Source organism: Podarcis bocagei, assembly GCF_964188305.1.
Source record: "Podarcis bocagei genome assembly, chromosome: Z".
Taxonomy (NCBI): Eukaryota; Metazoa; Chordata; class Lepidosauria; order Squamata; family Lacertidae; genus Podarcis; species Podarcis bocagei.
Window position 1 is genome coordinate 46249279 of NC_138140.1, and position 144179 is coordinate 46393457.

Here is a 144179-nt window from a genome sequence, read left to right on the forward strand (position 1 = left end):
CCTTTTCAGTCTCTGCAGATTTGTTTTGAAACGTGGCGAGAAAATATGCACACAGTATTCCAAATGGTCTCTTTCTCCTCCTGCCTCTTTCATATATGACAAGGAACATCAGGTCTGGAGGGCAAATGCTTTTCCATGTGGCCCTCAGTCCTACCCTGCAGCTACACCCCTGACTGATCCTGCTATGCTTACACACAAAGGCACACACACACACACACACACACACACACACACACACACCACATTTCAGCCAAGATCTCATAAGATGGGTCCCATCTTATAGTAGTGCATACAGTAATGCAAATCACAATAGAAGCAAAACTGCCACAGAACAAAAAAAAGCAGGTAAATGCCACAATTAAAGAGCAGTGGCGATAAAACAGCAGCAAAACAACAATAATAAACAACAGTATTCAACTCAGCACAATATCATTAAAACAAACAGAACAACTGGCACCTGATGAATTAGCAGCAGAAACATTATTCTTATCAGGAGAAAGCATTTTTTCAGAAAAGGGTCTTGATTAACACATGACAAAACTGGGCGGTTTATTTTCAATCCCTTTCCTGACAATCCGTAGTATGGTGGTTGCCTTTTTCTCAGCTGTCGTTCACAAAGTTGATATTTTCAATCAGCTAGCCACCACTGTCCAAAATCCTCTCTTTGACTAATCACCTTCAATATGAACCCCTTATTGGCATACCTAGTTTGGATTTGATTTATTATATTTCTGTGCTGCTTTCCGTTCCAGCGAATCCCAAAACAGTTTACAAGCAATAAGCAGCAACAGCAGCAATAAATGTAATCAAGTATCACAGCTTTAGCATAAAACATCAAAATCACAATACCTGGGCCAGAGCAAACTGGCCCTCCCAAGTCATATAATCCCATTAACAAATAATAAAACAATTAAAAGTAATTATAATCTATAAAAGAATATTAATCTTACTTATGTGCAATACTTATATTTTATGATGAATTGTAATTGATTTTTTCCCAGTGTGTGTGTGTTTTGTAATTGCTACATACACCACTTAGGAACTTTGGTAATTAAGCAGTATAAAATAGCTGAATCAAATAAATTACAACAACTAAAAAGTAGGCTAAACAATGCATGTGAAATTGAAATGTGTTTTACTTTTATTGCTCCAATGTATACCACTTTATATTTATTTACACTTAACATTGCTTGTGATTTTGATGTCTAGCCTGGGGTGGGGGTGGGGGATAGAATTCTGGTCTTAAATTCCTCTGCTTGCCAGTTCAAGATACTTTGTGAGCTTTCACCCTAGAACTCATAAACATCTATTGACTGTTGGAAGATGCAAGGCAGATAAAAGAAAGTCCTTCTTCATGCAGGACATGGTTAAACTATGGCACTTGCTTTCACAGGAGGCAGTGATGGCCACCAACTTAGATGGCTTTAAAAGAGGACTAGACAAATTCATGGGGGGGGGAGCACGGTTTTCAAGGGCTACTCACCATGATAGCTATGCACTGGCTTGGTTCAGCAGGCTCTTTCATTTTACTGAAGCTGCCTGTTGGGTTTCTTGTGGGTCCTGTGAGCAAAAATATTATGAATCAATCCCCTGTATCTTCACTTTGCATATTTTATACAGAGCAGATATGGAGAACCTCTGGCTCAGTGCCTGAATGGAGCCTCCCCCATCCCTCTATCTGGCCCTCAAAACTCTCTGAGGCCACACTCCTTCTCTTCAAGTCGCAACTATGCTTTGATCTTCCTTGAGTATTTTTGCCTGCACCAAATGCATCCCTGTACCTGCCGGTCTACAATCCAAATATAATGCATTCTCAGGAAATTGTTAGGTGAGTATTTCAACTGAGTCCTATGGGGAAAATTCTAATGTGTCCCTGACCACTGAATTTTGACCCCCCCCCCCAAATGATGAAAAGACCTGGTAAGACCCAGGGAAAACATCTGAAACCTTGTGAAAGGCAAACAAGGAAGGAAAAGGGGAGGAGGCCTCTTATTTCTCCCCCCATCCCGTTTTCTGGCAAAATGGCTGCCACGAACCAGCAAAACACAAAACATTAGGCAAATAAGACAATCCCCCAATTTCCCCTCCCCCCCCGACTTCCCTCAACTTCCTCTTTTCCTTTTGACTCTCTTTCTGCCTACCACTGAAATATGGCCCACAGAACCGTATTTATAAGGGAATGGGGTCCTCAGGTTGAAAAAGGTCCCCACCTGTGATCATGCCCATATCATTTTCCTCAGCTCTCAATTTCTTGAGTGCATTGAAAAGGAAGAGGAAGAGAAAAGGGGGGGGGAGGTGCCTTACACACCAACACCCCACTAACCTGCCAACAAAATATATCTATGCACAATTTGGCGGATTTAGTCCACCTTATAGTTCGCAAATTTTATCCACATGCACATTTGATGCTTGCAAATTTCATCCACTTCTGTGAATAAAGTTATAGCTGCTATACATTTCCCACCGCATTGCATTGAATGAGGGGAAATGATATTTGTATTTAACAAATCTGACTAGGTCACAAATGACAAGCTGAATTGGAAAGGCACAAAATGGCTCAAAGCCAGCTTGGGCTGTTTTGCAAACAGATACAAGTTGAAACCTGTAGCCCATATACACATGTATGAGCTGCTGTCTGCATTGCGCAGGAGTGTGACTAGATGACCACCATGGTGCCTTCCAACACTATAATCAATGCCATTTAGAATAATTTACAACTTGCTTCAAATGCTATTTTTGCTAAGAACAAAAATTGTTTCTGGGAACTGGTAATCAACTGTCTTAATGAATATCATTTTCCTGGAAATTCTGAATTTTCATGTAATGGCGCATGGAATAGGGAGAAAAAGAAGATTATCACCCTATCATCATTGTACCATGAAGGTTCTGCAGTAAAACATTCATATATGAAATTGTATTTCAAGCTACTTTTTATAATAGCATGGTTGGGAGGACTTTAGACATTATCTAGCCCACCAACTTCCAAAATGGTATTTGATTCCCACAAGTAGGTTATGAGATGCTTGTGGGTTGATAGCTAGACTGTTAGCAGTGGGCATCGAAGCAAAAACTGACAAGAGAATATCACTCTATCCTTTATTATTTCAGCTCGGTCTACATGTGCAGCAGAACATGATGGTAAAGAGGGGGTAGACTGGACTGTATACAATTGCAGTCTACAGGTGGGATGTTACATTTCTGAACACTTCACTACAGAAAATAAAAACAGCAAAAAACCCCAACACCAAACAGAAACCCACCACCATCAACAAAGACAGTAGAAAGCTGTCTGCTTTAGAATCTTTCCTTTCTGATGAACAACTTAAAAACAACAACAACAACAACAACAACAAGAACAACAACATCACCACCACTTACAGGAAGGAGCTTCTATGAATATTTTTCCAAAATGGCACCCACCACTCACAAGCTAAAGTAATACATAAGAATAGTCCTGCTGCCTCAGACAGAATTGTACTCTGGTTTTGCCACCAATTTTTGGATCCTGCGCATCCCTGAAAGGATCCATAGCTCACTTGGTCTGGAGCTAGGGATGTGCAAATCTGTCAAGTTTGGTTTCTTCCAGTTTCTTATTTTTCCAGTTTTAAATTCCCACATCAATTTGTGATTATTATTTTTTAAGTCTTCATGAAAACCCACTAGCATTATATCACAATTTTCTCCCATTTCTGCAAAACAATTTCCCCTAATATATATTTTGTTTGTTATTTTCAATTATTTATTTATTCCTAATTTATATCCCACCCTTGGGGGCATCTCGTCCAGCCCCCTGCAATGCAGGAATCTCAAGTAGAGCATACATGACAGATGGCCAGCCAATTTCTGCTTTAAAATCTCCTCCTGAGGGAGATCATTCCATTGCCAAACAACTCTTACTGTGAAGTTCTTCCTAATGTTTAGTTGGAATCTCCTTTCTTGTAATTTGAATCTGTAGGTTCTTGTCCTACCCTCTGGAACAGCAGAAATGATGCTTGCTCTATTTTCCATATGATAGCCCTTTAGATTTTTGAAGGTGGCTATCATATCTCCTTTCCGACTCCTCTTTTTCAGACTAAACATACCAAATTCCTTCAACTGTCCCCCATGAGGCTTGGTTTTTCAGACCTTTGATTAGGCAGAGGGGCTTCTGAGTAGTAGCACCCACCCTGCTGAATGCCCTCCCATCAGATGTCAGGAGATTGTTTAACCTTTAGAAGACGTCTGAAGGCAGCCTTATATAGGGAAGCTTTTTAATGTGTAATGCTTTATTAGGTTTTTTATATACTGTATGTTGGAAGCCGCCCAGAGTGGCTAGGGCAACCCAGCCAAATGAGTGGGATACGAATAATAACATCATCATCATCATCATCATTATCATCACCATCATCATCTCGGTTGCCCTCCTCCACACACTTTCCAGCTTGTCAATATCCTTCTAAAATTGTGGTCTCCCAGAACTGAACATAGTACTCTAGGTGTGGACTGACCAAGTAGGAATATGGTGGTACTATTATTTCCCTTGACAGGGTCACTAGACTCCTCTTGATCCTGCCTAAAATAATATTAGCTGGTTTTGCTGCTGCATCACACATTTTTGCTCACTTACCACTTATCTATGCATTTTTTATTTTTTCATTTTACACCGTGGTGGGAGAACTGCATTGCAATATTTGCCCAAGTGTGGAATTTGAAGGGCGGCTGTGGTTTGGTCCTTGTGTTGTGTACGAAGGTGTGAATTAGGTAGGTTTGACTTTAAATGGGAATTGAATCAGATTTCTCCCTCATTCCTAGCTGAAACCTTTGTGTTGCAGCTTCCAAGGGATGTGACCCTTCCCTCACCAGCTGTCCAGATTTCTCTCAGCTAGGTTTTATGTATTTCTTTTCATCTTTATGGGGAAAAGCAGTGGAGTCACTTACTGGAAGCGGGGCTTTCAGTTACGACAATGAACATGTAAATAGAGTACTTATTAATTTTAAGTGGAGAAGACAGCTTTTGTAGTCTCATTCCAAGCGTAAATCAGAGGTTCTGGGTGAGTGTGCAAGGGTTTTTCTTTTTAAAGAACCATTAAAAATGCTTGTGAAGATGGATTATAAAAAAGGAAGATGAATTACTATTCCAAATATCTTCCCACAAGCAAACCTGTAGGTCTAGTGAGGAGTCATTCACACAACCAGCAGGATGCATAAGTACACAAGGAATTTGCATGTGGCGACCTTTAGCTTTTAGCCCATGGTGAATTGGTTGTTTGACCAGGACTTACAAGGTCTAACTATACACTAAATTGTGAAATGCATCACTACAGGGTGCCTGTGTTGGTCCTTGCATGTTTCCATCTTGCTTCATGAGGTTTTCAGCATATAAAAACAATTACAGAAGCCAACTCTGACTCCTGTCAACCCTGGCTAACATAGCCTGCATGGAAAGGAATTATAGTTCATCAACATGTTGGAGAAGGTTGGCTTATAGTCTTTCAAAGGGATCCCCCCTCCTCGAACACTACAGCATGTATGTCCAGCTTTGCCCCTGTTATGTAATGGAACATGAAGGTGGAAAAAAGATGCCTACCTAGATAAGACAGAATAATACCTTTGTCCGGTGCTGTTTTATTGGATTGAAAATTGCACTTCACAGGTAGGGAACAGAGTACAATTTCCAACAAAAGAAAGCCTCACATTATAATGAACATTAATTATTCATGGAACGGCATGGCGCTTCCTGGAGCAAATCTCCAAAATGATATCCCATTTCATGTAACTGAACCATTTCAAACGCCTTCAAAGGCTCCTTTGGAAAGAGCTCATTAACTCCTTATCAGAAGACAAACTGGATTGTACTGCTGCAGCAGCAAATATGAAAGCCCCCAGAGCTCTCTGCAATGAACAAAAAGGAAGAAAGTCCCACTTCTTTTGGATTTATTAAAGCAATTGTGTAGGGCTAAACCATACAGTCCTTAGATCTAAGGGACTCAATGTGGGAAGCTAATATATTTCCATTGCCTTCCCCCCTCCCCTTACTAGGGGATAGCCCCTGTGAACTCACTTTTTCTACTTCACCCCTCCTGTCCCGTCCCCCCACATAAAACCTGTGTCTACCTGTAGTTAGCATGATGGGCTGCAGTTTCTTTTGAAAGTCCCCGTCGCCCCAGTGCAGGCTTCCATTTTTGTAGTAGGTTCCATTTAAGAACCCAAGAAGAGACAGATCACTGGACCAGCCCTATGGCTCATTCAGCCATTACTCTATTCTCACTTCCAAGGGCATTCTGGGAAAACCCCGAAATGGCTACTTCTAGGAGCAGCTGCAGAGTCAATGCTTTTCCTCCACTTTCACCAGCAGGAAGAATTATTGTAAGAATTAAAAAAAAACCAGGGTGGGGTGATGACTCATAGATGATAGTGTGTTCCTTTACAAAATAGTCATTCATTAATGAAACACAGAACAAACCACATATTCATGAAACAATGGGTTCTAGTATGTTCAGTGGGAATTCGTCCCAGGGAAGTATGCACAGGACTGCGGCTTTCATAAGGTTCTATGTAGCAAGCATTAATGTAATTCCGAAATGGGGGGGGGATCATTGCAAACCCCCTCCAACCCCCCACCACAAAACTCTTGGCTGCTCTGTTGCCCCAGTTCTCCTTTAAGATAGGTATGTTTTCTATTAATACCCATCTCTAACATGAATCTCACCAGAACAGACTTTACTGATGTCAGTGTTTGTTAATGCAAATAATAATAATAATGAAAATGAAAATGTTATCAAATGAAAATGCAGCAGCAGAAACCCATTTAGGATTTAATATGGATGTCTGTATCTTTCCGCCTTTTATTTTAAAATAGAACCCGCACACTGAAGGCCAACAAGGAATGTGGGAGAATTAGTCTTGGTTGCCCTAGGTCTCATCTAATCAACCTTGGTTTCAATCTAATGAATCCTATACATTCCTGAGGTGACCTATCTCGAAAGAGGTTACTGTGTGGGTGTATGTAGCTGAAGAAATGATTGGAGACCTAAAACAGATAATAAAACTTGTAGGGTGGGGGAGAGAACTCTCCCATGAACTTATGTCCAATCTTACACTGTTTCCTCATGTCTTAAGCAACTCTGAATCTTCCAGATAGAAATTACTCATCTGAAGTAAAGATTTTGGCACCAATTTACTTTACTTCTTACTGTGTTGCCTTTATTTGCTAAGTTCTTCTCCCAGCTCAATTGGATTTTATCTGCTGGAGCCCTCCCCTCTTTCTATATCATTTAAGAAAAATAGATTGTTGACACTTTCATCCGTTTAAGCTCCTTATCTCAGGGTCTTTGTACAGACTGCACCTTTTTGCCTACGGATTCCATTAAGAGACGCTGTTTCTTTTCACTCTAGTACATGTTGGTGAAAAGGCAGAGGAATGAGTGAATGCTTCATACGCTTTCAGAACAGGAAGTGTCCTAGGATGCAGTTGTAATCTGGCACAAGGGGAGCAGGGAGGCCCTGGGTCCTCTCTCGGCCACTGGGCGAGGTTGGGCAAGTCACGCCCTCTCAGCCTTACCTTCCTCACCCAAATCATGGCTTTTGCCCTTGGATGCTAACCTCAAAATATACAGTGGTGCCCCGCAAGACGAATGCCTCGCAAGACGGAAAACTCGCTAGACGAAAGAGTTTTCTGTTTTGGAGGTGCTTCGCAAAACGAATTTCCTATGGGCTTGCTTCAGAAGACGACAATGTCTTGCGAGTTCCTGCTGGTTTTTTTTCCTCCCCCCCTTTTTCTAAGCTGCTAAGCCGCTTATCAGCTGATCCGATCAGCAGATAAGCCACTAAAAGCCGCTAATCCGCTAATCCGTCAATGGGCTTGCTTCGCAAGACGAAAAAACCGCTAGACGAAGAGAATCACAGAACGGATTCTTTTCGTCTTGTGAGGCACCACTGTAGTAACATTTTGATATGGGTGACATTAAAAAGCACAGAGAGACAAGTTGAACACTTTGTTATAGGAATGTATTATTATTATTATTATTATTATTATTATTATTATTATTATTATTATTATTATTTCTATACTGCCCTTCATCTGAGGATCACAGGGTGGTTTGCAGTATAAAAACACAAAAATCTTACCATAACACAGTTTAAATGGCCATAGATTGTTTAATTAGCCAAAGGCCTGGGTGAAAAGGAATGTTTTTGCCTTGCACCTAAAGATATGTAATGAAGGCTCAAGGCAAAACCTCCCTGGTGAGAGTGTTCCACAAGCAGTGAGCCCAAAGGCCCAAGTGAGCAGCCTGGATGCCACATCAAGGAGAAAAGGGGCTGGGGCTGGGTGCTACATCATTCTGGAAGGAAGAACAGGGCAAAGGGAGAGAGAGTTTTGACAGGTTCTGCAAGATGGAGAAACAGAGGCTTGTCTTGCTCTGTACTGGACCCACAACTATGGCTTGAGGAAGTTAATGGGAAGGCAATATCTGTTGTGTTAATGCTATGAGACCTTCCATCATATGTTCAGGTCATACAGGTAAAGGTAATGGGACCCCTGACCATTAGGTCCAGTCGTGGCTGACTCTGGGGTTGCGTCGCTCATCTCACTTTATTGGCCAAGGGAGCTGGTGTACAGCTTCCGGGTCATGTAGCCAGCATGACTAAGCAGCTTCTGGCAAACCAGAGCAGTGCACGGAAACGCCGTTTACCTTCCCACCGGAGTGGTACCTATTTATCTACTTGCACTGGCATGCTTTCGAACTGATAGGTTGGCAGGAGCAGGGACCGAGCAACGGGAGCTCACCCTTTCACAGGGATTCGAACCGCCAATCTTCTGATTGGCAAGTCCTAGGCTCTGCAGTTTAACCCACAGCGCCACCCACACCCCATTTCAGGTCATATATGTGTGTGTAAATAAAAACATACATTGTAAAGACACCACAGTCTCCATTGACCCTCATACTAAGAAAAACAAACCCTAGGTAAGTAGTACTGTAAGGGAAAGTCAAAAAGAACTTTGAAGAGAGTTCAAAGGGACACAGGAAATGTGGTGTACAGAAGACCCACTCCCGGACACCGCTCTGGAGGGGGTCCCAAGTCCTTCTGATTGAAGCTCGAAGCACAGCCCATGGACGGTGTGAGGCTGGTAGAGGCCCCTGGCATGCCAGGACTGCGTCTTCTCAGAATCGGGTTGCTTGGGAATGCAGCCCAAAGCTGGTGGTAAACTCCATCTAAGGCTAAATATGGGCACAAGACCAATAGTCAATAACCCTGGGTAAGTGCTGGAACCCCCGAAAACTCTCACTGCACAGACATTGGGGTACATGCAAATATACAGAGGCAATTGTGTTGTGCTAAGTTCCTGCAATTAAAAATTGTTGCATGTACCAAATTGTAAGAAAGAGGAGGTGAACAGAAAGAGTCAGATGTCACAAAGACTCCTTGGGAAGCTTGACAGGCAATGGGATTCCCCCCCCCCTTCATCTTTATTTTTCTCCACAATGGCAAGTAATTATCACAAAGGATGCTTAACTTTGGGGAAAGAAAGGAAGAAATGCTTTACAACATGCTGAAACAATTGTGACAGGCTGAGGAGAAAATGAAGACATATGACATATGGGGATATGAAGAATGCAATATGCTTTGATAGACTTCATTGTCTGACAGTTAAATACACCAACTGTTTGACATAAATGGCAAGGCACGTGGAGGTAGCAGAACAAGAAACCTGTCCTGTATTCCATGTGGGATTTCCTTATATAAATTGTACAGAATACTGTTTTTAAAATGTTTTTAGCTATGAGCTAAGGACATCCTTGTAGGGTTGAGAGTTTCAGCAGGGCTCATGCAAAATGTCCCTCTGTGACTAAGGCTACCTTCACACCATACATTTAAAGCACTATCATACTGCTATTAAAAGTCACGGCTTTCCCCAAAGATTTCTGGGAGCTGTAGTTTGTTAAGGGTGTTGAGAGTTCTTAAGAGACCCCTATTACATTCCCAGAGTTGCAATGTGTGGCTTAACAGGCAATCCCTCTTTGCATTGAACTCTGGGAATTGTAGCAGAGGAAGAAGCCATGGTTCAGAGCCTTCCCAGTAAAACCCCTTGGAGTCAGGCTCTCCATTGAGACTCTCTGCAAGTCTCACTGGCCAGTTTTTTCTTGGCTTTAGAGTGATGAGGCAGAGTCATCCAATATCAGTGAGGCCTCTACTTTGTCATAGGCATCTGGTTCAATACTGTGGGGACAAGGATGCTGGACTAAGTAGGATGCTGGACTAGAGTAGATCAACCTTTGGTCTGATCTAGCAGAACTCATTTTATGTTCTGGTGTTTTCTGCCTAGATCAGCTCTGTTCTCCGTGTCTAAGAACAAATGTGAGCAGAAAAGCTGACTGCAGCTTAAGGTCACCCGGACCCAAAAGGACGTGTCACTAGTGCTTTGAATTTTCTTCCTTTTATTACCCAAAGGAAGCATAAACTCTCAAACCAGAAGGCAAATGTTTTGGTTGGGTTCATGGTGCGGTTAGCATACAATTTGACTCATAGAAATGCCCACTTCTCTGTATTATTTGTGGCTTCCCTTGTCTCTCTCACGTACATAGTCTTGGAACAGTGCAAAGCTTTATGTGCATAGGATACATATGAGCTGTAGCAACTGCTTAGAATTTAAATGTTCTTCACAAATCTTTCAAGATCTATAGAAATACATCCTAAAGCGAAAGACTGCTCAGAGACCTTTTGTATCCCACTGTTACGCTGCTCCTTGTGGGATGGGTTAAATGTAAACTATCATTCTTTCCTTCTTAAAGCAGGCAAATGCGTGAGCTCTTTCTTGATTTATTGGACTCTTTTATGAACTCCATTCAATAGTAAGTTTGTTCACATATTACACTGAAGCATGTGCTGAAAAGGTGCTGCCTGGTGTCAACAGGCAAGGACTTCTTCTGAAGACTGATTTTGATGTAATATGGAGCAAGTATTGTGAGCACCGGTAACCTTGCCATTTCTGTACACTGAGGTAGTCATATGAGGAAAATAATTATTCACTCAGGAGGGAGAGAATTTTGTAAAGAATACAAACTTTCAGTTAATTCATGTTTTCCCCTTTTCAAAATCAGGGAAGCACAACACATTATGCACTCTTGATGTGGCTGTATGTTTGTCTGTGTTCCATGTGATTATGTGTGGTGTTTTACCAACGTACTTGACTTCATTCAGATGCCAGTGTAACACTGCACAAAAATAATATTGGTGCAATGCTATGCTCAGTCACAACAGGACCAGCCAAAGTCATTATGCTGCCTCAGGCAAAGGACGGGATATACAGGAGCTGGCTAGACCAGCAGGCAATTCTTTCTTCAATAACTGAGGACATACAGGGCAGGGTGTGGCGCAGACAGGCCTGTCCTCTCTGCTGATGTCTTACTCTACCAAATGTTAAGACTGGCCTTGAATCACACTGAGATGATGATGATGATGCACTGTTTTATCAATATGTGTGCTTCAGTAACTTGTGGGGCAAGGGAGATGGTGGAACTAAAATCTGCATCAAATTCATGTTCAAATTCCATAATTCATTGTGGTAACAAATGAGGCATGCAAGAAATATAACAGTGCAGTGTGCTTCAGGGTTCCAGTCAATCAACTATGCTCCTTTCTAGGATACACCATTCTCTTTCTCCTCTCACCTGATCTTTGGTTCCTCACCATCAGCAAATGGCCTGCTGGTAATCTAGGCCCACTGAGCATGCTCACTCCTCATTAGGCTGTTGCAGGAATTCCATCTTTTCCCTTAGCTTTCTTTGAAATAAAAATATTTTGCCTTTCCGCAAAATATTGTGACTCCCTTGAACCCCATGCCCCTTGTCCTCAGGTCTTATGGATGGCTGTTGCTGTCTAATAATAATAATAATAATAATAATAATAATAATAATAATAATAATAGAATTTATATACCACTCTACACCTGGAGGTCTTGGCAGTTCACAGAATAAAATCGAAATAGAAAACCACAAAATAAAAACAACAACCCAATAACACCCCCAAGCTATCAGGACCAGCCTTCAGCAAATTGTGGTTGCTGTTAGAAGGCTTTCCTAGGAAATTCAAGGGGAGTTGGAATGCCAGGGGGCAGAATAAACTCAGGAGACAACAAAGGAATGGAACTGGGTGGAAATTGCTCTTTCTAAACTGTATGTATTGAAATCTTGGATAATGCTCCAGCAAATATTTCACTGGTAACCTTTACTGCTTTGACAATGCTTGACAATTTATTGCTGAAAGAATAAGGCTTCTACGCAACTGTCAAGCAATTTTTCTACCTGGATTGCACTGCTTAAATATGTATTGTCTTAGGTGCTTTATGCTGACCCAGTCAGGATTTTTCCTGTGCTCAAAAGCTTTGCTGGCTCTTCTGTATGCCTCTCCCCCTCTCCTTGAAACCTGCCTATGGTTGTCTGCAAAGTAGCTTTATTTTACATTTTGTCTTGCAAGTCACTCTGCTCCACATTTGTGTGTGTGTGTGTGTGTGCACAAGCATGAGGAATGACACCTAGAATTCCCAGTGGGCTTCCTTCTTTGCTTCAAGGGAAATTTACTGTGCAAACTTCCATGTATGTGTTTAAGCAGCATTGTGTAAGGTTTGTAAGAGAGGCAGACTTAGGCCATTCACACCATGTGTTTAAAGCACTATGGCACAACTTTAAAGAGTCTCCCAAGAATTCTGGGAGCTGTAGCTTGTGTTGAGTGCTCAGAATTAACAGAAAGCTCCTATTCCCCTCACAGAGTTATAATACCCAGAATGGTTAAACAGGGAACTCCACAAACTGTAGCTCTGTGAGTGGGATAGGGGTCTCCTAACAACTCTGAGCAGCCTTACCAAAGTCTGCTCCCAGAATTCTTGGGGTGGGGGGCATGCCAATTCAAAGTGGTATCACAGTGCTTGGAATGTATGGCATGAATATGGCCAGAGACACAGTCAGACACATATTTAATTGTCCCCAAAGATTTTAGAGCAGGGGTGTGGTGGGGAATGTGGTCCTCCATGTTTCTCTATTTGCCCCTCAGGAATCTCACCAGGCAATACATTCGCCCTAGCCATGCCTCTTCATTCTAGGCCATGACCCTCATCCACCTGACACCATGCTCTTCTTGAGTGTTTCTAGTTGGCTGGAACATGTCCTTGAACTCTTGTTTGGTCGACAGAGAGGGGTGTGGGTGTGTAGAAACTAGACTACTGTACAAAGGTAAAAAAAATTAAAATCATTCGTTGCTCCATACACTTTTGCCTCTGGCATGCTGCCCCTAGAAGGTTGTGAAGAAGGGAACATGACTTAGGTCATGTTCACTGAAAAAACAACAACAGCCTGAAGTCCATTCTCTTCAAAAACAACATTTGTTCAAATTTATTTAAAGTTATTGTTTATTCATGGCATATAGAAATCTCACCCTTTTTTAAAAATAACTCAGGGCTTCCTTCTGTTTATTCCTCACAACAACCCTGTTAGGCAGTTTAAGCTGAAATAATGTGAATCCCATGCTACCAATATGAGGATCTGAACTTAGCCCTTGTGCATCTGCCTTTCCTAAGCTACTATATCAATTAGAAAACCACATATTCACAGCAGGTCCATGTTGCTACAAAAAAGCTGATCCAACATAATTTCTGAGACTTAAAAAAAAAGGAAAAAAAGCTGGCTGGTCAAGATTCTCTCAGCCTCCATACATCCCTTTCTGAAATATTTATTTATTTAGTCGAAAAATATTTATATGCTGCTAGTCATAAAAAAACCCAGACTAGTTTACAACCGTAATGCATAAAACCATACAGCAAAAACCACATAAAGTAGTTCAAGTCAGAAATTGTCTAACTCTTGTGGAAAGATGTATTTTTAATTGCCTGAATAGAAAAGGTTTCAGAAGGCATTTATAAGTTGGCATGGAAGGTGCCTGCTGAATCTCCATTGGCAGAGTATTCCTCAGTACTGGGCCAATGACATTAAAGGCTCAGTCTCTTGTTGTTAAATAAGCCTCACAAACTCAGGGAATATTAAGCAAATGCTTCTGCCAATGATATCAGTGACTGAGCTGGGATATAAGGGTTCAGGTGGTCTTGGAGCTAAGAAATCTGGAGCTATGCAAATTAATACAAGGACCTTGAACATGGCTCAGTGAACAACGAACAGTCAGTCAGGGGCATAGCATGGGAGGGGGATCAGGGAGCCATGGCCTCTGGCACAGGATCTTGGGGTGTGGGAACTAGGCACTTCCCCTGTATGCGCCCAGCACACTCTGCATTCTGCACAAGTGCCCCCTGTCAGCGGTGGAAACTGGGTGAGTGCAGAGGACTTGCTCCATGTGTTCACCCAGCCCCTGCCTGGCACATGAGCACCCTCTGCATTCTGTCCCCACCTTAGCGCTGGGAGGGCATGGAGGGTGCTCGTCAAACTCTGCCCTCTGCCCCCTGCCCCCACCCAGCATGTGAGTGCCAGCCCATTAGTGCCAGGGCTAAGGGAGCATGCAAAGGGAGCCCTCCGTGCTTACCCAGTCCCCGTTGCTGATCAACATTTGAAAATCCCATTGTTCTAGGGAATTTCATTAATGCGAGCAATTTCTGAGCTCTGCGCACAATACCATGCCTAAGATTTAGGATTAGAACTGCCACTGCTAGAAGGAAAGGAGCACCTTTTTCTGCCTCCCCATTTTCAGTCACTCTCTGAAGATTGGAGAAGGGACCCTCTTAACAGTACTGTTGTATTGTTTCATTGTTGTTAGCCGCCCTGAGCCCGGCTTCGGCTGGGGAGGGCGGGATATAAATAAAATTTATTACTAGTATTATTATTATTAAGACTATTAGGGGAGTAGGCAGAGGAAGTAAGGCTTTGTTTTTCCCCAGTCTTCAGATGAGGACTAGACCATGTGAAAAATGAACATAAAATTTCAGCCGAAGTTCATTCATTTTCAGCTTGTATTCTTGTTATAAAAAAGTGCACCCAGGTACTATGTTGGGGCATTCACAACCTAGGTTTAAGGTGCCATTTAGCTCCTAGCTTTCACATCTCAGTTTCTAACACTGCTGCTGATGGACAGTCGCTCACACACCGGGGATGGGAACAGGTGCGGAGGAAACTCTGCCACCATTTGGCAGCGGCAGCAGCCTTCGTCCCTTGACAGTGGGGCGTGTGGCAGTAGCCTCCATCCCCATGGGAGAGGATGCTCATGCTTGTCTGTTATGGGTGCTGGGGTGTGTGTGCTATACCACTGCAGCCAGTGTAGAAGTTTAAACAATGGTGGCACATGTTGTTGGCCAGATGTCCCTGTTGACAGTCTGCCCACTGCATTCTCCACCAAGTGTAGCTTCTGAACAAGACCCTTGGGCAGATCCACACTGAGCACATTGCAGTTATCTAGCCTCAGAGTTGCCAGTGCAAGATTACAATGTTGAGGCCATCCTGATATGATAGCCATGTTCAAATATATAAAAGGATGTCATATAGAGGAGGGAGAAAGGTTGTTTTCTGCTGCTCCAGAGAAGCGGACACGGAGCAATGGATCCAAACTACAAGAAAGAAGATTCCACCTAAACATTAGGAAGAACTTCCTGACAGTAAGAGCTGTTCGACAGTGGAATTTGCTGCCAAGGAGTGTGGTGGAGTCTCCTTCTTTGGAGGTCTTTAAGCAGAGGCTTGACAACCATATGTCAGGAGTGCTCTGATGGTGTTTCCTGCCTGGCAGGGGGTTGGACTCGATGGCCCTTGTGGTCTCTTCCAACTCTTCTATGATTCTATGATTCTGATCAATATGTTAATAATAAAACAAATAATATAAATCCGAGAACATTGTGAATATGTTGTAAATCCTAAAACACTGAAGACTATAATCAGCGTAGTGATATTTATTATAGCTAATGAGACATGTTTTGATCATTTTTCATTAAAGGAAGCAAAAAGGAAACTAAAATAATTATAATAAAGCATCGCACAACCACCCATCCCAGAGTATAATTCCCGCAAAGTCCTGGGCATCAGAATGTGGAAGATTAAAATATGTTTTATTTATTATCTCTCACATTAAAGTAATGTAGGGACCAATTATGTTTTGTAGTACATAGCTGAAACTTAAAAGTATGTGTGTGTGTTGGCTGGTTAGAGCTTTTTGTAAGACTGATGCTAGGGTTAGAGTCTCAGTGATTAAGATTCTGCTTTTGAAAATGTGGAAGGTGCAATTTGTAGATGTAATTTTATTTCCTTGTCATGACAGCAAGGCAGAATGAGTAATACGGTTCTTGCTGGACTTCCCCATGGTGAAGGTGGGCCTCACTGGGTCATGCAGCCTCCTCTCGATGCTCATGATGGTGTGTGTGTGTGTGTCGCTCGTGTGACCTTACACAAACATGACAAGCCCCCCTCCCCAATGTCAAGCAGAACTTGGTGCTTCTGCCTGAGGGTCATCTGGTCTACTCCCACCCATCTTCCCTCCCTCTACCCCTTCTTTTTCTCTCTCCCCCTAATGTCTCAACAAATGAAATGGATTTGTAAAAATGTTACATGGAAAAAATATGAAATAATATGAGAGACATTACACTTACTTCTGTAAAACAAGAAAATCTTTAATAAAAATTTTTAAAAAACAAAAAAAATATAATAAAATGTTCCAAATACCATGTTTAAGTAGCTCTGCATTGTGTAAAACCATGCAGTTTTATATGATTTGGGATTTTTCATACTGAATTCGCAATATGATTTTGTTTTTTTCATATAATATTAACACATCACCATGACAAATTGAATTATTGTTGAATTGGTTAAAGTAATAATGAGTGAGCTCCACTAGACTCAAATCATATTGTTTCTATGGCCTCCCAGCACCACTGGAGGACAATAGGGACTGAAAGAAACTAGGGTCCTTAATCTAAAGAGGTTTCAGTTACTGAAACTGCCACACAGATGGAGCTGCAGCTCTGTTTAAGGACCCAGCCTGAGTTTGCTTGTAATTCAGGTAATGCTTGAGCCTGAGAGTCATACAGACTACATGCTTCATTTTCAGCAGGGATTGGCTGTACAGATGACATCCAGTGCAGTGGCATAGTGTGGGTTGCCAGTGCCAAGAGCTAGGGAAGACAAGTAATGTGGCCCCTAACCGGTGCCTCCATGCAGTGCTGCCGGATGGAGCTTTGGAGCAGCGTTGGGACATGTGTGTACGCATTCTTGGGCTGGTGTGCCGCCACCACCACCACTGCCACAATTCTTGCTGTCGCGCCTGCCTCCCCAGCAAACAGGGGATGCCACATGGCCAAGGAATACAAGGGCTTTCTCAGCTCCTGAAGTGAATCAGGCAGCCAGGATACAGAGCGCCTCTCATCAGAATGGCAGCCACAGAGGTGCACCCATAAATTTCTTTGTGCTCAGGGCAATCGTCCCAGTATGACCCTCCCCCACACCACACCTCTGGTCCAGTGTAAGGTTGGGAAACACTGTTCTGAGAGTGCTCCAATTGGAGAACAGCCTTTACCAAAGGTGTCATGGGCTTTGAAGATGCTTGAACTGAGGACACAAGGGAGAAACGTGCTAAGAAGAAGGCTTGCTTGACAAACCCTCACTATGAACAACTCCTGCCCGTAAACCTATGTCCCCACTGTGGAAGGATGTGTGGATCCAGAATTGGCCTCCACAGTCACTTACCGACTCCCTGTTAAGACCGTGTTCATGGAAGACAATCTTACTCAGCTACGAGTGATCACCAAAGAAGAAGAAGAAAGAAGAGGTGGGTATGACTCAGGGAAAACATCTAATTGGGCAATCTTAATCATGCCCATGGGCCAGAAATTCCCCACTAATGAGAAGGAAGGAAGATAAAAGGTGCCATTATATTTTGCTTGCTTGTTTTCCTATGCTTTACAAGATATCAGATTATAGGAGAACATGCATTTAAGAACCAATGATTGGTAGAAAGAAAGAAAGAAAGAAAGAAAGAAAGAAAGAAAGAAAGAAAGAAAGAAAGAGAAGTCTAGGCTTCTATTCCACCCAGTCACAGCAAAGTCCCACCCTCTCCTCTCTGCTGTACCTTTTGTGTACCAAGAAACCTATCTGGATTGCAGTACAGTGAGATTCTGAGCTGCATTTGTGTGTGACCCCAAACTGGACTTTGCAAGAGCACTCAAACTGCAAGATCAACCAAATTGCAAGATATTAACTTAAGGAATTCCCCACCCTTTTACCCCTCACCCGCCCCACATTGTTTAAAAACATTCTGAACAGCCACAATCTCTTCCAATGAAGATGTAAGTCCAGGTAACAATTTCACACACTACAGCAATTACTCTTTTGTGGCAATCATGTTCAAAAATGCATTTAACAATCCACACACCTTTAAGATTAATGGCAGAGATGTGATACCAGAAAAAAAAATTCTAAAGATTGATGTCAGATTTAAAGGAGAGGTCAGAGAGAGAAGGAAGACCTTTTCTCATTAAATGAGAGTTGAAGGATGAATATCAGGAAATAATGAGGGAAAATAAGCCAGATTTTATGGACAGTGAAAGCTTCGATCTTTTAAAGTTTGATAAATAGGCATAGCAGGGTGGTCTGATCAATGTGGATTAATAATGATGCCTTTAAAAAAAAGAGGACACAGAGTTCCATGCATATTTCCATGACACATAAACATTTATAGAAAAAATGAAGCATGGTATCTTAAATATAAAGTGATGGAAAAATAGTTGTGTTTTTATTATGAGATCACCACAAGGTCCTCATACTGCATTAATAAGAACTTGGTTTGCAGCAAAGAATGTCCCATGTAATGATGCAGCTTATTTTCAAATAAGCTAAACTCAAAGATCAACACAAGTGATTAAACTAATTCACAATGAATGAGGAAGAAATTCAGTTCACATTTAAAGGAAAAGTATTTTTCTGAAACAATATGCAAACCAAAACACAGCTACCCTTCACAATTCACACTTACTGGGGTTAGCATGCAAGCCTAATGGCTGCCTAGTTGTTCAGCTCCAATAACCACAGGAATTCAAAGTCTTCTGTGAATGATCAAAAAGAACAGACCTCGATTAAAAAGAACCCACAGGATTGGAAAGGGGATGCAGAAGAGCACGAGAGCCCTGCAAGCGAAGTTGCAGAAACTTCACTCAGACAACGTAATAGAGCAGCGAACCACTGACACTTCAGACAAGGAAGGCCTGGCCAAAATGGTGTAAGGTGGCTCAAGGGGAAAGGCAGGGCTTGAAAATGACTTACATGTCAGATGACCCAGTGAATATATTTCATAGGTTAGGCATGCTCCTAAAGCAGCCTGGACAGAGGCTCTTCAGCATCTTGAAACTAAAATAGAAACCCCTTCAGCTAAAATGCTGGATGTAACTAAGAAAGCTAATGGATCTGGAGACACAGTCTGAAATGGAGATTCTCAAAATGACAGTGCAGGATCTAGAGCTCATGCTTGAAGATCAAATCAACTGTGAGTGCCTCAAACACTTTGGGTTTGGCGTGCACAGCTGTGTGTGTGTGTGTGTGTGTGTGTGTTCTGTCAGATGCAGGGGGAGAGGAATGCTTTCTTAGTAACATTAATCCCAGAACTCACCTCATTCTGAATATTGAGAGAGTGTTGGACGTGTCTTATAGGGCCAAATAGTGGTATTGTGTATGGGACACAGCACTTTCAAAACACTTAACCCACCACTGTTTAAGAGAATGGCAAAACATGACAGCATTGACAAAATCTGATTTCCTTTTATCCGCTTTGTAAGCAAACATAATATAAACTGTTGCCCTCCAGGGACTCGGACTTCACACTGGAGAGATTTTCTTAAGTCATGACTGGGAATCAGCTTTTCTCCTCTTGGTTGCTTTAATACTGTGTTGTGCTTGTATGTTTATGAACTGCTGTTCCTGCAGTGCCCGTATTATGTTTACTTGTTTTATTAAAAATTAAAAACAATATTTAATAATAATAATAATAATTAACACTTATCTGAATTTTGCAGTGCCATTATCTGGTCAAGCAATGTGTACAAAAATGCATATAAATGCATATTTTAGCTAAACTAACATACAAAGATACATTATTATATTAATGAAAATGGGTTTACCAAAATGTGTGCATTGTGAGAAAATACATGTGTTTTTAAGAATAAATCTACACCAAAATGTTGATGAATTTCTAAAGATTTCTTTTTAAAAGGGTGTAAACTGGTGTGAAAATGTGGAGCACAGAATTTAAGATTGGAGAAATGAGAAAATGAGAGAAATGCAGATTGACAAATTTAGATTGAGGTGGGAGAACCAACTGATTATGCAATCATTTGACAGCAAGTTGTCAAGTGCCATAACACATAACAGAAAATTTAATGTATGTATTCATTAGGTCTCTCAGGATTTATATACAATACCAGAAATTGTGGAGTATAGATTTAGTTAAGCTAATAAAAGCATCATGTAAAAGACAGAGAACTTAACTGTTCCATTCCTAACTGGGGGACCACATGTATGTTTGATGCCTTTATGAGATGTTGGGCTCTGTCAAACATGCATGCCCTCAATAGCTTCAGACCAAATTTGTGAAAAGACTCCACTGGGGGGGGGGGACGACGAGTTGGATCCAGACCTGCAGAACAATGCTAACTATGCCTACACAAAAGAAGTCCTATTGAATGCAATGGAGTGTACTCCTTGGTAAATGGAGTTAGAATTGCAAACTATATTAATCATACTTTAGTCCCATTATTTCAATTAGTCTGAGATTATATGGAAGTTGTACAGTGGTACCTCGGGTTACAAACACTTCGGGTTACAGACTCCGCTAAACCGGAAGTAGTACCTTGGGTTAAGAACTTTACCTCAGGATGAGAACAGAAATCATGTGGCGGCAGCAGGAGGCCCCATTAGCTAAAGTGGTACCTCAGGTTAAGAATGGTTTCAGGTTAAGAACAGACCTCCGGAACGAATTAAGTTCATAACCAGAGGTACCACTATATCTATAATTCAGGTAGGTAGCCATGTTGGTCTGACGCAGTAGAAATATATAAATACTATCCCATGCTTTTTCCTGTAGGACTAATTGCAGTCATTAACAGTCGTCCACAGGTTTACCATGCCCATTGAGTCAATCACCCATCTCCTATTACTCTCCTGAGAAAACCCCCACCCCACCCTCCCACTATATATAAAGGCCTGGTAAATTCTCTTTTAGTGTATCTGAAGAAGTGTGCATGCACACAAAAGCTTATACCCAGAACATACTTAGTTGGTCTCTAAGGTGCTACTGGACAACTTGTATCTATGATGTTTAGCTGATGTTGCAGTAAGCATTCACACATATATTAACCAACCCTGAGTTCCATGGAGTACTGTGTCCAGTTTTGGGCACCACAGATTAAGATGGGTGTGAACAAACTGGGACATTTCTGGAAAGGGTGACAGAAACAGTGAGGGCTCTACAGATCAAGAGTTCTGAAGAGTGAAGGAGTTGTGCATTTTTCACCTGGAGAAGAGATGATTAAGTCATTGTTTAATATTTGAATGTCTGCATTTATGACTGAGCAGATTTGTTTTATGTTGCTCCAGAACATAGGACCTAAAGTAATGGGTTCAAATTACCAGAAAAAAATATTGAAATTAAGAAGTGGTGAGCACTTTGACAGTGGAACAGAATGCCTTGTAAGTTGTACTTTCCTTTATTGGAAGTTTTTAAGCAGACGTCAGATGGCCAGCAATCAGAAATGCCATAGTGGTGGATATCCAACGTTAGCTGGGTTGAAAGGTGGGTTAGATTGCTACTGAAGTAACTTCTACTTCACAGTGCAATCCTATGAGTGTCTACTTAGAAGTCTGCCCTTTTGAGTTCAGTTAGGTTTACTTCTAGGTAAGTGAGTATAGAATTTCAGCTTCCGTCTCATTAAAAAAAGTAGGACTTAGTGAAATAGTTACAACTGGCTTGTAATCTTGACTTCAAAGACACTGGGCTATGATTTAATTAGCTGTCTCTGGTTCAGTGCCTGGAAGTTTACCCATTTCCCCCCATTGCCACTTGTTTACTATTATAAGTAACTTTTATAGAGCAGTGCCTTTCCTACGATCCCCCTAGAGGCAAGGAAGCCCGATTGCCAGCTTCACCAGTTAAATTCATGCCAATAGCCCATTCGTGCATATTTGGGGATGATTATGTGTTTCTTTCAAGTACCTTAAAAAGGTGCTTGTATTGGTGCTGTGGTGACATGCAAGTGTATGTTTTACATTTAAATGAATAACTCATGATGAAACAATTGTATCTGATTAATTTTTCATTAGTTGACAGTTCTAATTAAAAAGAAAATATACATTTTCAGTCCATGCTCAGGAGGCAGCCACTGTTGGAAACAGGGTCTGACCTTTTTGACTACTTAAATATTTATGGCTGTACAGTGAATTTCTGCTTATAAAAGATGGATTTAGTGCATACAAGGACCTGGACATGTCCTCAGGCATGTTGCCTACAAAGGAAATATTTCACTCCCACCCTGCACTTGCCAGTACACTGATAGAAATCATTTTGATAAAGTTAGCTTGTTTCTTTAGTTTGTTTTTCAAAAGTCAGGCCAATCTGAATCATTTTTATCTTCTGTTTTATTCACATACCTCACTCTAGTTAAAATACTCGAAAGGTAACTACTCGGCAGACCCTCAAGTAGGATGAAATCCTACTTGCATCAAAAAGTCCACCACAAGATAAAAAAAACTTCATTGCAAAATGGGGAGTAACCTCTTCTTCTGAGACTTGGGGCTAGAAGATGAAGCGAGAGGAACAAGCATAGCTGCTTCCAAGCAGGTCAAGTTGGGTGAGGCAAAGTCTTGGCAAAATCAAGTGAGGCAAAGTCAAGACAAAGCTTTTTAAGGAGTTCAGGACCATGGACAGATCCCTATAGGCCCTGCTAGCTGAACTGTGAATGATCTCAGCCAAAACCTGGGGCCATCTGAGGCTTTATATATGCTGGCAAGGGCTATACTATTGTTGGCCTCATAGCTGCTAGTTTTGATGACTTAAAGGATCTTTGTCTGATTTTACAGGCACTGGCAGCTGCCAGGAGGAAACTGGTGGAGGTACAGTAGTTCTCCTAGTTGAGCAGACTGCATTTTCTCCTCGTTTATATCTTCTGCAGGGTAGCGCTAAGTTTCAGTGGGCATGACTGACAGTGTTATTTAAATGTTCACCTCAAGCCTACCATCAAAGGATAGTCTTTCGAACTGCTTTTGTGAATTTTTCAAAATGGTTTCATAGCCTCATCATGGATGTGATGAAATTGACTCTGCTAGTCCACAAAGGTTAGATTTTGACAATACCAATATCTTTTAGTCCCGAAGATGCCTCAAAAATTCCTTATTGTTTTATCAGTCACTATATCAGTTCATTCAAAATTGGTTTATTAATCCCTTGCCTAAATGATGGTGGTGGTGATGATGATGATGATAACAACAGCGAGAGCCAGCTTGGTGTAGTGGTTAAGAGCGGTAGTCACGTAATCCGGGAAACCGGGTTCGAGTCTCCGCTCCTCCACATGCAGCTGCTGGGTGACCTTGGGCTAGTCACACTTCTGTGAAGTCTCTCAGCCCCACTCACCTCACAGAGTGTTTGTTGTGGGGGAGGAAGGGAAAGGAGAATGTTAGCCGCTTTGAGACTCCTGAAGGGGAGTGAAAGGCGGGATATCAAATCCAAACTCTTCTTCTTCTTCTTCTTAATATTAAAACAAACAAAATATATAAGTTCTATTTATCCCCATGTAAACACATCGTTGAAAGGTTCACACAGTCACTATCCATGGTTTTTCCAGTATGTGAAAGAGTTGTATGCATGTACCAAAGTGTGTGCAACCATTCAAAGAGGGACCTAGACCAATCAATGCCATCTTCTTGCATAGAGGACCTCTATGTATATACATCAGCACATAAAAAACCCCTTTTCATGCTGGCCAAACATGCATTGGTGAGGAGACATTTTTCCTGCAGGCACCAGTGCACACACACGTTCACGTGGCCTGTGCAGGCCCCTCACACATTTCTACACATGGGAGCAGTTGTGTGCAACATATGAACTCTTATGTCATAGGCCTGAGCCCCAAGTTAAGGACTTTGCAACATTCCTGTCTCTGGGTAAAAATGTGCAAAATTATTTTGAGAAATCCCACACCTCTTACATAGAAACTTCCATGTCTGCCTCAAAGGCTTGCTTTATGTGAGATAGCAGAGAAACTCTAGCATACACCTTTCAAAATGATTTGGCACACTCTTACAAAGCCCTGCATGATTTCAGACAACTCAGGCTAGCTGTCCTTTCCTGGGAATGCACTATTGTTTAATGTACCTTCATTCAGAACAATCCTATTCTATAAATTATGTATAAATGAATGTCTCAACTGGATGGACATAACCTGCTTGAGTTTCATGTCCAGACACCTGCATTTATCCACAGAAGTGTTGGGATATTTGGTGATAAGGGTCTATAAATGATGGTTCCATTGTACAACTTGTCAGTCAGCTGAGTTGTGATTAGCCCATAGAGTTAAGAGTATGTTTTCCTGTCATGTACTAATAAAGTCATTTGTCACTTTTTATTTTGTACCTCAGTAGGCACAAAAGAGCAACTTCCCCCTTCCTGTTTAATTGCACACCTACCGTTATTCCATCTGACAGCCAACCTAAAAGAAGAGCAAGCAAGTTTTGTGGCCAGGTAGGTTTTGCTAATTAGGCCATACTATGGATATTTAAGTATAGGGAATCACAGAAGGGCTAAGTTTAATCCATAGTGGTTCTAGCAGAGCAGACCTTGAAGCACTGAACACTACACAGAGAGGAAGAAAATGTGTTCAGTAGCATCTGGGGACAATTGTTTTATAAAGCTTATTAGTATAAAAAAGCATAAGCTTTGGTAGGAAATGTTCTGCTTCACCAGAAGCTGATTCTTGTAGGAGCCAGTAGCCCATTCCTAAGAGTCCATAGACAAAAGAACATCTTCAGAATTTGGATTTGGTGCCTGTAGGCCTACTGAGGATGAGCCTATGTCCTCCTTAGAGCCACACTAACTTTAAACAGTGTTGGAGGCAAGGATAGTGCACCTTAGGAACTGTGCCTACTCACTGCCACTTGTTGGGGGTGAGTATTGTCAGCAGGCCACCCTCTTTGAGAAGATCATTTGGGGGTGTTGTGAAGGAAAGTGAACTTCCCATGGGTGACTGGTTCCTGGTGGGGTGGGCTTGCTCTTTCTTAGGTGAGTGGGTGGTATGAATTGGTATATATGAGTTAAGTTGGCTTTCAAGTGAGAGGTGGAATGCTGAGGAGCTGCCTTTCCAGTGACAGCATGAATGCTGCTGACAAACAAGTATCTGGTGTAATTAGTGGGTGTTTTGTGTTTTTGTGATTTTTGCTTTGATTAATTTATTGTACTCTTACTGTATATTCTTTTGTATTAATATGCTGTTCACTGCTTTGGGGGCAAAAAGTGGTATGCAAATAAATTATAACATAACATAACAACAGGGAACCTGTTAGTAAACACCCTGTTAGTATAAAAATAGGTGGAAACATACTAGAAAACAAGAACAAATCAAAACAGAGGTCACAGTCTATGACCTGGGCAGAAGCTCCATTGAATAGAATAGAACTTAATTCTGAGTCAACATACCTAAGAGTTACTCTGTGAATCATACTCTGTGAATCAAGAACATACACCACCCAATTCAAAACAGACCAAGCCAAAAATATATGTTCAAATTCCCAGAGAGTGAATCCATAATGCAGTGGAGAAAACAATGTTCCACTTCATCATTTGTTTCCTTCATCTGTCTCCTAATTCTGATTTTTTTGAAAAGAGATTGTTGAATGTTTCTTCTGCCTGCAAACAATCAATTGTAAGCATGTCAGATTTATCAAAAGATACTCAGATCCAAATATTATTACGTCAGAATAGTGAAGATTCTTGTGAACTGATGCAATGGCAGGAGTAGAGAGACATTCAGAAGGACCTACAATTGTTGCAGCTTCATTAACAATCAACTGATAAAACATTTTACCCTAAGTAGACCCATAAGTAGACCCTAAGTAGACTCACTGGAAGGACAGATCGTGAAGCTGAGGCTCCAGTACTTTGGCCACCTCATGAGAAGAGAAGACTCCCTGGAAAAGACCCTGGTGTTGGGAAAGATGGAGGGCACAAGGAGAAGGGGACGACAGAGGATGAGATGGTTGGATGGTGTTCTCGAAGCTACAAACATGAGTCTGATCAAACTGCAGGAGGCAGTGGAGGACAGAAGTGCCTGGCATGCTCTGGTCCATGGGGTCACGAAGAGTCGGACACAACTAAACGACTAAACAACAACAACAAAGACCCATACAACTTCCGGAGGGCCTTCTGCTTTTGAGCTCTGCAGATGCAGCTGTTGCTAGCAATCAGCATAGGATCTTATCTCAAACACCAAAGTCAGCTGACACTTATTTCTCTGACTGCATTCTGAGTTTGAGAATTATGATCACCTTACCGGATTATTGGAAAGATGAATGGAAAATAGTGTACAGTTGGAGTTTGGAATACTTTAAACCTTCCATTATTGGACCTTGATACTATTATGATGATTAATGATAAAAATTAATGAATTTTATTGTTTTGTACAGTGTCATTCACTCTGAACCTTATTGCTTACACTGCCTACAGAGGAGATGGGTGATTGACTCAATGGGTATGGCTGAGGAATTGTTTAAGATTGGGTGGGTGGCTGTCTGTAGGCAATGAAAGGTCTTCCTCCCAGAGCTTGAGAAAGAGAAAGAAAGAAAACTGTCATTGTCTAGGAGAGGTTGTAAATCTCTGATGATGCATTGAACTGTTTTAACTTGGGTGCTGTATGTTATTACTAGTGGTGTTCTGTTATTTTCTCTTTGGGGGCTGTCTTGTAGCAAGATCTCTGGGTATCAGCTTGGCTTTGTTGATCTGTTGTTTAACTTCATCAGGTGGATATTTTAGTTCCAAAAAGGTTTGCTGTAGATCTCTTAGGTGACAATCTCTGTCTGTAGAGTTGGAACAGATGCAGCTGTAATGTAGAGCCTGGCTATATATACAATTGATTGTTTGGTATGTTTGGGATGGTAGCTAAAAGCATGTAGATATGTTTGTCTATAAGTTGGTCTATAAGGTGCTACTGGACAATATTTTATTTTTTTTATACATATTCGATAGTCACCAGCATTCCATGCTTCTTCAGAAAAAACAAACATAAATAAATAAATCAAGGCAATGGCCCATCTAATCCAGTATCCTGCACAGAAGTGGCCAGCCAGATGCCTGTGGAAATCTACAAGTAGAACAGGAGCACAAAAGCACTCTCCAACAACTGGTACTCAGAAGCATCAAAGCCTCCAACCAGACTTGCTGCGTCTTGTGCCTCTCAGGATACTTCATGAGACCATCTCCTTCCCTCCTTCCAGCCTTCCTTCCAACCCCTCCTGAAAATTCACCCTTTCCATGATTTTATTTGTTAAATTTATACATACCAACTTTCATATGTGTATCACAGGGCAGTTTAGAGTAAAGCCTTTTGAATTGCTCACTCACCCCCACAGCCATACTGCAACCTTCCCCGACCAACCTTCAGAGGTTTTGAGTCACAATCCCATCCGTTCCAGCCACCATGGCCTATCATTGGGATTGATGGGAAACCAAATCCAGAAGCATCTGGAGGGCACTGGTGAGCAAAGGCTCCCTACCTGTATTTAATTCTAAATCCACATAGCTGAAATAACTGAATATGTTTACACTGTTCCTTCTTCCTCTGTTGCTTTCCTTTTGATATTTTTAGTCTTGTGGGGGAGTGACCTGTTCTTTCCTCCTCTTCTCTGCCATTCCTTACCAGTGATAATATACAGAAGTGTCTAGGGCATAAGAATGAAGACTCCATCACCACTACCTGCTGCTGACTCCCCACCATGGATGTAAGAATTAGAAAGAGGAGGGGTTTGTAATCATCATTAGCAATCTTATTCTGAACTAAATCAATTCTTTGGACCGATCCAGATGCATTTGTATAAGGACAGGGGGGAAATCTCTGAATTTTAGCTTCAGGTCCCCCCCCTTCTTTCCCATTTGCTGCCCTCTGATGTAAAGCTGCCCTATGCCAAAGGGCAAATTGGTGGGGGACCCTCCCTCACCTGGTTGGTAGTGAGAAAGACAAAGGCCAGAATAGTGAGAAAGAGCTGGCTAGAAGCAGTTAGAAACCTGAGAAAGAGAGACATGCATGATTTCTTTTCAAACCCCAAGGAAGCAAGACCTTCTGGTGTGAACCCCTCCACCGTAGGCTCAGGTTGTATGTATGTGTAAACCTGATATCATAAAGGCATTACAGTCTCTGTTGTCCCTCATTCCAAGGAAACTGAGTAAGCACCTGGAACCCCTGGAATCTCACACCTCCCAGACATTTCTGGAAGAGGAATGAATAGTGTGGTGGGGGCATCACCCCAGATGCTATGAGTAACTGCCACTTCTCAGGATAGAGAGGGAGAGGTGAGGGACGTGGTGCAAATGTGCCATCCTCCTCATTAGATTGGCTCTCCCAGCAAGGTACAAGTGTGTAGACCTCACCACTGCCCCTCCGCTCCCTCTATTCTTCCTGATACATTGCCATGACTAAGGTAAACAGAAATCAGGTGAGCAGTACAACCTTACCAAAATAACTACTGTGGTATCAGCTATGCCAGTGTTTCCCAACCACTGTTCCGCGGCACACTAGTGTGCCGCGAGATGTTGCCTGGTGTGATGGCCTGGGATTCCGATTCGGAGGATGAAACAGAGGAATCCCAGCCTGCACAGGAGTCCCCGCCTCCAGGGCCGGCTGAACTGGGGCAAGGCCTAGAGGCTGAAGAGCCTGCACCTGTGGCAGTGCAGCAGGAGCTGGTCCCAGGTGAAGTCCTCCTGGCCCCAGAGGGGCCTGATGACTCAGTGGCCACAGGTGAGCCTCCTCCAGGGCCCAGTAACCCTTCGGCCTCTCCTGATCTGCAGAGGCTTAGGGCAGAGAGGCGAAGGGAACTAGTTGCCCCCAGGAGGAGTGCTCGCCTTAAGGCCAGAGTAGGCGGGGCTCCTGGGGGTCGGGACCGCCCCTGACCTTAGAAGAGGATAAAAGCCCAGTCATCCCGGCCCCAGGTTGCGGGAGCAACGTCGTTGTTGGCTTCGGACCTTCCTGTGATCCTGATCCCTGCTCGGCCTCCTGTTCCTGACTAACCGGTACTCCTGTTCCCTGCTCGGCTTCCTGTTCCTGACTATCCAGTACTCCTGTTCCCTGCTCGGCCTCCTGTTCCCGACCATCCGGTGTTCCTGTTGCCTGCTAAGCCTCCTGTTCCAGTGTTCCTGTTCCCCGCCCGGCTCTCTGCATCAGACCTCGCTCCTCTTCGTGTGGACTCTGCTACACTCACGGTACCTTACCCCCGGGACCAGCACACCTGGTGTGCCGCGAGATGTTGCCTGGAGGGAGGCGGGTGAGTCGGGCGGCGAGAGGCGGGGCGGCGGCGGCGAGGAGAGGCCGCCCAGCGCGGGGCTCTCGCCATCTGCCTGCCTGGCTGCCTGCGAGCTCGGCGGGCAGCGCCTCCGTCCGCAGCGCCCGCCTCGCGTCTCTCATTCCCTGCCCCTGCCAAAGCTCACCCAGCCAAGCCGCGCTCTCCTTCCTGCCTCACTTTGCTGCCTCCTCCCCCCCCACCCCCAAAGCTTGGAGGTTCCCCGGCAAGGGGGAGGAAAAAAAATTGAAACTTACACTTTCGTGCGTCCCTCCTGGCGTGACGCTGCGCGCTGACGTCACGGGGCTGTAATGGTGGTGTGCATTGAGATTTTTTTCATCAAACAAGTGTGCCTTTGCCCAAAAAAGGTTGGGAAACACTGAGCTATGCAAATGCATTTAATGCACACTTTCCCCTAATATGTGCATTTTTATAGATATGTGTATTTGGTTGGAGTACTGTATAGTCACATTTGCAGAAAGGTGAATTTAGGAGGATAGCTCTGTTTTGGTTAACACAGTGTTTTGGGAAGTGTGAATTAGGCAGGCAGGCTCTCATTTGAATATGAACTGTACCAAATTGCTTCCCCATCCCTAAATTTGTATTCCATGCCCATTTGTTTCTGAGATGTGGTGCGTCATGATCTTATATATAAATTACTATAGCTTGATACTCTTTCTTCTACAGAAGTGTTTGACAAATGTAATTTTCTTCCCTGTTCCATATCTCTGCTATATCTTGTTTCTCCACAAATTCTTTTGCCCGAGCTTTCAGTCTAAGCAACTTGTTTGAATTTATCCCCCCCCCTTGCTCTCTTTCTCTCTCTCTCTGATAAGTGAATTAAAATGACAGTAAGAAAACCAAAAGCTCAAGAGGTGAAAGAAAGAGGCAAATGAAATGGCTTTATTTCCCAGACACCATAAATCAGAGCCTCCCTGCTTATAATGTAGCAAGATGATCAACCGATTCCTTCATGCATCCTGGGCTTATTTGTCTTTTCCAAACCATGGTACTTCACTTCCTCAGAACATACATTGAATAAAATGCAGTGTAAAATTCAGCTAGGTAAGGCTGAGAGTCAGGGACTGGTCCAAGGCCACCCATTGAATGGGATTTTGAACCTTGGTCTCCCAGATCCTAGTCCAACACATAGTGGCCTTTTCACAGAATGACAGCTATCCATCTAACACCTGGTCACGCTGAAGTACATTGATTTCCATGTGTTGGATTGTGGTTACAATTTTTCAGCGCATAAAGACTGGAGCAAGTCTGTTTCCCCTTCAATTCCTTGTTGGAAGGACTGGCCCTACCATTAGATAAAGTGAGACAAATACCTCAGTCAGGAAATTCTGGGATGGTAGTGACAGCACAGTGCTGAAAGACAGAGCTTTATGGAACATGTGACCTGCTCTGGGCCCCCAGAATTTGCCTGCTACATTCAGGTTCAGTGGAGGGTGCTGTCTTATTACCAGTGCTGAAGTAGGATTCAACTGCCAGTGCAAACAGGTTTTGTACAGGGGATCTGTGGTGTGTGTATGAGCATGCAGACACATGTTTGTGCATGTGTGCACACCCTGTCCTGGGCTGGGATTCAATATATAATCAATGTTATATATACATCAGTCCTTGCACAGTCCTCAAGCCCTGCACCTCAGGAAAAGCACGTTGACAGACTCCCCTTAAATCTGGCCAGAGACCCCATTTTCAAGCACAGCACTGCTGAAATTATAATTCAGCAAAACACCACAAATCTAATGATGCTTCTCACATGATTGTATCATAAAATTATGCATAAACTCACATATGTTCCTCAACTTTAAAAGGCTTTAAGAATATGGGCAGGATGGTGATTCATTGCCTCGTATCCTTACACTAGCATCCTCTCCCTGGTTGTAATAAGTGCCCAAGGCCTCAGTTTTTGAGAACAGAACTGCAAGGCTTCACTCTCCCTTACATGTGCAAAATCCACAGAGAAATAATGCCACTCTGATGAGCAACATCATAAACCATAATGACAAAAAAAAAGTACTAGAAAGGACTGTTCAAACAGCCAGTAGCAGATGTTGGAGAAATAAGCCTTATGGATTTATGGTCAGTTAAGTCTGACAGATGGAGATGAGAGATTAATCCTTTTCTTCCCTGGCAGACTCAATCCCTTTTCCCTAGCCCCTCATAATTGCCTTTCATCAATGGTCTTAGCATTTCAACCATTTCATGTGATAGTTCTAAACTTTAGTTAACATTAAACAGCAACATGATTTTGCCTCAGGTAATTAAGAGCAGGTTGATATGCCAACTTGAGCAGGTAATATCTGGGAAAGCTGGTGTCATGTTCTAGTATACAGATTCAGTGTAACTTTTTGCATAGCCTATGGGGAGCTGATGCTTGCTCCAGACCTTGCGAGTGAGTAAGTGCTTTTGTTGTTGTTGTTTAGTCGTGTCCGACTCTTCGTGACCCCATGGACCAGACCACGCCAGGCACTCCTGTCTTCCACTGCCTCCTGCAGTTTGGTCAGACTCATGTTTGTAGCTTCGAGAACACTGTCCAACCATCTCATCCTCTGTCATCCCCTTCTTCTTGTGCCCTCCATCTTTCCCAACATCAGGGTCTTTTCCAGGGAGTTTTCTCTTCTCATGAGGTGGCCAAAGTATTGGAGCCTCAGCTTCACGATCTGTCCTTCCAGTGAGCACTCAGGGCTGATTTCCTTCAGAATGGATAGGTTTGATCTTCTTGCAGTCCATGGGACTCTCAAGAGTCTCCTCCAGCACCATAATTCAAAAGCATCAATTCTTCGGCGATCAGCCTTCTTTATGGTCCAGCTCTCACTTCCATACATCACTACTGGGAAAACCATGGCTTTAACTATATGGACCTTTGTTGGCAAGGTGATGTCTCTGCTTTTTAAGATGCTGTCTAGGTTTGCCATCGCCTTTCTCCCAAGGAGCAAGCGTCTTTTAATTTTGTGACTGCTGTCATCATCTGCAGTGATCATGGAGCCCAAGAAAGTAAAATCTCTCACTGCCTCCATTTCTTCCCCTTCTATTTGCCAGGAGGTGATGGGCCCAGTGGCCATGATCTTCGTTTTTTGATGTTGAGCTTCAGACCATATTTTGCGCTCTCCTCTTTCACCCTCATTAAAAGGTTTTTTAATTCCTCCTCACTTTCTGCCATCAAGGTTGTGTCATCTGCATATCTGAGGTTGTTGATATTTCTTTAGGCAATCTTAAGTAAGTGCTAACAAGGCTTAAATGAGGATGAAGCAACATCCTAACAACTGCAACTATCAGAAGCAAATAATATTGTGAGTCCAAGGCGGATTCTGATTTGTGGTTTTTTACTTGATGCCCATCTCCCCAATAATGTGTGACAAACTTTGGAAATGTGGAAGAGTTTCAAAAGCAGATTGTGATAAAGGAAAGAAATAGTAATCACGGGGGACTTCAACTTCCCCAATATTTGTTGGAACTCAAACTCTGCCAAGTGTAAAGTCTGACAAATTCCTCCAATGCATAGCTGAAACATTGCTATACTTATATAAAATACTTTGTATTTGTAGAGTGCTTTCAAGTGCTTCAGATTTATTTATCATTTATTGGATTTATATGCCATCTTTTTTCCCAAGGCACCCAGTTTTTAAATACATTATATACAGTTTAAAGGGATGGTGTGCTCTCAGGACAAATAAAACTCAGTGGTATGTATGTTCCCTGACTTGGGCTCCCCCACTTCTGCCTTCCCTCAAGGCAGTCCCAAGGAAGGTGGGAGAGGAATTGCCCCAGTACCTCTCAGGCCTGTCATGGTTTATGTTTTTGTCAGATGCTGATGGTACTGTGCACCCTGAACTGGGCTCCTCACTTCTCCTTACCACAGAAACAGGCTATATTATGGGTCAACATGTGGAATGCACCCCAAGATTAGGACTGTGACTATTTTTAGAGATAGGCAATCTGATCTTTGCTATAAAGAACTAATTACTCTTCTTTTAGTAGTGGCATGCCTACTCATGGAATTGGAAATGATTGGAACACCCGTGTATCTCACGTTGGAAACAGAATGTATGCTCTGTTACTATATCAGAAAAATTAATCAAGAGATTGCTTGCATTGAATAATATAAATGATGTTGAAAATATGACATCATTTTATAAAAAAATACTTTACTGATAATCCTAAAGAATGGCAAACTTAACTCAACTGCTTTGTCCTGGAGGGGCAGAGGGGGACAAGAGGGGTTTTGTTTTTGTATCCTCTCTTTTTCTGGATTTATTTATTGGAAATCAATAAAACTATATTTATTTAATAAGAAAGAAAAAAGTTTTTAAAAGCCCGCAAGCCCTGCAGAGGAGCACAACTCTTGCTTTGTAAACTTAAAACTCATCAGTTGATAATGCAACAAAAAAGAGCATTGTAGAGTGAAATTTGCTTACTTAACAATGAGTTGAATCCCTTCATCCTCTCTGACTAATATCTACACCCACCACCTTGATATTTCTTGTCCAGAGGAATTGGTGAGCTGTGTTGTTGCCTTGATCTGCTATATTATGTGATGTGAACCATGCAAGTGAGATCATCCAGGGATGGGTGTCCAGTGAGCATTTCTCTCTTACAAGCTGTTCTCATTTTCAAATGCCAAACGTTCATGAGGCCATACAAACATCATTTGTTAGATATATAGCATTGACTTGAAAGCCCTGGGAGTTGTGAGTAAGGGGTTGTCATTAATCTTCAGACAAATGCTGAAAGAGGCTACTTTGGACACAACTAGATCTTCCCCTAACATACTATGGAGGGACATTGCTGTTTGATATGACAACTATGTAAAAGATTAGATTACGATCTGGGAAACATGGATTCAAGTAGAACTTTTGCCAGGGATTCATTATATAGGTTTTCTTGACACATAGTCTCTCAACCTCAGTTTCCCAAATGCAAACTGAAGTGAATTTGGCATATTAGGTTTGTAAACAATCAGTGGTAGGAGTCTTGTTTTGTGGGGAGCAGTTGCTGTACATTTTTAAATGCTATAATGTCATACATTAAGATCATGCTGAAACAAATTGGGCAAGGTCTTGAAAGCTCTATTTGAAATCACAAACGCTTCCAGTTGCACATTAAGGCTTTCTCTGCTAGTGGGTCCAGTTCAAGCTTTTTGTGTTAATTCACAAACTACAGAACAAATTGCCTTAAGGACTATCTGATTCCTTATGTTTCATCTTAGTCATTGAGATCCTCTGCTGTGGCACTTATTGTGGTTCCTTATGCCCCCGAGGGTTGGTTGATCTTCGTTAGGGAACAAGTGTTTCATGTGGCAGGCTCCACTTTGCGGGAGCACCTTCCCAGGGAGCTTAGGCATAAATCATCCTTGCCTTCTTTTAGACATCTCCTAAAAAACTGCATTTTCCAGGCAGACCTTTGTAATATGATTTTTTTTTTTGACCAGCTAGTATTCATAGATGTTTTAATTGATATTTTTATTGTTTTTGTTGCAATTTAGCATGGTGTATAATGCCTTTCCACATTTTCTTTCACAAAACTGTGGCTTATAAATATTTAAACAAATAAGGGAGCAAGGGGTTGGCCCATAGCTCAGTCATATTTCACATGCTCTGGAGGCAGAAAACTATGGATCCAATCTCTTGCAAGCTCCCTCTGTCTGAGAGTTGCCTTCTGCCAATCAAGACAAGCTCTGGTTGGACAGGTCCAATGATCTGATTCAAGTTAAGTAAATTTTTAAAAATTCTGCTCCAGTGTGGCATTCAAGAACACTTCAGAGAGTCTCCTGTCCTGGAATGCTTTTCCAAGAGATGCAATGAGGGTGTAAGCCTTCCTATACAGCTGTATTGCTCGTTTAATCATATTATTTTTAAAGTCATTGTCAGGGGTTTAGGAGCAGAGGCAAGGGCAAGGGAGGAAACAGAGAGCGAAGGGGAGGAGGCAGAAGAAAAGTTGAGTGATGACGACGACCCGAGATCTCCGAGTCTTTCCAGTGAATCAGAGGATTCACAGAAAGGAGCACCAGTGGCCAGGGCAAGGGGGGAGTTTAGGGGGGCACCCCAGGAAGATAGAGCCAGAGGGGACTCAGAGGAGAGCAGTTGGAAATCGGGACCAGCGTCACTGCTAGGGAGCAGGGAGGAGGAAGGGAGCCAGGGGGCAAGCGCTGGCAGCTCACCACAGGAGGGAGGGCATGAGTCAGGAGTGGCCACACCTCCATCGGGGAGCGAAGAAACGGTTAAGCGGAAAGTGGAAGGTTGGGCGCGCGCGCCAAGTTCAAATGCAGAGGAAGGCGGCGCAGTAAGCAGCCCGGAAAGGGAGCCAGGTCCTAAAGCCCGGCGCAAGGAGGCAGGAGGGTCCGGGTCAGCGTCAGAAGAATCCCGGAAGGAAGAAACCCCGGGGGGCAGAGGGACCCAGAGGAGAACAGTCAGGCGGAAAAGGTGGAGCAGGGCTAGGATATTAAGTTGGTGCACAAGGGGCGGAGAATCAGACGGAGCTTCGCCGATCTAGCTACTAGACGTAGAGTTGCACGCAGCAGCTGGAGAATGGAAACTGTAACTCAATAAAGACTTTTACTTAATGATCGCTGGCTAGCGTGATCCTCTGTGAGCTAGGATCTTCGAGCAGCTCTGACAGTCATGAATGGAAAACTCTGTGGCTCTCCAGAAGTCAATGGACCAACTCCCACCAGTGCCAGTCAATATGGCCAATGATGTGGAGTGAGTTGTAGATGAAGAATACATTCCTCATCTCTGTTTTAACTAATGAGCAGCATAGGATACAGTTTTTGATGGTCAGATCCTCAATCCATCTAGTCAAGTTTTGTCTGCTTCCTCTGTCCAGCAGTTCAGTAAGCAGTAGTGGCTGGTGTCCTTTGGGATGCAGAAAGCAAGGAGGCCAATGGTAGATGGAGTCAAGGACAGACAGACAACTAATTCTAGTTTTGCCCTGCCCTGCTGTGTTATATATGTGCAACACTGAGACTGTTGAGGATGGAGCTGACAGTCAGCATAGCTTCCTGGGCTGGTTAGTAAAACAACAGGTAGTTGGGTGTGAGTTGAGGGCAGACTGAGTTTTGTGGGAAAGTGTCCCATTCTTCCTAATATACCAGCCTCCACTATATAAAAGGAACAGGGAGGAGGAGTTTGGATTTGATATCCCGCTTTATCAGTACCCGAAGGAGTCTCAAAGTGGCTAACATTCTCCTTTCCCTTCCTCCCCCACAACAAACACTCTGTGAGGTGAGTGGGGCTGAGAGACTTCAGAGAAGTGTGACTAGCCCAAGGTCACCCAGCAGCTGCATGTGGAGGAGCGGAGACGTGAACCAGATTATGAGTCTACTGCTCTTAACCACCACACTACACTGGCTCTGACACCACACTGACTGGATTTTGCCAGTCCTGCTGCTTTAGGTTCTCCTAACTGGAAATGCCAGGAATTCAACTCAATGCCCTCTGCATGCAAAACATGTACTCAGTCATTGAGCTATACAGCCCCTTCATTGGTTAGAGCCATTTCTATCTTGCATGGGATATCCACTTTTTGGCAAGCACTTTTACATTAAGGGGTGAACAACAGAGATGGAAAGTCACATTGCCATTCAGAATAACTGAAGCAGTTAAGGAGACAGGGCTTAAGCTCAAGCATGACTCTTTCCCCTGTGCATTCAAGTTTGTTCCTCCATAATTAAGACATGCAAATTGGTTTGCATAAGTTTCAGAAGCGTGTCCCACAACCTGCATCTTTGTTTCCGCACTATTTGTAATGTACTGATGCTACTAATGTGTATGCATTAAACTCAGCTTTGGGCTGGCCACATTCCAAGAGTACATAAGCATAGAGAACAATTAGAGGAAGGGTTCATATGAATAGCATAGGACGTGGCTAACATCTCTATTATAACTTTCTGAGAACTATGTAATTATTTTGTCTCTGTCTTTCAAGTCACCTATGTAAAGGTCGGAAAAATACAGGTGTTCTCTTCTTTAGTAGGCAATGGTTCTTTACTTGACAAAAGAAGGAACTGATTATTCAATTAAGTGTGAGTAAATAAATGCTACAAATTTCCCATGATCCCTCTTCTATCCTCGAAAATATATTCACATGGGGTAAAGCATCAGAATTTTCTAAATTGGGGATTACCAATGTGATGCTATCCAGATTTTGCTTGATTTCAACTCCCATAAGCATGGTCAATGGTTAGGGATACTGGAAGTTGTAGTCCAGTAACATCTGGAGGGCTTTCCCTGCTTTAAATGGTTCTGGAGCATCAGGAGGCTTAGTTTGGTCAGAATCAAGTATATAGTTCCAGAGTTAACACTAAATACATTACTTCTGGTAAATGAGTCACCATGACCGCTAGAGGGTCATGGTGTATCCTGGCCTTTTTAGACTTGTCTACCCATGTACTGGGACGCGGGTGGCGCTGTGGGTTAAACCACAGAGCCTAGGACTTGCCGATCAGAAGGTTGGCGGTTCGAATCCCTGCGACGGGGTGAGCTCCCATTGCTCGGTCCCTGCTCCTGCCAACCTAGCAGTTCGAAAGCACATCAAAGTGCAAGTAGATAAATAGGTACCGCTTCGGCGGGAAGGTAAAACAGCATTTCCGTGCGCTGCTCCGGTTCGCCAGAAACAGCTTTGTCATGCTGGCCACATGGCCCAGAAACTGTACGCCGGCTCCCTTGGCCAATACAGCGAGATGACTGCTGCAACCCCAGAGTCGGCCACGACTGGACCTAATGGTCAGGGGTCCCTTTACCTTTACTTTACCCATGTACTATCTGAAACCAAAGGGGTGCATTGGTTGCCAGATGTGAAATATATTGGCATTATTTTCAGCTCTCCTAACTACTTCCCCCTGCAGGAGATGGACCTCTGTCCATTGTACAGACAGAAGGATTATAACCTCAGCCTCAGCTGTTTGTGGCTTTAGCTTCAACTTAATTATTTCTTTATTAGATTTATATAAACCCTTAGTCCCAAAGGATCAGCAAGCAATACAAATGTTTCAAACAGCCGTAAAACATCCTAAAAACAAATCCAATACAGAGCCAGACTGGGAAAGGTATTAGAAAGACTTATTGGTAGAGAACGTTCTTCAGTAGGTTCCAAACACAACAGCAGCTGCCACAACACTAGAGGACTGATTCCTACACTGTGTGGAATGAAAGGACCTCCTGAAGAGATGCTATCTTCAGAAGCCCATCTCCAGCATCGCATCATGAACAATTGGGCATCTAAGGGATGACACAATCTTTCAAGTGCTTGTTTGGTTGCCTGCAGGCTTGCACAAATTCATGTAGGCCCATCTCCAGCAAGAATTCAGATGGCTATTCCCATATTTTCTTTACCTTTAAACTGCCCTTAAATTTGTTGAAAGACCTTTTATCTGAGTGCTCTGCTACTGTGACATTTAAAAATAACTGTCATTTAAATAAAGTTCTAATGTGTGATCAGTCTTTTCCTAAAGGGGCATTTTATCAAGGTTCACATCAACACAAAATGCAAGGATCTTCTCAACTGAGCACTGCTAAAATATTTAATGTTTTTCAAGAAATGGATTCCCCCCCCCCCCAGGTGAAATTGCTCCTGGAAGTATTTTATACTAAAAATGCCACTTTGGTTGAGTGATAGTAGCCTGGCACTAACATTCTTCATTCTGCACCTCCTGAAAGAAGAAATGGTTTTAAAAGCAGTGTCATATAGAGAATATCACAGTTTTCCATTCATTAAAGAGAGCAGGACACAAGCGGTAGTTCCTAATTTAACTATGGGTGAATATGGCACTAGTTTACCACTGAGGGCATATCTGTGGTGAGAGGTGAGTGGAGGGTGGGAATTAAAGGTGGGCAAACCATTTGGTAGGCTGGATGTCAGGAGCTCTGTTGATGAGACAAATCTGGGGATATGGATGCATGGTAGGTGAAGTGGGATTGTGTCTCCTGGCCCTGGCCCTGACTTGCACATATTCACCTCAAGCTCTAAAATCAGCTCTAGAATTGGAGCACATGTGGCTTTCTATATCTTTGTTGGCATCCGTCTCAAGAGCCAATGGAGGGTGCCTCTAGGGGTGAAGTCAAGCCACTGGAGAATCACTTGTAGAGGGGCTGCAGAGACTTGTAAATCATAACTGCTACCTCTTGCATTGTTTTTCTGTGTTAGCAGCACTGAAGTGACCTCCCAGGGGTGCAAGCCTGGGCAGTATGTATGGAGATCCTGAGCTGCCCAAACAACAAGAGCCCCTCTCGGTCTCACTGATGTTGTCCAAACAAAGACAGAGAAATATGTTTCGTGCCAGCTTGACTGCAAGGATTACCAGAAGGAGGCATACAAAGCCTTTTCTTCTCCCAAAGATATCCCGCAAGGCAGTGGGACCAGAGTCTTCCTTCTCCTAGATGAGCTACCTTCTCAAGTTGATGAGCCCCATTTTCCCCTCTCTATAACACATGCAAAAATCACTTTTTTGAGCATTGGACCCACCACTGGTCTCCTCTACTCAATCTGCCAGAGCCTATTTTCTCGTGGTTTAGCCAGCCAGTCGAAGCAATTCCCAAGGTGTGGCCACTGTCACCGAGTGCAAAGTGGGGACCAAAGGTGGTGCGCACAAGAACTTAAAATCCACAATACAATATTAAAACAACATTAAAACAAAATTACACAATTTCTTTTCCTTTTTTTAATAACAAAATTAAGAGGGATACAAGTATTTGTCAAGCTCAATATTTTAAAATGCTTGGTTGTTGGTTGTTGTTTTTTAAATATACTTTTAACTAGCCCCCAAATGAATACAGTGTTAGTAATGGGTGTGTGTCTTATGAGAGGACATTCAAGATCAGGGCACCACTACAGATAAGGCCCTTCTCTTATGCACTTGTATAGTGAACTTTGTTCTCTTATACAGATGAAACACAGAGAAGGGCCTGTTCTGAAACAACAACAACAACAACAACAACAACAACAACAACAACAACAACAACAACAACAACAACAGAGAATTCCTAGTGCATCAGTTTCACCTTGGAAACAAGGCCAATTCAGATTCCAGAATCTGGGTAGAAGTTTGTATATATCTTTAGTGTGGTTAGATAATTCTACTAGTTCAAGCATTGGCATATGCCATAATTACTTGTCCTCAGAGAGGGAAACCTATCTGGAAGCATACCTCTTGCAGAAATATAGAACAGTAGTAAGCTTATCTGAGAGTGTAAAGGTCAATCTTTTCAGCTATAGGAGTGAAGTTCACTTCCAATTTGGATTCAGCATGAAGTATCTTATAGCTGTCTAAAGTCCAGATAACACTGTTCTAGGGATTTGCCATCGGTCAAAATATGGCAATTGGGACTATTGCTTCACAGGGTCTAGAGTGAAAAGAGGAGATGGTTATTAGTGTACTGTTAAATCTATTCATTATTTCTTTAAGGGTCTGATCTTGCGCTGTCTTCACTGAATGAATTGCAAGAATGTCTGCTGAGTCAAAGAACTCAAACCCATCTGTAGGGTTGGGGTGATTAAAGGGAGGTGGTGCTTTAACTCAAATCCTGCAAACCTTATAATTGAGAAATAATTGGATGGCCATTGTAGCTAAGCATTACATAACAATTTATCACCACATCTACAAAGATTGGAGGTTTAATTACTAGAAGTAATAGATACTTAAACTGATCAATTGCAAATTGGTAATGAAGTTTGTTCTAATGACAATAATGTTGAACTTTTCATTAACGCTGAATTAAATCATCATGTTAGAGTGTTGGAAATTTTAACTCCCAGTATGCTAGCTTGTGCTTCAAAGGTTTTGAAAGAACTCTCAAAAGGGCATGTTGATGGACAGAGTGTCATAGGATGGACTGTGAAGTTAAGAGGTTAAGAAACCTCCACATAAGATAATAGAAAGGATGTGTAAACTCTCTTAGGGTAAATCCATTACTTATAGTTAGTTAAATTTTAATGAGTTTGTGTAATAGTCTACTTTTTAAGTTCTAATGTTTAAGTGCATGAACCCTGAAGTCCAGTGCAGTTCCAGCAGAGGTGCTGTGTGTGTGTGTGTGTACATACACAAGGGAGGGTAGCTCCAGGACTTTTTCAGTACACAATCAGTAATGCAATCTGCTGGAACGCCAGGGTAATTTATGGACTATCTTTGCTCTTGCAAGGAAATAAGGTGATAATGTGGCTTTCAAGTTTTACTGTGGCTTGTGATAAGCATAAGGGAAGTCAGAGAATGAGGACAATAATAAAAGAGACTGGATATAATTTCCATCCCATTTTTGGATGGGATTCTAAATTCAGCAGCTTAAATGGAAATGCCTCTTTGCAAGAGTATTTTTTTTAAAAAAATATATAAATGTTATTATGCTTATATTAGTTAGCACAAAAATATCCATCAAATATTTCATATATATTTTTCTAATTTAAAAGTTTTTCCAGTTTGAACTGCCTTTTGAAATCAACCTCAGTCTGGTCTTTGGGGTGCATAATTTAATGTCATTTCACCCCATGGTCAGGTGCCTAGGACTCAGCATCTCATGTTGTGTGTGTGTGGGGGGGTGGCCTTTTGAAGTCTATTGTGTGGCCTCTTATGCATGGTCAAAAAAAGGGGGGGAGAGGAAATGCATATGGATAAATGAGGACAACATGGAATTAAGATTTGCATGTGCTAATATATACCGTATTTTTCGCCCTATAGGACGCACCGGCCCATAGGACGCACCTATTTTTTGGGGGGGGGAAATCAAAGGAAAAAATTTGATTTCCCCCCAGGTTTGCGCAGCCATCCCCAAGCTAGAAGAGGGAGACGGAGCACTTCGTCTCCCTCTTCTGCCTTCAGGGACAGCCTCCCAAGCCTCTGAGGGGCAGCGCACTGCGCTGCCCTGCAGAGGCTTTGCGCAACCATCCCAAGCTAGAAGAGGGAGATGGAGTGCTCCGTCTCCCTCTTCTGCCTTCAGGGACAGCTTGGCCCGCTATCCCCCGAGCTTGTGGGGCTGGTGGGGGGGAGAAGCAGGCTTGCTTCTCCCACCCCCAGCCTCCAGATCAGGTCGGGGAATAGCGGGATGGTGGCGCTTCGCCATCCCCCTATCCCCCGAGCTTGTGGGGCTGGCGGGGGGGAGCAGGCTTGCTTCTCCCACCCCCAGCCTCCAGATCAGGTCGGGGAATAGGGGGATGGTGGAGCGCCGCCATCCCGCTATTCCCCGACCTGATCTGGAGGTTGTGGGGCTGGCGGGGGGGAGAAGCAGGCTTGCTTCTCCCCCCGCCAGCCTCCCGATCAGGTCGGGGAATAGCGGGATGGCGGCGCTCCGCCATCCCCCTATCCCCCGAGCTTGTGGGGCTGGCGGGGGGAGAAGCAGGCTTGCTTCTCCCCCCGCCAGCCTCCAGTTCAGGTCGGGGAATAGCGGGGTGGCGGCTCTGCGCCTCCCCGCTGTCCCCAGCTTTGGGGTGCAGGCTGCTGCCCGCAAGCCTTGCGAGCCCGCGTGTGATGGCCTGGGATTCCGATTCGGAGGATGAAACAGAGGAATCCCAGCCTGCACAGGAGTCCCCGCCTCCAGGGCCGGCTGAACTGGGGCAAGGCCTAGAGGCTGAAGAGCCTGCACCTGTGGCAGTGCAGCAGGAGCTGGTCCCAGGTGAAGTCCTCCTGGCCCCAGAGGGGCCTGATGACTCAGTGGCCACAGGTGAGCCTCCTCCAGGGCCCAGTAACCCTTCGGCCTCTCCTGATCTGCAGAGGCTTAGGGCAGAGAGGCGAAGGGAACTAGTTGCCCCCAGGAGGAGTGCTCGCCTTAAGGCCAGAGTAGGCGGGGCTCCTGGGGGTCGGGACCGCCCCTGACCTTAGAAGAGGATAAAAGCCCAGTCATCCCGGCCCCAGGTTGCGGGAGCAACGTCGTTGTTGGCTTCGGACCTTCCTGTGTTCCTGATCCCTGCTCGGCCCCCTGTTCCTGACTATCCGGTACTCCTGTTCCCTGCTCGGCTTCCTGTTCCTGACTATCCAGTACTCCTGTTCCCTGCTCGGCCTCCTGTTCCCGACCATCCGGTGTTCCTGTTGCCTGCTCAGCCTCCTGTTCCAGTGTTCCTGTTCCCCACCCGGCTCTCTGCATCAGACCTCGCTCCTCTTCGTGTGGACTCTGCTACACTCACGGTACCTTACCCCCGGGACCAGCACAGTTTGCTCCCGCCACACCCGCACTCCCCCTTCGTAGGGGTGCGTTCGGGAAGAGCCAGAGGCCATGGAGGACCAGGCGGCTGCACTGGTGACTTTGGCCCAGGAGAACCAGGTCGTGGCACTTCAGCAACACTTAGAAGCCCTACCGGCTCCTGGGGCCGACGCCCCGACTCCTGGCAAGTACCCAGTGGCTTTGCCTGAGAAATTTGATGGAGCCCCGGCCAGCTTTCCTATGTTCCTGGCCCAGGCCAAGCTATATATTCAGGGGCGAGCCTGGAACTTTCCTGACGACCGCACCAAGGTGCACTTTTTGATTAGTTTGTTAAAGGACCAGGCGGCCAAGTGGGCGTTGCCGCTACTCAGGCAAGACTCCCCCTTGCTGGCAGACTATACGGGGTTTTGCAATCGTTTGGAGGCCACGTTCGGCAACCCCCAGAAAGGGAGTCAAGCCAACCGGGCGATTCGGCGGTTGAGACAGGGCAAGTCCACGGTGGCCGCATACACCACAGAATTCCGGCTGCTGGCACAGGACTTGACCTGGAACGACTCGGCTCTCCGGGACCAGTATCTCGAGGGGCTTTCAGATGAGGTACTGGACCAGCTGGCCACGATGGAACGCCCCACCACGCTAGACACCCTTATCCAATGGAGTCTACAGATTGACGATCGGCTAGAGGACCGGCGTCAGGCTCGGGACCGCGGCACCTCCAGTTCTTGGCCCCAGTGTCTACCAGCAGCCCCACGGGCCCAGCTAAGTCATTGGAGGAACCTATGCAGCTTGGGGCAGTGCGGCCACGCCTCTCCCCCGCAGAGAAGTTGCGGCGTCGGGAGGGGAATCTTTGTCTCTATTGTGGCGGAAGCGGACACTATGCAAGGTCCTGTCCTGAGAAACGCCAGCCGCAGGGAAACCACCAAACCCCAGTAGCTGGTGGCCCTGGCTACCTGGGGTCCCAAACAGCACAGAATGGGGCCGCACCAATTGAATTACAACACCTTATGGTTCCGGTACATCTATACCCTCCAGGAGGGCCATGGATTCTTACCCATGCGCTGGTGGATTCGGGCGCAACCCGCTCTTATATGGACGCTGCTTTTGCTGCCCAGCATCGGGTGCCACTTCGGAACAAGCCAGAACCGGTGCAGGTGGAGGCAATCGACGGACAGCCCCTGCGTTCGGGTGCCGTCACTCAGGAGACCCAGCCCCTGGTCCTGTGCCTCCAGCAGCACCGTGAGATGCGAACTCTGGATATTGCCTCCATGCCCCGGTTCCCCCTGGTGCTTGGGATGGACTGGCTGGAGGCTCACAATGTGCGGATTGACTGGGTCAAACGGACTGTACACTTCCCAGACCCCAGTTCTCCTGCTGAGACTGAGATGCTAGCAGCTGCGCCCACTGAGGAGGTTGCTGCAACGCTCCCCGCTGAATACCGGGACTATCACGACGTGTTTGAGGAACGGGGGGCAGACCAGCTGCCGCCGCATCGGTCCTTTGACTGTGGCATAGACCTCCAGCCCGGAGCGCCTCTACCGGTGAGTCGCTTATACTCGTTAACAGAGCCAGAGCGCGAGGCTTTACAGGACTTCTTGCGCAAGAACCTGGAGCGTGGGTTCATTAGGCCTTCTACCTCGCCCACTGCTGCGTCAGTGCTCTTTGTTAAAAAGAAATGTGGGGAGCTCCGCCTTTGCCATGATTACCGGGCCCTGAACAAAATCACCATCCCGGACCGGTACCCTTTGCCCCTTATTTCGGAGTTACTGGAGCGGGTGCAAGGGGCGCAGGTGTTCACCAAGCTAGACCTCCGGGGTGCCTACAATTTGATTCGGATCCGCGCCGGGGATGAGTGGAAGACCGCATTTGGGACCCGGTACGGACAGTTCGAATACCTGGTTATGCCCTTTGGTTTGTGCAACGCGCCTGCTGTGTTCCAACGGTACATCAACCACGTGTTCCAGGACTTGCTAGACAAGTACGTGGTGGTGTACTTGGATGACATTCTGGTTTACTCCCGTGACCCGGCGTGCCACGAAGGCCATGTCCGGACCGTGCTGCAGCGCTTGCGCGAGCATCGTCTGTATGCAAAGCTCAGCAAGTGCGAGTTTCATCAGCGGTCAGTGGACTTCCTGGGTCACCGACTCTCACCAGGTGGGGTGCAGATGGATCCTGGGAAGGTGGCAGCGGTTCGAGAATGGGCGGCACCTCGGAACCGCAAGGACCTACAGCGTTTCCTGGGGTTTGCCAACTATTACCGAACCTTCATTGCGGACTATGCTCACCGCACCACCCCGTTGACCCGACTACTGCGCCCCAAGACGCCGTTTTCCTGGGACAAGGAGGCGGAGGAGGCGTTTCAAGGGTTGAAGGCCTGTTTCCAGAGAGCGCCAATCTTGCAACATCTGGATCCTTCTCGACCCTTTGTGGTAGAGACTGACGCCTCCAGTACGGCTCTCGGTGCCGTCTTGTCTCAGCAGCACGGACCGGAAGCGCCACTTTTACCCTGCGCCTTCTATTCCCGCCAGCTCCTCCCGGCGGAGCGTAACTATATTGTGTGGGAGCGGGAACTACTGGCCATCAAGGTAGCCTTTGAGGTCTGGCGCCACCATCTTGAGGGGGCACGACATCCGGTGGAGGTGAGAACCGACCACCGGAACCTGGAGTACCTCCAGACCACCCGCAAGCTGAACCAAAGACAGATCCGGTGGGCGTTGTTCTTTTCCCGGTTCCAGTTTCGGATCCGCTACATCCCTAGCTCTCAGAATCAGAAGGCGGATGCCCTGTCCCGGAAACCTGAAGACAACACAGACACGGTACAGCAAGCAGAACCCACCACGATTCTACCTCCGGCTGCATTCCTGGCCACCCAGGAGGCGCAGCCACTGCAGGTTCGGGTGCGGGAACAGCAGCGGGGCGACGCTTGGGCCCAGGATCGTCTCCGGGAGCTGGCTGAAGGGTCCAGTCCACAATATCCGGGGCTGGTCCTGCATCAGGGCCTGCTGCTGCACCACGGTCGTCTGTACGTCCCGCCAGGGCCACTACGACTGGAGGTTCTCCGGATGGCCCATGATGCCCCAGCAGCGGGGCACTTTGGACGGTATCGGACCACCCATTTGGTCAGTCGGGAGTTTTGGTGGCCCCGCCTGAAGGCTGACGTGGCTCGCTACGTTGCTGGTTGTGATGTCTGCCGTCGCGCCAAGGGTCCTACCGGGCGACCCCCCGGCCTACTTCAGCCATTGCCAGTTCCACCGCGCCCTTGGCACACGGTTTCGTTGGACTTTGTAGTGGACTTACCCTCGTCTCGTGGCTGTACCTGCCTTCTGGTTTTCTCCGACCATTTCACCAAGATGGTACACTGCGCTCCTTGTCCATCTGTACCCACAGCCAAGGAAACTGCGCAGCTGTACCTTCAGCATGTCTTCCGCCTGCATGGACTACCTGAGCGCGTGGTGTCCGACCGGGGCGTTCAGTTCACATCCCGGTTCTGGCGAGCATTACACCAGACCCTCGGGACAGAGGTCTGCCTCTCGTCAGCCTATCACCCACAGACCGATGGCCAGACGGAACGGGCGAACGCGGTGCTAGAGCAGTACCTCCGGTGTTACTGCAGTTACCAGCAGGATGACTGGGTCGACCACCTGGCATTGGCGGAGTTCGCCTATAACAATGCGGTGAATGCGTCCACCCAGCAGACCCCGTTCCAGGCCAGCTATGGTTATCATCCACGGCTGTTTCCAGAGGTGCTGCCGGCATCCGCGGTCCCGGCAGTGACGGAGTGGCTTCAAGAGCTCCAGTCCCAGCAACAGCTTTTGGTGGAGCAACTGCACCAGGCCAAGGAAGCGTACAAAGCCCAGGCCGACCGCCACCGCCAGGTGGGGCCGGAACTTCGCGTCGGTGACCTGGTTTGGCTCTCCACTCGCCATCTCCACCCCTCTCGACCTTCGCGGAAGTTGGACGCCCGCTTCACCGGCCCGTTCCCTATCGTGGACCAAGTCTCTCCTGTGGCATTCCGTCTCCGGTTACCCGCAACCCTGAAGGTTCACCCGGTCTTCCACAGGTCCCTTTTGAGTCCTGTGGCCCCACCCGACGAGTTCCACCCGAACCGTCCCCAACCGCAGCCAGTGTTGGTTCGGGGAGAGCCTGAGTACGAGGTGGAACGCATCCTGGACTCCCGATACCGCAGGGGAAAGCTACAGTATCTCATTGACTGGAAGGGGTACGGACCGGAGGACCGTTCCTGGGAACCAGCGGCCAACGTCCACGCACCTGCCTGCCTCCGAGAGTTCCATGCGACGTACCCCGGCAAGCCGGGTCCGGACCCTTGGTTGAGGGGGGGGCCTGGGAGGGGGGATGGTGTGATGGCCTGGGATTCCGATTCGGAGGATGAAACAGAGGAATCCCAGCCTGCACAGGAGTCCCCGCCTCCAGGGCCGGCTGAACTGGGGCAAGGCCTAGAGGCTGAAGAGCCTGCACCTGTGGCAGTGCAGCAGGAGCTGGTCCCAGGTGAAGTCCTCCTGGCCCCAGAGGGGCCTGATGACTCAGTGGCCACAGGTGAGCCTCCTCCAGGGCCCAGTAACCCTTCGGCCTCTCCTGATCTGCAGAGGCTTAGGGCAGAGAGGCGAAGGGAACTAGTTGCCCCCAGGAGGAGTGCTCGCCTTAAGGCCAGAGTAGGCGGGGCTCCTGGGGGTCGGGACCGCCCCTGACCTTAGAAGAGGATAAAAGCCCAGTCATCCCGGCCCCAGGTTGCGGGAGCAACGTCGTTGTTGGCTTCGGACCTTCCTGTGTTCCTGATCCCTGCTCGGCCCCCTGTTCCTGACTATCCGGTACTCCTGTTCCCTGCTCGGCTTCCTGTTCCTGACTATCCAGTACTCCTGTTCCCTGCTCGGCCTCCTGTTCCCGACCATCCGGTGTTCCTGTTGCCTGCTCAGCCTCCTGTTCCAGTGTTCCTGTTCCCCGCCCGGCTCTCTGCATCAGACCTCGCTCCTCTTCGTGTGGACTCTGCTACACTCACGGTACCTTACCCCCGGGACCAGCACACCGCGGGACATCCCGCCGGGCTTGCAAGACTTGGGATAGCTTCCTGAAGCCTGGAGAGCGAGAGGGGTCGGTGCGCACGGACCCCTCTCGCTCTCCAGGCTTCAGCGAAAGCCTGCATTCGCCCCATAGGACGCACCCAGATTCCCCCTTCATTTTTGGAGGGAAAAAAGTGCGTCTTATAGGGCGAAAAATACGGTACATAAATAAATGTATAATAATTTATACAGAAATAAATAAATAAATGGAAATACAATAAATATAATCCTATTGATGAAGACTGACCAGGTCGCCACTGTGTCTGCTTAGGATGTTCTTCATCTTTAAACTGGATTTGGACTGAACAAATATTTGAAGACAGAAGAAATTTTCTGAGAGATCTTCAGATGGGGGGGGGACTGTCCTTTGTAAAGCAGGACACATAATCACCCTTGAAGATCAGTCAAGCCTCTGGGTTGCATTCAATTAATTGTACCCAGAGCAAACCCATAGAAATTAATGAACCCAAGTTAGTCATTCCCATTGACATCAGTGGGTCTATTGTGAGTAGACTAGCATTGACTATCCTTCTTTGTCTCCAGAATGCAACCTGTAGAGAATACTATTGGTGAATTTGACTGTACCTGTTTTATTTTGCTTTGCTGGCAAGTGAAATCAATAATAGATGAGGTTTTCCATGGAAGAGTAGCTTCTGAGACATGAACTGATAATCCCTAACCACATGCTTGGGTTTTGTATGTGTTGCACAGGATTGTTCCACCTCAGCAACAGCCATCTTCAGGGCTTGAATTATGACTGCTGCTGTTGCTGCTTGTGTGAGTGCTGGGAAGACCACTCCCTCTCCTGCCAACTCCATCCGGCCTAGGGGGTGGGGCCTGCACTACCACTACAGTTTAGAGGCCTGAGCAGCTACCGGCAGCAATGGACAAAATGGTTTTAAATGTTTTAATTGCTTTTAATTTGCAGCACCTTAAATGGTAGTTGTTGTTTTTTAAAATATTATATTATTTCATTATTTTATTTTTGCTTGGGGTGGGATAAGAATTTAATCAGCGCTATTGTTTCTTGTTTTGTTTTGTTTTGTTCTGTTCTGTTTTATTATTATTATTATTATTATTATTATTATTATTATTATTATTATTATTCTGTTAAATTATTATATAGTTTGTATTTGCTTTTTAAGGGGAAGGGTCATGGCTGCCTGGGAGTGGGCCTCAGCCAATAGATTGGGTGGGGCAGGTTCCACAGGGAGGGATGTATTGGGAGACCCGATCTCAGTGATCACGGGCAGGAGGAGGAGTTATGCTAAGACCAGACCATGTCATTACCGAGGAGGCAGGTTTAGTCGTTGTTTGAGGACTATCCCTGCCTCCAGGTCTGGACCTGAAAGTGTTGCTGTGCAATGCCAGGTCAATGATGAATAAAACCACTGCCATCCACGACCTGATTGTGGATGGAGGATTTGACCTGGCATGTGTGACAGAGACCTGGTTGGATGAAGCAGATGGGCCTGTCCTTGCCGCTGCTTGCCTACCAGTTTCTCTTACGCACAGCAACCCAGGTCATGTGGGTGGGGAGGGGGGGTGCAGTGATTTTTAGGAAGTCATTAGTCTGCACCAGGCGTCCTATTGGGAAGACCCAGTTTTCTGAGTGCATGTTCTGGAAGTTGGGCAATAGGGGCAGTACAAGATTCCTACTGGTGTACCAACCTCCCCGCTGCACCAAGGATTCCCTGCCCGAGCTGCTTCAGGTCGTGGCGGATATGCTCCTGGAGACAACTAGCTTGGTTGTCCTGGGGGATTTTAACATCCATGCCGACACGACCTTACAAGGGGCCTCTCAGGACTTCGTGGAAAGCATGGCCTCCATGGGGCTGTCCCTGAATAAGTTTGGCCCAACTCATAGCCGTAGACGTGCCTTAGACTTAGTGTTCACCTCTATGGATGTTGGTGATCTGACACTAACTAAAAGCAAAGCAAAAGAAGTGCCATGGTCAGATCACTTCCTGGTGCAACTGGACTTCTCCGCAACCCTTCCCCTCTGCAGGGAGGTGGGACCGATTGGGATGGTCCGCCCATGCCACTTAATGGAGCCAATTGGCTTCCAGAGAGTGGTAGGGGATGCTTTATCCCAAGTTGATGGCCTTTCAGCTGATTCCCTGGTGGCACGCTGGAATGCGGAGTTAACCAGGGCTATTGACTGACTGGCTCTGAAGCCCCCTCTCCGATTGCATGGAGCCCGGACAGCCCCGTGGTTTTCCCCGGAGCTGAGGGTGATGAAACAATCGTTGAGACAGCTAGAGCGCCGGTGGTGGAAAACTCATCCTGAATCAGACCGGACACGGGCTAGAGCTCAACGTCGAGCCTACCAAGTGGCAATGGCGACGGTGAAGAGCGCCTTCTTCGCTGCCTCCATTGCATCTGCAGAAAACAGCAGCAGGAGACTTTTTCAGGTGGTTCGCAATCTATCGGAACCACCTGTACCACCGGGGCCTGGTAGGGACCACAAGATCTCCTGCAATGCTTTTGCAAAGTTTTTTTCAGATAAAATCGCTCAGATTCAGAAGGAGGTAGACTCCACCGTGGGAGCAGGGCCAGGGCGGGAGAGTGCTAGAGTTCTGTCTGGTCCTGTTACATGGGATCAATTCCAATCTGTTACCTCCGAGGATGTGTACAGGCTGCTTGGACAAGTGAAACCGACCACCTGTCTCCTTGATCCTTGCCCATCCTGGCTGATAAAAGCGAGCCAGGAAGGGCTGGGTGATGGGCTCTGCTGGGTGGTGAATGCTTCCCTCTGTGAGGGAGCCTTCCCAGACACACTGAAAGAGGCGGTCATTAAACCGCTTCTTAAAAAAACATCTTTAGACCCGGCCAATTTGGCCAACTATCGCCCAGTCTCACATCTGCCAATCTTGGGCAAGGTGATTGAGCGGGTGGTTGCTGAACAACTCCAAGCACGCCTGGAGGAAACGGACCATTTGGATCCCTTCCAATTGGGATTCAGGCCTCACCATGGGACTGAAACTGCCTTGGTCGCGCTGGTTGATGATCTCCGGCGGGCTAGGGACAAAGGTGAGAGCTGTTTCCTAGTTCTGCTGGATCTCTCAGCGGCCTTTGACACCATCGATCATAACATCCTTCTGGACCATCTAGAGGGGCTGGGAGCTGGGGGCACTGTCATACAGTGGTTCCGCTCCTTCCTCCTGGGCCGTGTCCAGAAAGTGGTGGTGGGGGATGAGTGTTCAGACCCCTGGGCTCTCACTTGTGGGGTGCCTCAGGGTTCTGTCCTCTCCCCCATGCTTTTTTTTATCTATATGAAGCCGCTGGGAGAGATCATCAGGGGGTTTGGACTGGGTGTTCATCAGTATGCAGATGACACCCAGCTCTACCTCTCCTTTAAATCAGAACCAGTGAAGGCGGTGAAGGTCCTGTGTGAGTGCCTGGAGGCGGTTGGAGGATGGATGGCGGCTAACAGATTGAGGATGAATCCTGACAAGACAGAAGTACTGTTTTGGGGGGACAGGGAGCTGGTTGGTGTGGGGGATTCCCTGGTCTTGAATGGGGTAACTGTGCCCCTGAAGGACCAGGTGCACAGCCTGGTAGTCATTTTGGACTCACAGCTGTCCATGGAGGCGAAGGTTAACTCTGTGTCCAGGGCAGCTATTTACCAGCTCCACCTGGTACGCAGGCTAAGACCCTACCTGCCCGCGAACTGTCTTGACAGAGTTTTGCATGCTCTAGTTATCTCACGCTTGGACTACTGCAACACGCTCTACGTGGGGCTACCTTTGAAGGTGACCCAGAAACTGCAATTAATCCAGAATGCGGCAGCTAGACTGGTGACTGGGAGTGGCCGCCAGGACCACATAACACCGGTTCTGAGAGATCTGCATTGGCTCCCAGTACGTTTCCGAGCACGATTCAAAGTGTTGGTGCTGACCTTTAAAGCCCTAAACGGCCTCGGTCCTGTATACCTGAAGGAGCGTCTCCACCCCCATCGTTCAGCCCGGACACTGAGATCCAGTGCCAAGGGCCTTCTGGCAGTTCCCTCATTGCGAGAAGTGAGGCTACAGGGAACCAGACAGAGGGCCTTCTTGGTAGTGGCGCCCGCCCTGTGGAACGCCCTCCCATCAGATGTCAAAGAGATAAATAATTACCTGACATTCAGAAGACATCTTAAGGCAGCCCTGTTCAGAGAAGTTTTTAATATGTAACGCTGTACTGTTTTTAACACTGATTGGGAGCCGCCCAGAGTGGCTGGGGAAACTCAGCCAGATGGGCGGGGTATAAATAAATTATTATTATTATTATTATTATTATTATTATTATTATTATTATTATTATTATTTCAGTGATCTCCACCACTTAGCTCCAGGGTGGAATCATGAAACATAAAAGACACTAATATAGAAAAGCAATCTCTGAACAGGCAAAGAGTGATTTCCCTCTAACCACCGGGTAACTGCAACCTGCATCCATACATGAAACATAAAAGACACTAATATAGAAAAGCAATCTCTGAACAGGCAAAGAGTGATTTCCCTCTAACCACCGGGTAACTGCAACCTGCATCCATACATGAAGGGTTGAGCTTGATTGAATTGTTAGTTTAATTGGTTTTCTCTGCAGATTCCCCAACTTGGAGTGGTATCTTGAGTCTTCCTTGGGGTTTGTGTGATGGCAGTCCAAGCTCAACCCTTCTGCAGAACCAGGAAGCATTCTTCAGAAGGGTCAACTGATTCATAAGCCACAGATGTTCAGTTAGACGTCCAAGGCTTAAATGTTTGTATTGCAATAAATCTTCCAGCTAATTACGACTTGAGTGCTGTGTTATCAAGACGGTAGCCTGGTCTCCTGACATCTCCCTCCCAACTCCTGAGGCAATGGAAATCACAACCTGTGCCTTGCAGGAAGGACTGGAAGAATTTTTCTCTCCTTGCTACCTGAGCCCTGGGTTTGTGAACCAGACAAAGACATCATGGCCCCACTAGCTTGGCATTCACCCCAATGTGCATGCCCAGCCCATAAAGCAACCCTGTCACTCACTAAGCAGATGGTGTAGGGAAATGCCAGAGTGCCCTTATCTCACAATGCCTCAGGATTAAAGATCCCCAGATCTAAAGCCTTTTTTCCTGCCTAGACCAAAGGCCAGATTAAGAAATTACACCACTCTTAAAATTACTCCCAACAGTGTGTAGTAAGTAAAATGGGGAGCAATTGGGGGATCTCTTCAAAATACATACTCAGCCCCATCAATAGGTGACTGGCAAGCCTACAATGCAAAAGGAGGGAGGAAGAGCAGGGCTATACCGTATTTTTTGCCCTATAGGACGCACCGGCCCATAGGCCGCACCTATTTTTTTTTGGGGGGGGGGGGGAAATCAAAGGAAAAAATTTGATTTCCCCCCAGGTTTGCGCAGCCATCCCCAAGCTGGAAGAGGGAGACGGAGCACTTCGTCTCCCTCTTCTGCCTTCAGGGACAGCCTCCCAAGCCTCTGTGGGGCAGCGCACTGCGCTGCCCTGCAGAGGCTTTGCGCAACCATCCCAAGCTAGAAGAGGGAGATGGAGTGCTCCGTCTCCCTCTTCTGCCTTCAGGGACAGCTTGGCCCGCTATCCCGCGAGCTTGTGGGGCTGGCGGGGGGGAGAAGCAGGCTTGCTTCTCCCCCCCCCAGCCTCCAGATCAGGTCAGGGAATAGGGGGATGGCGGAGCGCCGCCATCCCGCTATTCCCCGACCTGATCTGGAGGTTGTGGGGCTGGCGGGGGGAGAAGCAGGCTTGCTTCTCCCACCCCCAGCCTCCAGATCAGGTCGGGGAATAGGGGGATGGCGGAGCGCCGCCATCCCGCTATTCCCCGACCTGATCTGGAGGTTGTGGGGCTGGCGGGGGGAGAAGCAGGCTTGCTTCTCCCACCCCCAGCCTCCAGATCAGGTCGGGGAATAGCGGGATGGTGGCGCTTCGCCATCCCCCTATCCTCCGAGCTTGTGGGGCTGGCGGGGGGGGGGGAGAAGCAGGCTTGCTTCTCCCACCCCCAGCCTCCAGATCAGGTCGGGGAATAGGGGGATGGTGGAGCGCCGCCATCCCGCTATTCCCCGACCTGATCTGGAGGTTGTGGGGCTGGCGGGGGGAGAAGCAGGCTTGCTTCTCCCACCCCCAGCCTCCAGATCAGGTCGGGGAATAGGGGGGTGGCGGAGCGCCGCCATCCCGCTATTCCCCGACCTGATCTGGAGGTTGTGGGGCTGGCGGGGGGGGGAGAAGCAGGCTTGCTTCTCCCACCCCCAGCCTTCAGATCAGGTCGGGGAATAGCGGGATGGTGGCGCTTCGCCATCCCCCTATCCCCCGAGCTTGTGGGGCTGGCGGGGGGAGAAGCAGGCTTGCTTCTCCCCCCGCCAGCCTCCAGTTCAGGTTGGGGAATAGCGGGGTGGCGGCTCTGCGCCTCCCCGCTGTCCCCAGCTTTTGGGTGCAGGCTGCTGCCCGCAAGCCTTGCGAGCCCGCGGGACATCCCGCCGGGCTTGCAAGACTTGGGATAGCTTCCTGAAGCCTGGAGAGCGAGAGGGGTCGGTGCGCACGGGCCCCTCTCGCTCTCCAGGCTTCAGCAAAAGCCTGCATTCGCCCCATAGGACGCACCCAGATTTCCCCTTAGTTTTTGGAGGGGGAAAAGTGCGTCTTATAGGGCGAAAAATACGGTATATGCCAAGACAGGTCAATTCTACCCCAACACTTCCCTAACACTTTTGACTGGGAAGTCATCTGCATTGGCTGTCATTTATGTATTGGCTGTCACGTTGATATGAGAATACACCAAAACATTATCTCCCAGTGAGTTTGGTAAGAATTTGATGCATCCATTTACTGCAGAAATACTTTCTGGATATCATACCTCTACCAAAGTAATAAGCCTCAACATAGATGTAATTGGTGGACATAAATCCAGTCATTGGGGTATGGGATGGTTATGTCTCTACAATGTTACACTTAGTCAGCCTCTGTTACTTTTTGGATTGCTGTGCATGCACTTCTAAATTCTTTCAACTGTCATACAAGCCATTAGTATCACCTGGATTTTCTTTGCAGAATGTCAATTATGACCTTGTTTAAGAAAGTCAAGACTATTTTCTCTGATTGCATGGAGACTAGAAGGCATTGCTAATAAAGTTCCTGTTCATTGCCTCTTGTTGTGTTTATTAGCTCATTTGGTTCAGTGTACAATCCTCTGTAGAGATATTATTAAGATCATGGAAGCAAAGATGGCTGTTCTGAAGTTCAGAGAAAAAACTCCGGAGTAAAGCTGTGTCTTGAATAGAATGTCACAGGGTTCTGCTCTAGACCCTGCACTGGTCAATGTTTTTTAGAAATGACCTGGATGAGGGCATGGGAGGGATACTTATCATTTTTGCAGATGACACAAAAGAACAGAATAGGATCATTTCATCCTTATATACCATATCAACACTTCAGCCTGAAGGAAATGACCTTCTACAGACACCAGCTTATTTCATGTGTATTCCAACCCTATGTTGTTTTTTAAATTGTAGCATCTATTGAAGGCCTCCCTTTTCCAACATGCCTTTTAAGTGGATATCTTTATCCTACTATGCACTGAATTTGTCTAATCGTATTTGAAAGAAATCCAAGTTTGTGGCCATCGCTGCCGACTGTGAGAGCGATTTCCATAGTGCTGTGTGAAGAATACTTCCTTCCTTTGATACACCCTGAATCTTCTAACATCCAGCTTCATTGAATGCCCAGAAATTTTAGTGTTATGAGAGAATGTGCTATCCCCTTTCTCCATGCCTCACATAATTTTACAAATGTCTGTCATGTCAACTCTAACTTCCCTTTTCTCTAAACTAGTGGTAGCCAAACTTGGCCCTCCAGCTGTTTTTGGACTACAACTCCCATCATCCCTTGCTAACACGACCAGTGGCCAGAGATGATGGGAACTGTAGTCCCAAAACAGCTGGTAGGCCAAGTTTGGCCACCACAGCTCTAAACTAAAAGTCCCAAATGCTGCAAATTTTCATCAGAGGGAACTTTTCCATCCCCTTGTTCATGTTGGTTGCCATTTTCTGAACCCTTCCCATCCCTACAATATCCTTTTTGAGGTAAGACAACCAGAACTGCACACAGTATTCCAAATGCGTTTGGAGTCCAGACTCCATGTCAAATTTATATATATATATATATATATATATATATATATATATATATATATATATACCCTGATATGCATCATCTTACATGGCTAGTCAGATCCCTAAACTGCAAATCCCACAGAGGAGAAGCTTACTTCTTTCTCTTGCTCTTTAAAGTGTTGCAACATGAATGGTGTTTTGCAAAGAATGTGTAATAATGAATGCTCCGAGATCAGGACTTTGTACGCGTTTGATTCACTGTGCTTTGGCTTTCAGGGTGAAAACATACTTTGTATCTGATTGCTATAAACAACTCATTAATCTGTCTTTAGCTAGCAGGTAAAATGCTGATAAAATATCTTACATTTTCTCTGATGTATGGTTGTGTTTCAAATCTCTAATTGCAATATCATTATAATCCACATGCTTTTTGGGAAGCCTTACAAATCAATGCTGGGGGCTGTGATCCAATTTGTATGCCAGGCTGATTATATGCAATTGTTTTTGTGGCAATTTCCGCTTGGAAATTCAAATGGGATATAAATGCATATCAAAAGTCCAATGGTGCCTATTGTTCACTGGCATAATTTTATTCTGTAATATGATTTTCTCAACTTTTAAAATCACATTATCTATTCTGCATAGATTCCCCCACCCCCACCCCCAGAAATCTTTTTGGCATCACACTGTGAACCTACCTCCTCGCGGCCTGGAGAACAGCAAGTTAGATGAAGCTATAAAGGGCATGATTTATAAAGCAAAACAGAAAACTCGTGCTGTTAGATACATTGATTGTGCTTTGAACAAACCCACACATGGAATGCAGCAGAAACAAATCCTTTCTCAATGCTCAGAAGTTCCCTTAAAAGGCCATATAGATCTGATAAGGTCATAAGAATTTGCTCTGTTTTATCATTCCAAAGATCCAGATAAGTTGGGGACAATTTAGGAACATAGGAAACTGCCTTATACTGAGTCAGGCCATTGGCCCACATAGCTCAGTAATGTCTATGCTAACCATGTTTTTTAGGCAGGGGATCTCTGCCTAAAAGGTGTCAGGAATGGAACCTGGGACCTCCTGCATGCAAAACAGATGATATGACAATGAATTTTGCCATGTCTTTCCCTTGCACTTTACATCTCAAGGGCCACATTCCACCCTGAGCAACTCTCTGTGGGCCATATGCCCTTGGGAGGGCATAAAGGTAAAGGTAAAGGTACCCCTGCCCGTACGGGCCAGTCTTGACAGACTCTAGCGTTGTGCACTCATCTCACTCTAGAGGCCGGGAGCCAGCGCTGTCCGCAGACACTTCCGGGTCACGTGGCCAGCGTGACAAGCCGCATCTGGCGAGCCAGCACAGCACATGGAAACGCCGCTTACCTTCCCGCTATAAAGCGGTCCCTATTTATCTACTTGTACCCGGGGGTGCTTTCGAACTGCTAGGTTGGCAGGAGCTGGGACCAAACGACGGGAGCTCACCCCGTCACGGGGATTCGAACCGTCGACCATACGATCGGCAAATCCTAGGCGCTGAGGTTTTACCCACAGCGCCACCCGCGTCCCTTGGTGGGGCATAGCCAGATGCAAAAGTGGGGTAGTTCCTTCACACTCCTTCACACTCATGCACCTTCCATCTAGGCAAGCAAAAGGAATTATAAATGTATAGCACTTTTGATGGTTATGGTTTCCTGCAAAGCATCCTGGAAACTGAAGCTCTATTCAGCAGAAAAACAAAGACAAAGAAGGGAGAAAGATTTGATAATATCAGAATTATTTATGGTTTAGTGTTCCTCCAAGGAACTACAGTGGTACCTCGGGTTAAGAACTTAATTCGTTCTGGAGGTCCGTTCTTAACCTGAAATTGTTCTTAACCTGAAGCACCACTTTAGCTAATGGGGCCTCCTGCTGGTGCTGTGCCGCCGCTGCACGATTTCTGTTCTCATCCTGAAGCAAAGTTCTTAACTCAAGGTACTATTTCTGGGTTAGCGGAGTCTGTAACCTGAAGCATATGTAACCCGAGGTACCACTGTATAAGGTATAAACACGGTATTAATCATGATCACTGGGAGATGATGACTGGTTCAAGTTTACACAGTTAGCTTAACTTTTGATTGTGGATTTGAACCTAGAATTCTTTCTCTCATATCCAATACATTATACCCTATTGGCAGATCAATGAAAAATCAGATTGCAGCTTCACAATGCCCACATGCTACCTAAACAGGGATCTCCAAATGCTTTTGATCTGTTCCTTGAAAAAGCAAAGCTAATCATTTCAAGGCATCCATTAGATTATGGATTCTTGGCCATTGCAGCTGCATGTGATACCACATCAATATAAGCTGGAGGTTTCTGTGTGTGTCCACGAATATTTTCCATCCCTGATGTGCAACTATTTTTCATTGCTGTTTCGCTACTTGAAAAGCTTGGTTTGTGGACAGATAAAATGGATGCTTTTTGTTTTTTGTGGGTTTTTTTTAGAGGAGACTAATAAGGGCACACTTGATCTCTGTCAAAACATTTCCCTCTTCCACTAGTCCTTCAGTGAATCAGGTTGAGTGATTGCTCAGAAGTTGCTGTTCCATTATGGATCATTCTGCAGGATAGTTCCTAATGCATACTTACAAAAAATATAGGAAATTCAAAACCATGATGGATTTAGACTTGTTATTGAATCCCAGAGCTAACATTAGAGTTGCATGTGGTGTGTTGGCACAAATATTTCATCAGCTCTTAATGTAAGGTAGAAAAAGTTCAAAACTATTGAAAGTCACCTTCCTTCTGCAAGGTACAATGAATTCTGGAGGTAGCTTTCTCTAAAAGTATGCTTGATCCATTATCTCTGGGAATGACTAAAGACAAATTACAGCAGTCCATCCATTGACACGATAGGGATGGATCTCATATTATTGTTGTTTTTGTAGGAGACAGATTTGGCCCACTGAAACAACCATTACTTTCCGTCATTCATCTTCTGTAAAAATTCCCTGTTTAATTGTCTTTACAAATCGTGCTACGTATTTATTATTGGAATGAGTGACTTTTCCACTTTTGAGAGACTTTGAGTGCATGAGTGGATGAGACCAGGGTGTGAGTGGATGAATAACACTTTACCAATAAAATAAAACCCTAAGTATAAAATAAAAGAGAGGATAGGAAAAACCAGAGCGAATATAATGAGCAATTGAGAGTATTCAGACTCTACCTGGCTGAAGGATGCCATCAACTCTCAGGCATGCGGTAAAGCCCTGGGACAGGGCAGAACTCAACAGAAGTGCTGACATCTGGCTTCAGTTCCTTCCTCATGACATACCTCCATGGCTTCCTCTTGCACACTGTTTTATGGTAGTGAGACATGGGCAACGTATATCTTCCAGGACTGCTGCCTCAATGCCTTCCACATGTGACCTGTCAGGAAGATTTTGAGTGTCACATGGCAGAACAGAGTTTCAGACAAAGAAGCTCTCTCTCAAGCCCACATTCTCCATAGTCCTTTCTCAGCGACATCTATGCTGGCTTGGTCATTTCCACAGAAGGCAGGATGGCAGGATCCCCAAAGACATGCTTTACGGGGAGCTGGCTTCAGGCACCAGGCCCACTGGGAAACTGACCCTGCATTACAAAAATGTCTGTAAAAGTGCCATGAAGGCTGGCAACATCAGCCTCACCTTGCAGATGACTGCAATGCCTGGAGTCAGACAGTCAGGTTGTGCATCCATAGCAGTGACCAGAGGAGGGATGACCACTGGGAGGAGCACAGAGAAAATAAATGCCACAGTGCATTTGCATCCGCAGAAGCAGATGTCTTCATCTGCCCCAGCTGCAACAAAACATGCCTCTCCTATAGCAGTCTCTACAACCACAGCAAGTGCTGCAACCTTCAAACAGTTTGACCTCACCCCCAAAGGCACACTCCTTCATTCACTCATTCACTTCATTCATGCCAACAATCAAAAAGAATAATCTAATAATTCTGTTTTTATGTCTTAGGAAGATAGGAAGATGCCTTGTACTGAATCAGATCATTGCTCTATCTAGTACTGTCCACAGTTACCTTTCCACCACAGGTAAGTGTGGATAAACCCTAACCGGGAGCAGCTCTCTAGGGTTCCAGGCAGGGAACTATCACAACTCTACCTGGAGATTTTGGGGATTGAACTTGGAAACCTCTGTAGGCAAAGCAGATGCTCTGCAACTGAGCTGTGGCCCTTTTCTCAAATGACTGGATGATAATTATATAACCAGCTAATTTCTTGGGGAATTGTACTTCTGTAGCTGTTCATTCTTGGCCTTAGGAGCTTCCAATTTTGTTAAGAAATGTGTCGCAATGTGCATTGGTTTCATTATATATGTTCATTATTTATGTCTCTGAAATATTTTACATACAGGGGCACAGTTAGATGTTTAAAAGACGCAAAGAACACGGCCCATGAAAGAAATCTGAATAGAATGCACATATGCTGATTTGCATATGTAGATGCCACTAGAAAATTAAAATGGTAAGTTGGAGCCCCCTAACAGAAGGTCCATGTTGTGCTCGCCTCCTGAAACTCTTCCCCAACCAGCTTGTGGGCGGGGCTTGCCGTGCTCCAAGCCGGTGGTGCCACAGTTATGCCACTGGTCTTTAGCCAATCGGCAAAGGTTGGGGGTATCTATTTTGCAGTGCAATTTTGCTTCGCCTACTGAACACCCGCCCACCCGCCCATTAATTAGGTCGTGTTTGGCCTTGTTTTGGACTTCGGTTGGAAACCTGTTTTGGAATGGGGGCTGGGTAGGAATTTTCCCCAATGTAGCAGATTAGCTGTGGCCACTTGGTTTTTGCCTACCTCTTAGCAATCGTGACAACTTTGTAAGGTTTGGCGGTTAGGCATTGGTTTAGGGGAATGTGAGGAGGGGAGGTGTGGCCATCACCTGCCCCTCCAATGCATAGGGTATTCCATTAAAGGAATCTGGGGGTCTCGGTCTCCCTGCTGGTTGTTTACCCTTCCAGGCTTCCTGCAGGGTAGGGCAGGAGCCAGTTATAGTTTTGATACCAATGCCTAAGTCAATACCAGTCACATTTGTGTATTCAATAAAGTTGTGGCCAAAATTTGCCCATTAACATTTAAACTAAATTTTGTCTCCGCTGTGTCTTTATTTCCATGAGGGGTGGGTTTTGGAGCACACATGGCTTAGCTTTGCACTGAGTAAAGTTTTATTTTACGCTTTAAAATAGAGAAGAGTCAGAAGGTCCAGGGTCCACCATGAAAGGCCCTCATCAGAGCCCACCTGATAATATTCTACGTCTGCATGATTAGAAGCACACTATCTCCTATACTCAGCCAAATCTTCCACTTTAAAACTGCCCAGGTTTTCCCTTACTACACCGTGGGGCAGCAAATGGCTGAACTGTGCATGGTGTGATGAAAATACTTCATTTTCTCTGTCCCAAATTCTGTTTCAGCTTGAATTGCTATTCAGCTTGAATTTTACCAATAATACTGCTTTCCTTGAAATAGATATTAGGCCTGTAATTTCCAGGATTCCCCCGGGTCCATTAAAAAAGTAAATCCTTTCATTGGCTACTTTTCTAACTTCAGTCATGGAAGCCATTTTTAAGAACAAGTTTTTCTGTGTGTGTGTGTGTCAGAATACTGTGGTACCTTGGGTTAAGAACTTAATTCGTTCTGGAGGCCCGTTCTTAACCTGAAACTGTTCTTAACCTGAGGTACCATTTTAGCTAATGGGGCCTCCCGCTGCTGCTGCGCCGCCACTGCGCGATTTCTTTTCTCATCCCGAAGCAAAGTTATTAACCTGAGGTAATATTTCTGGGTTAGCGGAGTCTGTAACCTGAAGCGTCTGTAACCCGAGGTATCACTGTACCAGCAATTTCACTTTTGAGTTCTTTACAAACTCTTGGATGATGCCATTGTAGCACCCTGCTTGTGGTTAACGCTTAGCTGGAATGAAATATTCAACGCAGCAATAGAGAAATTAAAATAATTATTTATTTGTCAGACAAATAAATGAGAGGCACAGTGGTATATGGTTACCAAGCTCTGGCCTGGCCTCCTGCCATTATGGCCAGCACTTATATTCCCTTAATCCAGCCCCCTTTGCTCCTCCTGTGGCTGCCTCTGTCCAATCAGCCTGGTTGGATTTCCTATTGGCTGATTGCTATAACCAATCCTAAAAGATACACCCATATCCTCCTGTCCTTATATGGAACACAAAGAGCTATATATTGTTACATCTATAAATGACAAATAAGTAGTAATATATCTTACATGTGTCTCAACAAGGAATCTTAATTACCAGCTCACCTCTTGCCCTCCTTGCCCTATTGCCTTCTAAAACAAATGGTTAATCTTAAATTTTTATCTTAAACATATGTCAAGGATCTTGAGTTTCACATCAACATTGAAAGATCTCCTTCATTTGAAGGTTTCTAAACAAATGCCTGACAGCTATATATCAGGACTGCTTGGATGGCGTCTTCCTGTCTGGCAGGGGGGCTAGACTGGTGGCTGACTTAATTTCAGGATAAATACAACTCTTACAATTATATGAAATAAGAATTTAGCATTTGTTAAATCCTTTGCATAATTACATTTAAGCAAATATATTTAATACATAACATAGGTAGCCTTTTAAAAGGAATAAGGCCTTTGTAAAGTAGAAAAGGAACTCAGTAAAAAGGAACACAGTAAAAAACCGCTTTAAAAGAAGCCTCTTCAGTTTACACCCCCCCCTTCAGCCAGCTGCTTTTCCCATTAGCTCTTCCCAACATTTATTGCCCTCTAACTTTCTCAGTTTAAGAAAGAAACAGCTTTTAAAAAGGACTTCCCAAAAATGCTCTCTTTCTGCCAGCTAAATGCTTCTCCATTTGGTCTTTAACCTTAGAAAGAAGATCTGGCTCATTTTACTGGGAGGCACATTGGTATTATTTTACTGTTTACCAACTATTAATTATGTAGGGTCTGTGTAGCCTTGCTCTTCAGCCTGTAATTCCAGCTTTTACGACTTTGAGAATTGTTTTCTGCTATAAATCAAGGGGCCCCTTGTCTAGGAGGAAGACATTGCCTGTGTTCTTTAAACAGCTAGTCTTCCTGCCTGGCATGAAACATTTGAAAATCTAAGCCCATTTAATTTAGGAACCTGATCAAGATATAAGCCAATATAAGCCTTGATTAAAAATGCAGTCTATATTCAGATGCCACACCATCTTGACCCAACAATCTTTATATTTATGTTTATTTCTCACTGAGGCCTATGCTTTTGTCTCTTGCCTACAATATTTTCCTGACTTCCTAAGAAAGTTATCTCTTCAGTGAAAACAGATGAGTATAATATGTTCTGCTTCTCTGCAATCTCCTTTTCTATATTTAGCTCACCTTTGACTCCCTTGTCATCTACAGGTCCAAACATTTTTCTAGCCAGTTTCATGCTTCTAATGTATTAAAAGATGACATAGTAGTGGTGGTGGTGGTAGTAGTAGTAGTAGTAGTAGTAGTAGTAGTAGTAATAATAATAATAATAATAATAATAATAATAATAATAATAATAATAATGTTTTAGCTATTTGCTGCTAGAATCATAAATTGAAACAAAGTACACAGCAGCTCAGAGGAAAATCAATTTATTTGTTTTTAAACAGAGCACAAATACAGATACAAGGCAAATCTTGACACCCACGCACACCCTTAATACAAAAACATACACATGGATGCAATGGTAAATCAGCTTTAAAAATATTGTAGGCCACATACTGCTTCAGAAATTGAGGCAATCTGACTTGATTGGATTACACATGGTTGAATTTTCCTAAGCAGTAAAAGAATCAGTCATTCTCACCACTTAAAATGTGGACTAGATTTTTTGGGTTTTGATACATGTTTGCTTCAGTAAATGGGATTTGTATAGAGAGAAGATATTGGTTTTGTCAGATCACACCATTTCCCTTTCTGCATCCATAGATCTCTTCTTGTTTTGCCCAATATGACAGAACATGGGGCTCAGTGTACCTCAGATGACAGAATTACCAGTTCCAGCACCAGCACCAGCATATATGAGCAGCTTCCAATGGCCCTCTGCAGCTGATCCGATAATATCAACCCTAACTGTTTTTAACCATGGCATCTGCAGGCTTCATGGATTAGGTGGGAATGACCGCTCCCCGCATAAAACGGGGGGCGCCCTTTGCGTGGACGCACGCAGCCCCTGGATCTGGAGTGGCTCCATCAGCATAGGAGGTCTCTGCCTACCTCAGTCAGTTGTTCAATCCCACTTGGGGGAAGCGTTGCCAAGGAGACCAGGCCAGGTAGGGGAGGAACTACCTGCCCACAAAATAGAGGGAGGATCTTACCTGGGAATCCTCACTTGGCTCCAGAGCTTCTCCCACCCTACCCACCCTCACTTAAGTCTTATTTTGCAGGTTAACTTTTCTTCACAGGTATGCGGGCGCTGCTACGTCAAGGTCGCTGTTAAAGGGCCGGAAAGGAATTTCCCTGCACTGGCAGGTTTCACCTTTCCCGTAGCAAAACGTCACAACTTTGGTGGTATCAGGCCTTGGGTGGAATTCTTTAGTCTATCTTCCTCTTTGCAGCTGCGATACCAGGGTTCCCCGTTAACGGGGTTTCTGAAGGGAGGCTTTGACCGCACGTTGAGAGGTCGTCATTGCTCTCCCCTGCGGCGGCGGCGTAACAGGGGCGGATATCTCTGCTTGAATATATGTTCTCCAGAGCTGGCCCATTCCCCCCCCCCCCGGATAACCCTGATGCTCCTTAGGTCCCCGGCTGGGGACTGGGGAGGGATAACGCCCAATGCCTGAGCCAAGGTCTATCCTCATTTGAAATTTAATAAAGTTGTGGCCAATTTAATCCCATAGCACATTGTCTTGAGTCGTTATTCCACATGACGGGGGGCGCGCTTGGGATCTGGGGGACTCTGCCTGTCCACACAATGAGAATAAGGAACCAATGGTTCATTGGATAGCACTTCTGTAATTTTTTCCCTCTCCTCCACTTGTTAGAAGACTATTGCCACTAGTGTTTAAGACTATGGACTTCTAAAGGATTAACTATAGTACTTTTAAGATAAAATTGCTGGCATAATGTAGTCTCAATCCCACTGTGAAGGGTTTCAATGTCCTCCAGGAGGTCCAGGAGACAAGTATGGCTCTGTGATGCTGAGCCAAGCATCCTAGAAATAGGTGAGCAGATAAGAAATGCCAACCGAGCCTCCAGGCCTGTCAGGCTGAGAGATAAAGCCGTGGAGGTTTGTGCAAGCAGTGGGAATATGGAAAAGCCAGTATGGAAAGCAAAGGAATTGGAAGAAGAAAGAGAGGGCATGTGAGAGTACAGCTGAGACAGGAAGTGAGCAGGGTTGAGAAGCAGAGAAGCCTTCGAGTGACTGATACAGTGAAGATGAAAGATTGAGTAAAGAAGGGCGAGTTAAGAAGGATGGGTGGGTGGGTGTTCCAACAGATGGGAATGAGAGCATGAAAGGGAGGAGTGTGTGTGCAGCTGGCAGGGAGAAAGATTAAGGAATGGATGCAACATTGTTATACAAGTGTGTGTGTGTAGAGTGGAAGCAGAGTGGTTGCAGTGCAGATCTATGAGGGAGCTATGAAAAAAAATGAGCAGGAAAGAACTGAGTAAAAGGCCAGTGCTCTTTTTCTGGAGGTACGCAGTGGTACACATACCCCTAAACATTTTGTGAATCTTTGTACTTTTGTCCATTTACTGTATTTATTTTCCCGATTTGAAGTATAAAATGGTGATTTTCTTGAGTCAAAATGAGAGTACCCCTAAACTTTTTTTAAGGAAAAAAAGCACTGTAAAAGGCTAAGGACAAAAGGGGGAGTACATAGAGCATTTTGGTAGTGCGTCATACAGGTGGAGAATAGTGTTAGGAAATGAGGTTTCCGAACCTAAACAGAAACAGAGTGTCTGGAACACAGAAATTCAGTGTTGCATCCCAATGCTGTACTTAAGGGTGAGAGGAGACCAGAGTTCAACAGAGTGAGAGGTTCACTGTGTGTTGCAGATAGAGAAGAAGCATACAGGGGCTATGAAGCCACATGGAAAAAGAAAACCTGTAGGCCCATTTATCCTGTTGCGTCAGTGCTTTGTGTCCCCCTATATTACCTGTTGTTTCATAAATTCTAGAAAGAATTGTGAAGTTACTACTCTATCTGTGCCTCTGATATAAACCAAAAACAAGTTTGGCTCCTGACACAATCTGCTTACCACCATTCCAAAAAGGAAAGTTCTTTTTCTCCTCTCCACTAGAATGAAACAGTGGCTATAAAAAGTAGAATGACTTATAACTTCTCCTGCTGCAATCAATTCAATAAGCTTAACTACAGTAGAGGGAAGTGCAGTGCTAAAGCTATGCTCATAGTGATCAAAGCAACACCCATCCTGCCTCTAACAGGCAGTCTCAAATTCTTGGGTACGTGCTCTTTCTCTCTCTCTTTCTCTCATTTTTGTCAGAGGGGGAAAGGTTTATGAATTTGTGCCAACCAGCACATATGGTCCAAATGCAAGCAATCTGCTGTATACAACCAGCATGTCTGGGGTGGTTCTTCCTTCACTGTGCTTCCTGTGAGTGTTCAGAAGTCATAAACAACTACAGTGGTACCTTGGGTTAAGAATTTAATTCGTTTCGGAGGTCCGTTCTTAACCTGAAACTGTTCTTACCCTGAGGTACCACTTTAGCTAATGGGCCCTCCCGCTGCCGCTGCGCCACCGCCACACAATTTCTGTTCTCATCCTGAAGCAAAGTTCTTAACCAGAGGTACTATTTCTGGGTTAGTGGAGTCTGTAACCTGAAGTGTATGTAACCCGAGGTACCACTGTATTGGCAAGTTAAGAAAGAAAAAAAAGAGCAAAGAAGCCACCAGCCTGAACCAATTGATGTTTCACATTGCCAACACCTTGCTCACGTTTCAGGTAAATACTTACACACCTAAAGTCTGCTGATGTGTATTACAAATCCTTTCAAAATTAGAGTTGCTCAATCTACATTTTTAAGTGAACTGATCTGATTCACACTTCCTGGACTAATAAAATGTTAGGAAGTCATTCTGCAAAGAAACATATAAAGGTGCTTGTAGCTTTAAAGAAGTTTTCTTTAATACAGTGGTACTTCAGGTTAAGAACTTAATTCGTTCTGGAGGTCTGTTCTTAACCTGGAACTGTTCTTAACCTGAAGCACCACTTTGGCTAATGGGGCCTCCCACTGCTGCCGTGCCACCAGAGCACGATTTCTGTTCTCATCCTGAAGCAAAGTTCTTAACCCAAGGTACTATTTATGGGTTAGCAGAGTCTGTAACCTGAAGCGTATGTAACCTGAAACGTATGTAACCCGAGGTACCACTGTAGTTAGGAGTGACATTCCAGGCTGATTAGTTACAGCTGGGGGCGGAAATAAAAAAGAGAAAGTTGCAGGTTGCACTTGCCTGCACGAGGAAAGAGTACCCACACACTGTGAGTTTATACTGTGGCAGAAGGATGTTATGTAAATCAATTTGTATATAGTCACAACTAAAATGCTTGTGAACCAGCCAATAAATAAATAAAGTAACCTTTGACTGAGTATTTTGCACAAGTCTCGTAGTCTCTTGTCATCTGCCGCCTGGAAGAAACTCTGCTTCAAGCTGTTTAAAGCGGTTTTACAGAGGAGCCACCACATCAGCAGCAAGCACAGCCGAAGTGTGTGGGCGGCAACCTCCAATATAAAATCATCAGTACATAGTTATCCTTCAGTTAACACACTGTCCCAAAATGTAATGATACAGTCCTCAGCTCAAAGCAGTGAGTAAACTTGCAGAAAGGGTTTGTTTGAAGAATACAAATTGAAAATTTCCAGTTAAGCAACCACCTCTTCAATGCCAATAGATACCGTATTTTTCGCTCTATAAGACGCACCAGACCACAAGACGCACCTAGTTTTTGGAGGAGGAAAACAAGAAAAAAAATATTCTGAATCTCAGAAGCCGGAACAGCAAGAGGGATCGCTGTGCAGTGAAAGCAGTGATCCCTCTTGCTGTTCTGGCTTCTGGGATAGCTGCGCAGCCTGCATTCGCTCCATAAGACGCGCACACATTTCCCCTTACTTTTTAGGAGGGAAAAAGTGAGTCTTATAGAGCAAAAAATACTGTATTTCAGAGTAGTAAATGTAATGTTAAGATGTACAAGCACTGCAAGATCCAGAGAGAGAGAGAGAGAGAGAGAGAGAGAGAGAGAGAGAGAGAGAGAGAGAGAGTGTTATTATTTATTAATTAAATTTCTATCTGGCCCTGACTCCTAAAGGAGCCTAGGGTGGCAAATAACAAGAAATCAATCAATCGAAACATCTTAAGAACTTTTGATGTGCACTGGAATAGTTCTCAGCTTAAAAGGTTTGTTGAAAGAGGAAGGTCTTCAGCAGGCATTAAAAAGACAACAAAGGCGTCTAATATTCAAGGTGAGGTGATTCCGAAGGGGATGTATCGCAACAATAAAGGCCCAATTCCCAATTCCTACATTGCGTGGCATGGACCTAACTATATAATGGTATCTGTAGGAGACTCACACCTGCAGTGATCAGCTGGGTTTATAAGACGTGAGACAATCTTAGCTATCCTGGTACCTAGATGTATAGGGCTTTAACATTTTCATGAGGATTTAAATCAGGGTTTCCCAAACTTGGGTTTCCAGCTGTTTTGGGACTACAACTCCCATCATCCTTAACCAGCAGGAACAGAAGCCATGGATGATGGGAATTGAAGTCCAAAAACAACTGGAGGCCCAAGTTTGGGAAACCCTGATTTAAATATACACACACATCACAAATTGCAATGGAAGTGTGAAGAACTGGTTTTAAGACTGGAAAAATGAGCAACAGAAGGAATTGAAATGAGCAGATTTGTCCATCCCTAGTCTCTCCCAAGCTATGACTGGGGATTGAGCCTGGGACTTTCTGCCTGGAAAGCACCTGCTCTACCATTAAGCAAGAGTCTTCCCCCTTTCTTATTCTAAGGAAGAAAGAAAAAGAATCTGCAACTGTGAAGTATAGTTAATCTTTAACCAAAATGTGAGAGAAAAGAAGTTCCTAAACTCTTGGCATTATAATGACGTTTCAAGTTGCATCTCTTTTCACAGGCATTGCCTTGACTTCTTGATCTGGACTTCCTGCCTTTCATGATTGCTTTATTGTTTTAATGGTGTTGTTTCTATTCTGCATTTTGAATGTGGAAAGTTATATTTTAATGGTTCTGTTTATTATTGCCTTTATAGTTTGTAAACTGTTTAGAAGCCTACTCTAGCATTAAGCAGTGTAATGATGATGATGGTGGTACAGCTTATGGCCAAACAAATCAAATGACTGTTTGACCCACTGTTGAACAAATAAAAAAGCAAAGCAGGCACATGAACTCACTTTGAGAAATCTGGCTTTTGCTTCCTGATCTAATGTGATGATACATCAGTGCAGAGCATCAGGCAATTAAAGTAAATTGCATTTGCCATCCTTATTGGTGAAATTCATGTGCATTAGGAAGATGGCACCATCTCCACACGCTGGTCAGAGTGACTGCCAACATTCCTAACAGCAGGAAATCCATTTGTACCACCACACTAAGTAGGTATAAGATTTCCTCATTTTAGGATATCTGGATAGTGATATCAAGAATCAGTTCAGTTGTGGCATCTTAAGACTGGAATTCCGTTCCTGAGGAACCTTACTCTCCAAATGCTTTCCTGCCTTTAAAAAGTTGATCCAAATATTTCTCTTCCACAAGGGCTGAGGACTTGTGATTTCTGCTACCGTTATGCTATTACACTGGTACCTTGGGTTAAGAACTTAATTTGTTCTGGAGGTCTGTTCTTAACCTAAAACTGTTCTTAACCTGAGGTACCACTTTAGCTAATGGGGGCCTCCTGCTGCTGCTGCACTGCCACTGCACGATTTCTGTTCTCATCCTGAAGCAAAGTTCTCAACCTGAGGTACTATTTCTGAGTTAGTGGAGTCTGTAACCTGAAGCATCTGTAACCCGAGCTACTACTGTAGAATAATACTATAAAGGTAAAGGTAAAGGGACTCCTGACCTTTAGGTCCAGTCATGACCGACTCTGGGGTTGCGGCGTTCATCTCACTTTATTGGCCGAGGGAGCCGGCATACAGTTTCTGGGTCATGTGCCCAGCATGACTAAGCTGCTTCTGGCGAACCAGAGCAGTGCACGGAAACACTGTTTACCTGCCCGCCGGAGTGGTACCTATTTATCTACTTGCACTTTGACTTGCTTTTGAAATGCTAGGTTGGCAGGAGCAGGGACCAAGCAATGGGAGCTCACCACGTCACGGGGATTCAAACCGCCGACCTTCTGATTGGCAAGTCCTAGGCTCTGTGGTTTAACCCACAGCGCCACCCGCATCCCTTCGAATAATACTGTACCTAGCATTTATTTAGAGGTTTCAAATATATACGGTACATTGGTATGCGACTAAGTGCTTCTGCCAGCTCAAGAGAACTTTCCCTCCTTGTCTTCTACTTGTGTGTGCACATTTGTGCATGCACACACACACCCCCTTCCCAAATCTCTTGCAGAGGCATAGGGAAAACTCCACAACAGATGTAGGTGTGTGGGAATATTGGGGGGGGGGGGAAAAGGAGGAGGATGTAGCACAGCTAAACGTTCTCTCAGTAATACTAGCAGAAACACTACATAGGATACTGCCCACTGTGTGTGTGTGTGTGTGTAAAACACACGTATGGGGGGGGGGAGCCCTGGCCATTAAAAATAGCCTGGCTGGATCAGGTCAATCACCCTCTTGAGAATCCTCTTCTCAAAGTAGACAACCAGATCCCTTTGGGAAACCCACAATCATGAGAGTAGTCTTCCCTTCCATGATTTTCAGCAACTGGCATTGAGAAATATTACTGCCTTCAGCCTTGGAGGCAGAGTACAGCCTCCTCTTCCTCCATGAATGGCCTTCTCCTTCATGATGACTGATTTGTACAACTTTGTTGTGTCCATAGACTCAACACTCCTTGTACCTTGCATTTGAACAACTGTGAAGCTCATCTATTTGTGTACAGAGGTTTTACACAGAATGTAATGTGTGAACACCTCTTAGGTAGTGTCCCATCAAACTCAATGGGAATGACATCCAAATAAACAGCCATAGGACTGCTCTGCACATTCCTGACACTTTTGCTCTCCTTTTATATGGTAATCCTCACCACCACCACCACCACCACCACCACCACCACCACCACAAACCTAACAACATAGACAACCCTGGTTCTGCAGAGGCACAAAGACTAAGAAAACTATCAAATATGTGTGTAAACTCTGAGGTCAGAGGTACTACATTTTAAAAAGCATAAATATACAGTGATTATATAGATAATGAGCACTCACACTTTACATTGTGGGTGCCCTTTGCGGGATCACGCATGGTGCTACAGTTCCCAGGGAGCTTACTGGCAAACAGGGGCTGGCTTGCCTTCCAGTGCTAATTTTTGGAGGTTCATGCCCAGCCTCAGTAATCAAGTTTCTTGCTGGGAGGTAGGGCCAGCCCCATTTATAAATAGGGGGTGAAGCCAACAATAGTCAGGCAGTCGGCTCTGGAGATTCACCCTCCCTACCCTCCCTTTGTTTAATGTTTCTTGTTTGCAGGTTAACTATTTCTTCCTGTTTAGTGGGCGCTGCTGTGGTCTTTGACTGGTTGTTGTTGAAGGACCAGGAAGAAATTTTCCTGCATTGGCAGGTTTTGTCTTTCCCATAGCAATTGGTCACAACTTTGACAGTTATGGCCTTGGGTGGAATCCTTTAGTCTTTTCTTCCCTATAGGGGGGGGCGTGAAGAGGTGTTTCACCCCCCTGTGGCGGCGATTCCAGGGTCTCCCTCTTAAAGGGGTTATATATATGGGTGTCACTGGCCATACACTGAAAGGTCATCAGTGAACTACCCTGCATACGGGGCTTGGCTGCCTGCTACACTTACGTCTCGCAGATCACCCCCATATCCCATTTACCCTGATGAGCCGCAGTTCCCCCTGGCTGGGGGACTGGGAGGGATCCACGCCCAAGGCCTAAGCCAAGGTCTTCCTACATCACTTCCGGGTTGGCGCGATTTGGAAATGGCGGATTCCCTCCGAGCTGCGGAGGGAATCGGCTCAACCGAGGACGGGTCTTTGCCGCGCCGGCGACGCGGGGACCCTTAAAAACCGCAGGCGCGGAAGCCTGCGGACTGAAGACTCGGCGGGTGCCTTAAGCGCCCCCCCGATCCACGAAGAGCCTTTTTAAAGGCTGCGGAGAGGATACGGAGGGCGGCGTGGCACTGAGAGTCGATCGCTACCTCGGTGGAGTGAAGCCGCGAGCCATGACCAGAGAGCGCTGACTTCCTTCCTTGAAATTTGGACTGAAAAGAAAGAACCCGTGAGTAAGACGGAATTGGATCTTAAAAACATTACCCTGAATTGGAGACGACCGGGGGGTGTGCTAAAAGGAAGTCCGCACCCCCCCCCCCTTGCAGACGATCTAAGCAACGGCAAAGTGCTAAGCTGGAGAGCCTACCCTTGGAGGGGTGAGTTAAAAAGGACACTAACTTCCAAGATTTAGTTAAAAGAAATTTTGAGCTGGAGAGTGGAGACTGGGAAGCCTTCTTTTTGCTTTAAACAACCCCCCCTCCCGGGCCCGGGAGCGTCCTGTCTCTGTGCCTGTGTAAGAGCTGCGGAGTTTGACAGCTGTCAAAGCTGTCAAGCGGGCAGTTTAGAGTGGAAAAATTGCTATTTAAGATCCCTCTGGACTAAGATGAGCTACAATTGAACCAAGATTGTTGGAAACAAAGTAATAAAAATAAGTTAAAGGACTGTTGGAGAAAAGACTAATAAGTAACCAGATTCCCCCTAGGGGGAATTCTGTGAAACTACAATGGATACAATGGCTGTGGATGGAAAGTTACTAGTGGAAATCGAAAGGATGTTTCAATTGGTGGGAATTCTACAAGAGCAGAGCTTAGCTATGAATAAACAACTTATGACCTTGACTTCTGGAACAGGCAGCTCTGCTGTATGTATTGAGGACCTGAATGAGAAAGAATCCACAGCTGAATGGGAACTGATATCTGAAGAGGTGGAAGAGACTAAACAAGAAAAAGAGAAAGTAAAACTGGGAAGTAATAACCAAAAGCCGACATCTGTGGAATACAAGCAAGGAGATTTTTGGATTACATCTACCACAAGTCTGCGTAAGATGAAGAAGATGAAGGAGGAGGCCCCGGGAGTCTATGGAACACAGGAACTTAAAACAAAGAAATATGATTGGGGCCTCCATTCTGACTTTGATTTTGAAGATGCAGGATTTGTGGAAACTTTTCAGCAGTGGCTTTCAAATGTCCTTGTGGGAAGAGAATATGGTTTGATGGCGAAAGAACTTTTTCCAGACTTGATGACCGACATAAAGGACTACCAACAAGACCGGCGGAGAGGGACTGAAAGAGACTTGAAAGCCTCAGACGTGAGGAACCCAGGCTAAGAACTGCTATTCTGGATATGTATTGGGAAGGGACAAAAACCGGGGATGGGAGGGAGGGAAGAAGAGAATCTTAAAAACACTCAAGACCTTTAGGTTTAGTTAATATGACTTTTAATTAAGACAAAATGAGAAATCGATGGAAGAGAACTTGAGTCCAACTTAGGAAAAATCTATATTTTCTTTATAAAAAAGGTAATAAGATGGTTAAGAGGAGAACCACCAAATTGCTGACACAATCTTGGGAATTGGGATGCACGAGGGGGGGTGGGGGAAGTCTGGGAATAGGGTTAGGAAACTAGGATTTTCGGAATTTATACATGTTCTTGTCTTGTGTCTTTTTTGTGTGTGTTTTGTCTTTATAAAAGTGGAAAAACCAATAATTTTTTTTTTTTTTTAAAAAAAAGGTCTTCCTACATCAGGAAGTTTAATAAAGTTTTGGCCTAATTTTAATTCCATATAACGTCAGAGTCTTTATTCCTTCCTTATGATCCCTGATGGCTGGGGCTGTCACTGCCTGATCACACAATCTCTGTAGGAAGATGTGGTTAAAGTGTGTGTGTGTGTGTGTGTGTGTGCACACACACACATGCTAGCAATTCAGTATTTTTGTTTTCTATTGAGGTTCCCCTTAGGGTGAAGTTTGGAATGCACACCAAATGTGTCTGTTGATATTAAAGTCATTAAGTAGCCTTTGGAGGTTTAGTGCAAGGCAAAATCCTTGGCCGATGGCCAGACAGAGCCAACATCTTCTTTTTCTTTTACAGGCACTATAATAGACTCTCCATTTCATACTCACAAGGTTTAGAGGTTTAAATTCCTTTATTAGAAGTTGGGATGGGTTGAGCAACTTATTCCATCCCTGTTTGCTCCCTCTGGCACTCAGCCATTGGATTGTTGCTTTCTGTTCTGTCCTGCTATATCTCATTCCTTACCATTGTATACTGTTCCACCTCTTTGTGTACATTTTGTATGCACTTCTTACGTAAGATTTCGACTTTTGATATAAAACACACACTTTTCAATGCTGCCCAATGCATTCAACAGTAAAACACACATTTTGCATGCATCTTTTATAAAATTGATATTTTTGTGCACTCTTTTCGCATGCTTAAAGTTCCCAGTTCCCAGAGAAATGCTGCAAAATCCAATTGGGAGTTGCATTATGGTTTGTAAGCAAGTACAAGAGTGATGAATTGGACCAGTCTACTGTGCAAAGTTCACTAAACAAATTCCTCCCCATATCTATCTGTCATCTATCTATAATCTATCATTTCATGAAAATGACATCACACTTGATTGTAGAAAACCAAAAGGGAGAGTGTGTGTTTGAGAGAGTCCACACCCCCGGGAGAACAGGGTGAAATACTTCACCAGAAACCCAACGTGACAAAGGCACACAAAGTGAAATGCCTACTATATAAAGGAACAAAGGATACAGTGGTACCTCAGGTTAAGTACTTATGGTAATTCGTTCTGGAGGTCTGTTCTTAACCTGAAACTGTTCTTAACCTGAAGCACCACTATAGCTAATGGGGCCTCCTGCTGCCACCACACCACCGGAGCACGATTTCTGTTCTTATCCTGAAGCAAAGTTCTTAACCTGAAGCACCATTTCTGGGTTAGCAGAGTCTGTAACCTGAAGCGTATGTAACCTGAAGCGTATGTAACCCGAGGTACCACTGTATTGCCTTATCCTGATTCGGACCATAAGTCTATCTGGATGAGCATTGTCTACCCTGGCTTGGAGTGTCTCTCCAGGGTTTCAGACATGGGGCATTCCTAATCCTATCTGGAGATGTCCAGGATTGCACCTGGGACCTTCTGCTTTACCACTGAACTTTGGCCCATCTCTCTGCAAGTCCAACCAATGGGTACACACTGGGACTTCATGCTAAAATAAAATTGTTCTGCCTTGCAAAGAAACAGTCACATCATCTGACTTCTAGGCTGCTGGTAGTCTAGCAAAATGCTCACTTTGTTTTCAGTTATCACTAGAATAATCTCTTCTACTGTGCATAAACATTATTACATATTTACTTTTGGATAAATAACAATACTCCCCCCCCCAAAAAAAAAGTTACCAGGAGAATCAGCCTTAGCGTTTTCTTCTCATTAGCCCTTTGCTTGTTGCCACCTGCTTATGAAACAAGAGCTAAGTAGGAAGTGCTAAAGTGTTCCCACTTGGCTAATGAGAGGAGACAACAGAACTCACTCCACTAATTATTTTTTTGCCAGGAGCAAATCTAGGGGCCTTGCTAGGTGAAGCTGAAAGCACTCCAACAAATTATATGTATGGAGACCAGTTTGGTGTGCATTTTAAAATCTTCCCACTGTTTTTCCCATTCCTTGAGGGCTTTATTCTTAAAGACATCATTCTTTATAATAACCATCATGTGGTCCATTTTTGTTTTTGCTACAGCTTGTCTGTCATTCCTTGTATTGCCTCCCCCTCTCTTTCCAACTGACCCCTGAGTAACTGTTCTGCCTACCTATCTCCTTGAATAAAAGCAAGGAAGGAACTGACCCTAGCATTACCTGTAATTATATAACAAGTTTAAAATTACAAGCTTCCTTGTGGAAATGCTCATTAATCTTTCTGGCAATAGACTCCTTTTGCTGTGGAATGTTTCCCAGAGTGCTGGAAGTTAACTAGATGTAAGAATTTGGCCTTGGTTAAGTTTATTGGTTTCTTATCCATTGCTTCCATTCTCTGAGGTTTGCTACTTGCAGGGGGTCACTTTGGACTGATTTGCATAAGTATGTTCTTCCTGTTCATACCCAATGCTGACTTGCACAAGTGAAATTCCAGTAATTGCATAGGTAAAATTTTCATGTCACCAAGCATCACCTCACACATAATGGTTTGGAACCAGATTTTATCATGCATAGAGCAGAACAATTGAACTCACTTTAGCAACAATGTATCTACTTTAAGCATGATGGGAAGCTTGGATCCAACCCAGTGAACAGATGGGTGACATACCCCTTAGCTTCCTTTAATTCATTTAGATATAAGCCAAGTGGGTTGCAGACAATGAAGTGATAGCATGCCATACCTTTCTGTATGCAAAAGTATTATCATTAGTCGGCAGAAGAACTGAGGTACGTTTCACAGCTACTATTTGTGACTGAAGGAACAGAGAGAGTGACATTTATCACAGTCCCTTGAAACTATCCTGTAGAATTGCAATTGCCACCTCAGGGTGTGTTTCTCATGCAAATGTTGAAATGGGCTGTCTCTATAATCCCAAGTCTGTAGCATAATGATATGGACCTACAATTTGTACATGGACCTCAGGGCTTTCCTATTGTTATGCTTGGAGAATTCCTACACATAAAACTTATTAAACGACAAAACCCCCCAAATAAACGCCCCCCTCCAAAAAAAGCTTTAAAGGTATAGGATCTCACTCCCCCCGTTAAATCAGTGGGTGAGTGGGGAGAATAGGGATTGTACATGTGGGAGAACAAAGAGAGCTCAGACCCCACAATTGAATTGTACAACCTCCAAATTGGGCTGAGCCAAATCAGTTTGTCTTACAAAAGAACCAGATAGGGGTCCAAACCAAAACTTGCAATCTGCACACACCACCCCTCCTCCTGATTCCCAGCTTGCTTCCAGCTTTTAGAACCAGGACATAACATTTCATGAAATGTCTTTCCCTTGTATCACTTCAATAACAATTCCAGAATTGCCGGTTTCCACCAGCGATTTTTTCTCCTTCCTGCTGTTTCATTCTTCTTTCTGTTATCTCTTTCCTTCTATTATCAGCTCTGTTAGATTACCATGCTGAGATTCACAGGGGCTTCTAATCCTGGGCTAATGTAGGACTGCTCTTCACCTCCCTTGCCTTCATTTTATTTTTTAATATCTAGGACAAAGGAGGCTCTTGTTTGATGTTATATTTAATTACTCGGTAATGGCTTGAAGTGAGGAGCAATCTAATTTCTGGAATGCTATTGGGCAGCCAGTCACTGACAACAGCTGAAAAGAAACCACATCTGCTGTGTGCAGCACACTTATTGTCTTCTGTCCCATTTCATGTGGACAGAAGGTGCTGCACACACAGATAGCCCATAATATGTAGCCCAGTTGCTCAGCATTTCTACTTCTTCTTCTTTTCCTTGCCAGTTAGGCTGTCTCCATATTTGTAAAGAATTGTACAAAAAAGGAAACAGATACCACCCAAAGGAGGAGAGGGGGCAGCTATTTAAATGCAGTTTGTCTTTTGTAAGGATTCTTGTCCCTAAAGGTGGAGTTGGTGCCAGTGGCGTAGCGTGGGTTGTCAGCACCCGGGGCAAGGCAAGTAATTTGCACCCCCTAACCCGTGGATTTGCGCACCCTAACCCTAACCCCCAGATGTTGCGCCCGGTGCGACCGGCCCCCCCTGCACCCCCCACGCTACGCCACTGGTTGGTGCACAACAGCAGTTTACTATTGCCATTCTGACACAGTCAAGCTGGGGGTTTTGGGGGTTTTTTTTACACACTTACCAGGAAATAGGTCCCATTGAATTCAATGAGAGCTTCCTTCAGAGTAGAGGTGCACAGGATTTTAAGGCTGCAGGCCCATTAATGATTGGAATAAATTTATATCATACATGGAAAAAAACTTAGGTAATATTAAAATAACAGTAGGTGAACTATAGAATCTGCGAAGTAAAGACAAAAGTTGAAAGAAGGAACTGCAAGAAGGTTATTAATGTGATATAGCTTAAATCGTGGTGGAGGGAAGTCAGAATGACGATATGATAATTAGTACTTTTGGAGAAATGTATTTACGTTTTGATGTTTTATTGTCTATATTTGTTTATTTTTGTGTTTTTTCTTTTTGGAAAGTTTGTGATTTTAAAAGAGTGTATATCAGAAATAAAATTTATCTAAATAAAATTTATCTAAAAAAAAAAAAGGCTGCAGGCCCAACCCTGACTTATCAGGATAAAGCCCTATTTAGCTTAGAGGGACTTGTTTTTGAATAAAACATATGTACAATTTCACAGCAAGATAGCTCACAGCCTCTGTTGGCTATTTCTATGTGACCTTAGCCTTTGACACCTGAGGTGTGTGTTTTAGGACAACCCTATTCTTGTGACTGTGAGATGCATTAACTGTTTTTAATATTGATTTTTAAATTGTTGTTACCCTGTTACCCTGGTGAAGGGCAGGTAACAAGAAGAACAGCAACAAGAACAGCAGCAGCATGGCATCCTCTGCTCTCTCAAGAACAGTAACTAATCATAGAACCATAGAATCATAGAACTGTAGAGTTGGAAGGGACCATGAGGGTAATCTAGTCCAACCCCTTGCAATGCAGGAATCTTTTGCTGATACTTTTAACATCATGGATTGCAGGTATATTCTTCTTGTGTTTTCTTTTTTCTTTTTCTTTGATTGCAACAGCCTTATTTTATGCTTGTACCTATAAGATATGGAGCTTTAGTGAATTTCAATAAAAACATTCCACCACTAACAACAACATCCAAGTTAATTAATCAAAGAAATGTTATCTAAATAATTAGATGATTAAATCTGCATAAATATGCATGTGAGGGAGGAAATCTTGTTCTAAAGTTTAGGAAGATAAGAAGCAGCTTTATACTGTACCATACATTTAATGCACTGATTTATCACTTTAAACAGTCATGGCGTCCCTCAAAGAATCGTAGGAGTTCTAGTCTGTTAAGGGTGCTGCAAAGTGTTGGAAGAATCCTATTCCCCTCTCAGAGCTATGATTCCCAGAGCGGCTTAACAATCAATTCCTCTTCACAGGGAACTCTGGGAATTGTAGCTATGGGAAGAGAACAGGGAGCCTCCTAACAATGCTCAGCACCTGTAACAAACTACAATTACCATAATTCTTCAGGGGAAGCCATGACTGTAAAAGTGGTATTATAGTGCTTTAAATATATAGCATAGATGTCAGAGGTGCCAGCTTGTGAGGGAAAGTGGGGGGGGGGCATTGTGCACATGACATCAGGACATCAGGAGCAGCTGGGGGAGGAGCTCAACATGACGGCTGTGCGGCCTAATGGCCAGCTGCTTCTCTGCCTCCAACTGGTGCTGTCACCAGTGGGAGGTTGCTTCAACCCCCCTTCTCCTCTGTGGCAGGAGGAGGAGCTGGCCACTGGAGGCATGCCATGCTCAGATCTGCATTTCACCTCCATGCTTTTTGAGCATTGAGGGGCCCTGGTCCTCACCCAAATAATAGGGGGGTAGCAAAAGGGCTTGGCTCCCATGAGCTGGTGCCCATGAGACATGTTGCCCCAGACACAAAGGAACTTGAATGAATGAGAACTAAACATCCGAGATAGGCTTTCCCCACATTGTCACCAACATATGGTGAGCAGGTGTGCATGTGCCCACAGAGGCCTTCCCTAACATGCCATTGAGTCTTCTCCCCTCCATGGAAATTACGCTGGGAGAGCAGTAAATAATAGATATACATATGTGCAAGCATATTCCTAGACAGAGGCTATATTTACAGTATGCATTTGAAGCACTTTTATAACACTTTTCAGGAGACACTGGGACACACACCCACACACCCTTTGCAAGGGATTAGGAAGATACACACAAACCAAACAAGAAATGGGGACAGATGGAAGTTGTTAAGTTGACAATAATGTTGAAGAAGGATTACAGTGAAAATTTGATTGAAGGAAACTGGTTGCACAAGATCTATAAAGTGAACTGGGGGTTGTTGGAACTGGAGTGGGTATTATGCTGGTGCAACATCTGTAGTAACAGTAATGCAAGGAAAGACAAAACATGACTTTTTAATCATCTATGTAATAGTTATGTATTGTTGCCATGAAATATTAGTTCTCTTAGTTAATTGGTGGAGCTCGCCATGCGGAATCTCTCCATATATAGAACTGTAATGAATATATGTGAAGAAGGAGCCATGGACAGACATGAGTCTGACTGCTGTACTTGACTCCTGCAGGTTGTTGTGGGAAGGAAGTGGGCTGGGAAGGACACTGCCATACCCCTCTGGGTGTTCTTTGATGACAGCCCAAATGCAATACCATATGAGTGCCATATGGAGATTGGGTCAGGGGGCACTTCAAGGCCAACTTGGAGCAAAACCTGTGAACTATATTTGGACAGAGCTAAATATGAAGTGTGGGAGTGAGAAGATGAACTTGCAGAACCACAAAGAAAAATTATCCCAAAGTGATACTGAGGTGGGATAAACCTCTGGCCAGATGGTTGGAGTTTGGTGGATGACAGCCTCTGGAATATAGACTCTATCTATCTATCAATATCATCTATCCAATTTCTATACCACCCTTCATCAGAAGATCACAGGGCAGTTTACAATATAAAAACACAAAAACACATAACATAGTAAAAAAACAAAAAACACCAATATTTTTAAAGGTAATAGATTGCTCAATTAGATCAATTTTCTGAGCATTTTGTGTTGCAGTAGTAGTTGTTTTTCCCTCCCTAAGGTAGCTCAGTAGTGAGCCAGTAATTTGCTTGACTTTCTTCTTTGTAAAGCCAACCTGAGGAGTCACAGCATGGACCTCTATCCCCTTTGGGCATTGAAGACCCAGCAGGTGAACCTGGAGGACAGGGAATGCTCTGGGGCTCTATTGTAAACTGTGAGTAGTGCTGCCCTATAATTGTGCTAAGGGGGCATAATGTAAAGTATATACTGTTTGTATTACTGACTGCTGGAGCTTCTAGCAGATGCTTTCATTCTTCTTCATCTTCATCTTCAGTTCTGATAGGTCGAAGGGGAGAGAAACCTACAAAAGAGATTAAGAGATTTCTTTAACACATTGCTCATGCTTGATTTTGTCTCTGCTTTGCAAATGGATGCAAGACAGTAAAAGATTTTTGCTACAAAGAGATGTGAGACTAGAAAGCAACCTTAGCTTTCTGATTCATGGTACATTAAAATGCCTCAATTTGCATGCTTCAGAACCTCCTTCCATGTAGACACATCTCTAGTTTGCTCTTCAGTTGCCATGCACTTCCCTTTGGTCTGCTGCTTCAAAGGGACAGTTTGGTCTTCTGCTTCAAAGGGGCAAAGGGAAAACCGATGATGCCTGCAATCTCATGGGATATTTGGTAATTACTATCCCTTTCAGAATTGTATTCCTTGTGAAGGAAGAAGAGAAAAAGGCAACAGGGATGTATGTGAGCATTGAAGGTCCTCCAAGAATAAAAGATTTGTGGTAAGCAAGAAAGAATTTCAACAAGGCCACCATTTTTGCCTACAGGTGGAGTGTGCATATTACTTTGTGTACACTACATTATATGAGGATGAGCATAAGCATAAGAAGAACCTGCTCAATCAGGCCAGTGGCCCATCTAGTCCAGCATCCCAAACTCACAGTGACCAATCAGATGTCTATGGGAAGACTGCAAGCATGACCTGAGTGCAACAACACTCTCTTCTCATGCAATTTCCAGCAACTGGTATTTGGAACCATGCTGCCTCCAACAGTGGTGGTAGAGTTGGAGACTTTTGCTAAGGCAGATGATATCCTCTTCTACCAAGGACCATTACCCCACAAGATAATTCACCTGAAGGCCACAAACAATTAGCCAATTACTCTAATTGCATTAGGCAACAAATTGCATGTGTGTGAGAGAGAAAGTATATAACCAAAGAAGATATTACTGTGTATTGTTGCCATATCCTGAAGCTCTTGCTACTCTGATGCTGATCTTCTTAAATGACCATGACAACTACCCTGGGAAGGCAGGGATGGGGAACTGATGGCCCTTTAGATGTTATTGGGCTACAACTCCCATCTTTCCAGATGATTGACTGTGCTGGTTAGGGCTGATGGGAGTTGAGTCCAAGGAACATCTGGAAGGCTGCAGGTTCTTTATCCCTGCTGGAGGGAAAGGTGGGTGAAGACACGTGCTAGTTCCTTCTACCAGGACTGTTGTTATTATTTGCCAAAGCAAGCAGGTGATGAAGGGAGGGTTGGATGCTGCTGTTAAAAGTGCATGGAGCACCTTGCTGTAGGACCACCTGCTTGGCCACTCTCTTTGACAGCCCTCCCCATTGAGTAAATGGAGAACAGCTGCTAGGAAATGCCTCAGGACAGCATGAAATTAAGGGGAGGGATGCAGCCAGCTCTTAGCTCAGACAGTCCCCACACATGGGCTACAACAATACATTTCAAAACTTTTGAAAAAAAAAGCAAAAAATGGTTGTATCCCAAGGAAATGTTTCTTTAAAAGTGCATTGTGAGGAATGAGTGATCTATAATAGCTAGTGTGGTAAAACTGGTTGTATGCTGGGCCAAACAGAAACACTGCCCCCTCCCCCCAGCTCACTGCAGAAATTAGGACGGGGGTGGAATGCAGCAGAACCAAACAAACATGGGCGTTATTGGTGGCAACATGCACAACTTTGCCCTATAGTGTACTCAGAAGGAAGTCCTGTTGAGCTCAATAGAGTTTACAAACAGGTCAGGGTACAGAAGTGCAGCCTATGTCTTCCAAGTTTCTTCTCCTGATATAGGCATTATTTAGGAAACCCATTATATTCATGACAGCATCTTTATCTAGACGTCTCTGTTCCTTTTCATATGTTGGTTATCCCTCAGTGGTAGGGCACCTGCTTTGCATGCAGAAAGTTCCAGCTTCCATCCCCAACAGCTCTAGGATAAGGATAAAATCCTGCCTAAAACCATGTACAGCTGCTGCTAGTCAGTGTAAACCAGGGTGTCCAAACTTGACTTGGGTCTCCAGCTGTTTTGGGGCTACAATTCCCACCATCCCTGACCACTGGTCCTGCTAGCTAGGGATGATGGGAGTTGTAGTTCAAAAACACATGGAGACCCAAGTGGACACCACAGATGGAAACTGTGGTGTAAATAATACTGATCTAGATGGACCAAATGTCTGACTCAGTATAAGGCAGCTTGTTGTGTTCCATTATGAAGATTCACAAGAAACCAAGATCCCACATGCATAGTTTGCTTCTTTTTCCTGGTGTGAAAGGCTATGAACTTTTGTGTTTTCTTTCATTCTTTCTACTGTAAAAAAACCCAGGAACTATTGTTTTTCTTACTGGATCAATATGTTGAAGTTGCTTAAATAAAATATGAAGACTGCAGTTGTGTGGTGTTTGACACACCAGGTTGCCAACAACCTCAAAGGGAGTGTTGACCCATGGATGTGAGATTCAGTATAACTGGCTCACACAGTCCATCTAAGCCCAAAGGATATGTTTTTATTGGTTTTTATCATAGTGAGAATCTGACCCTGATTTTTCCCCCTACTTCCTATCTCCCTTGATATATTATGGATTAGAAGACCATATTTACATTTGTATGACAGCTTTGAAACATTTGGTCTTGCTGTCGGCCTGGAGAGTGAAATTTTATTTTATGTATATATGAATTTATCAGTCATATAGTGTTAGCTGCTGATGTAAGAAACAAACAGATGTGGGTCAACTCAGAGGACAATTCCCCAAGTAGCACAGTATGGGGCAGATGTTTCCCAAGGCAAAACAGCAGCAGTGAGGAAGGTCAGGCCTGAGGGACAAATGTGGCATGCCCTCCAACATGCCACAGAGCATCTTTTGCATCCGTGCTCCTGCATGAGTCGTGTGACTCGCATGAGAGTGGCTCCCAAATGCATGTTTTGGGGGGTCATGTTCTAGCGAGAGGGGTCACATGAGAGCACCACCCCAAAAAAGGGCATCTTATGGGGCTGTGCTCTTGCAGAAGCCAAAACAAGACATCCTGGGATCCAATAAGAAGCTGGGATGACGTGTAATTCTGGGATGTCCTGGTCAGATTGAGACAGTTTAGCGGGTATGCTATGGGCCTCCAGACATCTCTATCTATGCTGGATCTACACTGACCTGTTTAACGATATTAGAATGATATTAGATATGTCGTTCTAAAACGTCATAGAGCATACTTTTAAATTAAACCATTTTTTATCTTGGTTTTTGCCCGTCAAAACGCTGTCTCCCTGGCCTTCACAGTTGAAAGAAATTTGCTTCTGAATGCCAGTTGTTTGAAACTACAGGAGGTGTGAGTGCACTTGTCCTTAGGATCCTGTTGCTGATTTCCCATAGGCATTTGGTTGATCACTGTGAGAACAGGATGCTGGACTAGATGGGCCATTGGCCTGATCCAGCAGGCTCTTCTTGTGTTCTTAATTTCAGAGGGGGTGGGGGGAAAGCAAGAGAAAGCTTTGTCACTGATTCAAGCAGCACTGCATATTAATTAAGAGGAGAATAGAATTGTAGTATTTTGAAGGTACCCTGAGGACTATCTAGTCCAACCCCTTGCAATGCAGGAATATGCAGCTGTCCCATACGGGGATAAAACCTTCAGCCTTGGAGTAATCAGCACCATGCTCTAACTGAGCTATCCATTATCAATGCAGTGGGTGAGAGAAATTTAGTTTCTTCATCTGACCAAAGATTCTGCATTGGAATCACAGCTTCAATGGGGGCATCAATTTCTGCATACTCCTTTCAGAGTCATTCTTACTGCATTGCTCATCTTGGGACCCCTCAGAAACTCCCATGGTGCCTGCCACAACAGCACTTGATCCTTGTCGGTAGAACAAATAGTCCAAATCAAACAATAAATCCTTTCATGCACTCTACAAACTTCTTATTAGGTAATATACTGGGGGTAAATTGCTGGTAGCTGCATGTTTCATTATTTACCTTAACCTAGAGGTGTGTGTGGGGGGGTGACTGGTCCCCCAAGTGTTAGACTACAACATCTATCAGTCCCAGTGTTCATGGTCAGTGGTACAGTTAGTAACTGTAGTCAAGCAACTTCTGGAGGTGCTTCAAGTTCTGCACCTGTCTGGCCTGTTGCTTTTTGGAAATAATACAGTCCATATGAGTTTACTTTCAGCTGCTCTCTTTCTCTCTGCTAGGGCCAGATATGGCCTGAGAGGCCAGCTGATAGGTGGGAGATTGAAGCAGATGCTGGAAACAGGATATACTTCCCTGTTTTCAAGTGTAATTGCTAGACTGCATCCTAAGAAAGACAACTGACATTCAAAACGATTCAGATGTTATCTCCTAGTGGCCAGCCTTATAGCTCTGAGGCCTTCTCCTTGGAGCTTTGATTAGCTTGTCACTCTCCAATAATTGAAAGCTGTGCGGGGTCATGAAATGGCATTTCTCTCTGAGTCTCTCTGCTTGTTATGGTGTATCTCTGGTCTGCTACAGAACAACCTTTTTCAGTCCAGTACCCTATAGAAGTTTTGTACTCCCAGAAGCCCTCCCCAACATGGACAATGCATGGGGATGATGGGGAGCATCAGGGGAGCACAAAGTTGGGGACGGCTGCAACGGAACTCACTTAGTCTCCAAGCCCACCAAAAATGAACATAGGAAAAGATCTGAATATCGTATCTTTTATATATATATAGCAACATTTATATATAGCTAGTTTGCTATTGCCCATCCCTTGGTAGCCTTACAGATTACTGCAATGTGCTCTAAGTGGAGCTATACTTGGGGTTGGCTTGGAGACTGCAGCTAGTTCAAAACACAGCAGTTAAGTTTCATATGGCATAAACTACCACTTGCTTGTGAAGTTATCCCTGGTTTATCCCTTAACTACCTAGTAGGTCATGGTGGGAAGGTGTCTCCTGCAAGTCCCCAAGGTCTTAGAAGCTCACTCTGCAGTAGCTCAGAGCAGGGCTTTTAGTGTGGCTGCCCCTGCTCTGTGGAACAGCATTTATGTTGAGGCATGCCAGGGACCCACAACTGGAAACAGTTGAAGAAATTTTTGTTCCGACAGGTTTTCTGAGCTGAATAAATGGGTCTTTGCTGTGAGTGTCTATTATGTATTGTTTTTGTTTATTTATTGGCTGTGTTTTTAACTGTTTTCCCCCCTTCTGTTTTTATTGTTTATCACCTGGAAGGCAAATGATGATGATAATAACTAATAAATAATTTATTAAAGATGTTACTTTCCCCAAAGGCTTCCAAGCAACTAGCAACACATTTAGAAACAATAAAATAAACATATCATACTATAAAAACAAGTAAACTCCATAACAGTTACTGGAAGCTTTGGCAACCAACTGTATAGTTTTTAGGTTTCATTTCATTTATAGGGGAAGTGTAGGATTGACTAATGTTGCTCAGAGACCCAGAACATTTTAAGAAATTCATGAGTGGAGATGGAAAAAGACAACTGGATAAATGCTTTTTTTCATCCCACCCCATTTCTCTTCGCTTCTGTATGCTCTGTGGATATTTCAATGAGTAGACTCCTTAGAGTCATTCTTTAAGGCAGCTTCCCCCAGCCCAGTGATTTCTGGGGAATGTTGGACTACAACTACCATAAGTTAGAACCATCCCCATGACCTTGAGTCTTTTCTTTTATTATTATTTTTTAATTTGTGTTTTATTGATCATCAGTTACAAATTAATTAGATGTAAAAAGAAGAAAAGAAAGAGAATTATATCAACAATAACAACAAAACGGTGGAGTACAGAGCCATCACAAAGAGGGGAAAATATACAGAGGCAATCTCAGTTGTGGATGTACAGTATTCAGATGAAACTATCATTCCATAATGTTTTGTGCATTGCTGGCAGATGGAAACCATACTCAGTAAATTCTGCATATTCAATATGTTTCATAAAATTTTCTGTTTTTCTTTCCAGTACAATTATGAAATGTCTGGTCCAATTAGACCCCCAAATAGCTCTATTATTTTATTTACATCTAGAAGCTCAAGGAACGCCTAATAAATACCTTATTACCCTTGATTCTTATTGGAGCAGTCCCTTTATTTTTCAAAAGGAGAGCAAATCCCTTTAAAAAAAAAAAAGTGTGTGTGACCTACATAACATTAAGATCTTTGCTGCGTGGATTTTTTCGGCCAGTGAAGCAGCAGGAGAATCTGCATTTGGCACAATGTTGTGCCTTAGCTCATGCAACAGCTGTTCTATAGGGAAAGCTATTTCGACTAGTTAGATTTCTGACACCCCTTTGAATGGTGGCTGGCAGGGAAAGACTTGAGCTGTCACAGCTTGGCTGCAGGGATTCGGTCAGAAGACAGAGAGTGAAGAAAAGATGGTGCATTCAAATAAATATAAACACTGCGTGGATTGATTCTTGCTGTGCATGCTTCCAAGTTTCCACTTTTTATGAATCATTTTTCTTCTTCAAGATTTAAGGGTCACCAGTAGTTAACTTCAATTTCAGAAATAGCCAGATGGTTGTACTTATTTCAGTCAAGGGAAGCGAGTGTTATATATTTGCAGTTAGATGAACAGGGATATCCTCTGGAAGACGATATTGTCCTCGTCTTCCCCCGTCCTCCCCTTTCCAAAATATTTCTCCACATTGCTGACAACTCTGAACCTGAACACCATATCACTATATATAGTTCAGAGTGGGGAGCAATTGCCCATATTCCTAAGCCATGGTGGTCAAACACGTGACCCCCAGGCACACATAGCCCGTGAGGTCTTTTGGCAGCCCTCAACAATGTCTACATCAAGTTCATTATCAGGAACAAGCTGGACGTAAATCACACTGTGCAAGTTGCAGTTAATTCTTTTTTTCTTTTTCAAAATTGTTTAAAAAAGTAATGCAATGCAATAGTAAGCAAGACAAGGTTGACTACCAATTTTACTACGATTTTTTAAACTCTGCTCAAAATCAAGCTGTCATTGAATCCAAAGAACCATTAAATATGACTGACCATTTGACAATATCAGCTTTTAAAAATCTAACAGTAGTGGCATTCAGCTACTACTTAAATTAGAATACAGGTCTCCCTACAATCACATTACCTATACACAATTCTGTACTGTTTTTATACTGAAGCTAACAATGAGCTGCACTCGACTTCACATTCTTAGCAAAATCATTGACTTTTGAGCACAAAATCTTTACAGCAGCTTTATAACTCCACTCTTCCTCTTCTTCTTCTTCTTCCTCATCATCTTCTTCAGGTTCTACTTTCTTCTTGGAGCCTGCTGGGCTACCTGGACCTTTCTTTCCTGCATCACCCTTCCCCTTGGCACAATATGCTGCAACATCCTTCTCATACTTCTCCTTTAGTTTTGCTGCCTTCTGCTCAAAGTGCTGTTTGTCTTTTGCTGTTTGCTCAGACCACATTTCACCTAGTTTCTTTGCTGTATCACCAATAGACAAACCTGGGTGGTCACTTTTTATCTTTGGGTGATGCTCAGAACAAAACAGGAAGAAAGCAGATGGTGGTCTTTGGGGGGCATTGGGGTCCTCCTCCTCCTCCTTCTTCTCCCCTTTAGGAGGAATATAACTTTTCATCTCCCTATCATAATGAACTTTGTCACCCTTTGCCATGTCCTCAAACTTGCCTTTTTCTTTTGCTGACATTGTCCTCCATTTCTCGGAACATTTCTTGGAGAAGTTGGAAAAGTTGACCGAAGTGTCCAGGTGCTTCTTCTTATGCTCCTTGCGGCACTTTTGCATGAAATAAGCGTACGAGAATATCTTGCCCAGAGGCTTGTTTGGGTCGCCTTTGCCAATGGCTGTGGCAACAGTCCCTGATCGGTGGGAAAAGACTTTGTGGTACTTAGCTCCTCACCTGGTGGAGCTGAGGAAGAGAAGCAGCGGCCATTGGTGATGTTGAGAGGGGGGTCAAGTAAAGTGCAAGGATCACCTTCCTTCACTGCAGTCAAATGGGTTGCAGTTAATTCTTCATTAGCAAAGACACGATCTGCACAAACTTGCTGGATTTGCAGGCCTAATGAGCACAGCAGCTCATCCCCAGTAGGTCTGACCCCCATGAAGCAGTTACTGAGACTGATGTTCTCTGCCTCCCCACAGCTGTCTAAGTCCCCTCCTCTCCAGAGCTTTTTCCAAGCAGTTGGAGACTTCACCTGGGTGAAGCCATCCTTTCATCTGCCCTTTTCATGTCTCTTCTGGTTCTGGGAGGGAAGCTTGTTGCGGCAAGAGGGGGAGACACCTGCGACTCTGCACCAGTCTGATTCATTTCTGCCTCTTGGCCTCCTTTGTCCCATGCTCCTCCTTCAGCTTCTGCCTCTGATTCTGGTCTTTTTCTCTGCTCCAGACCCTGCCAGCTCACCAAATCCTCTTACCTCTTCAGCACCTCCTCCTCCTCTTAGTCTTTTCTCTCTACTCCCTCTGACCACTCATCATTGTCCCATCACCAACCCTCGGGCTCTGAGACTTCTTTCCTTCAAGGTTCCCCAGCTGGTTCCTCCCAACATTCCTCTGCATCTAACTAGTCCATGATATGCATGTACAGTGCCCTTAGACCTACTGCCTCCAGACCACCTTTTTTAAGGGATTGGGGGAAGCGAGGAATTTCTTTTCAACCCCTTTTCTAATGATCTCCAACATAAAATTTACAGTTTTCCATAGCTGCCCCACACTGGTTCAACATCTTCAATGAATAATAATAATAATAATAATAATAATAATAATAATAATAATAATAGCCTCCAACAAAATATAAAAGAACATATGATACATATCAGACATTATGACCCCAAGGTCACATTCCAGGTTATAGAATCTTAGAGTTGGAAGGGATCTCAAAAATCATCTAGTTCAACCCCCTGCAATGCAGAAATTTCAACTAAATCATACATGGCAGATGGCCATCCAACTTCTGCTTAAAAACCTCCAAGTAGAGTCCACAACCCACTGAGGGGGGTTGTTCCAGCACCAGTGGAACCACCAGTCACCACCAGTTCAGTCCCATTAGTATATATGGGAATTGAGGGTGTTTTTGCCCCAGTGTGCATCACTTTACCCTTACATACTTTGAATTGAATGTACCAATTTATTGCCCATTTACCAATTTAAGAGTTCCCTTTGGAGTTCCTTGCAATCACTTTTTTTTTTTAATGCCTTGAACAATTTGGTATCATAAGCAAACTTGGCTACTTCATAGTTCACCCCCAACTTGGAGGGCTTTAAAAGAGGATTAGACAAATTCACGGAAGATATGGATGCCAGTGGCTACTAGTTATGATGGTTATGTTCTTCTTCCACAGTTGAAGGCAGCAGTGCTTTTGAATACCAGATGCTGGAAACCATGGGGAGGGGGAGTGCTCTTCTACTTGGGTTCTGCTTGAGAACAAGATGCTGGACTATATAAAGGCATCAGCCTGATCCAACAGGCTTTTCTTAAGTTCTTACATCCTAATCTTTCTGGGTCTGCAATTTCTACTTTGGAAGAACTGTCCATTTATTCCTCAAGTGTCTGTAGATGTACCTTCATGGAACTCCATATATGTGGGGTTGGTGTGTAATTTTTTCCCTGGGTTTGCACAAATGCTTGTTCCCAATTTCTGGATTTGCTTCATTAAGTTGATTCACCCAGTCTTTGGAGGCTGCTTAAAGGCCTAATAGCATATTGAAGAAGAAATCTGGTCTGAAATTCATTGCAGCCTTCTGTGTTTTAACCTGGTTTTCCCTTGAAAGCCCCCAGGAACATACAGGATTCAATATGAGAGAGAACTCCAAATAGCATTTCTTTTCTGAGCACTGTTTGAAAGCAGGAAGAAGGCATATCATCTAAAGCTTTTGAGAATAAATATAGTGAGAGGAAGGCTCGGATAACCTCAAATGGCTAAGATGTACAGACTTTCCCCTCCCACCTCACTCCTGAAAATCCATCTGTGATGCTAGTTATACCTGTTAACATCCACCTTGATAGTGCAAACCAGTTTCAAATGCAACAGAAAATGGTACTAATTACCAGAATTTCTGGCTATGCCTATACTGGATTCTTCATTGGCAGGCTAATGGGTGACCTGCTCTGTCTTGGCTTTTATATCTGTAGTATGATTAGGAGGCTCATAAGCCACATATAATACAAAGCCTTCTAAATTTAGCCCAATAATTGAGCCATGTGACATTACCTTTCCACTGATGAGAGGAGCTGGAAATCAATGCAATTGATCGATGTGATTTGCTGTCTTCATGATGAGAAAGGGAAATGTGAGAACCCTTTTTCATCACTGCAGAAGCTCCCCGAAGCACAGACTCCAGCAAAATGTCCAAATGGTTCCAGTTTTGGCCAGGTAAATTCAGAAATCACCACTGAAACCATAGAATCAAGAAATATCATTTTGGGGAAGAAGAAAATGTGCTGGTTTATGGTCCCTGCTCTAAAAGAGGAGTGGGAAATACAGAAAAAACCTAGCACTTGTTCCAGCTGGTCCACCACCTCCCGACATGCCTATCTCCTGCCAGCTGTTCTGTGGAAAGATCCTTATTTGCTTATTTTTGATGTTGATCATTGTGATTTTATGATTGGATGCTGATATTACTTGCAAGCCACTGAAGAATGAGCTTGTGTACTGAAAGGCATTTGTAAATGACTGCAGTAACTAAATACAAAATTGAGTTTATTTTAGTCCTCTTTGAATAAAGTGTTGATTTAGATGCAGCCTTAAACAGACTCAGTCTACTGACCCATCCTGTTCCACTTTGCCTTCACTGATTGGCAATGCCTCTCCGGAAAGTTGAGAGAATTAGCAACTTGGGGAACTTTGAAAACATTCCTGAGTTACGGCGGTAATCATTTTGAAGTTCTTGGATTTTGAAAACTGTTCCCATCTGGACTGAAAAAGGAAATGAAGGGAGTGACACATGCTGGTTTTGCGTGGCTTTTGACAATGCACCTGTCCTGGGGATTTTGTGCCATATGGTGCTCTGCCTCAGGCTGCAAGAGAGAACGGGTGTAGCTCAGTAGCAAAGCAATTGTTCTGCATACAGAAGGTCCTAGGATCAATCTCCAGCATCTCCAGTAGAGGTGGGGAAAGCCTCATTTCATCCTTTCTTTTCTTTTTATTAATAGTTTGTATTCATGTTAATATAAATATATATAAAAAATAGAAAATATGAATAGAAACATGTATTAATAAGAAAGGAGGAAGAATAGGTGAATTTAATATTAAATTAATGTGAAAAAATATTTAAGGAGATATATTGACTGCTGCTTTGTCAGAACTCTATAAACGCATACCATCTTTTGATAAATTTGTTTTGATCATTGCTATAAATTGCCCCCCCCAATTATATGTTTGCTTTATCTGCAAGTCCATTTCCCAGCTTTAGTCATTCCATAACTGTTGGGGGATTTGGGGGGCAATGGGAACTCACAGGCAACATTTTGGCAACTTCTGGGATAAAGGCTACCTCTGATTTCTTGTTCTCATTCCTTCATTCAAGCCCCTTCCTTTGTGTCTGTATCAATGCATACCTTTTTCTTTTGTGTTTTAAATGTTAGAATTAGATTTTAAAATTTACTGTACTTTCTGTGTGGTCATGAAAAGCATTATTATTATTTTTTAAAATAAAAAAAATACAGGATGAAATGTAGGAATGATTTAATAAAATGGATCCCAAATTCTCGGGAGGAATGTATGCAGATGTGGAGAACCACATACTAAATCACTCCAGGTAATTTTCTTTTCTTTTCTGGCCAGGTATGTGAGGGAAAGAAGAGGAAAGGGCAAGAATGATCAATGCCTCACTGAAATATTTATAGAAATCTACAGCCAAATTCTGCAGCTGCTTGAAGATCAAGAGTGCCTCTTATCTCCCTCCATGGGTCAGAGAATCAAAACTTCCTTCCTTATTAGCTTCGGAGACAAAGGAACAAGGTTGTCATATTCATCTAAATAACTCAAGACACCTGAATAACTTCAGGGGTAAGGAGAAAGCGACATGCTGTACAGTGTAAGAGCTGGAGGGCTAGTACTAAATACAGAGTCTGGGCAGATGGCTATCCTGTCTCACAGCTGCACCTGATTCATGAGTAAAGATGCCGCTCAGTGGTCAGCAGGCTACTGCAGGTGACACAGAAAATCCAACTTTGGGATATTTTGGCCTTTGGGAAGCCTAAAAGCGAGACATGAATGCAATGCTCTCACCTCCTGCAGTTTCCAGCAACTGGTATTTGGAGGTAAAAAGGAAAAGGAAAAGGGTAAAGGGTAGAGGGTAAAGGACCCCTGGATGGTTAAGTCCAGTCAAAGGAGACTATGGCGCTCATCTCACTTTCAGGCCGAGGGAGTCGGCATTTGTCCACAGACAGCTTTCTGGGTCATGTGGCCAGCATGACTAAACTGCTTCTGGCACAACGGAAACACCGTGACAGAAGCCAGAGCACACGGAAATGCTGTTTACTTTCCCGCCACAGTGGTACCTATTTATCTACTTGCACTGGTGTGCTTTCGAACTGCTAGATTGGCAGGAGCTGAGACAGAGCAACTGGAGCTCACTCTGTTGTGGGGATTTGAACCGCCGACCTTCTGATCAGCAAGTGCAAGAGGCTCAGTGGTTTAGGCCACAGCGCCACCCTATACAGCCTCTGACTGTGGAGCTTCTAACTTTCATCTTTATCCTGCTTTGTTTGTTCATTGACCCTGACTACTAGTTTCTCCCATGGCTTCTCAACTTGTGACTCACCTCCAACAACATTTCTAAATGGTGATTCTGTGAAACAGGATGCTAGATTAGATGGGCTTTTGTTCTGATTGAACAGGGCCATTTTTTATGTTCATCATTCACACACTTATTTAATTGGTGATTTTTATACGGGGGGAATGTTGCTTTCACACAAACACCACAAGCTGCTTTGAAAAGCCCATTCTTTATAGTCAATCTCATTTCAGCTAAGGTTTTGGGAAAATCTATCAATCAATGTCAGTGGTTTTTAATCAAATCCTTCATTCCAGTGCACAATAAGTGTTCAACAATATACCCGCCCCCCCAGTCCCCCAATAGGCTTCAGTGCTAACAGGTTACAACAAGGGCTCCTAATGGCAGACGTTTTTGAAAGAAAACATTATTGTATTATGAAATTATTTTGCTGTCCTCTAAATGCTAGTCTAAATAAATGAATTTCATTTGTTTCATTACTTCTAATTATGAAAATGAACTGTAATTCAAATGAATGAACTCCACATTTTTCATTAGATTCTAATGGAAGGAGAAACTGATATACCATGGAACAGCCTATACAGAAAGGTGAGACAGAGCAGGAAGGGGAGTGAGGGAGAAAAAGGTGTGTGTATGTGTGTGTGAGAAATGGACAGCTATATATTGTATACAAAATGGAGAATGGTAGTCTTTCCTACTGAAGAAGAGTAGAAGAAGAAGAGTTGGATTTGATATCCCGCTTTATCACTACCCGAAGGAGGCCTCATGCCCTGGGGATAGTACAGTCATACTTCAGGTTACAGACACTTCAGGTTGCGTTATTTCAGGTTATGGATCTGCCAAAACCCGGAAGTACCTGAATGGGCTAGATCACGCTTTGCACATGTGCAGAAGCACTGAATTGCAACCCGTGCATGTGCAGACATGCCGCTGTGGGTTGCGAATGCTATGGGTTACAAATGTGCATCCCGCATAGATCACGTTTGCAACCCGAGTGTCCACTGTACAATGTATGAAAATACCACACTCTTTGGATAGAAAGCACTGAATTTACAGGCAGCAGAAGGCAGCAGAAAGGACATACCATTGTGGCAGAGAGTTTCCTTCTTCCCCCCATCTTCTTTTAAAACATGCTAAGACACTTTTAAAAGCAGGAATCCTTGGTGGCGGCATTTTTGCTGATATAATAACAGTGGAGCTCTGGCCACTCTCAGCACCATTCTTAGTTTCCTGAAAGCCTCTGAGAAGAGCACTTGAATGCATGCACTTGCATGGCAGTGAAAGTGACCAGAGCTTCGCAGGCGCTGCTGTACTCTCAAAGCTGCCAGCAACTTACCCCCTCCACCCTAACGGCAACCAAAACTGCTTCCCCTCCAGTTCACCTCTTGTAATTGGGGTGGGAATAACACAATGGAACAAGATTGCATTCATACATACATGGGACTTTCCTAATTTGTGCTCCTAGCTGGACATGTATTGGACAGCCCATTGGAGGGTTCCTCATCTTCATGTGTGACGTTTGGTGGTTGAGGCTGGGTTGGTGCTATAAGGAGGGAAAAATCCACACATCCTGTTGCATCTTTGAATCCTGGCCATGGGCCTGAGCTCACCCTCACATTATAAGGTGAACCATACTGTTCAGTAAGCTATTCAGAAGATCCTGATTTGGGGAAATGGCTGGAAATGTAAGTCATATGAAAACCTTGCTGGAGGGAATAATTGAATCTTTGAAGAAAAGTATGCTTGTACAATGAGCACTCCCACTTTACATTGTGGGTGCCCTTTGCGGGATCGCCCGCAGTGCTACAGTTCCCAGGGAACTTAATGGCAAACAGGGACTGGCCTACCTCTCAGTGTTATTATTTGGAGGATTCATGCCCAGCCTCAATAGTCAAGTTTCTTGCTGGGAGGTGGGGCCAGTCCCATTTATATATAGGAGGTGGAGCTGACAGTAGCCAGGCAGTTGGCTCAGGAGATTCACCCACCCTCTCCTCCCTTAGTTTAATGTTTTTGTGTTTTCAGGTTACCTTTTTCTTCCTGTTTAGCAGGTGCTGTTGCGGTCTTTGACTGGTTGCTGTTGAAGAACCGTGAAGAAATTTTCCTACATTGGCAGGTTTTGTCTTCCCCGTAGCAATTCGTCACAACTTTGACAATTATGGCCTTGGGTGAAATCCTTTAGTCTTTTCTTCCCTATAATGGTGTGTGTGTGAAGTGGTGACTCACCCCCATGCGGCGTCGATTCCAGGGTCCCCTCTTAAAAGGGGTTATATATATATGGGTGTCACTGGCCATACACCAAGAGGCTGTCAGTGAACTACCCTGCATGCGGGGATATGGGCTGTGCTGTCTGTGTACACATACGTCTCACAGTGCACCTCTGTATCCCATTTGCCCTATTGTGCCCCAGTTCCCCTGGCTGGGGGCCTGGGAGGGATACATGCCCAAGGCCTAAGCCACGGTCTTCCTACATTCGGAAGTTTAATAACGTTGTGGCCTAATTTAAGTCCATAACACGTTGTCAGAATCGTTATTCCTTTCCTATGATCCCTGGGGGCTGGGGCTGTCGTGGCCTGGTCACACAATGAGTCTCCTGGACCTAAGAGATGAATTAAATTGTTGTAATAGTTGTAGTTGTAGTTGTAGTTGTAGTTGTTGTAGTTGTAGTTGTTAGTACTAGTACTACTACTACCAGTAATATATTTATCATTTTCTAAACCACCATCTTAAAGCAATTTACTCATACAATAATGAAAAGCACTTAAAAATACAAAAACAACAAATACTTTTTTTAAAAAAATATTAAATCCCTAACAAGTGGAAAGTCTGTCAGAACAAAACAAAAAAAAAAACATATTCAGCTGTTTCCAGAAAGTACAATATCATGGGTGCATGCAGTATCTTGATGGAACTTCTGTTTCACAGAATGGGGGAAACTGCATCGTAAGTCCTTCTCTGAGTTACTGGAATAGAGAGGACATTTCATTCAGAAGCAAGTTGCATTAGAATCCATATGTTGTTGTTGTTGTTGTTGTTTAGTCGTTTAGTCGTGCCCGACTCTTCGTGACCCCATGGACCAGAGCATGCCAGGCACTCCTGTCTTCGCATCTATATGTAGCATCTCTTTATATTCAAAATTGAGATTGATTCAGCAAAGAATATTGTTCCAGGTATGTTGGACTCCACAGTGGCTGTATAGGAAGGACCTGGGTGGTTCAGATAACTCATAAAATCATAGAATTGTAGAGTTGGAAGGAACTTCGAAGCTGGTGGTGTAATGCTGCAAGTGCCTCTTTGAAGGATATGATTGGGGGTATGTCCTGTGTTGTTGCCTTCCTGGTCAGAATTTTTTGGTTCATTGTAACTTTGTTTTGGAAAAGGTCTTTATATTTGCAGGTGTTCACAAACTCTTAAATTATATTGCTGTGGTGTGGGGGCTAACAAACAGACAACAAAAATGTGCCCCACATGCTCATGCGAAAGGAAAGAGATTTATATTGCAAATCTATTCAGTTGTTGGAAGATCTCTCTATCCTTTCTACATTTGAATGTCTGATTATAATCATCAATCTTGTTTAGATACTCATCTGGACATATGGACTGTCTTGTATTATTTTATATGCTTAAGTTAGGATTTATGGACTTTTTATTGTTAATGTTAGATGATGATGTCTCTATCTTACCATCCATGCTATAATCTGTAAAAATAAAATAAAAAGTAATTAGAACACTAAATAAAATAAATAAATAAGATTTTAAAAACAGCAGTCTGGTAATCACATCTATCTATCTATCTATCTATCTATCTATCTATCTATCTATCTATCTATCTCTATCTATCATCTATCTATCATCTATCTATCATCTATCTATCATCTCTCTCTCTCTCCCCCCCTCAAGGCAAAATATCAAAATAGCTTCAGGGATGGTAGGTCTTATTCCTGACATATTATCTCTGATCTTTTCAAACTTCACACCTCTCATAAACACAGTTTTTCCCCACTTGTGTTTCCTTAAGCGTGGTGTGGAAACAGCTGTTCTGGAAAAGAGCAGCACGTTAATCGATGTATAGTTCTGCTCACCTTATCTTGGATGCACAGAAGCACAAAGGACGGTGACATTTTACTCCCTTGTGCTTTGTAAGTTGCGTCAAATGCTGTCACACCAATGGTTTTTACAGGCACGGGGGAATGAGGAGAAGGAGGATTAAGTGACCAGAGATAAATCACCCAGCCAGGCGAGGCTGAGTTGAACCATATAGTTGGCAAAATTTATGAAGCATTTGTACATAGGTATAAATATCCCAACTTAAGATGAGCGCCACAGATGAGGGGTTCTCCAACTTTGTCCTTGGAGGCTTCCTCAAGTTTTGCGAAGCAATGGCCTAGCTCTTTCCAAGTATGAATAAGACAAAGAAGGGACCGATATATTGCCCATCCACCACACAAAACACACGGAAAGCTGCTTTGTCCATCTAGCCCAGTGCTGTCTGCACTGACTGGCAGTGGACTTTAGACAGAAATCTTTCTTATCACCTGCTACGAGTGGAGAAGCCAGTTATTGTTGCCTCAACTCCTAGCTACTTTATTTCTTTTTCTATTTTTGCCTTCCTCTTATCATCACACAACGACTGTTACATCAAACTGATGGTGTCTATAGTAGATAGGTAGCCGTGTTGGTCTGCCATAGTCAAAATAAAAAAATTCCTTCCAGTAGCACCTTAAAGACCAACTAAGTTAGTTCTTGGTATGAGCTTTCGTGTGCATGCACACTTCTTCAGATACCACTGAAGAAGTGTGCATGCACACGAAAGCTCATACCAAGAACTAACTTAGTTGGTCTTTAAGGTGCTACTGGAAGGAATTTTTTTATTTTGATGGTGTCTATGTCATTTTAAAAAATTATATATCGCATATCTATCTCCAGCCTCTGCCATTGACCAGAAATGCATCATTGGCAGCTAATCATTCAGCTTTTGGATGGTCCTATAGCAACAACCACTAGCGGAGGTGGAAACAGAAGGTTTTGCCACTCTTACACACACACTGAAGCTGTCCGTGCGCATGTATGAGAGCCCATGTCTGTTTGATTTGGGATTTCAATGTCTCTCAGACAAAATGCCACAAATGTGTTGGTGTCTTTTGTTGTTGTTGTTGCTGCTGCTTTGTTTATCCATATCCATAAAAGGAAAAGGTACGTAGAAGAGCTCCAGTGGCCTCTCTTTACAATAAATGGAGGGGTGCCGTAATAATCCTAGTCCCAGTGTGAGGATTGGGCTGCACACCACAGTCCTTCAAAGAAACCTTCTGGGGGACACATGCCAATGGGGTTGGTTAGTCCAGAGACAAAGGATTGCAGAGCAACAAATGAATATTGACTTTTGTACAGCATGCTAACTTTTACATACACCCCAGCTCTATACTCCACCCAGGCAAGGCAGAGGCGTTGCCAGAGTTCAAGAACACATTCCAGCCAGGCAAAAACACTCAAGGAAACACTCATGTTGGTGAGAAATGTGGCCAGCAGAGGGGGGAGGGAATGTATGTCTACCTTGTGAAAAGTTTTGAGGATCAGAGAGGTCCAAAGGGTCGCATTAAGTTCCAGGACTTATGTTCCTCACCCCTGTGCTGGACAAAGCACCTGAACTTGGATGTTCACTTTGTATGTGAACACAGAGGGGACATATTTTATTGCATTTTATTGGTTTGCTGATGTGTGCCCCCCCTTTTCTTTATCATGCTCAGACACTTGGTTCAGAGATGACTAGGCTCTGCTGACTCATTTTGTGAGAAACTTGAAGGAGATGGCTGATAATCACAATGTTTCTCCGAGCAACTACAATTTAGGATAGCAAACTTGTTGGGTCTTAGCCTTAATCCAAGCTGAGAGAAAACCAGAGTACAATAATGAATAGAATTGGATTTTGCTAACATGCAGTATGAGTAGAAGGAGTAAAAAAATACAACAACCACCTCATTTATAGCTGTCCTCACCACTCACAGCCTTGGATAATGGCAATGCTGCCACATTTCCTGAGATCCCAGAACTGAGGATTAGAAAACAGAGGTAAACTATTAGTGGGGGAGATACAATTGGGTTCCCACCCCCACCCCCAATCATTGAACATTGTGGCATTTGCAAACCACTATACGTAAGCCATTGGTGGGTGGTTATGTAAGTGAGACCATCAAATATGTGCCAGCAAATGTATCATACACTATTAAGGATGTTTCTAAATCCTCCTCTTGCTAATGTCTCCATGAATTTTTCAGTTCCAAGTGGCAAGGACTTTGTTTCAAAAGTCAAACCAGGCACATTAATAATCTTCTAAAACTAATGGTGAAGGGAAAACAGTTGCTTTTTTTCAACATTGAACATTATGTCACTTGCCAAGCACTATGTGCAAGCTATTTCTGGGTGGCAGTGCAAAAGTGTATCACAGGTTGCATTCAAATCATAGTATGTTCCATTTTCCCGAAGTTTCTCTAAATGTTAATTTCTGCATTACATTTGAGCTTTCACATTATGTAAAAACGACTTGTGGAAAACTAATGGAATACAGCGTATCTTTAGTGCTCGTTTTTGTGTTTGATTCCAGAAAAAAAATCCATTTGCAACCCACTTAACCCAGAGAATCACAGGAGTAAAGCAACAAAAATTTGTGTGGTATTATTATTATTATTATTATTATTATTATTATTATTATTATTATTATTATAATTTATATACTGCCCTATACCTGCAGGTCTCAGGGTGGTTCAAAGGATAAAATCAGAATATAAAACCACAAAGTACATTATCAAAATAATAATAAAAAACACCCAGTAATTCCCCTCCCAACATGCCAATACATATACCAGCATGCAGTTCTTTCCTTTATGGGGGAAATCATGGAGGATTTGAAGCACACTTGTGGAAAGCATGGGGGAGTAGCAACATTTTCCAGTGATGTCCTTTGTTGCATCACACCAAACCCAATGGGGTGAAGCACTTTTAGTCTTGCATAGCAGTATATTGGTCAAAAAAGCCACAGTGCCATAATACAACAAGTATTTCAGTGTGAAAGGTATGTTCTGAGACAGAAGTGCAAGCATTATAAGGGAAACTAACACAATTTTCCCATGTCTGAATGCACCCATGGTGTAGAGAGCCAGTGTGGTGTAGTGGTTAAGAGCGGTAGTCTCTTAATCTGGGGAACTGGGTTCGCGTCTCCGCTCCTCCACATGCAGCTGCTGGGTGACCTTGGGCCAGTCACACTTCTCTGAAGTCTCTCACCCAACTCACCTCACAGAGTGTTTGTTGTGGGGGAGGAAGGGAAAGGAGAATGTTAGCCGCTTTGAGACTCCTTAAAGGGAGTGAAAGGCGGGATATCAAATCCAAACTCTTCTCTTCTTCTTCTATTATGCACAATTAAGGATGTTTCGACAATTCTCCTCATCCCAGTTTCTTCCTGAATGTTTCAGACCCAAATGACATGGTGTTTGTTTCAGAAGCAGAACTGAACAAATCAATAATCCATTTAATACCAACAACAACAATCCCAGTTTTTGCAAAAGGCAGTCAATACGGCACCAACATTTTCACATCAGGTACTTCACTTTCCCCTTCATTACCTGCTATATCCAACTTGGTTCTGCTCAGAGTAGACTCATGGAAATGAATGGATCTAATTAGTCATGTCCTTCCCCACCCCAATTGGGTCCACTTTGAGGAGAACTAGCATTGGATTCAACCCTGTATGTGTGCAATGTGGTTACACTGCTTCTATTTCAAGATTTTTCATCCATACACAGGATAGGGGCCATTGTGCAAACTGGTGAAACACCACACAAAAATGATATTGATGCAGTTTTACTGTCATGTGCATCCCAATCTCTGAATGGTGAGATATTTTAGGAGTTCCAGTGTGCACCCTGGGTCAGTTTCCTTCCAGTATGGTCACTGGAGATTTGTCTTGTTTCAGTGAAAGAAAGTTTTGTTTACACGTTCCTATATAGGCTGAGCATAGCATGGGGTTCACAACATCAAGCCCACAGACATTGCTCTTCAGCAGCTTTCTAATGCAACTCTTGATGCTCTAGCTTTGGATTTTCACAAAGAGAAAGTCAGGCCTATGTCTCTTCCAGACTCAGTTCTCACAGTGCCAAACAATTGCCCCTTTCACACACAAATACCAACTGAAGGCATCACCTTGAGCTGGGGAAGGGGGAGAACAATATGCCCCCTTTCAGAAGAATCTGACTTTTTTTTATGGTGACAAATCATCGGTACATGCCCCTTTATTTCTGTTATGTTAAGTTCCTTTTCTCCAGCAAACCTGCTAGGCTAAGCTGATCCAACTAGGGGCAGAATTTTCTGAAAATCTGAAAATTGAATTCATCTACTTATCCTTATGAGGATTTGTGACTGAAGGTAAAAACAGAGAGGGAGGAAATAATAGATGCCACCTTGAACTCCTTGGAGGAATGGTGGGATATAAATGTAATGCATATGTATAAAGTAAGCTAAATTGCATGGCTGGATGTCTTATACTTGATTCCCCACCCCCACCTCACTCACTCCAGGTAGGCATCAGGGATTGGCATCATTGGACCTCTGGTACTGAGGTTCTTTCCACAGCAAGGAGACCATTGACCATCCCAAGAGCTGCTTGAACTGGTACAGGTCTGAAGGCACATGAGGCCATCATCTTAAGAGATATGGGTATGGTCAGTGCCTTTAGGGGAGACCACTGGGGAACCACATGTTTGCTGCTGTAGACTCCAGGAGGGAAGGAGAATTAGAAATGTTAAGACAATGAATAGAAGATATACTTCTTGTGTCTCAAAGCAAGTGAGGAATGAGATGAGCCAGGAAAGGAAACAATAACTCCAGCATACCTTTCTATCTCCTTCCTGGTGATTTGGTGTATTTATAGCAAGTGAAAGGAGAGCTGCTAGGGCAATGAGTGTGGTGTAGTGACTTGTGTTTGACTAGATCCTGTGAGACCAGGGTTAAAATCTCCACTCAGCCACAAAGCTCACTGGGTAGCCTTCAGCCCAGTCACTGCCTTTTAGCCAGAAGCTACCTCACAGGGTTGTTTGAGAGGATAATAGAGGGAAGAAGCAGCTATGTCACTCTGAACTCACTGAATGAAATATAAATATAAATAAAAATAGAGGAGGTGTAATAGTCAGGAAAAGAGGAGGGAAATGAGAGAATCTGGTCCAATGATCCTTCCATATCTACTGACATTTCTGTCTGTCTGTCTGTCTCTCTCACACACACTCACACCTCTACAAATGTGGAATCAATAATAGCTGCCCATTAAATGTTAGTGGCCGCTCAACTCTGCAAGTTGCGTAAAAAATAGATGGGAGGCAATTACTTTTAATCTTGCAATATTTTTCAGCTGCATAATCTAATCCTCCACAGAATGAGAAGAAGCCCCATTTCAGCACTTCTTTGCGCTGAGCCTCAGTGGTTGCTACGGCAATCTCCAGGCTGGTGAGGCAGCACTTTTTTTGCAGCTTCCCACCTCCCTCCCACCCCACACCCACCAACACCTCCTCCTCCTCCTCTAAATATATTCAGAGCAGTGCAAGGAAAGTCCCAAGCCTGCATCTGCAATTCTTTTTAAGTGCATCCCAGTCCCCTGGTGGGGCTGAAGAAGCCTGCACATTTTTCATAGTCCCTTTATAGCTTAGGAGTGATTGAGGCAATGGGGACTACATAATGACTTTGTGACTGCTGCTCCACATTCATGTTCCAGGGGATGATCTTTCTTGGTCTGTTCTGTACACACATTTTCTTTTCCATTCAGAATGCAAAAAGCACCATCATAATATCATCCCCCTTCTTTGGGAGCAGGAGAGAGAGAGGAAAAAACATTAGATTAATTACAGAGCCTTATTTTAGAAACTCAGTCCTCTGTTGTGTGATATGTGAGGCACCACAACATATCCATTTGCCATCCCAGGGAGAATGACCCTGCCAACTGAATTTTGGAGCAGTTTATTTCTTTAATTGTTTCTTAGATTTAGAACCCATATCCCAGCTGAAGCTGCCCAAGTGGTTTTCCTGGCATTGTGCAATACAGCTGTGTGTGTTTTAAGTAGCCATTTAGTGTGATTTCACTTTAAGGGATGTGGCACAGATGGCTTCGGGGCAGAATGTGACTATGTTTGTCCTCCCGGAACAGAAATTGTTGACTAGAACACGCTTTCCAAAGGCAGCATCCTTCAGATATCTGTTTTCAGCACAAGTCATTGTCGGATAGCAGAGGCAACTCATGCATCTTTCTATTCTTTCTTTTTTTCTTGGATTTTCAGATTAGGCAACCAACCTTTTCAAACCCAGCCAACCTTTTTCTTTGAGGAGTCGGATGCCAGAAATCCCTTACAGAATTTTGGGAGCTCTTGTTCTTTAAGGATGTGGAGTTGTTAGGAGACCCTCATTCCCCTCCCAGAACTACAATTCCTAGGGTGGTTTAACAGCCAATCCCTTTGCACAGGGAACTCTGAAAATTGTGGCTCTGGGAAGGGGAATAAGGGTCTTCCAACATCTCTCAGCACATTAAACTACATCTCCCAGAATTCTGCAGCGGAAGCCATGACTGCTTAAAGTAGTATAATGCTGCTTTAAATGCCTGGTGCAAATCTGCCCATAGACATACTCAGGGCACACACACAGGCAGGCACAGGGCCCACCTCCTCAGCTGATCAACATAGGGTTGGGTGAGAAATTTGATTCTGTTCTCTAATCTCTCAAATATGCATTTTCTGAAACAATAGGATAACTGAAACACAACCATCGCTTGAAATTTTCACTTATCTGTATTTTGTGACGCAGTTCTCTAGCCACTGTCTGCAAAAATATTCATCTATTAGGGAACAGTGGATAGAGATGAATATATTAGTGTAAATAACTTCCAAATGTGCATTATTGTATTAGGAGAAATTGCTTGCAGAAATATGTGCATTAGGCAAAACTATGTACAAAAAGGTGTGCACAGGTTACAATTTGCAGTAAAATGCTGCTTATTTTTCATGAATATTTAAAATAATAACAATGCAAATTGCTGGGGGGAAATGTGAAGAGCTGAATTTAAGATTGGAAAAATGAGAAAAAGAGAGAATTGAAAATGGCACATCCTTCCCTCTCTAGCTGAAGAATTGGGTTATATTGTCCGTTCTCTGCTCATCAAATAGTCAATCTGATGACTGGGGAGAGATGATGGGCATCCCCAACTGGGCTTTGGACTCAGCTTACTCCAGTGCTGTTTAACCCCCCCCCCATTTTTTCTCCTGCTACCAAAATCATTAAACATGAGGAAGAGCGATAGCTTAGTGGCAAAGAAACTGCACTGCATGCAGAAGGTCCTAGGTCCAGTCCGTGAGATTTGCAGTTATAGAATCAAAGAATTGTAGAGTTGGAAGGGACTACAAGGAACATCTAGTCCAACTCCCTGCAATGCAGGAATATTTTGCCCAACATGGGGCTTGAACCCATGACCCTGAGATTAAGAGTCTCATGCTCTACTGACTGAGCTACTCTCATTCCTGTCTGTGAGAGATCATAGTCCAAAATCTTTGAGAGCCACTGCCAAATCAGATTAGACAACACTGTCTAAATAGACCAAAAACATGACTCGATGTAAGGCAGTTTCCGATGTTCCAATCAGATGTGCTGGGCTATAGCTCTGTGGCAGAGCATCTGCTTGGAATGAATAAAGTCCCAAGTTCGATTCCTGGCATGTCCAGGTAGAGCTGAGAATGGCCCCTGCCTAAAAAACCTTGGAGGGTGGCTGCCAGTCAGTGAAAACAATGCTGGGCAAGATGGACTTTCAGAAATGGACACTAATCTCTCTCCTTTTCCTCACGTGGAAGAAGGAAGAAAGAAATCACACAAGAAAGGGGTAAAAAAACAACAACCCACAACTCCTCTCCAATTTCTCTGTACTGTATTGTATTTATTGCTATTCCTTGCCCTGTTCCTTTAACAAGAGGCAGGTGATGCAATTATTTGTCTGCCTCCTTCGTTAGTGGCTTTGAAGGAAACGCTGTGGCGCTAAAGAAAAACCATAAAGGGGAACGCAGGATCAGATGATAGTGGAGCTAAAACTGCAAGGCTGAACAAAAGCGAATTTCCCTCCTTCTCTTAAACACACTGCAATTAGGACAGGAGAATGACTAGCCCAGCTGTCGTGGGAGCCTGATGTTCGAGTTGAGTTTTGAAAAAGAATATATTATGCTTTTTATAGCTACTGTCAACAGCTATCAGGAGAAGGAAACAACTAGAACAGCTGGCAGGGGAGTCTAATGTCAGAGCGCAATTTAAGAAAGCACACTGTTTGCTTGGGCGACTGTCATAGAAGGGAAAACAACAAGCCGGCCAATGGGGTGGGGGTTCATGGAATGGCACAACCCCCCTTGTAAAAGAGAGGGCAGGGAGTAGAAGGGGGAAATATAAAAAAGGAACAGCACAGTTTTGAGGAAGAAAGGGAAACGTTTGGAAAGGTGCATTCTTGTTTTGTGTTCCACCATGTGAACTTTAGATGAAGGGTGGTACACAAATTTAATAAATAATAATAATAATATGGTGGCTCTCATACAATCAGTGCTTTCATGAAGCCTACCACCATGATTTGATGGGACCTTCCAAAAGGAAGGGGCCATACCTCCGAGGCAGAGTATCTGCTTTGCATGCAGAAGGCCCCAAGTGCAATCTATGACCTCTACAGTGGGAAAGCCCTCTGCCAGAGACAACCACCACTTCAAAACAACCATTTTAAAACAAAATTTCTCAAACCAATACAAGGACAAGGACAAAGCAACAACAAAAAACACAGCACAGATGGATTCAGCAAGTAAAACAAGGGGCTTGGCCATTCAAAACCTGAACTTGGTAGGTTAAAATAATTTACTTGTTAAATGCATGGGCTCATTAAAGAACTATTTTAGAAAGCATAGGAGGAGAGCAACCCCTAAAGCCCCACCCCACAAAATAATATTGATTTACTGAGGAAGAAGAATTAGAAAACAGAGACTGTGTCTATAAAATAAAAGTGGTTGGAATGCATGGGATTTCATTGTGGGAAGAGATTTACTGCAAGATTAACACATGAACCTGTCCTTGGATGTAGGCATCATGTATTTGTTGCTTTTTATACCACATTATGCTCAAAAATCTAGATTCATCTTCAGAATCATCCTCTTTGATCTGAAACACAGGTGTCCTCTTGTACACATGTGGGTACAACTTCCCCTATTTGCGTTCCAGTTATTTGAAAACAACAACAAACAACAGAAACAACAGTGTCTGTGAGGATATGAATAGTTGTTATTGGCAACAGGAGTCTGGACCAGATGGCTCATGCTCTGATCCACCAAGACAAGTCTGATGCTCTTATGGAGCACATTTAACAGACTATCATGCCTCTTAAACAGGGGAGACAATGTGGTGCCCACCAGATGTTGTTGTACTCCAACATTGGTCATGATGTATTGGTGCTGATGGAAGTTGGAGTGAAGCAATTTTTGGAGAGCATTAGCTCCTGCTCTAAGCAAACAAGCAAAGACAACAACAGCAGCTTAATCCCATCTCTTTATTTAGAGATGGAACCAACACAGGCTGACAGATATACAATTACCATGACTCTATAGTAAGCACCCATCCATACTATTAACTGGACCTCACCAGTTTGGTGTTCTGCTTATGTTATGGATTACAACTTCATCCAACACAGCTACGCTGGCTGGAGCTGATGAGAGTTGTAGTGCAAAACATTTGGAAGGTGCCAGGTTCGCAACAGCTGCTACTGATATTTCAAGACTTGAATCCCCTTTGATCCCAGTTTTATTTCTATCCTGTATTCCATCTCACTGAACTATCCACCTTGCCAACACTCAGAATTAAAATGGGCAACACATTCTCATTTGACTAATACTTTCTTGTCTTTCATTACGGTTTAACAGCAATGGCCAGACTAAAAATAACATCTTTCTATTTCTTATGTATCTATAGGTAATGAAAAGCTTTGCACTGGAGAGGTCACTTCAGTGCTGCTAATGCAGCAAAAACAATGTGGAAGATAGTTGTTTACAAGTTACGGGTCTTTGCAGCCACAGCGGGTGCTGTGATTCTCCAGTGGTTTGACTTTCCACACCCCATTCTCTTTCAAGACAGATGGATGCCAACAACATGAGATAATGAAGAGCACAAAGATTTCTTCAATCTTCTTGCATAGATTTATGTCTCTTTCTGTTGGCGGACATTTTCTCCTCCAGGCAGGCTTGAACCATCTTTAGTTATATCTTTAAATATTTATATCTCATCTTTCTGCTATACAAACATCTGAGTTGCCTAACAAAATGTTGAAAACCTGGAAATAAACAAATGTCACATAGTAAGAGTTATTTGTGAAGAGGGATAGTTAGACCACTCTGAGAATTTTGGGTCTGGGAGGCAAATAAGGGTCTTCTAATAACTCTCCACACCTGTAACCGACTACAGCTGCCAGAATTCTTTGTGGGGAGCCATGACCCCACAAAGTGTCTTGAAATGCAAGGTGTGAATGGGACCTTAGGAGGAAGCATGCATGATATATGGGGATGTATAACTATCTCCTTGTTAATGTTGTTTTGTTTCCCTAAAATTGTATAAAAAGAATGGGTGATAGTCAATGTTAATTGTCAGAGCTGCTTCCAGGTCCTAGCTCACAGAGGACCACGCTAGCCGGTATTACTGTACAAAAGTCTTTATTGAGTTACAAGTTCCATTTTCAAGCCGCAGCGTGCAGCTCTACGTCTTAGAAGCTAGACCGGCGAAGCTCCGTCTGAGTCTCCGCCTCCTGTACACCAACTTAATACTCTAGCCTTACTCCACCTCTTCCTTCTTCCCTTCCTCCTCTGGGTCCCTCTACCCCCCGTGGTCTCTTCCTTCCTGGACTCTTCTGACGCCGACCCCCCGGACTCTGCTCCCTCTTTGCGGCGGGCTTTAGGACCTGGCTCCCTATCTGGACTGCTTACTGTGCCGCCTTCCTGTGCATTTGAACTTGGCGCGCGCGCGCAGCCTTCGACCTTCCTCTTGACCGTTTCCTCGCTCCCCGATGGAGGTGTGGCCACTCCTGACTCATGCCCTCCCGCTTGCGGCGAGCCGCCAGATCCCGATACCTGGGACCCCTCCCCCCTACTGTGCTCTGGTGGGGAAGCTGGTCCCGATTTCCAACTGCTGCTCTCTGAGTCTCCTCTGGTCCCTTCTTCCTGGTGTGTCCCCCTAGGCGCCCCCCTTGCTCTGACCACTGGCGCCCCTTTCTGTGAATCTTCCGATTCACTGGAAAGACTCGGAGATCTCGGGCCGCTGTCATCGCTCATATTTCCTTCGGATTCCTCCCCCTCGCTCTCTGTTTCCTCCCTTTCCTGTGCCTCTGCTCCTGAACCCCTGACATTAGTCATAGTCACAGTAGATCCTTTGAAATGAGTGGACTTCACTTCTTTAATTTCAGTGTGTCTGTTCTGATTATATCATTGAATGTAATGCCTTTTTCAATATGCAGAAGGGCAGCGGCCTACATCTGAACAACCCAATCCTCCCCCAATGCTTCATATGTGAAAGCTCATCTCAGACCTTCATGAGTTTAGTGTGAAGGTGTGATGCAGGTATCTAACCCTATTCAGTGGCCACATGCAACATTAAAATGACATAGGCAGAAAATATTTTTTTTAAATAAACTGAAAAACCCAGGCTTTGCCACATGACCACTACCAACAGAGAAAGTGGGAAGGGATAAATTTTTTCTTCCTCTGTGATCATAATACTCAGGGTTGGCCAATGAAGCTGCAGGTTGGAAGTTCTAGTACAGACAAAATGAAGTACTTCATAGTTAAAATATTGATCCCACACACAGCAGAAATGGCTACCAAAGATTACACAAAAGGGATTACACAAATTCATGGTGATTAAGGCAATTGGTGGCTGCTAACTATGCCTGATGATTTATATAGATTGTTTATGCATGTGTTGGTTTATTTACTTATTGATCTGGAGATCATTAAACTGTTTTTTCATATATTTATATATTTATATTTATATATAGAGAGAGAGTCAAGCTATCTCACAGTAGTTATGTAACAGGAAAATGTGGTTTCTTATCGAAGCTACTTCTAGTACAATCAATTCCATAATGCTCTGAAATGTTGCTGGAGTGATTAGTTTGGAACTTCACATGGCTCTGATAACCTCTTGCCTCATTTTATGGATGCTATTTCTTTTCCCTGCCTTTGAACACACTGCCACCCCTCCTATTGTATCTGTACTGTCAGCACAACAGCTACAGAATCTGCTAAGTGATGTCTTCTAATGCAGAGCTAATTAACTTTCTCCCTTGGAGACAGCCTTCCTTCTATGAAAAATCCTTGCTCTAAGAGCAAGTCTTCCATAACTGACATCAGACAAAGAGACCTTCTGTGATCTAAGTCATTTAACCCACACTTATCAGACATGCATAAAGTCAACATTATTCTCAGTATATATATTGCTTAAAGAAATCATCAGATGATAGCACTTGCCAGTAAGATACATAGGCAGGTAAAGGACTACATTGGTGGTGCCAAGTAATGACTTTTTGTGGGCACCATCGACCCAGTAACATTAATAAAGGACCTCCTGGAGTTGACCAATGGTCCTTCTAGTACAGCAGACTCAGCAAAAAGTGAGCAAGCAAGAAGAGTTGCTCTAGTATTATTGCAAACGGTGAGCCACACTTGAGGTACTGTTGGCAAATTTATCCTTCTCCCAAAGAAATGTAATGAAATAGTTTCACCAATTTCCTTGTCCATATATACGGTGGACTGCTCAAAAGAGATATATGACTGCCTAGGTATGCAGTCTTGATCCTCAATTTCCTATTGCCCAGAAGACCTAACAGCATTATTAAGGAGCACTGGTTAAACACTTCTGAACAAAGGCCATATTTGGGGAACTTGTGGTTCCTAATGGGAGGAGAATGGCTTCTTTAAAAACTAAAGGGGAGTTTCCCACTCATGGGCACTCCTGTGGTGCAGTAGCTTAACAATTTAAATAGCCTATATATGCCTCTGAAATACTAACAGTGCACAAATAAATGGGCTACTAGTGATTGATGGACTAACACAGGCCCAGCAGGAGTGAGAAGACTAGCAACAGATTCTGTTTGAAATCAGTGCAGGCAGAAAGAATTCTGCAACGGCCAGCATGTGCAATCTGAGATCACCACCACAACACACACACACACACAGAGAGAGAGAGAGAGAGAGAGCGAGAGAGAGAGAGAGAGAGAAGCCCTGGTATGCTTATAATACAGTGGTACCTCGCAAGACGAATGCCTTGGAAGATGAAAAACTCGCAAGACGAAAGAGTTTTTTGTTTTTTGAGTTGTTTCGCAAGACGAATTTCCCTATGGGCTTGCTTCGCAAGACGAAAATGTCTTGCAAGTTTGTTTCCTTTTTCTTAAAACCGCTTGAAGAGGTGCAGTTGCGACTAGACCGTGCTTCGCAAGATGAAAAATTCGCAAGATGAAAAAACTCGCAGAACGAATTAATTTTATCTTGCGAGGCACCACTGTACTAAATGACTTGCAGACACATTTCAGTTTCTGGAGCAAATGGCTAAAGGAAGGACATGGTTCTTCAAGGATTTCAAACCTCTGAGCAAAAGTGGTCTTCTCTGAGGAATGCTTTTGGTAACAGAAAATGTATACAGCATTTTAGTGTGTTTGCAACCCATGAATATTATCTTTTTAAAGTATTCAAATGCTTCCTTGTTCTTCTAGTAAGAAAGGCATTGGCATTTCATACAGTGTTGGATCCTGCCATGTGAAACCATATTCTCTGATCCAGCACATTTCAGTTTAGTTTTATAAGATGGAACTTTTTAAAAAAGTTTTATTTTCCTTCTCTCAAGGTGTCCTTGTATTTTCTGGCTGCAAATAGTTTTTCCCCCACTATAAAAATATGTAATTATCAAACATATTGATGTTATAAATCAACTGTGTTCATTAATTCTACAGCAAATACAAAAGTTGCATTTGGAGCAGGGGTGTGCGTAACAGGATCAGCATACTTATTTTCAGAATTATTTGTATTGATTTTGCATTTTACCATTCTTTTTCTGGTCTCTTTTCATTGCCCTTGGTTACTGTAGAAGCTGTTTGCTTTCTTCTTGAGCCTACCTGAGTTTCTGAGATTCTGCTACTCCAGAGTTTCCCTGGAGAAGATTTCATTTAAAGTTTGCTCATGGCTGCTGGTGAAGAGGACAAGAGCACAAGACTGTAAGACATGCCTGCTGGATCAGACTAATGACCTATTTAGTCTAGCAGCCTGTTACTGCAGTGGCCAACCAAATGCCCATGGGAAGCCCACAAGCAGCATCCTAAGACAACAGCACTCTGCTCACCTGTGATTCTGAGCATCTGGTATTCAGATACATGGTGCCTCAGACAGTGAAGGTAGAACATAGCCATTGGGACTAGTAGCCTTTGATAGCCTTATCCTCCCTAAATTTGTCTAATCCTCTTTTAAATCCATCCAAGTTGGTTTGCATCACTGCTTCCTATAGGAGCAAGTTCCATAGTTTCACTATGTGCTGCATGAAGCATATAGTTCTCCATGCATTCTTTTTCCTGTCCTGAATCTTCCAACAAAGATGGAGACTCACCTTGTTCTGTGGTGGTTTGATGATACCAGAGGAAGCCTGTCCTCCTGTGTACTGAGCAGATAGTAAGGTGATGAATGGGAGAGACCCAAAGTTCTAATTTGAGGGCGAAAAGATCTGGGAAGCACCTAGAACCTTGCAAAAGAGTCAGGATCTTCTCTTGAGATACTGAGGCTTTTAATTGTAAGGCTGAATTGCAACAACCTCCCACACCTATGCTTTGAAAAGAGCTTTTGGGTGATGCTTCATGGTGGGGTTAGCATGAAGAAAGGATGGAACACATTCTGGGGTTGTCTAGGCAACCCTCTGTTTTCACAAAAGAACCTTATTGGCTACATAGTGTGTACATCATCTAAATGAATACTGATTGGTTAGGCTCACACAGTGAAGAGGAAAATAGAACAATGCCAGACATGGCACTGGGAAGTCTGCTAGGATGTGAATTGTCATGGTGGGGAGGACGGACGACAAAGTAATATGTGACTTTCCCCTTTACCCCTTCTGTAGTTTAGTTCAGTCCTATTAAATAACACAACACTTCACACTTTCTAGAATGAGCTGATGATAACAGGGGAAAGGGCATCTGTTTAGCGGCGGTAGATACAATACTTGAAAAGAATGCCCACTTTTAAAAAGAGAGAATCTAAGATGTTCCATAAGCACTTGCCCCTGTCCAAATTATCTCTGAAGTAACCTCATTCATTTACATTGTTCCCTTGGGTCATAGCCACAAGTGCATGATTTCCCCCAAAGAATGGTAGGAACTCCTCATGAAGTTCCCCTTCACAAAGCTGCAGTTATTCACAACCTTCATAAATTACAGTTATCGGTATTTTTTACATGTGTGGTGTGGATGTGACCTTTCTCTCCCTCTCAGCTGATTTAGATGTGGTATAATCATGTATCCCAAACTGATTGGCTTATGTAGCACTATAATGTCACCTCATCCAGCATGTGATCCCTGAATTACTGGGATCATTCATTTTACCAATCTAAGAAGAATGGGAAGGGGGACGTGCCAGAGGAGCAATGACCAGTGGGCAGAAAAAAAGTGAATTTTTGGTTGATCTGTGCATGTTGGGAAAATGCTTTCCTCCCTTAAAATAAAAACTGGAGGATATTTTATTTACTCTTAATTCTTTTTTTTCTTTTTTTTCTTTTTGCCTGTTGCAAAATTGCTTTTGCCCAACTTCTGTTTCTTTTCTAGTGTGCTGCCTGATGAGTATTCACAGCAAGGCAGATCTGCTTGCTTGGCTGTAGCTGCTTAAATTTCAAGCCATCCTTCCATTACCTGTCATTACATATTGATTACATAAATAGCCTTCCAGCTTGCTGTATGATACAGTGAACTGGAATTAGCAGAAGTGGCAGTGCTAATCCATTCTGATGTCAAGGCAGTAGTTGCTTGGTGTACTTCCAGCTCCTTCTTGAATATCCCCTAGATGTCCTTCTATCGACATTTTTCATCTGGCATTCTCTTGTACTATTAAGGCTGGAGAACCAAGGGCCAAAACCTCTCTCATTGACGATAGTTTTCTAAATTAGTTTTTTTGAGGGGGGGGGGCTGGGGGAAAATTGCCTAATCTTCAAAGCTCTAACACAGCCTATGCTAATCTGGTCCCCTTCAGAATAATTCCTGGCCTGCAGCAGGAGGCATGGTGGGGCATAGGCACTTACTTCACCTTCTAGGAGGTGAATCACTGCTGCCTACTGGGAGACAGGGAGAGAGGGTGGGGAAAGTGAGAGCAGGACAGTAGAAACTCATTGACAGTACTGCCAGACTAGCTTGCCTGGTGTGACTGCATCATACCAGCCTTGCCAGCACCTCATCCCTCCCAGTGAGCATTGGTGACTCACTTGCTAGGTCTGCACCAACACTTCTTCCACAACTTTCCTATACCAGAGTGAGGGCAATTACAGTATAGTCCTAAACAACTGGAGGGCACCATGTTAGGGAAGGCTCCTCTAATAATATGGCTATACTTTCTGACATCCCCCATGAGCACTTAACTTTTTGCATCTTGTTGGCTTCAGTTGTGTTTTGTTAAGTTGTGTCTTCTTCACTCCTTAGGCACTCTCACCCTGTCAGACCAGAGATGAGGAACATGTGACCCTCTATATGCTATTGGATTCCAACTTCCGTTAGCCCAACTACCACAAGCATTGGTCAGGAATGATGGAAGTTGTAGTCCAACAACAACATTGGGGCTGGGGGGAGGCAAGTTCCTCATCCCTATTCTGAGGCAGATATAATCCAATGAAGCAGTCTGAAACCCATTTGAAGCCCCCTAGAAACTCTAGTGGAGGAAAGCACACACCCTCTGATGCAGAATGTCCAGGCCCCAGATGTGAACTGATGAGACATGCCAGGGCTTTGAAATCCCAACTTGAATGGTAGCTTGATTGATCCATGATGACGACAGAGGCAAGCATGTATGGGAAACATGACATTGTTGCTCAGAAAAACCACAGAATCCCTCAACCTCCAGGACAGATGATCTACAAACATTGTAAGCTGCCTCAAGTCAGGTCAGTCTGCTAGTCCATCTTGCCCGATGTTGTCCATTATAACTGGCAGTAGTTCCCCAGGTCAAAGGACTTTCTCAGCCCAGCTGCTTGAGATGGAAGGGATTGAACTTGGGACCTTAAGAGCTCTCTCAGGCAGCCATGACCTTTGGTCTTTGATTGTGATAAATGATGGGAGGCAATTTTCAAACTGGGAAAGTACAGAAAGTACAGAATATAAGCTCCGTCATTTGGGAATGATTCATAATATGAAACGAGCCTTGCTTTAGGTGAGGAATGTTAGGTTGTGGGTGGGGCATATGCATCCCTCCATGCCTCTCTCTCTCTCTCTCTCTCTCTCTCTCTCTCTCTCTCTCTCTCTGACTCCTGGAATACTTCCCTGACCAAACTACATCCACATTTCCTTTCCCCAGGTCACCCCAGCCCCACCAGCCCTGCTTTTCCTTGAGTATTTACCTGGCTGAAATCAGCGGAGGACCTTGGTAATGTGTGTCATATGGACTTTTACTCGGGCTTGCTGACCAACAGCATTGTGAGTGAGCCTTTCAAACAGGAAATACAAAATTATGCAATACTTCCCCAAAGGTGGATTTTGTTTCTGTTGTTTTGTTTTTTTTTATCCAATCACCACATGGCACACTTTAGCCATCTTTTCATGTGCAAACTTGAAATTGTGTTCCAGGCAAGCATCTGCTGAATGCAGAATCTAGGTTCTCTTCCCTCCCTCTGCCTGCCCATTGCAATTGCACGAAATAAAAATAGTAATTATGTCTGGTGGCCAGATGCAATAAAGTATGCTAATGGAAATTTCTAGATAACTTTATTTGATGATAAGCTGAAATGATCTCCATTAACACATGCAAAATTAAAGGGTAATAATAACAACATTTGTTGTGATGTGAGGAATGAAAGCTATTTTGCTCTCTTTATGGTCAAAGAAGCCTGCTAAAAGGTAGCTGGTCCTCTCTTGCCATTGTTCCAAACCCACTTCTCTGAAATGGGATCCCCCCCCCTTCATTTGAATGACATCCTTATTTTTATTTTATTTTGTAGGAAATGAGCATTCAAGCTGGCTTCTCTCTGTTACAGCCTCAGCGGGAAAATAAGGCAAGATCTAAAAATTCCAGAATTCATTTCAAGACAGAAATAATACAGAGGAAACAGCTGTATGGTACGGTTGGTACCCTCAAGGGGTTTCTACTATGTCTGCAATTTAATTCTGTTACGGGGTAAATAATACTGGCTGCAGGCCAGTATGTGGTTCTGCCAAGCACGCATTTAACTCATCCACGAAGATCCGTGGGGAATGAAAGTGCTTAACTTTGAGTGGATTGTGCCAATATTGTGACACCGAGAAGAGAGTTCAACTGGAAAAGCAAAGCAGTATAAATGTTGTGACCATCCCCATCATTTCCATTCATTTACATTATACAAGAGTAGGAGAGAGTCAAGTGTCTTCTAGCAGGGGCAAAACTGGGGGTGAGCAGATTCTCCAGATAAATTATTGCAGAACTGAAATATTTAACCATCTGTGGTCTTGCTCGCATGGACACATCAGGCTGCTTTGTACTAGCCCATTTCAGACATTCACTCTGCTGAGAAAGCATAGTATTGTTAGGCAAAATAGGCAAAGGATTTAGGCAGCAAGTGGTGGAGGCCAGGAGTGATGCTAGCAGCTCTTTTGTCGACTAAGTAGTTCCTTTTGTTTATTCAGGCAACATATGCTCTGTTCAATTACCATCATCTCTGAGATCTTGCGATGAAGGGCAATATATAAATTTACTAAATAATAAAATCTCAAAGTGGTATACAGGATACTCAATAAACAGAAAATAATTTTAAAAATGAGGTAAAACTTAAAATTAGAATTCAGTTAAAACGCCAAGAAAAAGAAGAAGAAGAAGAAGAAGTCAGTAGGAGCCAAATGTTCAACAGGGAAAGGGCCTGTCTACACACTGTACTGAATACATGGCTCTAGGTGGATACGATCCATGGAGGATTAGGCAGGGATATAAGAGAATAGGCAGTAACAGTGGTGTGGTGCTCAGGGTTGATCAAAGACTCATTACTGTTTCTGCAGCAGGGTCCTTGCCTCCCACATCTTAAAGCTGCCAATCGGCATGAAGGGGGAGTTTTTTCCCATGACTGCATGCTCCAAAGGCAAGCATTTAGGAGCACAGAAAACACAAGGAGTTTCAGTTTCAAGAGAATGGTGTGCAAGTTCTGCTATGTGCAATGGAACTTCACCCTAGGAGCCAACTTCTATGGACTGAGCTCCCTTCAGTCCCCCAATAAAATATTTGAGGGGCCACACAAACACCAAACTGATGGACATTACCATTCAAATGGTGTGTGTTTTCCGTGTCTTGTGAATGATTATGCAGGGCAGGGAGCCCTGCCCCCCCCCTCAATATTTTATTCAAGTCTCCCCCACCGATACTTCATGGAAAACACAACTGAAGTCACTCTGAAAGAAGATACTGGAGCACTCCAAATAATTTGCCCATGTGCATGCGCAGAAAATGGTAGATCCAACTGAAAGGCAGCACACTGAGATCTGCACTGATCATTGCAATGGGTCCCTTAATACTATTATTGTATAATGATAAGATTAGTGTAGAATCTTAAAATGAATGTGGCTGTGAGGGGCTTGGCTCTGTGAAATGTGAAGTTACTGTTCTGTACTTCTGAATTTGGCACTACATTATTGGGTGGCCCTTGAGCTTTCATGGACCCAAGTTGTTAAGAACATTGTCAATTAATGCAAGATGAATGCAAGATGATCTTAAGCTCTCCTGGCCATTCCCCCTGTTGGAGGACGGAGCTGTGTATACTAAAGTCTTGCACACTCCTAAACCAGCCTGCTGCCTCAAATGTAGTGGAAGACACTATGCAAGCAAGAAGGAACTGCATCTGGTCAGTGGAACAAATCCTCATCCCCTACAGGCCAACTTTGACAGGATAATGTCATGTGATGGTCAGTTATCAAAGTTCAAAGGAGGTTACTGCACCCACAGTCATCAACTACAGCAACATCCTTTGAAGATGCACCTTCAAAGATGCCTGCTGATTGGCAGTTACAGGGAGCTGCTAGATCAGATCACTGGCCTTTCGTCTGGTCCAGCAGTGCTCTTCTTATGCATATAGGTTCAATCAGACCACTGATCCATCTGTTGCCCTAGTTCTGTCCACTCTAAATGAAAACAGTCTTCATAGATATAGAAAGAGGAATTTCCCAGCTCTGCCATTTAAAATCCTTTTGGATCATGATATGGGGAATTAGAGTCACCTCTACTGGCACAGGACAGTCATAACAATCAGGGAATCACCTTGAAATGACATTGAAATTATAGCCTTGTTTTTTAGTCTTGCTGGCTTGAAAAAAAAAATCCCTACACCATGACTTTGAAGTACTTGGGGGGAAATACCGCAAGATATGTACCACAACAAACAAACAAACAAACAAACAAACAAACAAACAAACCTATTTTTGTCTGGAATTAACAAGCAGCCCACTCATTGAAATTGCAATGGTTCTTTTTTGTTGTGGTGGTGGTGAAGTTTTAAGTCTACATCAGTTAACAGGATGTTTACGCATGTGTTTTTATCTCAAATTAAATGCTAGCAGCCAAGATGCTGGGGCAGCAGTTCAAATTGCTTAACTCACTGGAAGGAATCAACGTGAGGGAGGTTGTTAAAGCTGATTCATCCTATTAGGTTTGTTGCTGGTATTCAGCTGTCTGCAGTCTAATGGGCTCGCCAGTCTCCTCCCGCCGATAAAAAGAAATAATATGTTTTTATTTCCACGGCCAACCACAACTTCGGAAACAGCAAATGTAACATCTTTCATGTTTATTTAGGTGCTTGTTTCTTCTTTTTTGCCTTCATGGATTTTTAATGGGTAGATATTTGATTCCCCTGCACACACACACACACACACACACACACACTCACTATGGCTCAGTGATAGAGCATCTACTTATGCAGAAGAACATAAGAAGAACCTGCTGGATCAGACCAGTGGCCCACCTGGTCCAGCATCCTGTTCTCAAAGTGGCCAGCCAGATTCCTGTGGGAAACCTGCAGGACATGAGTACAACAGCACTCTGCCTACCTGTGATTTTCAGCAACTGGCATTCAGAAACATTGTGGCTGGTAGACATTAATAGCTTTTTCTTCCATCAATTCATCCAATTTCCTTTGAAAGCCACCCAAGCTGGTGGCCATCATAGCCTCCTGTAGGAGTGACTTCCATAGTTTAACAATGCAGCAGGTCCATGGCATCTCCAAGTAGGGCTGGGGATGTCCTCGCTTGGAGAGCTATTACCAATCAGAATGGACAGCACTGAGCTAGATAGGCCAATTGTCCTACTCAATTTAAAGCAGCTTCCTATGTACCCTTGTATAATTAGGACAGTTGCTTCCATGGGCCTACTGGGGTTGTGTCAAAATGAGATTATAAAGCCATAGCTTTCTGCTTTCCATGCAGGAATTCCCCATTTCCTGGGTAGTGTTGGAAGAGACCCCTTCCTGAATCCCTGGAGATTGATGCCAGTCAGTGTAGACATCACTGAATTATATGGACCAGTGATCAGACTCAGTATAAGGTGCTTCCTATGATACTGTAATGTGTGTGCTTGCATGTCCACATGTGCATGCATGGTTTCCTTGCCACAAGGAAGGGCCATACTTGCAAAGACAGACAGCTTTCCTTGTTGGGATAATAATATGCCGAGGGGGAGAACTATGAATGCCTCCTCAAGCTCCTTAGAGAAAAGATGGGATATAGGCAAAATAACCAAAAAAAGCCAAAATGACTTGGTCTGATCCTGAGGCAGTTTAGTACTCTCAGATCTGTAGCTATGGTACTAGTGGTAGTATAGAAATGAGTAATAAATATTCTTGTGAACCAACCTAATTCACACTTCTGGAACAAATATGCAAACTGAAACACAGCTCTCCTTTGAAATGTGCACTTGTCCAAATTGTGCTATGAAGCTATCCAACCACAAATGCTTTCAGAAATAATAATAATCAAAGTATTGGGGGAAGAAAATACTTTTGTTATAAAATGCACACACACATAATGATTATGTTAGGAAAAATACTGTGCAAACATGTCATATTAGGAAAAAATGATTGGAAATAAGTGGGATGTGACTCCAAAGGAGGAGAGGAGTTGTAGAGGGCAGAGGGAGATATGGAGTGGGGCAACAGTACCATTATCATCAAAGGAGGCACAACAAGAGGGTCTGGTTGCACCCATATTCTCCCCCTATTCAAATAGCCAGGAAAGTCTTAGCATCAGTCCACCAAGTTGAATGCCAGGTCAGTGAATGGCAAAAGAACAGCTATCCAGGACTTGGTTCTGGAAGAACATGCTGAGCTGGCTTGTATTGCAGAAACCTGGTTTGATGAAACTGCTTGGTGATGGTGGTGGTGGGGAGGGGGTAATCTCTCTCAGATTTGCCCTCTGGGATTTTCTGTACAGCAGCAGGCAAGGTCTGGGGTGTGGAGTTGCAGTGTCTACCATTGTTACATCCCCCTCAACAGGTGTCCTCTCCTGCGCTCTGCTGGGTTTGTGCATGGATCTGAAAACAAGTACCCAGGAAAGACTCGGGATCCTGTTAGTGTACCACCCACCTTCCTGGGCTAGCTTGGGGTTGGTGCTGGAGTCCCTCTACTTGTTGTGCTGGGGGCCTTTAACATTCATGTTGAGGCTACCCTGCCAGGGGTGACTCGGGATTTCATGTCTGCCACAACAACCATGGGTCTGTCCAAAGCAATTTTTGGCCCTATCCATGCTGCAGAGCACACTCTGGGCTTTATTTTCTGTGCTGGATTAGATGATGGTGATCTTAAAGTAGAGGGATTCCCTTTAGTTACATTGTCAGTCAGATCACTACCTGGTGATAAACTCACAGGCTTTGGTTGCCTTCCTGGATGACTTAATGCTGGGAACTGGACAAGTGGAATGTGTCCCTGTTGGTTCTGCTGGACCTCCTGGCAGCTTTCAGTACCATCAACCATGGTATCCTTCTGGGCTTCCTTGCTGGGATGGAACGTGAAGGCACTGTTTTACAGTGGTCCAAGCTCTCTAAAAGACTGTATGAACCTACTCAGGTTTCAAGATATTTGGGGAAGGCTCTTTTCTTGGTCCTGTCACCCTCACAGGCAAACTTGGTAGTGACATGGGAAAGGGCATTCTCAGTGGCTGCCCCCAGATTCTGGAGTTCTCTCCCTGGAGAAGCTAGAATGTGTCACCCCTTGCTGTCATTCCATGAAGATCTTCTTGTTTCAACAGGCTTTGGAGAACTGACAGCTCTTAATGAGAGGGCTGGTGCTGTGCTATTTTTATTGTAATTATTGCAGATTTTTAAATAATAATAAAGATGATGACATAATGATGATGATCATCATTATCACAAACTGATGTGGCAATGTGGAGAACTGAACCTGAGGTTTGAAAAATGAGAAAATGAAATATACCCATCTGTATTTTCTATGCTGGCCAGCAGCAGCTTTCCAATATTTCAGACCAGAATTTTCTCCCAGCCCTACCTTGAACCTGGGACCTTCTGCATGCAAAGAAGATGATGTACCATTGAGCTATGGCTCTTCCTCTAAGATAGCACTTGGTGCCTCCCACTTTCTAACTTTTGCTTGGTCATCTCTCCCCCCCCCTTTGTGTTCTATAACTCCATACATCAAACTTGTTTGTCCAGCTGTTCTGCCTTATTTTTGCATGCTAAGCAATTGCTAGGAATATCCTTCTTTTAGCTAATTCAGCATCCTTCTGGTGCTGCATAAGTGAAAAAGAAAGTCTGTTTTAATACAATGCAGAGTATATTTTTTTGGAAAAAACAACAACAACCTAAACAAGTGTCTGTTGTTAAAAAGAAGACAAAAATGGACATCAGCAGTTTCCTCTCATCCCACTCTCATGCAATGATATGGGAATCCTATGGAAATGAGCCAGCTTTTCTCTCTCTCATCTCTCTCCTGTAAATTATTTATGATGGCAGATAGCTACTGCTTTCTTTTTTAACCAAACATTGCTCAACTAGGAATGTATTTAGTAGAACAGCTAAATGAGCTTCTTTCAAAACAGAGACAAGCACCATGGCATGGGGAAAGTAATTAGGAGCATGCGCAGGAAATGCTGTTCAACTGGGAAGCCATTTCCTGGCTCAGAATGGACAAATGTCTATTTTTAGTTTCTGTCACTTTGACATATTTTCACCTAGTATTCAATTCTGTTTCCACATTAATAATAAAAAAACTTTTAAATGTCTATCATCTGCTCTCAAGTTAAGCATTTCAAAATGTTGCTTTCAATTGGTAATTCAAGACACCGAAACTGTTGAGAGCAGTGTTGCAACATTTGGAGAATTGCAAAGTCTGTGGGAGAGCTAAGATTTCAATTCTAATCCTAACTACATGGAAGTTAAGTCCTACTTAATTTAATAGAACCCACTTCTCAATAAATGTGGTTAGGATTGGGAGCCTAAGTTTGGTTAGGATGCTGAGACTTGTTGGGACACCCCTATTCCACATCAGAGAGCTACAATACTCAGAATGGGTTAGCAGAGAATCTCTTCCCAAGGAACTATAGGAGTTACAGTTCTGTAAGGGCAAGAGGGGTCTCCTAACTGCTTTCTGTGCCCTTAACAAACTACTTTGGGGGACTTCCAGAGGAGGAACATGGCAGACTAAGCATCTTTTGTTGGTAGGCTGCTGACTGAAATAAATATGTGGTGACTGATAATAGCCAGGCATAAATCTTGGCTATCAAATTCACTCTGGAGATAAGAGTGAACAGGGGCTTAATCTGTTTTTTACATCGGGAGACTGAGAAGCTGTCACCTCCTTGGAACCCTGATAGAGGTGAGCAACCTATTAACGGAAGAATTAACAACTTGCCCAACATAAGAGCCCTGATGCGAATCTGCAAAAGGCATCCCTTTTTAATTATCCCTGAGACAGTAATAATTTACAACTGAAAGAGCTTTCTCTGTCTGCTGGTGGAAATTTACATTTGGTGAGCTCCCGTTGCTCAGTCCCTGCTCCTGCCAACCTAGCAGTTCGAAAGCATGTCAAGTGCAAGTAGATAAATAGGTACCGCTCCGGCGAGAAGGTAAACAGCGTTTGCGTGCGCTGCTCTGGTTCGCCAGAAGTGGCTTAGTCATGCTGGCCACATGACCCGGAAGCTGTACGCCGGCTCCCTTGGCCAGTAAAGCGAGATGAGCGCTGCAACCCCAGAGTTGGTCACAACTGGACCTAATGTTCAGGGGTCCCTTTACCTTTACCTTTACTGTCTGGTTTTAAGAAGAAAGGCAGAACAAAGAGGAAAATAAAAGGAAAGCTCCCAGCTGAGAGCTGGGAGGGTCCACCACTCTTTGAGAGAGGACTTTGTGTTTCTCTCTGTGTGTGTTTTTGTTTTTATTTAGATTAGTTCCTTTTATGTTATTGTATTATGAAAAAACTTTAATGAAATCTTATTTATTTGTGTGTGGTTTTTAAAATGAATTTGGGGACAGTTTAAAGTGGCATGATATTGCTTTAAATGTATATTGGAGATGGGTCCTAAACTGAGCTTGAATGTAGACTTATATAGTTGGTGCCTAGGATGCGTCCTATCATGGATGAGGGAGGCAGATGTTGTCATGCTGCATCCTCATGGCCTGTTTCCTTCTTCATGCTGTATCTCAGAAGTGGAAAACTGAACTCCAGGTGCTTCTGGACTGCAGCTCTGATCATCCCTGATTATTGACCATGCTGGCTGGGAATGATGGGAACTATAGTCCAATAATTCCTGAGAGTCTTCTCTGTACTAAGCTTCTTTCTTACTTGATGAGAGATGGCCATGGAATGGAACAACCAAATGTTACCACACTAGTAACATTATGTTTGTGCCTAGGACTTGGACTATAGTATCAACTCAGCAATAGAAAAAGAAAGAAACTGAGGAATGAATGATACTGTAATAAAGGATTTTTCCACTGACAAAACACTGAAGTTTAAATTAGTTTGCATCACAGTCCTTTCCTTATAACATTCTACTCAGTTATCAATCCAATTGCAAGGCAGTTGGAACAGCAATTTTATAGCACGTTGTCAAAAAATTTTTCACAGGAGTCCACATCAAATTTGATCGGGTCCCTTTCTGACAGACAGTCACTGGCCTTTATCATGCTGCTCAAAATGAGTTTCCTTGGCTGGTGTGATGGCCATCTCCAAGGTTGATCACTCCCCATGCTGTTCCGTGGCTTGCTTCATTCACTTTCTCAAGCACTGGAGCACAGAAGCATGGATACATCCCTCCTCATGTGCTCCCTTCCATAAGTGTCATTAAAGACTAATTTGCTGCAGTCATCCGCCAAGAACACCTACTCCTCTCCAGCAGAAAACTGTGCAGAGTTGGAAGCTGTGCTCATAGTGCCAAAAGAAGTGGGGAGGGGGAGCCACAGTTAATTGTTGCTGAGGGAAATTGAAAATATTTTGTGGCCTGATCAGATTTGCAGCAGCCCTTTGTTATTCTAATAATCCAGTTAAGGTTCAAACTGTTTGTCTACCTATGGTCTGCAAAGTCAACCTGTGGAGTTATTGTGGATAGGGCATATCTTGTGTGCTTGCCATGTTTAGATACTACTATCTGCTGCAGCAGTCAAGGCAACTCCCTTTTTTAAAAAAATAAACACAATCCAAAAAAAGAAAAGGCAGTGTGAGAAAAACATGGAATTGAGGCTATTTGCATGGCCATTCTATTACACCGGTATAGAAGCTGAATGGCATTTTACTAGAGTCTGATAGGATGGCCATGTGTTCTAATTTGCAGAAGAAGGACCTGAGCGCACCTAATGCAAGGAGGACAAATGGCAGGTAGTTATTTTTTTATTGACAGAGCACATATGGTAGCTCCTAAAGTGCACAGAACATGCACACACATTTCTGGTGACCAAGTAGCTGGTATTCCCTTCCTAGTCTTGTGCTGAACCCAGGCTGTTGAAGCAATAGCATGACCATCCCTCCATCCAAACGGAGGACGCACACTAGCAACCTGCAACTTCTCCTATGTGGAAGTTGCCCCTGTGTCTTTGTGTTCAAGCCCCTCATGGTCCTGGGGGACAGCGGAGGAAGCGAACCACCTCTCAGACAGCATCTTTTCCTCCACTCCTGGTCTGTTCTGCCCTTCCTCCAGCCTTGGCTTCTGTTCCATGTCCTGTTTCTGTCCCATCTCTTCATAAGCTCAGACAGTTCCCCTCCCTCCAGTCCTGGCTCTTCCTTCACGGGAAGCACAAGACTCCATGAATCACTGTCCCTGGCCCCAGGACTAGGGGTCAGATGTGCCTCTCTATATGGCCCACAGAATTCTCCCATAGGCCATGCTTTGTACCCAGACTATTTTGTCCTGGCTGGAATATTGTCTTGAAATTAATCATTGGATAGTATTTATTTGCACACACGGTGTGTGCCACAAATATAGGAAAATACTGTCATCCAACCTTCAGATCCACTGGTATCTGAAGTACTTTTGAAGGGAGAGAGTTAAATTTTAAAATAAATTTTAAAAGACAGCAATTGAGGTTGACAACTCAAAGAGTTCGCCTGGAGCCATGCCATATATCAACGTCAGCAGAATGAAATATGGCTCTTGCTACATTTTCTTACAGAACCAGGCTTTAAACTTGACCTAGTCCTGAGGTGGAGATGAGCTTTTGCTTATTGTGCTATGCTATGCATATGCTCAAGTACACCTTATACTTGCAATTTCACAGATCACCTTCAGCTCTAGGCCTGTCACAAACAGGTTCCACCTATTAAGGTGAAGGCTGCCATTCAATTAATCATATTTCGATCTGGGACGAAGTGATGCATATTTTCCATTGTACCATTAGACCCAATTTGTGTTCTCTTGCATGTATTAAGAGGCCTAATCTTGTTTTCCCCTAAATCAAATACAACACACAAAATGTATCCAATTTTAGAAGGGAAAAAGGAGACAAACAACAATACAATTTCCTGTTCAACTCAGTGGAATTGGATTTTATTGAAACTAACCAGACTAATATTAGAAAAACAAAAAACAAATCCCTAAACGGTTCAGAGTTGCAACATGACTGTCTGGGTTGCTATACTCCATATTCAATTCAACATGACCAGAAACTTAATTATAGCAGCTATAATCACTGTGTCAGACGAGTTCCTCACCAAAGTCTTTTACTGCATTAGTTCTCCATGAACTAAATGTCTTCTTCATCTTATGAGAGAACTAGAAATGAATGGAGTGGCTTTTACAAATTTATGACTAACTCATTCTGTGTGACGTGACAGTGTCAAATATTAGTGTCTTACAAAACATCCAGTAATCATTGTCATAGGGACGCGGGTGGCGCTGTGGTCTAAACCACAGAGCCTAGGGCTTGCCGATCAGAAGGCTGGCAGTTTGAATCCCTATGATGGGGTGAGCTCCCATTGTTCAGTCCCAGCTCCTGCCCACCTAGCAGTTCAAAAGCACGTCAAGTGCAAGTAGATAAATAGGTCTCGCTCTGGCAAGAAGGTAAACAGCGTTTCCATGCACTGCTCTGGTTTCACCAGAAGCAGCTTAGTCATGCTGGCCACATGACCTGGAAACTGTCTGTGGACAAACGCCGGCTCCCTCGGCCTATAGAGTGAGATGAGCGTGCAACCCCAGAGTCGTCTGCGACTGCACCTAATGGTCATGGGTACCTTTACCTTTTTATACATTGTCATAAGCCCCATGGAGGCACCATGGAGAGCACAGTTAGATGAGGATGGGTGGGAGAGGATCAGGAAAGTGGAGGAGTGTGATTTAGGGAGATATCTTAGTGGGCTGGGGTATGGGGATTCTAGACCACAGAGGAGTCTGATCCTGAGGACGGTCCCTGCAGCGTGAAAGGTGGAGATTTTGATTGAGGGGAAGAACCATGAGAACTTGAAAGCTGAACTTTTGCTTGATGCCACACCAGAAACAAAGCATTGTAGTTGGACGAGAACATAATGCTGAGAAATCAAATAAAGCAGGAATACCTCCTGACAAAATGGAGACAAGTCTGAAAAGGTTGTATTTGGCTTCTAACTCTGGAAAAGTACAATAATTACCCCAGAGAGGGAGGAAAAGGCAAAGTGAAAAATTCCTGGTTGCTGCAGCATACAATGCATTAGGTGATGTAGATAAATTCATGTAGGCCAAGACTGATCGCTATGTTCTACCTCTACAATATGCCATTTGCTGGGAATCACAAATGGGGAGATCACTGATGCACTCAGATCCTTCTTATGATCTTTCCTTAGGTATCTTGCAGGCCATTGTGAAAAGAGGGTGCTGAATGAGTTGGGCCTTATGCAAGTATAATGAACAACACCATCTTGTAAGGAAGTGATGTTAGAAAGATAAAACGGAATGAGCCAGATTGAGTTCAAAGAGGGGAAGGCACTTGATTTCATTGACTGATTTTGCTTTAAAGTTGTACAATCATCTGCTTTATGGCTCTGTTGGGAGGTACAGTGACATGTACCAAATATACACTGAGCACAAAAACAATGACTTTTTTTTTTTGCTCAGAGGCTGCAATGGACCATTTTCTTTTTTAAAAAGTCCCCCATTGTTGTTTTCAAAGCCAGCAAACCAGCAAGGACTGCTTCCCCTCTGTACCTTTGATCAGGCATAGCTTTCCTCAGTAGAAATTTCACACTGAAACATTAGCAAGCAGTTCACGCCTTTTGATCTACAGTACATGTAGAAAGTATCACACCAGTGGCCATGTTGACTGCTGAGTTTCACTCAAGCATCCTCTGTAGCTGGAAGCAACATACTAGACGAGATAAGTATTTGGCCTTGAATAGAGGACAAGAAGTCAGGGTAATCTTGTGTATTCAGTTTTATTGCTGCCTCATTGTAAATGTGAAGAGAGAGAAGGGGGTCAAGGAGAAATCACAGCTTCAGACTAAGCAATAGAATTGGAGCCAGTGTAGTGCAGTGGTTAGAGTGTTAGACCCAGACCTGGGAGACAAGGGTTAAAATCTCTATTCAGCCATTCAACTGGGTGGTCTTGGGCTAGTCTCACAGCTTAACCTACCTCATAGGTTTGTTGTGCAAGTAAGATGAAGGGATGGGGGAGAACCACATACACTGCCTTGAGGACAGATAGCATATATAAATGCAATAAAAAATAAATTGGATTAGTGAATGTGAAGGTTAGAAAGAATAATTCCATTAGGGCATGTCAATTTGTCCTTTGCAAGAGAGTTGGTAAAAAAATTGCCCTCAGCAAATTTAGACTTTGGGCTTCAGTGAAATGTTTGAGAAATTTAAAGAGAAGTAGAAAGGGTTTCTAATAAGGCTAGCAAAATTTTGTTGCAGAGTTCTGCACACCATGCAGATGGTTAATTTGGTAATTGTATTTAGATATCACAACATTATCCAGTCATTGAGACAGTGTATGTCCAGATTTCTCTAATTTAGGGCTTTGTGTTTCTGCATTGGGGTTACCTATCTCCCCACATGCTCAGTTTACCCAGTGTGATGGCATATGTTTGGTAGACAAATTGCTTTTCAGAGAGCAGAGCCGGTGCTTTCCATGAGAAAGATACCAGGTTCAATCCCCAGCATCTTGTGACAGTGTTGGGAAAGACTCCCATCTGAAATCCTGGGGAGCTACAGTGTAGACTACTCAGCACAAATGAGATGTTTTTAGTCAAATGTCCCTGACTTTTGGCCATGGATATATTAGTATATGAGCACATGCAAAAATGTGCATATGAGTGAAAATAAGATGCAAAAAAAAAATATTGCTTGCAGATATGGATATAAGAAGGAAATTTGCACACACACAAATATGTCTGTTTACAGAAATGTAAGCAGAAATACATACAGAAGTTCATACAAACTGCTTTTTTTGCAGGGGCAAACATATGTGGAAATGGGATGAGCCAAACGTAACTCTGGATAAATGATAGAAACCATCTAGGTTCATCTTGCCTATACTACATATCGTAAATTCCTTGGTTGCGCAGAACAACTTTATACCTCCCTGCTACTTGAAGATAAAAACCCAGATGTTACATACATGTTGCTAGATTCTGCGCTGCCATGATGGATATTCGTTGAAGGATGGTTTGTGCCACAAACTGGGCCTGAAATGCAAGACCTGTGCTCCTTCACGCTCCCTCCTTTATAGTAGCTTTTAGGTGTTTGACCCTGTTTCTAGCTTTTTAAGTATGTATGATATAATCACCTTTTAATTACTAGTTTTAATCCATTACCTGTTTTAAGTCTTATGTGTTCAGTTTATCTATGTTTTATCTTATGCTGGTCTGTGACCGAAATAAAGTTTGATACTTGATACTAATAGAAAACAAAATTGACAGAGCTGTCCATATTTAGAATAGAATGGCATGAGGCGGGACATCCGTTAAGGTTTTCCAGTTTTCCTCTCCACAATCAGTGTGCCATGCTAAGTCCATATAAACCCAAGAATATAACAGAAAGTACCAGCACATGGAGCCCCTGCATGTGCAGGAACTTACATAGACTAACAAAGGCATGCAATATGCAATTGTCCCAGGAAGCAGTTGTGGAATTGGGGGCTGGGTAAAATCATAGCCCCGCTCCTCAGTTAACATGCATTTGCCCTGCATGCATATGAAAAGGGCTATGGTAGCAATTGGTTCTAGATGTTATAAAGGCTCCTGTAAGAATTCCAAAATTATGACAAATCACTTTGACAAGGTTACCATAGAAAGAAAGAAAGAAAGAAAGAAAGAAAGAAAGAAAGAAAGAAAGAAAGAAAGAGGTATGAATTTTGTACACCTCCAATAAATTACCAAGAACGGAAAATGTTAAAATAAATGAGTAGAAGTAATATTCTGTCTTGCCAAACAGAAACAGAATGCAGATGATGAGAAGCACTTTGACTAAAAAAAACCCAACACATTCTGGATTTGTCTTTTGGCATTAGAATGTAAAACTGAAATCTGCTTATTTTACATACTAAAAAATACCTAGAGATCATTCTTATGTTCAGTACCACCTCTGAGCAAAATTAAAAGTTGCTCTTAAATATTTTATTTTTTTTAAATTACACACACTGTGCACCCAGCCTTGCTTTTACTGAGGTGCATCAGGCAGATGCTGGAGTACAACACTAATCAAAGATGGGTTCCTTAGGATTTCATCCTGTACTCTGGGGAGTTTGAGCCCAACAAGAAAAAGGGGGTTGGCACACATACACACAATGTACCATAGAAAACAATCCATAATAAATATTCTATAAAATACCTTATGTTTTTGGACCTTAATTCCCAGCAGCCCCATTTGGCATGACCAACAATCAGGGATTATGGGAGCGGTAGTCCACAACATCTGGAAGGTACATTGGCAGGACTTCACCTAGCTGTAGGAGGTAATTTGTAAAGTCTAGCACTTGATCACCACTAAAGGGCATATAATGACATTGGCCCTCAGACTCAGCTGATTCGGGTTGTACCCCCAAATAAGATAAGAGTAGAGGAGTGAAACACATACATGATCTGTTAAGAGTTTTAATCCATGCTGTTCCTAGAAGTAGCAATACAGAGGACAAAACATCAGAGTCTATTATTGTGCCCAGAAGAGCCATTTAAAGCTGAGATCAGTATACCTCTTGAACTTCAGAATCGTAGTAGAACACACTCTGAATATACAGTGGTACCTCGGGTTAAGTATTTAATTCATTCCGGAGGTCCGTTCTTAACCTGAAACACCACTTTAGCTAATGGGGGCTTCCTGCTGCCACTGCGCCGCGGGAGCACGATTTCTGTTCTTATCCTGAAGCAAAGTTCTTAACCTGAAGCACTATTTCTTGGTTAGTGGGTCTGTAACCTGAAACATATGTAACCTTAGGTACCACTGTAGTTGAATAAGGAGATGTAATTCCTGCTAGATGGTAAGGGGAAACATCCGCACTCAGGCCAATGAAGTAAAAGAAAAACTTGGATGTAAAGCCAACATTATACACACCTGGTTCTTCGTTATGGTTATTTTATTCTCCTCTTTTAGTTATTATTTAACTCAGAACTACACCAGGGCTTTGCTCACTACATCTATCAAGAACACTTCTGTTTCACTTTGATCACCACAATGCAGGTTAATATTACTTTTGTTCTTCCATCTGGGATTACACAGGTTACAGACTCCACTAACCCAGAAATAGTTCCTCGGGTTAAGGACTTTGCTTCAGGATGAGAACAGAAATCGTGCGGCGGCAGTGGAAGGCCCCAATAGCTAAATTGGTACCTCAGGTTAAGCACGGTTTCAGGTTAAGAACGGACCTCCAGAATGAAATTCTTAACCCAAGGTATCACTGTATGTAAAACGATGCTACCTGTAATTCAGTGGTCCAACACATGGGGCAGCCACACACAGAACCAATAGCAACCATAAGCAGCACAAGTGAGAGCATGCTTTTGCACTTATGCTCTTTTATATGCTTCGTATAGGCATCTGGATGAGAACACTGTGGGAACAGGATGCTGGACTAAATGGCCCAGCAGGACACTTCTGATGTTGTTATGAACTTAAGGTAAAGGTACCCCTGCCCGTACAGGCCAGTCGTGTCCGACTCTAGGGTTGTGCGCTCATCTCACTTAAGAGGCCGGGGGCCAGCGCTGTCCGGAGACACTTCCGGGTCACATGGCCAGCGTGACAAAGCTGCTCTGGCGAGCCAGCACCAGCGCAGCACACGGAAACCCCGTTTACCTTCCCGCTATAAAGCGGTACCTATTTATCTACTTGCACTTAGGGGTGTTTTCAAACTGCTAGGTGGGCAGGAGCTGGGACTGAAAGACAGGAGCTCACCCCGCCGTGGGGATTCGAACCACCGACCATACGATCGGCAAGTCCTAGGCACTGAGGTTTTACCCACAGCGCCACCCACGTCCCTTGTTATGAACTTACTATGGCACAAAATAAGAGTAGGTTGCTTGTGCTGGGGTCTGAAGAACAGTGGGTCACTGAAGCCCTAGATAAGTAATGATCAAGTCCAACACAGTTCACCTGGCTATGGGGAAGTCCAATTACAATTCTATATGGAAAAGCTGCCAGCAGTATTTCCTTTAAGGAATAAGCCTCTACGCATCACATTACTGAAGATCCACACTGAGTTAAGCTGTTTTATGTGATCATCTGGTTTACTCTTAGAGGAAGATTAGTGCTTGTTTCTTCAGAATTGCTTTGAGGTATTCTGACATAATATTTAGGGAATCGTCATGCATCAAGGGCACTTTGCAATAGGCTCTCTTGAGGATGAGAGACAGTCACAACACATATCCTTTACTTAGCTTAACATGTCCTGTAGTAACTAGAGGCCCAGAGGAAGCTATCAACACCATTTCCACTGACAGTTGTGGAAAACAAATCTCCTTCATCCAATGATATTCACACTGGGGAGTGGCTCATGAAAATGCTTGCATGCAAAAATGACAGAGTCTTGGGGCAACTTTTATCCTAACACATTTCACACAGCAGAAGCCACTGTGGATCAGTGCCCATTTCTGACAAAAAGGATCCTAGTGCACAAATGCCATTGCCATTCTACAGTCAAGGCAAGGATAGAAAACCTTTTTCAGCCCAAGTGCTACCTTCCAGGGAACACTCTGGGGGCTGGATAGCAGTGGTTGGTGGGGGGCAGAGCTAAAACTGGGTAGAGCAATATATGTGACTCTTAGCTTTGAACAGTAGGCTACATTCTGACCAGACACAAACCAGTGGTTTCTATACAAACAAAAATCTTTTCATCATTGGCTAGGCCAATGCACATGAGGAGAATGTGGAGCAGGATTGCTGAGGGGATGTGGCCTAAGGAGAGTCCTGAGGGCCACAAATAGAGGCTTAGAGGGCTGCATATGGGGCCTAGGTCTGATATTCCCCAGCTCTGGCTTAAGGTGTAATGAGACCCTTTGTTCTTTCTGTTGTAATATACAGTTACTGACTCACACTGGCATGCATGAAAGGGTTAACTCAGGCATCCCCAACCGGCAGCCCTCCAGATGTTTTGGCCTACAACTCCCATGATCCCTAGCTAACAGGACCAGTGGTCAGGGATGATGGGAATTGTAGTCCAAAACATCTGGGGGGACTAAGGTTGGGGATGCCTGGGTTAACCTGAGCCCTGAGTAGGTGTGGCTTGGAAGGCTCATAGCAGCCTCTGCTCCTCCACTTTTGCTTGTTTTCTTTGTGCTTCCTGGAAGAAGGAGCCATGTGGCACTGGCTCCCAGCTCAGCTGATCCTGCAAGTGAACTCAGTCTCTCAAAAACTGACATTTTAAAGCCTGCACCTAACCCAAATATTGCATGATCCCTTTTGTAAGGAAACCAGGTACTTTTCCTTTTAAGTTGTTTAGAACACACACACACACACACACACACACACACACACACTGCCAATGGATGGAGAGTTGTTTTTAATATTCACTTATTTTATAAAACTAAGTGTCTCAGATTTATTATAGCCTAAGTATATTGTAGGGAATGTGTATGGGTGAGGGCAGATGCAAACCTAACCAACTTTTAATGTGCCTGGAACAATCCCCATTGTGATATGTCTGCTACAAGAGACTAAGGATCTGTCTTCCAAACCTCTCTTCCATATATTCTCACGAGGAAGCTGGTAAAATGTGGGTAGAACGAGGTAACGGTTAGGTGGATTTGTAGCTGGTTGACTGACCAAACCCAAAGAGTACTCATTAATGGTTCCTCGTTATCCTGGGGAAAAGGTGTTTAGCCTAATATATGCCTCTGTCAAAAATAGAAATAAGATTAATCTGGCATGACTTGTTGTTGAGAAACTCATTCTTGGTCTTAGTAATCACACCATCTTTTTCTAAGTGCTCATAGACCGACTGTTTAATTATCTGTCCTAGGACTTTTCCTGGTGTCAACATCAAGCTGACCAGTCAGTAGTTACATGTGTCATCTTTCTTTTCCCTTTATGAAGAATGAGACAACATTTGCCTGCCTGCAGTCTGCAAGGATCTTACCTGTTTCCCAAGAATTCTCAAAGATTATAGGCAGAGACTACAGAACTGGTTTACTACCCTGAATGGGTTTGCTAATATCATTTCATTATTATGTACTATAAAATAATACATTTAAAATTTTACCCCCACCAGTGACCCTTTTTCAGCTTCATTGGATATCCACAAGTTCCAGTGTTAAGAAATGGAGAAAAGCTTCTCTCTATTCACTTTCTCCATGCCAAGCACCTCTTACTTAGGTACCTTTAAACTAAGAAATCCAAACTGCTGCAACCTTTCCCCATCAGAGGAAAGGTTTTCTGAACCTTTTTCAGCTCTGCAATATCCATTTTAAGGTATGGCATACCTCAAAACTCAGCACCACATTCTAAATACAGTCACAAGGATATCTGACTTGTTTTATAACATGAACAGCAAAATGATCTCCACACAGAATACATCCTTAATTATATTACTGAAATGAAGAAAGCTTGGCAGGAGTTGTTTCTCTTGTGAGCTCCATTCAGTTCTGTTATTAGCACAGATTCCTGGGCTCTGAATTATTTAATTCTGGCTTTTGTACCAGGCTCCAGTTGGTAGATATTGAGGCTCTACCAAGCAAAAAAACAAAGGACTGAAATCTGCCCACTCCTAAAATATAAGAACATAATAAGAGCCCCGCTAAATCAGGATCAAGACCCATTTAGTTGAGCATTGTCTTTTCACAATGCCCAGCCAGACATCTAAGCCAAGCTCATAAGAAGGATCTGACTGCAACACTGTCTCCCCCCTTGTGATTCCCAGAAAATGGCATATTGCCTCCACAGTGAAGGTAGAACACAGCCATTAATTGCCCAGCCTTGTCCTGCTTTGCTTTATCTAAACCTCTTTTAAAGCCATCTAAAATGGCAGCCTACATTACACCACCCAACACAATATATGCTGCAACACCCATAAAATTTCCCCTTAACATTGTTGCTCCTGTCTGGGTCAGATGTTATACTTCTCGGAAGTTGGAAGCCAAAGGCAACTTTTTCAGACTTCTCTCCATTTTGTCAAGAGGTGGGTTTGCTTTACTTAACTTTAATGACAGCATTCTGTTCGTGCACAACTGTAACGCTTTGTTTCTGGGGTGGCATCAACCAGAAGGTCAACTTTCAATCTGCAGTAATTACAGTGGCTGCCCTGCAGGACCATGGCTCAAACTGATTTAAACTGACACACATCAAAATTGCCATGGCAGGTCACCTGCAAAGTAATGACCTGACATTGGAGCCTGAGGGATACAGTGAGAGAATGTGAACAGGGGCACAGTTCTTCCTGGTTGAGCTCCTGGTTTCTTTGGGCCATCATAGTGCTGTCTACCTACACTTTATCTCCTTCAGTTCAAAATAGTCTCCTCTAACATCTTCTGGAAGTAAAGACTGGTGAACAGAAGGCATACCTTTGCAGAATCTTTGCTGCCAGATTGCACAGTGGAACTGATACATTTTAATATCTTTAAAAAGTATTATAAATTTGCTGGGCTGTATGCCTGAGCCCCTTCCAGTTCCTGGAACCAGCAAGGGTTGACATCCAATGGAGGAGCCAATCACTGGAACAGCCAGGTTGGTTTCTTGGTGCGTTAATGACCTCTTAAGTATGGGTCATTAGAATAGCAAAGAAAATGCCTCTGTGCCAGAGGTCAAAAGGTACTCATCTTGTTGGTATTGAGGAAGATAACAGACAGAATTGAAGGTGTGTGTGTGAGAGAGAGTTGGGCTAGAGGCAAGCAGAAGCCTGATAGAGCTATGCTTGATTTTGGCTATGGGAGAAGCAATACCTTCTTGGGGTGTTAATGCTGTAAACCTCTCCATCATAGGCTCAGGTTCTTTATGTGTAAATAAACTACATCCTAAAGACACCAAAGTCTCCACTGCCCCTTGTTCCAAAGAAATCAAACTCTGAGAAAGCGTCTGAAATACCTAGAATCTCACATCATTCAGAGATTAGGGTGGTGTGCAACAGTGCAGACAAATGAAAAACATAATCAAAATTACCAAACAAACAATACAGAGTTTATATTTTCCAAATAAACAGAGAGCAGATAATATTTTAAAAAAATATAATCAGCAAAACACACAATGAAAGCCAAATTTTGCAATTTGTTTATCTGAATTTGACATGTAAGAAATTAAATCTCACTAAATGTTCTGGGTCTCCCTTACCCTTAGAAATGTGTATGTTGTGAGTTATTTTCTCTTTAATAACCAGAGACCACGTATTTAAGTCCTGCAATCTCTTCCATTTCTTGACCAAATAAGTTCTCCGTGCAGCCAGCATCTGCATTAAGAAATTCCTTGGATCGAAAAATTGCTGTTTGATCTTCCAGAAGCTAAAAAGAGCAAGTTGTAGGGAGGCTTGGGTGGGGTATCTACATTTTATTCATATGTCTAACCCTCAGTCCAAAATTGGATGTCAGAGGCAGTGGTGGCACCAGAAATAAGATTATGTGGGCGATTACAGAAGGGGCAAAGTATCTTTCTAGGTGTGCAAGCTGTTTCCCACAGGTTTAAGAACTCTGAAAAGTAACAGCATATTCCGCACTAAAACTGTTCATCCTTAACAAAAGAAATAATTCTGAAATGAGTCATATCTTCATTAATTTTGATTTTTTAAAAATTGTATAACATGTATTAACCAAATTCAAATTATGGGATGAAAAAAGGCTTTTCAATAAGGTAGAGACAAGGCAGACCTAGGAAAGTATACACAAAAAGTATGAGGTGTAACAACAATTATTATACAACAAACCAGCAACACCAAAAACTGGCTTATGAATATAAAGGACATTTTTACAAGTATATAAACTCATAAACCTACTAAACAATAAGCAAACTAAAGTGCAATGTGCCTAACCAAGCCTGGAGATACTCATAAACATAGAGTGAACTAATGTCTCTCTCTTTACTATACCGGTTGTGTATGCGGTAAGTATTACATTACACAGCTGGTGCAAACAAATAGTTCTTCTAATATTCGTCCACTGGAAGCACAAAGCCATATACGTAGGAGCAGGTGCGAGAAAGTGTTCTTCAAATAGTCATTTGCTGGAAGTGAAATAATAATAATAATAATAATAATAATAATAATAATAATAATAATAATATATTATTATTATTATTATTATTATTATTATTATTATTATTATTATTATTATTATTACTATTATTATTATTATTACTATTATTATTATTATTATTATTACTATTATTATTATTATTATTTATACCCTGCCCATCTGGCTGGGCGGCTTCCAACAAAATATTAAAATACAGTAATGCATCAAACATTAAAAGCTTCCCTAAATAGGGCTGCCTTCAGATGTCTTCTAAAAGTCTGGTAGTTATTGTTCTCTTTGACATCTGGTGGGAGGGCGATAAGTGATATATGTATGTGCGGTTGCAGGAGAACAACTCCTCACCACTCCCACGGTCAAAATGGTACAAATAGTCAAATGGAGCCAAATAAAGACCTGTTCTCCAGATATTATCCAGGTTTCACAGCAAGCTTCATCAGTCAATAGTGCTAATCACTCAACATGGTTTGCTCAAGACAAAAGATCACGGTCCCACTCCACCCTCACAGTCTTTTGTTCAGTGTGCATATGGAGCTAAGCCTTGTGATGAAGCAGCGCATTTTCAGTTACAGGAGGAGCTCTAGTTACCTTCCTCCCAAAGCCGAATTCAAATCTCCCAAGCCAAGCCACGCTCCACTAAGCCAAATACAACCAAAATCAACTTTAATGTTTCTTGCTTTTATTTAGGCTGCATCTCACGTTGGATAACTTTCAGCACAATATTTAAGGCCGCCATTCTATACACATTTTCCTAGTAGTGTAGTAGCAAATTTAGAAGTGCAGGGGCCCATCATGATAGTCACACCACATCCTCTCACAACCATATCCCCTCCGAGATCATACAGCCTTCTAAGATAAAACGAGCTTTCTTTGGCCTTCTCCAAGCTCCTTTATTAAATCTCCCCTCCTCCCCCAGCCCAAGAGAAACATCCAGACTCACATGGGAGACATTGGCCTTTTTTCTTCTGTTCACCATAATGGATTGCAGCAAATCTGTCTTGTTTGCATTGTAGTGCAACTTGGAAAACAGACCCTCTGTGACCTCCGAACTTCCTTTGTTGCGTTCCCCAATTTGTGTGAAAACCAGATATCAGGAACCCGTGGGCCCCTAGATTTTGCTAGACTCCAATTCAGTCCCAACCAGCATGGCCAATAGTGATGTATGATAGGAACTGTAGGCCAGCAATACCTGGAAGTTCCTCATCCCTGAGGCCTAATGGGCTCAAAGGTTTAATGAGAAAAGGAATGATACTCTGGGAATGGTGAGCAGTGATTCCTTCCCTGCATAACCTATGGATCTCTTTTGTTGTGTAACAGAAACTGTACTGTTCTAAACCTACTATACTAAGTTACCTCATTACAGCTCTGTACATTCTTTAAAACGTCCACTGGTGAAGAAATGGGTGGGAAGCTGCTGCTTCTTTTCCTGAAAGAAAGAGGAACCAGGTTGAAATGACAGCTCCACTGAATCCTTGGGGAAATAATCTACAGAGAGTCAAGTGCGGAGAGGAATTTGAGCTGGCTTATTCACCCTCAAGAATCTAGGGATGGAAAACCATATGTAAGTTTGAAGGAAATGCCACAACTGCTGTGTAAATAGAACAGGAAGCCTTCTGAAGGAAAGGACAAGCATCAGGATTTGGGGGAAGTGAATGGTTCTCTGTGCCAGTGGCAGATGCTGTGAGTGCAAGAGACCAGGCTTCTAGGTCATAGGATACATTTCCTAGCAAGGAAAGGGCAAATGAAGAAGAAGCAGTTAGTTTTCTTTATGACTTTCAAAGGAACTCTTCTCTCCACAGGATTTACGATTTAAGCACCTTTTCTCCTTTTGTACTAAAAATACAGTGGGTTTGTTCCAAAAATTCCTCTTAGCTCCTTTGGGCTTGGTGGTGGTGGTGGCTTAATTCGAGTAGTGTTTCTTTAAAGTGGCAAACAGCTGTAGAGTAAAAAAAAAAAACCCTTATGAAAATTTACCAACATTTTAATTTAATAATTTCTCTAATATGATGTATTTCACAAATACCTGCATTTTATGTATACTTCACATGTGTATATATATATATATATATATATATATATATATATATATATATATATATATGCCTTTCTGTTACAGAAAGGGGGGCAGTGGCTGTAGAACAGCATCGTGAAATTCAGAATAGTGTGAATTGGGTAGGCTTGCATTAAATGGGAACTGAACCAACCCCCCCCCTTCACATCTGCAAGATTGTTCAAGCCCCCCCCCCCCCACTATCTAAATGCATATAAGCAACTGTTGGGTACCATACCACTTGAGACTTTGCCCTTGGCTCTGTGCCACTGGAAGTTCAAGTGGAAGTAAAAACATACCTCAAGGAAATATTAGACACACAGACAGGACTAGGGTCAGTCCACCCATGAAGCAAAGTGAGGAGACCACCTCAGGTGGCAGGATCCAGAGGGGCAGCTGATCCTGATGTAGTTCTTTAGTCTCTGCTTCTTCCTGATGTAGAGCTTCACTTATCCCTTTTTCCCTGGTGGTGGGAGCTGCCATGCAGTTTCCCTCAGGTGCCTAAATTTTCTGCCCAGGGCTGCAGAAGGGGGAAATTGAAGGAAGAAGCCAATGAGCAGCAGGCAGAACACAGTGGGAGCCCACACAATTGCCTGAAGCATCTTAGCATCAGGAATGTTGAGCCACAGGGGGAAATAGATGCTCTTCACCAGCTGACCTCCACCAGGAGGAGAAGAAACATAGTGAGGTATTGAGACAGTTCCCTATAGGTGGGCATGGATTCAGGTGTCCACGTTGAATGGAATTGTATGCTCTCAGGTACCAGGGAAAGCAGGCCTTCACTGCTACCACAGTGACCTTTCAGCACTCTTTTTACTCCCTCTTTCATCACGTTGTATGCTAGAACTGCCTTGGGGCCATTGATGTATCTCCAGATCCAGTTATTTTGTAGAGCTTTCTTTTACATTTAATGTCTTTCCTTACTTTTTATAGCCTGCCTTTTTCTCATCATGGAACCCAGGCTGCCATATATATGGTTTCCAGGAGGTCGCCCACCCAGCACTGACCAGAACCAGACCTGCTTAGCTTTAGATAGGTGGTGGCCTCAAGTCCCTTCAGATTGTGCACCCTAACCCCCAAAATGCAAAGTGGATGAGGTTTTGCCCTCCCCTTTCTGTCATGAAATCTAAGCTGCAAAACAGGAATTGCAGAATGTTTGGGGAAGCTTTTTATTCACCTTTGGACCATGAGACTCTCTCCTTAAAAGTTGCTCCAGTATTTAAAATATTGTGACTTTTTATTTAAAAAACTTTTTAATACATAGCTCTGACATGTTTGACACATGTCAAGCATTCTGTCAAATTCTCTTTTATTTCCCTTAAAAAGTGAACTCTGTAGCCCCACCATTTCTCTTCAAAATGTCCAATTATATCTAATATGCCACTCTGAAAAATGCTTTAAAAACAGTTGTAAAGATGACACTTCTTGCTGAGAAATTCCACTGAGACTTCCATGCTTGAGTAAGTCTCATAAAACCAGACCACTAAATAATTGGGCATGGTGGATGTGATTCCTGGCCTGCCATCATTTTCAGTTTTTGGATGGTTACAGTGTGTTTGTTTGGCATGCTCAGTGATGGGCCAGTTCACAATGGCATTGTCGCTTGGTAAATGAATTGTTTCCAGTAAACTTGGCAGATCTGTAAAGTTAATTTGCTGCAACTGGCTTTGAAAAATGGTCAATTAATCAATTTGGAGCATGCTCCTTTTAGATGAAGTGGGTTATGTGGACTAATTGGGTTCTAACTTAATATGTACCATTGATTTTTCTAAATGGCCTGGCTTGTCATTTTTTTTGTCACCCTGTAATTGATTTTTAATGCATAAAGCACTTAGCGTTTAAAAGAGGATACAGATAAAATAACTAAAAGTAATAGATTTTTGAAGGCTCGTTGGACCATAATGTCTGTCTCTATCACAACATTTCTGAATGAGCACCACTCTTGAGAAAACAATATCAGTAATGTGTTAAAAGAGGCAGGAAGGAGAAGATCAACCCCCCACCCCAAATTATTAATGAAGTAGCAAGATGCTCACCTAATAGCATCAGTATACAAAGAAGAGCGGCTGTTATGTTGGATGACAGTAGTGGAATTGATGGGGGAGCAATAGCAAGGGATCCTTTCCAAAAATTCTCCCCATCCAAAGTTCTCCGGCAAGAGACTCAGAACCATTGATAAATGAAGGGATACCGGTGGAATGGTAAAGCTGGAGGCAGTAGATGATGAAATGGAGAGGACCATCACACAGGTGCCTGGAGGAGTGAAACAGTCAAGTGATGGAGATTGGGAAAGCAAAATGAGGAGCAGTTGGAAATTATCTTAGAACAAGGCTAGATAAAATCCAGGAGAGAACAATTTGAATATTTTGAATAATCTTTATATATTGACAGACAGAAAATCGGAAATCCTCTTTATTTCTCTCTCCTCTCTTTTTTCTTTTAATTTTTAAATTATCTTTATCTCCCTGTCTTCTTTTATCTTCTTTCTTTTTGTTTATGTTTTATTTTGTTCTTTAATGTCCTCTATTCTGGGTTAATGAGGGTACACACTTGAAGTTGATGGATGGATGGTGAGAGACCCTGTGTGAGAGGCAGGGGAGGGAATTACTGCCAGGGTGGGAGGCTGGGAGAGGAGAGGGAAGTTCCCAGGTAAGAGCTGGGAGTGTTCACCTCTTTCTGTGTGGGATAAGGGTTAAGCTCTACCTTTGAGAGAGGACTTTGTATCCTCCCTTCTCTTTCACTTTTCCCTTTTTGTCATTTTTTTAAAAAAAATAGATTAGTTTCTTTCTTATTATATTGTATGATGAAAAGTTTCAATAAACTTTCATATATATGAACAAAGTTCACCTGCAGGTTTTGGAATTATGAATTTGTTGTTTTTGAAGGAGCGTCTCCACCCGCATCATTCAGCCCAGACACTGAGATCCAGCGTGGAGGGCCTTTTGGCGGTTCCCTCATTGTGAGAAGCAAAGTTACAGGGAACCAAGCAGAGGACATTCTCGGTAGCGACGTCCACCCTGTGGAACGTCCTCCCACCTGATGTCAAGGAAATAAACAACTATCTGACTTTTAGAAGACATCTGAAGGCAGCCCTCTTTAGGGAAGTTTTTAATGTTTGATGCTGTATTGTTTTTAACACTCGATTGGAAGCCGCCCAGAGTGGCTAGGAAAACTCAGCCAAATGGGCGGGGTATAAGTAATAAATTGTTGTTGTTGTTGTTTCTGAAGAGGTACTAATACATCAGGGTTTGTTGGAGATGGAATGAGCCTGGAACAAAGCGCCATGGCAGTAGCATACCTTGGGAAATTTCAGCAGATGGCAAAATTTAGTGCCCCCTGCCTCTCATGCTTCATTCTAAGTCATAGTTGTGGCATCCCCTGTGGAGTCCCTGAGGCTCTCCATGCAGGGCAAAACCAGTTCTGCTCCCCTATTTTGCCTCTGGCCATGGGACCTGTCAACTCGCAAGACAAACCAGGAGGCAGGGATGAGGAAGAAGCACAATCAAAGAACAGTGGAGGTTAGGCCATTAGGGATATTGGGGCACTGCCCCACCAGCCTGACCTTAACTACCTGCCTGCCCTCTTACTTACAATGTGTCAAGTCCATTGAAAATCTTCTGCCTGTAATTGACCCTTGGGAACTGCACTTGCATACCCTCCAACATTTCTTCGATGAAAATAATGATAATTTTACTATTTATACCCCCCACATCTTATTGTGTTGCCCCAGCCACTCTGGGCAGCTTCCAACATATATAAAAACATAATTAAACATTAAACATTTTTTAAAACTTCCCTATACAGGACTGCCTTCAGACGGCTTGGGGGTCAGATATCTCCATACCCTCCAACATTTCTCCAATGAAAATAGGAACATTCCAGGATCAAATCAGAAACCGTGACGGCTTCTCTAAGTTAGGGACATCCTGGAAAATAGTGACACAGAGGGTCTGCACTTAGATCCAACAACTTCTAACAGTGATCCTCCTTTTCCCCAACTTTTAGTCCTAAATTTGGTACTGAGCCCAGTGCATATATAGTAGGAGTGTTCAGTGGATTTGGATGACTTCTGAATCCTGAACCAAGGTAGACTTTTTCAAAGGTATTTGTGGCTTGTCTGAGATTAAGAAGGATCTGTCCA

General features: G+C 43.6%; 1 long non-coding RNA gene and 1 pseudogene across 3 annotated transcripts; one reads left to right on the forward strand and one right to left on the reverse strand.

The window, feature by feature from the left end:
* The first annotated feature begins 19276 nt into the window (after positions 1 to 19276).
* On the forward strand, positions 19277 to 94196 carry LOC308578603. 2 transcript variants are annotated; one of them, XR_014004023.1, is made up of 3 exons: positions 19277 to 19434; positions 82381 to 82467; positions 93711 to 94196. It is a non-coding gene; the product is annotated as an uncharacterized lncRNA (long non-coding RNA). The 2 variants fall into 2 exon arrangements; XR_014004024.1 differs by lacking the exons at positions 82381 to 82467; positions 93711 to 94196 and adding exons at positions 24573 to 24675; positions 53269 to 53942.
* On the reverse strand, positions 88900 to 91462 carry LOC308578672 (high mobility group protein B2 pseudogene; annotated as a pseudogene). The gene is made up of 2 exons: positions 91414 to 91462; positions 88900 to 89822 (listed from the first exon to the last, which is right to left on the reverse strand). The product of its transcript is annotated as a high mobility group protein B2 pseudogene (transcript).
* Positions 94197 to 144179: the final 49983 nt, after the last annotated feature.